Source organism: Melanostigma gelatinosum, assembly GCF_949748355.1.
Source record: "Melanostigma gelatinosum genome assembly, chromosome: 8".
Lineage (NCBI taxonomy): Eukaryota > Metazoa > Chordata > Actinopteri > Perciformes > Zoarcidae > Melanostigma > Melanostigma gelatinosum.
In genome coordinates, this window is record NC_136641.1 from 16,100,935 (window position 1) to 16,213,167 (window position 112,233).

General features: G+C 43.3%; 4 protein-coding genes across 4 annotated transcripts; 2 read left to right on the forward strand and 2 right to left on the reverse strand.

Annotated features, from left to right (window-relative positions):
- Positions 1-503: 503 nt before the first annotated feature.
- mybpha (myosin binding protein Ha) lies at positions 504-15,561 on the reverse strand. Its single transcript, XM_079273264.1, has 12 exons — positions 15,310-15,561; positions 13,172-13,228; positions 12,399-12,533; positions 11,819-11,986; positions 8,204-8,292; positions 7,881-8,073; positions 7,350-7,489; positions 6,501-6,660; positions 5,533-5,669; positions 3,784-3,970; positions 3,229-3,283; positions 504-792 (listed from the first exon to the last, which is right to left on the reverse strand). Exons 1-11 carry the CDS (start codon positions 15,521-15,523, stop codon positions 3,249-3,251), a joined length of 1,515 nt encoding a protein of 504 aa, XP_079129390.1. The 5' UTR covers positions 15,524-15,561; the 3' UTR covers positions 504-792; positions 3,229-3,248.
- A 374-nt stretch (positions 15,562-15,935) lies between these two features.
- nav1a (neuron navigator 1a) lies at positions 15,936-90,743 on the reverse strand. Its single transcript, XM_079273538.1, has 32 exons — positions 90,707-90,743; positions 86,000-86,907; positions 85,208-85,299; positions 75,141-75,965; positions 64,435-64,537; positions 62,575-62,919; positions 37,720-37,858; positions 33,898-34,201; positions 29,940-30,717; positions 29,295-29,816; positions 28,290-28,331; positions 27,416-27,564; positions 27,112-27,291; positions 26,922-27,001; positions 26,692-26,715; positions 26,406-26,483; positions 24,751-24,834; positions 23,644-23,752; positions 23,418-23,539; positions 22,374-22,558; positions 22,108-22,270; positions 21,832-22,009; positions 21,629-21,726; positions 21,423-21,521; positions 21,149-21,320; positions 20,293-20,558; positions 20,029-20,180; positions 19,869-19,940; positions 19,553-19,758; positions 19,331-19,449; positions 19,050-19,238; positions 15,936-18,377 (listed from the first exon to the last, which is right to left on the reverse strand). Exons 2-32 carry the CDS (start codon positions 86,899-86,901, stop codon positions 18,282-18,284), a joined length of 6,873 nt encoding a protein of 2,290 aa, XP_079129664.1. The 5' UTR covers positions 86,902-86,907; positions 90,707-90,743; the 3' UTR covers positions 15,936-18,281.
- A 9,293-nt stretch (positions 90,744-100,036) lies between these two features.
- Positions 100,037-104,931, forward strand: LOC306780425 (cysteine and glycine-rich protein 1-like). The gene is made up of 6 exons (XM_079272803.1): positions 100,037-100,173; positions 101,878-101,987; positions 102,471-102,639; positions 102,717-102,849; positions 102,944-103,040; positions 104,394-104,931. The coding sequence occupies exons 2-6, from the start codon at positions 101,879-101,881 to the stop codon at positions 104,468-104,470; spliced, it is 585 nt and encodes a 194-aa protein (XP_079128929.1). The 5' UTR covers positions 100,037-100,173; position 101,878; the 3' UTR covers positions 104,471-104,931.
- A 1,000-nt stretch (positions 104,932-105,931) lies between these two features.
- On the forward strand, positions 105,932-108,141 carry phlda3 (pleckstrin homology-like domain, family A, member 3). Its single transcript, XM_079273479.1, has 2 exons — positions 105,932-106,580; positions 107,644-108,141. Exon 1 carries the CDS (start codon positions 106,145-106,147, stop codon positions 106,568-106,570), a length of 426 nt encoding a protein of 141 aa, XP_079129605.1. The 5' UTR covers positions 105,932-106,144; the 3' UTR covers positions 106,571-106,580; positions 107,644-108,141.
- The last annotated feature ends 4,092 nt before the right edge of the window (positions 108,142-112,233 follow it).

Consider the following 112,233-nt stretch of genomic DNA (forward strand, 5'->3'; position numbering starts at 1 on the left):
GGATCCGTTCACCCAAATTGCACAAACACTACGGAACACTGGTGGTATTTAGTCATGCAGATAGTTTTGGTGTCATATGTACAGAGGTTTAAAGATATCTAACACATTCTACCACCTGTATTATTTTTTTGGTAGAATGACACTTGTGTTTCTGTTGATTTTCCCATGTTATTTGTCAATGATTTCAGCAAAACAAACAAAAATTCCACCCACAAATATCCAAGAGACAGATATCTTATTGATGAATCCAAAACTATCTACCTGGCTGTATAACATTTGTTTGTAATCACAATGACAGCTTGCAATCTCCTTAAAGCCAGAGCACAACAGATCAGTCTGCTTGTATTCTATGACAAAAACTTGCATCTAAACCCAACATAAAAATTGCTTCTATCCTAAAACTATTTGTAGCAATGTTTAAAATGTGTGTAAAAATCCACATAACATGTCATAAAATACCATTTTTTTATTAAACATCCATACAGTCATTGCAATAGCATGTCCAAGGCTTCACTGTTTTATTGAGTAGTACATATATACACTGTAACAAACAGCATATGGACACAGGCTGAAAGAAAACATTGTAAATATATCCTTACATACATGTCACCTACTTAAACAACATACAACATTTAACAGACTGGGATGGGTTGGGAGGCGTGGGTCTTCCCTGCATACTGGGTGGAGTGGGTGAGTCGGGATGGAAATAGATATGGGGATGTTGGTTTGTTGTTCTTTCCCTTTCTTCATTATGTACACACTGCTGCACAGACCCTCACCTCTTCAAACACTCTGGGCAAGATAGGAGAGACAAATGAGGTGGTGATGAGAATCACTTCAGCCATGAATATGCTGCGAGAGAGTGTGGATTTGTTTGAGGTTTTTTTATGTGCGCGCGAGAGAGAATTTTCCATCAAAGAGTAGCTGGCTCGGTTTCTGCCCTCTTAGCCAATTCTCTCTTCTTCTCAAAGCCCTCCACTCTGGCCGTTGACTTGTGGTAACGTGAGGAGTTTGGCTTTGTGTCAAATCATCTGGAGTAACTTTCAGAAGCTGTGAAGTGCCGCTTTGACATCACTGTGCCTTATGGGACAGCATCCAAAAAAAACTCACCAGCATGATTATGTCATCTATACGGCGCAGTTTACACTTGGCATGAAAATGCATCTTTAGTCATGTGGACAGCTGTAAATACAGGCGTGAATGCATGCGCATTGAGGATGCATTAAGATGGGATCACTTGAGCCACACTCAGGCAGGCAGGAATGTGACTCCATTTGCTGTATAGTGTGAACACACACTTGTCCCTGACCCTGCTGAAGGTCAGCTTTGTTGTGTGCATGTAGCATATCAACTGCATCCTGTTTAGTTGCTGCACGTCAAACAACTAACATGACAAATGTAGGCCCAATATTCAAGGTTCAAGGCTTCACTCACAAAATGACCGTTTGTATATCAATTACCTTGAATTCTTGAAGAAAACTTAGTTTGTCTTGCATGTATACAACATCTGTATACAAACTCTCACACAGCTCGTGCAGAATAATCAATGTCTAACTTATCCAGTTGTATGCTCAGTATTCCCCCAAATTTGCTAAACCCTGACTATAAAATATAACTTCCATAACAACAGACTCACACTGAGCAGGCGAGCTACTCGTCCGTGTGAGTGTGGTTTAAGCAGAGTTGCATGTGTTCTGGACGTACTGAGCATACAACTGGATAAATGAGACTTGGATTATACTGTGTGAATTGTGTGAGTTTGTAAACAAATGTTTTAATATAGCTTTGGTGTTGTTAGACACGGCCCAAGTTCATGATTCTTTTTATCTTTTTATTCTTCCTTCACCGTGGAGGCATGCGAGAAACACCAAGAGTTTTCTTCAAGAGTTCGAGGTAACGGGGGGAGTAATTGGTGAAGCATTCCTTTAAGTACAAAATGACACCACAATCATTTCCTGAGAGTACACCTGAGAGCAAATTCTTAAAGGGGGCATATGTTCATATTCAGGTACATACTTGTATTTTGGGTTCCTGCGAAAACATGTTAACATTCTTTAAAAGGTGCATAATACGAGATTGGGAGCATTTCGACTGCCTCTCAACAGCTCTCGACATACTAACGGTTACGGTGGTAACAGCGTTAACAGTACAAACTATAGCGAACATGCTGACAAAGCTAACTGTCTACTGTTTTAATGCAGTGAACACAGATTCTAGTCAAGAGCAGTTTATGCTAAGAAGGTAGTCAGTAAGTGGGAGGAGAAACAAGGTTAGGAGGGGAAGGGAGCTATATGAGAGACCTGCCATCTAAAAAGGTATTACATAATCGAATTGGCCCCTCGCTCAAATATTTTGAATGTACAGCAGGGATGAAAGGGATTGTGTTTCACAGTGCCGTAAAAAGAAGCAGTGGTATGTCTTTCACAGTAAGGTAAAACCATTATCATTCCCTCTAAATCTTTGACAACCTTTAACTATTCGGTACATCCCTTTACCAACACGATATTAATCTCTCTCATCATTCTTCCCAGATTAAATGTCTCCATCTCTTTGTCCCTTCTTTTTTTAAATCTTGCCACCTTCTCTCGTCACTTCGCTCATTTTTTAAAAATACTTGAATGAGGCTTCTCTTGTCAGCAGTTTAAATTACACTGTGATTAAATCCTGGCTCTCCGTGAAAGGCTACACCACTTGGGCATTTGAAAAGCTTATATGAAAGCGCCAATACCCAAACCCAAACGCGTCTGCCTAATAGTGAGGGTATAAATAGGAACGTTAACGCTGTAAAAACAGCAATTTTGGTATTTCCATTTGACTGACATTAATCTTTGCCACATTACCACATCCAAAAGCAGGGATGAGGAGGGAGCAGACGTGGGCTGCACAGATGACAAGGCAAGAGGAGGGCAAGAGGCAAGGACAAATGAGCTGTTATTGCTTTTAATGCGATGCTATGAGTTTAAGAACACTGCAATGCATGGCTGGTCAGCAAGCATAAGACTATTGCCAGTGTGCCAATCTGTATCTCCAACAACTGTCAGTATCATATAAATGTGTCAAAGCAGTAATACGCAGTGTTGTTAGTGTTAGTAGCCACACGTTGATGGATATTTTGTTCATGAGACATTGGAGAAAGATATATAGCAATGAAATGTGCTCCCACTGGTGACATGTTGAACAATCTCAGGCCGTCTTGCACAGCAGTGGATATGTCTCTCTGCTTCTTACCTCTGGAGTTTGGTGTTGGTTTATTTGCTCTTCTCCTTGTCTGGAAGAATAACCTCTGTCAGGAGAGGAATATACAGTTTAAATATGTTTTAATGGAATAAAGTTCTGGAACATTATTAGTTCAAATGTGTAGACATGAAAGCTGGAATTATCAACTGGGACCAATAACAGGTTCTCCAAATGTCCCAAATATCAATGATTAGTTTGACATTTTTGGTAAAAGCAGCTTATTTGTTTTCATGATAAGAGTTCATGAAAAAATCAATACCACTGCATTTTTCTGTCTGTAAGGTAAATATCAAGCAACAGTCAACAGCTATTCAGCTTAGCTTAGCATACATACTTTAAACGGTGGGAAACAATCCACCTGACTGTCCAAAGTTAACAGAATCTTTCAAAAATCAGTATTTTAATCTGTACAGATTAAAAAACAACAACTTGTCAATGAGTGAACTTTGAACGTGCCTCCAATCCTTATGCACAGCTACCGAGCTGCTAGTTTTAGATTCATATTTAGCACAACACTTTATCCTCTGCTTGCCTTTAGATACGTACGTTTGACCTGCAGCCTGCAGGAGACCACGGCCTCTCCCTGCTGGTTCTTGGCTCTGCAGGTGTACACACCGCCGTCGAAGGAGCCGGGTTTACGGATCTCGAGGGAGCAAATGCCCTGGGTAGAGATCTGACGAAACTTGGGGTCTTTTCCAATGATCACTTGATTCTTCAACCACTCGATCGTAGGCTGAGAGGACAAGGGGAGACATTTATAAACAACAGTGTAGCTCAAATATACCTTCCCTGTTTCGTCGAAGTGCCACTCCAAAATCCATTGAACAGTTTTAGCTTCTGGCACACCTCTTTCTTTTTGAGCTGTGGTCTCTAAAGTGACATCTATTTACCATTACAACATTGACTTTCAGTCTTTGGACATCCAAATGACTTGTCCTCCTGTAAACTCAGACAGAGTGTGACAGTTGGGTAGAATGGGAGTAATACAAGTCTCCTCAGGTATGTGCTGCTCTGGGCTTCAGTGACACTCTCCCTGCATGGATTTCCGCATGGTCCGGCTTCTTGACGGTGACTCTGGTTATTGGATTTCAGCTCAGCTGAGACATTTCAGAAGGGTTTGAACAACACTTCCTCACCGATGTCTGAAACAGATTTAGTTCTGTGTCGCTGCTTTCGTCAAGTTTTCGAAATAGATCTTTCTTCTATTTTAGAAAGTTTGTGAACTGGCATTTAACCATAGATGGTAAAGAAGGTCAAACATGTTGTATGTATGTTATTCTCTGATACACTAAATATACCCAGTCACACCGCTAACTTTGCTGCTGGCAAAAATAGCACCTTCTGTGTTAAAGCCTCATCTCCACTTAGCCATGACAGGACAGCAGACTACACTTCTTATCATTGTCTCTTCTTTGCCTTCCCTGCTTATCTCGCTGTTCCTCTCTCACAGCTACCCATGTAGTCTCTGCCACTGTATGTGACGGCTCTTTATCAGACACAGCAGGACAACTTATCACGCTGAAGGCTTTTATGCTGGACCTCACTCAGCAGTCCTCAATGACTCTGGACTCTCAGCCAGATACCATAAATACACACATGCTCCAACATGCCCAGTGTGAAATCATTTTATTTATAAGAGCTATGTAGAGAAAAAGAGATCAACACAAAGCAAGAGACAGAGGAATTGCCCTATATCTACTGGTAGTCCCTCTTCACTTGAGTCCTACATTAGCTCCTGTTTGATTTGTCTCCAATGCACTGGCATGTGCAGACTGTTCAACCGCTGCTGTCCTTGCCGACTGGTCAAGGACAGCTAGGACGCATAATCAGCTGCATTTCCACCACGGCCTGCCACCTAAGCCGTCTGCGTCAGCCAGACAACTGTAAAGATATGTTTAACCAGAGCAGCAGTCGACAAGCACAGTGAGAGACATGCTGAAACGTCACAGAGACATTCCAGTGCGAGCCCTGCCCCACTTCAACAGCGGATGTTTATCGCAGTGACATTAAGACCTCATTTGAAGCAGTGTATCACACCCTTAAATGATTTATTAAGGGCCCTTAGGAAAAACAAAAGGTAGGCATGATAGGAACACTATTGTGATCCTGGACACAATACACCGATAAGATATAATCATAGGTAGTGAAAACATGAGCACAAACCTGAAAACAGGGTGATGGGCATGACACACTTCTATGCTAATTGCAGTGTGTGTATGAACAGTTGTATAGTTATATACATGTTTTATTATTATTATTATTATTATATAAAGTGTATAGCTCGGAGTGTCTGACCTTGGGGCATCCACGGACAGAGCACAGCAGCTTGGTGGTGTATCCCACAGTGGCAGTGCGGTTGGTGAGGGGTGTTGTGAACCTGGGTGCCTCGCTGAAATCACGCTCCGGGTACTCGGGAGGCTTGTAGACAATACCTGCGGACACATGGAACAAGATCTCATGCAGAACTTCTTCTTCTTCTTCTTACAATACGTGTCTGTACTTATTCAAGGGACAGAAAAATATTGACAGCACAGGACAGTTTATTGTGTCCACTGTGGCTACAAGTGGCAGTTTGGTGAAAGTTCACAGAAAAAGATCTTTCACTTTCACTCTCCCTTTCTTTCTTTTGGGAACTCTTTCTATTTTCTCACTACAATCTACTGCGTCACTTCCCACACTGTCAAAATCCCTTTCATTCATAATTCTGACACCACTATATCTGCCCAGTAATCTTTCATTCATTGTTCACATTTGAAGGAGTGAGGCCGGCCTTCATCGAGAAGTGGGAGACATTTAAATACGGGCACAACGGCACACATTTTCAGTCGGTCTCTCTGAGGAAGCTTTCATAGTGTTGCATTTGGCTTTTCACATGAGAAATGGCTACAGAGTAGTTGTGTCACGAATGAAAAGGGACAGAGCGAGAAGGTAGGCACAGGTAAATACTGTATAAACACACACACACACACACACTCGAAGATAAACATTTGCCCTGCCAGCTGTCTTAATGCTGTCAGAGCCTCTTTAAAATGATTTCAGTAGCTGAGCACCAGTCAAGAGAGCTACCCATTTAAGATTGAAGCAGTGCCAAAGCCATTTCCACTCAAGTCCTAGCTTTATAAACACATTCAAGACTCTCGTACACTTCATGCAGCTCATTAAAGTATAAGTAGTACACTTGTAGAGCAGCACTGCCAATAAACGCTCCATCATAATAAACACATTGACCTTAGAAGAATTAAGGAATTAATCAAGAAGATCACCTGTCTTATGGATGGTGGCCACCCCCTTAGTGACAGCGCTCATCTCACTGATGCCCACTTGGTTCTCAGCGAACACTCTGAAGGAGTACGAGTTGCCCATGATGAGATCTGTGATGGTGGCAGTGAGCCTGTGGTGGTGCACCAGCACCGAGAACCATTCCTGTCGGTGGAGACACAACAGACGGATAGAAAACTACACTATAGAACGCGATGGCGTGTGAGTAGTATGTATGTCCTCGCCTACAAATGTAGCCTTGTAGGTTCTGTTCTGGTAGTTGTTAAATATGTTCAATGTTCCCTGGCAGCGGTATCCACTTACATCTCTGCCAGTTCCCCTCCAGAACCATGAGTCACAACTTTAAAAAGACCTATTGGTATTTTGATAGACTCTTCAGTAAATCCCAGGAAAATAGAGACATGGCAATCTCATCCAGACCATCTGATTAGAGAAGATTTTATCTATATTGTAACTGGGAGAAAGGCGTTGGGGAGAGTTTGATGTTCAAATACAGCGCTTAGATCAAAGAAGATCCATGTCAAAGTCTAAACTCAAAGTTTGTATGTAAGTTAAGTGTGTAGTGCAATTATTCTCAGTATTCCCAGTCAATGAAGTGACATCACGAATAAACAAATACAATATTCAAAATTGGCTTAGAAGCTATGCCATAGCTGACATGAGAGACATGAGATCCCACGTGTAAACTACAAGACCTCTAATTGGTCGGCATGTAGTACTTGTGTTTCCAATTTCCAGATGTCAGTAGATGTTGTTCAGAGTGAATACAACAAGTTTAAAAACACTGCAAATCACTCTGACAATGTGATTGGCCGAGTATACATCTGCCATACCCCGGTCTTCCTGTCGGCCTTCTGGATGGTGTATCCAGTGATCTCTGTGTTGCCATTATCCTTGGGAGGGGTCCATTCAAGAGCAGCGTTGAAGTCCCAGGTGTCCAACAGCTTCACATTGGCAGGACTGCCGGGCCGGTCTGAGGAGACACATTACTCTAAGTACTTATAAAGGATTAAAAGCATGACCAGTGTTTTCCTCACAGCACAAACGGTGTCTGCTCCCAGGATCAAAAGTGAGCTTTGTATGGTAATGCTTCTAACATGAGGCCACACATTTTAACAGTAGCAGCTGACAGCAGGGTCAACGGTCATCATTGTTAGAGGTGTGATGCATGCTGGCTGGTGATTAGAATTTCTGCTGGAGCAAGTCACGAGCCTCAGAACCTACAAGTCAACAAGCCAGCTGCACAACCGGCTGAGCCGATTCAACAGATAGGTCTGAAATAAGTCCACATTCACACCTGTCGCACACAAACATGTGGATCCAAGTGTGTTGCTGGTGTGTAAACATAAGCACGTGCGACTCACCCACAATTTGAAGGGTGATGGTGGCTTTGTCCTCAAAGCTGTCCACCTTAACGCTAATCTCATAAACACCAGAGTCCTCCCTCTGAGCGTGGCGGATAAATATGATGGTGTCCTTGTCACTGTTCCTGATGTTGACCCTTGTATCCACAAGCTGACCGTCCTTAAGCCAGGACACCACAGGTTTGGGCTTTCCCTGACGAGTTGCAAAAAGGAGAAACACGAGACGAGAAGATGCAAGGTGCAGCGGGATGACTGTAAAGTTGTCTGTGCCAACTGCACATTTTATTCATGAACTATACAGACTGAGTATACGTGCAGCTTACATGAAAGGGGATGACCAGGTTGATCTGATCTCCAACCTGCTTGACGTAGCAGGATTTGAGATTGCGGGGAATGCGGACCTTGGGACGCTCTGAAAAACAAGAATTAAAGCCAGATGCGTTGATCTTCTATCTTGGCTATTGTTTTTATGCGGACATAACCTGGAGACCTTCGTGAAGAAATCCCCCACTTGACAACGTTTTCTAGCATTACCAGCCAGCAGTGTACAAACTTCCCATTTGTATCTTCAAAGTGGGGTTATGTACAGTATGCTCAAAAGGACAGGTCAACAAGACCTAAATAGAGCGGCCAGCAGCAAGCTGACGAGAGAACATGACTGAAGGAGCTCAAATTAACACCCAAGTTAGTTCAGACGGACCAACGATCCAAACTTATCACAAAATTCTATTTTAATACTTTTGATATTAAACTTTTTCGTGTGAATGTTTTCTTTCTTTTATATTAGTCTTTTATAAAGGATGATGATTGTAATTTATTAGTGTGAGCTGCAAGAATTAGTTGATTAATCAACAGAAAATGAATCTGCAACTATTTCGACAATCGATTTATTGTTTCATTCAAGAAAAAATGCCAAACATTCTCTGGTCTGAGCTTTTAAAACGGGACAATTTGCTGCTTTTCTTTGCCATATAATTATATATTAAATATCTTCTGGATTCGACAAATAAAGCTTATTGAAGACATCACTGTGGGCTCTGAGAAATTCTAAATGACCATATTAAACAATTCATCGATAATCAAAATCTGAATCAAAATAATCAATTTATCATACTTACACAAAGACAAAGACACGTATAAAGAACAGAATATTAGATACCATACACATGCAAAAATACTAAACAAACAAAACATTTGCCGTTCATCTTTCAAACAACAAACAACACTCCACTAAAAGCCAAAAATAAATCCACGAGTAGTCATTCATAGGAGATCTAGCTAAAGAAAGAGGAAAAGTACAGTATCTGGGCAGAGAGGTCAAACAGGAAGACCCTGCATCCAGCAGCTCTTAAAATAGCTTTGGTGATGAGACACTTGGATAAATGCCGACATGTGTTCCCTCCTGTAATGCACAAAGATGAAGCAGGAAGCTGTCACCACTTTTTTTTTAACTAATTGGAGGGGTCAAACACCACATGTAGAAACCATTAAGTACAACAGATTGGAAACTAAACACACCCAAATCAACAGCGATAACTGCTTGTATGCTCGAGCTGTGGATAAAATGATACGGATGAAATTTCACCGCAGTTGGGACTTGAGTCATTTAATTCACCCTCTATGTTGGATGGCCGGGTGCTAAATATCAGGAACAGCATACCTTGCATGTTTCTGCAGAAGCAGCAAATGTCTGAAAAGCTCTTTGAACTTACAGGATACATCAAACCTGCTGCCTTCCATCACCTCTCTCTCCTTGCAGCAGACTCTGTTTCTCCTTCTCCACTCGTTTCTCCTTCTCCACGTTATTTTGCTCCGCTTTTAACCAGCTTTCTTGCCCAATGCGTCTCATCCTCGTCGTCCTTACATTTGTCACCATATCATTGCTGCAGAGGCTGAGATATGGAACCCTGGAACCGGCCATCCCCATGAGGTTCAGGTCTGCCTCCAGATTTGGCTCAAACAGTAATCCCTGCTAATCAGCCCCCTTCCCAGCAATGCCCAGAAGTGTTGCTGGCATTACAGCAGCCAGCAAGTCCTCCTGCAAACAATTCATAATCCGTCTTTGTCTCTGGATAAAGTGTCTTTGTGGGGGGCTTTCAGCATATGCCGGACAGTGTGTCTTTATTAGAAGCTTGTATGTAGATGAGTGATTGTTGAGGACAGCTGAATTTACCCCTGAACAATCCACCCAGAATCCATCAATTAGGCTCATGTGTCACTCTCCTCAGTTGACCAGCAGTTCTTGTGGCATGACTGCATTACTCCACTTACTTGTTTCCTGTTTGTTCGCTGCAGTCTGAAGCCCGACCAGGAAATACACTCGGACACATTAAGCTGCCCTTCTGAGAGTGGATTACTGGGACATGTCAGCTCAGGTCTCCACCACGTCAATGTGACTCGGTGTGAGCACTGATGGAAATTCACAGCTTTGGTAACGAAACAAATGTCAGTTTAATGACGCAAAGAAGAGGCTGATAGTGTCACTTTGCTGCACTTTCTAACATAAACCAGTGTCAGAGGAATAGTGGCTAATATTTCTCATCACATAATAAAAGTGACTTTGAAGTGAATTTGAAGAGAGCATAATGAAGACATGTTATATTATATAGAGTGTTTATTTATTGCAAGACATGAAGTGATGCTCGTGCCAGACGACAGAACAGCTGGAGAGCCAGCGCCATTAAATTGAAGTGAGAAAGTGACAGTGAGGTCACACTGACAGCGTTGAAGTCAGTAACAAATATGGCTGCCAGATGACTCATTAGCTCAACGTTTTCCTTTACCTGACTCAGTCTTCCATTAAATCATCTCAAAGACGGATGCAGCAGAAGTGCCAGACAGTGAACCACTGCAGGACCCATGTTTGAACCTATATGGTCCTGAACTGTCAATAAACCAATGTTTATTGTGTAAACGGTGTCGCAGCACTTTTGTCAATCAGTTGTATTTGTCTTTTTAATATGAACCACTGTCGTACCTTATGTTCCAAATATGTATTTCAACTGCAAATGATCCTGCAGTTAAACATTGTAACTGTCAATTAATGTGCAACCTGTCGTAAAAAAACCCAACCGTCTAAAACAAAGTATATACATATGTATATTGGTAATATACATATTTCCATGTTCACTTATCTTTTCTTAATGTTTGTGTAACACGTTATTGTTAGCTTTACATCTCTTTTAGTCCTTTAGGGCACTACCAGCAAAAAACAAGGTTCATTTAATTAAAAGTAAAATATTTAGTGAAGTACAAAATGTGCGAGTGTGTCACCTTCTTATTTGAAGGACTGAAGACGTGTGGACAAGCGTAAGGATGATTTACAGCGAATGAAAGGTCTTGTCTGCACCTATAAGATTTATGTGCATACATCCGTGCAGTCCATCTTAGCCGCCCGGCAGTTAATACCACCTCCTCCTCCTCCTCCTCCTCCTCCTCCTCCTCCTCCTCCTCCTCCTCCTCCTCCTCCTCCTCCTCCTCCTCCTCCTCCTCCTCCTCCTCCTCCTCCTCCTCCTCCTCCTCCTCCTCCTCCTCCTCCTCCTCCTCCTCCTCCTCCTCCTCCTCCTCCTCCTCCTCCTCCTCCTCCTCCTCCTCCTCCTCCTCCTCCTCCTCCTCCTCCTCCTCCTCCTCCTCCTCCTCCCTGCTTGTGACATGAGCATTTTCCCCCATAGGTCATAAGTTACAGTACTGCCAGCGAGCTCCTGATGAAAAGGTTGGAGGCAAGACATTTCATAACTTGCCCTTACATCAGTGATAAACTCTTTTGCCGGGACATTTTGTTTGGACGTGGACAGAGAAATGGACATGTTCCTCACTTTTGCACACCGTTACACTAATGTACAGCCATACAAGATAGAAGATAGGTTGCAATTGCTGCTTGGGCTGTTTGGACTTCCCCTTATAATTGGTCACTTTGTAAAACATCGGCTGCTACTCACCACCAATCTCCCGGATGGGCACGGGCTCAGCAAGTGTACCAGGTTCACTGCGGCCACCGCGGTTTACAGCCACCACGCGCACACGCAGCAGGTCACCGGCTGTGAGATTCTTGATGCAGTAGCAGTTAGTTGGGGTCAGCTCCTCTTGAGCTACAACCCAGTCCGTTGCTGCAGGGGAACACAGTTTTTGTGTTGGTAAAGTATGTAGCTTTCACTTGCATGTCATGATAGCTTGTTAAGGCTGCAACATGTGTTTTTACACACACATTCCTCCTGAAACCTGTAAAACATCCTTTCAGGGGACATGTTAAATGGTTTATCGCCTGTCGACAAGTTTACAAACAACCTGACCATACACTTCGGCCTCCATGGTGAAACCTCAGAAGGCATGCGGTCATCTGAGCAAACGAACACTTCTAAAAGTGGTGTGAGGAGATACAGTCCAGTGACAGCCGGTTAAATGCTTCCTGCCGTATACGGCCTGGACACGGCTATCAGTCCATCTGCCCTCTGACACTCTGGGGACAGGTGCAGCCTCGCACACATACGCGCACACACACACACACACACACAGACTTACTTCCATCCTTGCAGTACTCGATGGTGTATCCGTCCAGGCCCGAGTCTCCGATGGTCTCTGGCGTGTTCCATTTAATGGTGAGGCTGGAGTCGGTCACATCGTCCACAGATATGTCCAGAGGAGCGCTGGTGGGGACTGAACAGTGCAGATCAGTTCAGGATTGAAGTGGACAGTAAGAGAAGCCAAAATGACACTGAGAATTCCTACATAGCCTTCATTCTACAACATGTGTGTCGGACTGAAGCTTCAGATTATTTTCAATATCAATTCATCTGCAGATTATTGTCTCGATTATACGATTTCTTTTTACAAATGTCCTTAAACCCAAGGGGACATTTTCAAATGTTTTGTAAATTTATAAGACAATCGACACAATTGAGAAGCTGGAACAAATTATTGCTAACCTATTATCAAAATAGCTGCAGAATATTATCTTGGACAATCGATTTATCAATAATTCAGAATGGTTTCCAGTAAAATGATGCGTGTTATAATTCTGCACAACCATTTCCATAATGAGTCGTCACCTGATGTACAACTGCAAAGATGAGTCGATGAATTGACTGACTGAAAATGATGTGCAACTATTTTGATGTCTAAATGATGGTTTTAGTCGTTATTGAAGCCAAAATATCAAATATTTGCGACTTCCAGCTTCTAAACAAAGTAAGGAATTTGATACTGAAACCAAAGTGTTCACTTTGTCCTTGTCATCACCCTAGATTGGGTGTAGCAGGACCAAGCTAGCAGCAGAGTGTAAATGCTGGTGTTACCTGCAGGAGGTGGGGGCGTCGGGGCCTCTTCAACGACAGCAGCTTCTGCTGGAGCAGCTAGCATCAAACAAGCAGGAAGTTAATGTTTTAGAGATAAAACAATACCCAGAGCAGCTTTTGTGTAAAGTGACATTCCAACCTGCACAATCATTTCACTGGAAATTAAGAAGAGGTTCTGTTAAGAATCCACTATTACTCACATCTGGGGAAGCATGGTGGATGGCACTTTTTCGATGACATTTTCAGTAAATCAGTCATCATTGTTTGTATTTTGTGGTTGAGTAGTAATGTTTTTGTCTCTGTGGTGGTTTATGTTTACCGTCTGCGGGAGCAGCAGCATCGTCTTCAGCAGCGGGAGCAGCAGCTAGTGTTAGAATGCCATTAGCCAGTTAGTGACTTACACTGTGATATTACTCACGCTGGGATTCAATCAGTTTCAAGCTAATTTGATCATGATACACTCTCAAGATACACTAAAGCAAGCAGCAGAACGGAGCCGTGGGAACAAAGCTTTCAGTATTCACTGCGACAAGAGCGCATTTATGAACCCAAAACTGACGTATGTTGGAGACACTGTAAAACATCTGCACACAGCAGAAGACCATCACGTGTCCAAAAAGTGAAACCTCGTGGGTTGGGTAAAAAGACAAAGAACTCAAAGAGGAAAATTTACACAAGATGAACTTTACAAACGGAAATATCAGTAAACACAACGGATGATGAGCAAGTAAAACACACACACACGAGTCGTGCACAGTGGGGCACAAACACACACATCACGCATTGCATCTTGTGTGTGTGGACCGCTTGTGTTGCGTGTTTACACTCAGTAGGAGTCGGCTTCCTCGGTGGCTGTGGCATCAGCTGCAGTTCGGGGTTACATGTTGAGCTTGGCAGGCAACAACAATGCCAGTCACTGGACTACATCCGGTCCCATGCATTGTGTGCTGCTTCTCACAAGAACTGTTCCTGCAAAATGCACTTCAACAATCACTATAAACATCCTAATATTACATGCATTTATTTTGTTCGATTTAATATATTGTAGCGACCCTTGAAAGCTACGAGACGTTATCTGACTGGTTGTGGTTTATTAGTGGACAGTACACAGGCTACTGTGGGCCGTAGCCTACGCCAAACAACAGTCAACACCGTTAAACGTTCTTCTACATGCTTAACCACCTGCTCCCGGTCATAGACTGACTCTCGACCAGTTACCAGCACAAACAACAACATCCCCCCCCTCACTCTCTCTGCCAATCCCAGGTGCGCTAATGTGTGCCCAGGTAGTTACGATGATTGACAGGTTTTACAGCTTCACAAGGCATGAGGCCTTCACTGACCTCAGTAAATGCAATAACCAATCTTAGATGACATCGTAGAACAACTTATTTCTGTAAACACAATAACACTGAACATAACAGGTTAACATTATATGTCACTCAGTCCGTTACAATATGTTGGCAAGTGAAGAGATCTACAGTGGATCCAGGAGAAAATAGTGAATGAAATGCTTTTCACGAATGTAGTTATTGGTGTTTTTCTTTCATGTAAGTTTCTGGAAGTATAATGACTTCTGGGTACTACAATTCCCAGTCTTCTATAGTTTCAAAATTGTTCTTATTTTCATAGCTTCAAAGCCTGAATAACCACTGATTACCAGCATCAAGAGTCCACACACTCAGTTTGATACTATACCTTGAGAGTTAAGACATTAGAGCACGTGCACCTTTGCTGCACGCTTAGTGTGTTGGAGCCATCAGACCAGAGACTAGGACTGAGGATTTGTTTTGAGTTGTCAAACTGTGTTTGCATTGTGTACTCATCAAGTTTATCAATTTCCAGTAAAACTGAGTATCTTCGACTATGATTATAGGTTTTATCTTACTGACAGGTGTTTGCTATTTAGCCTCGTTTATTGGAATTAGTTTTAGCTTGGTGTACCTAATAAACTGGCAACATATAGTGCTTCCAAAATCAAGTGACGTTTAATTAAAAGGCAGCAGTCCCTAAGATCAAGTACTCCAAGTCAAACCTGTCCATGATCTAGCTAAGATTAGTAAACGTAGTTTAACCGTTAGCACTGCATGTCAGGAGAGATTTCCGTGGTTATCAAGGCGCCCTTAGTCCCAGGGTACCTGGGGTGCCTCCTTCGGCAGCGGGGGTGTCCTCTGCTGGGGCTGCTTCTCCCTCGGTTGCGGGAGCTGCCTCAGTCGGAGCAGCTTCCACAGGTGCAGCAACCGCAGGTGGAGCCTCTACGGGGGCCGGTTCAGGCTCCGGGACGGGCTCAGGCGCCTTCTCTGCAGCCTTCTTGGCTGGGGACTTCTTGATGGGTGCAGGTTTGCTTGGCATCGTGCTGACAGACGGCCAGTCCTCTGGATGAAAGAGCCAGGAGGGATCTTAAGTAATATATGTAGCGTGAGGGCTGCTGGGCCTGGAGACAACTCCACCCATCCCCTGACTTTAATACCCCCCCCCCCCCCCCCCCCTATTTCAGCCACATCCTCATCCATGTTTGGAGTACCTATGACAACCCGGGCTTGTTTATATTAATAATGATTAACACAGTTTTCTAACTTGTAGCTACAAACAATTACATCAACATTTAAGTAATGCCGAATCACATTTTGTAATGCAAAAACGACCACATCCAAATACAATGTCGATAGAGCCTAATAAATGATCATATACAGAAGTATTAGCGCCCCCTCGTGGATAACTGAATGTAAACACAGCCAAGACAGGTGGTGATGTGAAGAATGGCATGACTTTATTGTGTCCATTGCTCAATGTTTGACATATGGGATTTGATGTGTTTATGGAGACATGCCATACAACCATTATTAGGCCCCCTTTTAAGCCAAGTGCGCCTTCCCACTGGAGGAAGACAATAAAACCACCAAGGATGCCCGTTTTCTGCATACAGGGGCCATGTCTTGCCTTAGATCTCTACACGTTTTAGTGATTGTTGTCGCAGATGCACTGACTATTTACAGTGTTTACAATAGTGATGTCATGTACAAAAGAGAGAGAAACCTTTACAAATATTTGCATAATAAAAACAAATGTCTGCTCTTAATAAAAACAACGTGAAAAGAGGAAGATATCCAGTTAATAAAAATCCCCCCCCCGTGGTAAGGTTAAGTGTGGTAGGTCCAATGGCAACACAGCAGGGATACATGCATCTACATTACATCTCCATGCTAATATCTGTTCTTACACTGCTTCCAACTCTCAGGCAAGTCCACAAAAGATGGCAAGTCTTTCACACTTACATTTAAAATGGTGTCAAATCGCAGCCCAGCCATGATACGCATTGTGGTCGACTGCAGAGTTAACTGGCAAACTCAACATCTTAGCTAACAGCCATGACTACCAGCCAAAAGGTCAAAAATAATGACCCACTCTCCACCTAAATCTGGGCATCAAGGTGATGACATTAAAGTGACATCAGAGTAGGTGAGAGGAAGTGATGACGCTTCCTCTAATCGAGGTGTGGTAGATTAAAGCAGCTGGAGAGCAGCTTGAGGCCAATTGTGTTTCAGGCACAGATAGACTTTTAGGCATCGTGTCTCTACTTAACACCAGCACCCTGTTTGGACAGTAGAGGAACATCTGGACAGAATATGGCAGTCTGAGGTACTTCAGGGTAAAAGTTTCCTCTTCTTACACGTCTTTTCTCTCTTTCTTCCTTCATCACGAGGACAGTCAAGGTGTGAGCAATAAATACTCTCTGTAATCTAGTACGCGTACATATATTATGTGCAAACAAATGAAGGGAAGGAATAAGAGGAAGCCACTTAAAAATTAATTTCAACCTTTCTTATCCCCCAGCCCTTACTTTTACAGTTACTCTTAAAACAATGCGCGAGAAGGAGCAAATGCAACGAGGAAGGAGATGCTTTTTTTTTTGGACAGATTATTATCACTTGATGGCAGTTCTTTTTTTACTGATGTTTTAAGACAGCGAAGACAGAAGTGTTTCCTGCTGCTGTCGATAATGGCATAGGTATACATAGCTGCTGTATACAGATGATCGCTGAAGATGGCTCAGTATAAAATCCTACAAAATCAAGATTTTCAAAGCTGTATCTATCACAATATAATTTTGGGTTTTGAAACCGATATCTAAATACAGAATATACGCAAGCATAGCCCGAAATGTTAGGCCGTCTGGGCAGATTACAATACAGTATGTTGAGAGGGGTCAATGTCAGTTTCTGTGGAAACCAGTGGCTACTGAGTCCACCGATTAAGACATGTTACTTACAGGCTGATCCTAAAACCGATTCATTGATTCTCATTCATTATTCACCCACGCATGCCACTCTTACAGCTTTGTTGTTCTGATATTCAAGTCATGAATGACACAATGGGTGAACTGAAGAGAAGAAAAACATTCAAGGCCATTTTCAAAGCTCTGTTCTAAAGTGTGTGTTATGCTCTGCTGAGCACCTTTGATAAGTCAGACCACCAGGAGAGCACTGAGGCAGGAGTAGATGCTGCCATCTAGAGGAATTACTAATGAACTGCATGATTCCCACTAGACACAGTCACTGACACAGCCTCCTAAAGTCCAAATACCACAAGTAGAAAATAAAGTGCATTTTGTTTTGGCTGACGTCAAGTGATGAACTTACTTTTTGAGGGAATCAGAGCTACTTCTGAGGTTAATTTCTTTCTGAAATGAAGCACCAATAGTTTGTGGCGAAAGTTGTGGCAGCCAAGAAGAAAACAAAACAAAACAATGGGCTTTGATCAATGGGATTATAGGTCATATTTTGCATCATACTATTCCGGTTACCATGCACTTGCAGATTTAACAACAACCCATCTGGAACAAACTGAGGGCAGAGAAGAGACAAGTCGACATCTTTCCCTGACATGATCATCACAGCTTCTTATCAAAGCAGCTATCTGATAGCGTCGTACAGCAAACCCTTCCGCCATAATCACTCTCCCCATATATCCTCTACATTTAGCTCTGTAGCTGCTCACTGAGCACACAGTTAAGTTAATTATTGAGTCTTTGAAGTCTCATTGGGACTGCACCCGCTGTGTCAGTCTCAAATAAAGAGTCCGTAGATTGACTGACAGTCGGATGTTATTCTCAAAGTGTAGCCTGCAGAGTGGGATCCAGACACCCTTCCCGCTCTGGAGACTCGATGTAGTTGGCCGACTCCTGGAGCTTCAGCAGCATGGCCATCTGGGTCGCAGGGAAAGACAGAGAGAAATGTTTGGTTTTACAGGGTTATTAGATTTAGCTTGGCATGTATGTACTCTTTCTTCAAATGGCAACTAAGGATCCTAACTCGACAAACATTTCTATGATTATTGAGATAATTGTTTGGCTTATGAAATGTGAGAAAATATCGTGAACTGCCCATCATAACTTTCTAGAGCCCAAGCGACATCTTCAAATTTGTTGTGTGGTCCAAACAACGATCCCCGACAACAAGAAACAAGTAAATAATCACATTTGAGTGTCTGCTACCGGTCAATGTGTGGTGGAGTATTAATGACACTGCAAGGGCCACTACATTTTTCAACCTACAGCAGAGTATTACGATTGTGGATGCAAATGAGCCCAGCTGCAGTTCATCTGTTCTGCATTAAGTGCTGCTAAATAACATCTGATGAATTATTATATTGATGCATGTTAAGTGTTAATGTGTAGAAAAAATGAACTGCGTAGCTTTTATTTTATTTTACCTGTGCAAAACCTCAGTGGCGTATTTGAAAAAATATATCCTCTTGGTCTATTTTCAAAACATTTCCCAATTCATTTTCTGTCGATCGACATCTGACCTGCATGCCTACCACGCATCCTCTCTGCCCTGAACTAGTCCCCCATCTCAACAGAAAGCTTCACTCTTACCAGTGGATCTGACTCCAGTGTGATGGGTGGAGGTGTATCTTTGGGGGGCTTCTTCTCCTCATTGAGCGGACCTATGCTGGGGGGAGGTAGGTGAAAGAGCCTGGACTGGTCCTGCTGTGCGTTGGGCCATGGGAGAGTCCCCCTCACCCACTCCACTGGATCCTCCCATACTGCCTTCTGCCCATGCACCTGAGAGAGAATATAGACGAAGAGGTAATGGAATGAATGTCTCGTTGTTGTTAGCACTAATTTCACACTATGCAGGATATCCGTGTGCTCACCTTAATGCCGTCTTTGGCTCCCTCCTGCAGGTACGGTATGATTGAGTGGTTCCACAGGTCAATGAACCACTGCCTGAACTCTGCCACTGATACTGGGCATGATAGGAAGAAGCAGGGACCTGAAAGAAGGCAACATTCCATGTTAACCAATCTCTTTTTCCCAATCCAATTATCCCCCCATGTTCCCTGTTTTCCGCTTTAACCCTGTCAGCTGTCTCTCACCTATGAGGAAGTCTGAAGTGCCGTGTTTCTCCAGGAAAGTGTGGAGGTGGTACCAGAGCTGAGGGATCCAGTCCAACACTCGGAGAAGACCCTGGTGGCGTGCAGAGTCCTGCTCCTTCTCCTGGTAGGCTTCCACAGCTTTACGGTGCAGGTACCTCAGCAGGAACCCGTTAGCCGGTTCCACGTTGTTGGAGAACATCACCATCCTGTCGTCATATGCAAAAAAACGTTTCTTTTACTCCATATGAAAGCTTCATTTTGTATTTAAATGTGTCAAAATAAGAGGAGGCAAGGTAAACATGTTCTTTGCACTCACCTGAAGCTAAGGTGTAGAGTGTGGTTAGAGGACATCTTCACAGGCTGATTGGTTGTCCCAATGATGTAAGGACTGAAACATCAACAGGGGATATTATGTACTTTCATGAAATATTCAAGTGAAATTTAGTGAAACAGCGTAACTGTCTGAAGAGACTCACCATTTGTGATACTTGCAGGTGAGTGCTCCGTTAACAAGCTCAGTGATGGCTGCTGAATCACTAATGTCATCTATAATAACAACCAGCGGCAGTTCTCCTCCACTCTCTCTGTCAATCTGATTTGCAAGATCGGACAGATACAACTGCAACTCCTGTTGAAGAAAGGACAGGTGAATTCATAGGTTCTGTGTGCAGAGATCCACATTTGTATAGAAAAAGGACTTCAAGATAACGGTCTGACAAAACTCCAGCGTCACGCGCTACCTTCTGGGACTGCCGATGCATGTTGAAGGTGACAGCAGCGCTGCGACCGAGGAGGCACGTCTCATGGTCGGCCTCGGACGACTCAGTCCGGCTGCGCTGGAGAAGGAAGTGGGCCAGACGCTGAGCCAGATAAGTCTTTCCTGTCCCACTTGGCCCAGACAGAACCAAACGCCTGTGCTTCAGCAGCAAGCTGATGTAGTGCAGCATCATCGGCTTAGGAATCAGAGTCTCAAACACCAGTGAGTCAACACATTTTTCTCTGAGACCTAGAGAGAGGCAGACACAGGGAAGAAAGAGAGAGAGCGGAGAAGCAATTGGATTTACATACCGGTAATATTTACTGTTAAATACTTGTGAACATGGTATGTGAAAAACATGGAAATGCTGATGCTTTTTCATGTTTTAACAATTTATCTACAAATAGCGTGTCATTTCACATCAGAAGCAAAGCAATTGTTTTAAAATGTCCTACCATCTACACACAAACTGGTTTATTTTTATTTCTCTCAGGTGGGAAAATGAAATTGAGTCTGTAGAGGGAGAAAAACCATCACAATATAGATTTTGTTGCCTTTATTTTTTTTGCCAAAGCTGAGTAATCACTACAAGGCAGTACAGTGTTGAGCGGCCAGGGACTGTTTGTAAACTCTCCCTATTGGTGCATTCATGAGCACTATTGCATCAAAAAATGTCAAAAAGTAAAATGAGGGCAAAAAGCACTCTGTAAAACGACTCAAATAAACCAGAGACAAGTGGCTGCTTTAAAAGATAGGAAATAAATCAAAATGAAAGTGGATTATACTCAATTTTAAGTTACTAGTATGGTTTCTAACGTCAGTCGAGGACACTCACTAACCTTTCAAAGTGACAAGTATTTTAGCTGAACCGCTGCTGAAACAACGATAAGGTGCGGCTTGTGGTTTGTCCCCTCCCATCACCCTCTGCACTCCCGGGCACAGCTGGAACATGTGCAGCGAATCACAGGTCAGACCCAGGCTGGCAGTCGGGTCCACTTGAGTCAGGTAGTCCTGGAGAAAAACAAAAAAAAGGAAATAAGTAAGGACTGACCTGTCAAAACACAGCGATACACTATTTGTTAGAACCACTAATGTCTACGCAGTGAGACTTACCTTGAAAGTCTTAGATATCATAGAGTCGAGAGCGGGCCAGCTAGTGCTCGCACTGACCAGCACTGAGCCGAGGTAGAACTCCTGCTGCTGTTTACTGTCCTACAAAGACAGAGAGAGGGAATGAGTGCACAATCTCCCAGCTGCTCGATTTAATGCTGCTGACATCATTGGACATTGCGTCGATTTAAAAGGTGTTCTGTGTTTACCTCTACTTGATCTCCGATGCGGACAAGCACGCGTGCACATTCCTCATCCCGCTGGGAAGACACACTTAACGCATCAACTGAAGACACGTCTGCAAAGACTGAAGGAAAGAAAATGGATGAAAAGAGTATAGAAATATAATTTGTATGTATGCTGTGCATGTAAGTGAACTGAAAATAGGTGGAATTCCAAATGTGTCTCTTACCTGGATCTTTACAATCATTCAGACTGAGACTGAAGGACTTGGTGAGGAACATGCTCATCGGCTGCCTCAGTGAGGGCCCCAGGAGAGACGCCAGGCCTGAAGGCTGGGAGGTGGAAGAGGTGGGGCCGGAGCCCGTTTTTAAATGGTCATTCTCCGCCTTCAGGTTCTCCACTGTTGACTAGGTCATAGGAAGGTAAACATTTGAAGTTATTTTAAGATATCAGTTATACTTCAGGTATTGACTTTACTGAATATGCACAAGCAGGCAAAACAAACCTGCATGCTGTTCATGGCTTCCCGGAGCTGCTCCAGATGATGTGCAGAGCTTAAGGCCTCCAGTCGGATGTCTGTCAGTTCTCTCTCTTTCACCCAGAGTTCTGAGCGTAAGTCCGATACCGCCGTTTCGTCATCGTCTCCCTCTTCAGTGGTCTCCATGATCCTGGAGGAGAACAATGCACTCATCAGGGCCAGGCCCCCATGAAGTCTAAACTGTCTAATTCACTATTGAGCTAAGAGGTGGAGTAAGGCGTTTGTGTACTTACACAGAAGAGGTAGCAGAGGCCGATGTTTTGAGGGATGAGAACTGGCTTTCTACTTCTTCTGCCCCCTCATGGAGCATCTTTGGGGAGTTGGGCGCTGAGGAGTCGGGTGTGGCAATTTCCTCAATGTCTGAGTATGTTTTGGAGCCTTTCTTAATGCTGAATGCCTTGTTGAAGGAGCTCCTCAGCTACACAGACAGAGAGGATGAGCGAGAACGAGGGAGAGACAGACGATTAAACCAATATTCAGTGGGTTACTGCATCAATTAATAAAAGAAGTAAAGAAAAAAGGATTAGGATTGTTGTCAAGATGACAAATGCTAAAAATGAAAGGTGGGGTTTGTCATCTTGGGTAACACTTATTGAATTTCTTGTCAGGAGTAAGAGAAGAAGATCGATACCACTCTCATGTCTGTCCGTAAAATATTAGTTTCGCTTAGCATAAGGAGGAAACAGCACCACCTAAAATCACCAACACACTTTCTGGTGTATTGTCATAACTGTGAGGTTGCTAGGACTGAGCCAGGCTAGCTGTTTCCTTTATGCTAAGCTAAGCTAAGCTAAGAGGCTTCATTTCAACAGACAGATATGCGAGTGATTGAAACGTTTGGGAAGATATAAGTGTATTTCCCAAAATGAGAAACTATTCCTTTAAGCTTAATTTTCTGCAAATAGATCAAAGAATAGTTAGTGCATGTTTTTGCAGATTAAGAACCTAGCTGGGTCAGTTTACTTGGTAAAGTTGTACAAAATTGTAATGATGTTTAAATTTATGTTTTTAAGAACAAAATACAGAACAAAGCATGGTTCAAATGAGCAGAAACACAATTTGAGAACTGCAATTTATAAACGTTGGTGATTAAACTGAGATCATCGTGTCTGCTGATTGCCACTCCAACTGAATTACATCCGTTCAAATGTAATATTCATAGACACAGGGTGCCAATCAGTAGTTTAGGGAGGTCAATGAGCAGAGATCGAGGGTACTTGAGGATTGCGTTGCAGTTTTAGATGGTCTATAATGCTGTATGAAGCGTGCGTTCTTACCCAGCTCTTTTTCTTCTTCTTCTTGGCATCTTGGTCCTTCAAGCTGCCCACACTCGACATGCTGGTCAGGCTGTTGAGACTGGAGATGCTCTCACATGAATTCTGACGTCGAATCCGCATGTCTGGTAAACAAGAAAACATCAAACATCAAAAGAAGCAAATGTGCAGAGACGGTGCGCAGAGAAGACAGAAGAAGACAGAAAGATCAAGTGGTCCAGCTCCAAACCTTTCATGTTGTCCGGGGTGTCTAAGGCTCCTTGTATGACAGCCTGGGCTTCGTCATTCCTGACCTTCAGAGCATCGATGGTTTCCCTCAGATCCAACAGCTCTGTGTCCTACACAAACACATTTAATAAATGTCAGTGAGTTGGGGTGGGATGAATTGGTTTGTATCTGTTTCATCATTACCTCATTCATACCCACATCAGTTTATTTATTTATTTTCTCATTTTAACTGTAACTTACCTCTATTTTAACTTTTTTACGTTTATCTCACACCAATGTTATTATATTTTTCTAATGCAGTCGGACAATGACTATGTAGTATTACACTTCACATTGTATAGTGACATGAAACAAATAAAGATGTTGATGAGATAGTTTGGTACGTTTTTTAATGTTTAAAATAAAAACTGATATATTCCTATTTATTTGGGGGGAGCGGTAGTATTGTCTGATGTTTCAGTTAAGCACTACAACTCAAACCCACAGTACGAGCTCATACACCTGGCGGGCTTGATCCCCTCACAATGTTAAAGCACAAAGAGTTCAGAACAACAGAGACTCTCTGTGCTGCTTATTGTGTGCTAAAGTCGATCCCACTCCACTCTAAATAGAGCTGCCCGGCCCACCTCCACAAGGTGAAAGAGCCTGTGCTCCAGGCTGAGCTGCACAGGTCAATGCGCTGGCACGAACAACAAAGACTTTTTCCAGAGTGGTCTAGACGGACCTTTCAGTGAGAGCAGCAAGGCATGAAGTGCTGAGAGAGACTCCTCACATTTATGCACACACTGAACACTGCCGTGGGCTCTGATCAATTTATACACCGCAAACAGATACAAAGGCTGGAGAATGCAGCAATGGGATGTTTGGTGTGAGTGCACATGCAAGTTGTTTTTCATTAATCCTCTGTCCTCTTCTCACTGCAAGTCACCCTGTGGGACTGCAGCCTTGGCCTCTAACCTACATTCAGCTCTTCACCGCAGGCGGTGATCAAAGACGTCTCGCTCCGCGGTAGCACAACGCTGCCTGCTCGGACTGCTTATGAGACTGCAATGCAGCTGTAATTCAGGTTTGTGATTGTTTGTGTTTGAAAGTGTGGCCGTCACGTTACCTTCTGTTCCTGGGTTATTGACAGACTCTGCAGCCGAGTTGTCATCAGTTGCAAACTTTGCTCAAAGGCAGCCACCAGATTTGCCTGTTTGGAAAAGATGAAAGACAAAAGCAAGAATACATTTTCGTTTAACAGGTAATTATTATTTTATGTGTCCATATTAACAGTCTGTGACAGCATCATTTACATGTAGACACCAACTAATAAAAATGTAATAACAGGAATAGATTCAATAGATTTCCTCTGCCATTTATCACTTGTTTAGGAGATGCTAAAAGGACGAATAACACACAAAGGCTGTGGAAAATTCTCCTCCTCCCTAATCTCTCACACACCTGAGCAGGAAGGGAAAATTGCTTTCCCCCTCTTTCATAGAATGTAAAATACAGTATGGTACTGCATACGGCACAGTCATTAATCCAGCACATAATCAGGTTGTGATCCATGCATCTGTTTTGCCTATTTACTACCCTTGCATAATGAGGTCAAACAGTATGAAAAAATCTCACACACACACACACTCACACACAAAATACTTGATTGATGTGTGCTGGATGAAACCATGCATAATGAGTGAGCTGTATTGCTGCACTTGGAATAATGGAAACGCTGACATGGTGGTCGTATAGAAAGAACCTTGTAGAGTAGAGATAAAGGGCAAGGTACCTCTCTGTGTGTGTGTGTGTGTGTGTGTGTATGTGCGCGCGCGTGTGCGTGTGTGTGTGTGTGTGTGTGTGTGTGTGTGTGTGTGTGTGTGTGTGTGTGTGTGCCAAAGCTAAGTGGTTTGGTGAGAGGTTCAGGAGAAGCATTATTCAGGCCCCATATGGATAAGAAACGTGCTGAGACCGCACAGAAATGATCTATGACTGATACGCCACGGCCTGGATTTTAAATCTCTCTCTATGCATCTCTTTTTTATTTTACCTGAAGGGTACATATCTTGTCTTGTGTGAGAAATAAAGTGTTTGTGAAGGAACGCTGAGAGAGGATTTGAGTTGCTGGCGGTACTCAAGTCGAACATAAAGCGAATACAGTTTAATGTGCTATACAATTCTGTTTTTACATAAAGCAGTAAGAAACAAAAGAAAAAACAGTTGAAGGCACCCTGACTTAACACACGTGATGTCTTTAGTATGTCGTGTGTCGTTTATCAGTATCAGTTACCTCTGCCTCAGGGTAGATGTCATTGAGGTGGACAGTTCATCTCGATGAATGACAAGTATTAGGGTGTAAAATTGGAGGGAGGGGCTACTACAAATGTGTTGCCTCGAGGTGAAAGGTATATTTAGTCGTTTTAATTATGGCGAATGTCATTCAAATAGATTAGAGTGTGGTTGGAAGCAACTTTATGCTTATGATTTGTTATCTGGTACATTTTTTTTATTTGACTCTTTCCCTTACATTTGACTTACATTATATGGTTGGCAGCCCCGGCCATCTTTTCATTTGATTGTTTATTTAAAATATATTTTCCTTGTGAGGGACATATATGAGAGGGAAAGATTAAATCCACTTGGGGATAGAATGTTAGAATTTGCATATTTTAAGAGGAAATTGTAAGACTGCTACAAAGGAAAATACATTCTTCGGTTCATATACCTGTGGGCGCTGCCATTTATTAATGATTAGTAAGATAGAAGACAAACACTACATACGTTTACTGTCAGCTGTGTCGTCAGATTAGACACCTTCTCCTGCGACGATTCCAGCTCCCTCCTCAGTTTACGGATTTGCTGTGAGGAAAAACAGATACGTTACACTGGAAGGAAAACACAGTTTCTTCAGCTGACAATGGCTGACATTACACGAGTGACTTGGAGTGGATGTTGTTCATGAAAAAAATGACGGACTTGTTCTCCCACAGACAACAGAGATGAGAGCGATGGATGAAAGGTCAGAAACAGAGACAGAAAAGAAGAAAGAGCAGGAAAGAACACTTACCTCTCCCTGAATCCTTTCCTCAGCCTTTGTAAGCAGGGGGGATACAAGTCAAGATGTTAGAGAAGACAAAAGGAGAGGAGAGGAGACTAATATGATGTATCTTCAATACCTTGGGAGAAAGTCTTGTCTCTTTTTAAAGTTTGAAATGAGAGTAAAGCATCACTGTACAGACAAACATCTACACCCACTCAAACATAGATACACCACAACACACACTGAAGTGTAGCTACCTGAGTCTGCATGCCGCCCACACTCACCGAGGAGTAGCTTGACGAGGCGTTAGACGCCAGAGAAAGAACAGACCCATGAACTGAAAAGAGATAATTAAGAGCAACAAAATAAACCAATTAGAAACTGAGTTGCACAACAACACTGGATGGTTTTCATGCAACAGATATTGAAATAATTCAGAGGGCTTACCCTCATCGGACTCCTTGTCCCTGAAGGATCCGGAGCGAACCATTCCCATGCTGCGGGGGCGTTCAGCCAATGAGAGGGTGCTGCCCAGCGGAGATGCTCCGTACAGCTCCAGAGAGACATCGTGTGTTGGGATACTGTTGGAACGAGTCATCCTCGGAGGTCCGCCGACAGGGCTGGGTACTAGTAAGAGAGCAGAGGGGTCAAAGGAAAGAGAGTTAGCGATGTTATACATGAAATACATAATTAGTCGAGTGCTATTCTAGACAGTACTCTTTTAAGGGCGCGTCCATGGGTTTAAACTCACCCATACTGGTCTTAGAGGTGCGGGGTAAGGAGGTGGGCGAGGACAGCAGGGGAAGAGTGAGCGAGTCGGTGATACTGAGAATAGTATGAGAGTGTCTCCTCTCTCCTTTCTCCTTCCCTTCCTCCTCAACCTGGGAGGCCCCGCTGAAACTACACAAACAGAAGGCAAAGTCAGAGTCACTAATAGAAAACAAAGAAACTTTCAGTCATTATAGATCTGTTGTTATGTATTAAAATCTGTTGATACGTAATAAAATGAATGTACAGTGTTGTATAAAAGTCTGAGGGCATTAAGGAACATCATTTTAAATGCTATCTTACAGTGAACACACAAAAAGTACCCAAAGTAAAATGAAAGAGTTATGAAAAGAAGTAGAATAAAAAAATAAACTTAATTTTAAACCCCCTGTCATCTATAACACATTTTAATAACACGTTAATATGTAGTTATGAACATATATGAGGACATTTTTATGAAAACTGTTTGTTAAGGTAGAGTATTTTAAACTTCTCCTATGAAGATTTTTTAGTATTACGTGTGCGTTTGCTCACATGAACTTGATGACGACCTTATATTGTTTAAATGTTTAGAAACCGCTGTTAAACGCTAAATGTGGAGGGTAAAATAAAGTTGAACCAAGTGCCAATATCTTCCAACATGTGGAAAGACAAACAAAATGTTGGCAGTGGGACACAATGAGATTTTGGGGGGGGATCAAAGCAGGACTTTTAGAATACAAGTGACAGGGGCAATAAACACAAGCTGTCATTCACTGAGGATCTTTTCAATCTGTGTATGTGCGTCAAACTATCGGTGCATGACAGTGTTGAGAGCATGTATGTGTGTGTGGAGCTGTATGTGTGTGTCCACTTACCATAAACCTTTCTTTGGCAGTGTGTTTCTGTCTCTCTGAGAACTGTGGAGAATAAACAATTACATTATTTAACCAGTGCTGCAGGGAGTTATTAAACCCTCAAGAACAGGCAGCAGGCACAAAGAAGCACAGTACGACTGGCAGACAGCTGGTGTCAGCCAGTAATTATGACTTCAGTCGCTGGGGCCCGTACAACACCGATAATAGGCCTGTAGTAATAACAGCCTGGAAATCACTCAGTCTCTCTGTGTGTGTGTGTGTGTGTGTGTGTGTGTGTGTGTGTGTGTGTGTGTGTGTGTGTGTGTGTGTGTGTGTGTGTGTGTGGCCGTGCATGCATGGGATTGCCCTTACTTGTTGCATTCGTTAAAAATGTAAATTTGACTTTTAGCCTTCTCATTAAACCATATTATATAATCTGGGCAATATTTACGAACTCAGCATTTATCTCATATACCGGTACTATCTTGTTGCAATTCAAGTCTCTGGCTTTCTGATTAAATCTCAAAGTAAAAGCTGTCAAAGTCATATTCAGACAGGTTCACTTTAGCCTACCACTAAAGTAATATGCTCAAGCATATTATGATATTCTGCGTATAAGGCCACAGACATCTCAAGCAGTCTGTGTTTTAAGTTTGGGGGAATAATAATATCTCGTCTTTGAAGTTCTGAATAAGGGTTGTTTCTCTGCAATCAAAAAAATCTCTCCATACCTTTTTCAGTATGAGCAGTATTTTGTCATCAAATACCAATTGAATCACCTTTCCATGTCCTCACTCAATAGTGGGAGGGAAATGCATGATTGTAGCATCGAACAAAGTGAATAATGTATCAAAGAACTTCCCTGAACATTGAATAATGGTGGTGCAGTTCATAAGCAGCCCAGTAGGTGGAGTTACATGGCAGCATTACAACACATGAATGACAAAACATCTGCTTTAAGAGTGTCGATGGGTGGGATGTGATTGGGTTTAAATAAATGCACAGTGGAAGATTATGAAATCTCACCTGTCTGTGAGAGATAATGAGACTTTACTTCCAGGGTTCCAGCTGGCAGGAGGGCCTCTGTCTTCCTGTCTGTCTTTGTGGCGGGACTCTAAGGTGGTGTAGCCTCTCGCCATATTCTCCCTCTCCCTTGCCTTTTCCCTCTCTTGGGGCTCTGGGGCGAGACTCATCTGGAGCGGCAGCGACTCCATGCTGCGATGCAGCCCAGACAGACGAGGGTAAAGCAGGGGAGAGGTGCTCCCTCGGCTTCCTTGAACCCCGAGAGAAGAGACCTGCCTGGACCCCAACCCAGTACCTGACCTTGGGAAGCAGGACGAAGAGTTCACATTGAGTAACGGGGCGGGGCTGGGGGTCAGGCGGTGGCCAGTGGAGCTGCCTGCTGACCTGGCCAGGTCCTGGAGCTTCGAGTAGGGAGGAATCTTAGGTGGCAGAGAGTCCTGAATTCCCACCTCTAGGATGTTTGAGTTCAGCTTGTCAAGCTGGGCCATGGATGGAGGTTTTGCCAGGCTGCGAATTCCTGATAACCTAAAGACAAGAACAATGTTGAGGCAAATGCATATCAATACTTTGTGTTGTTTGTGAAAGAGTGCTGACAAGTACTGGGAAATATCATATGGGATTTTTGTGGTAGTATTTTAACCCTGGTACCTGTGTGTGTTGGTTGAGGGCAGATCCATGCCTTTGCCACTGCTGGGAGGTCTCAGCCCCTGTAGCTTCCCTCCGTTCTCTGAGGGGGTCTGAGCAGGGCTGCCCTTCAGAGACCCACCTCCACACTCCGAGTCAGATACTACAGCTTTGGCTTTGGCCCTCTCTTTCTCTTTCTCTCTGTCTGTCTGATTGACAGGACTGGGGATCCCACGACCACCTGCCTTACTCAACCCAGAACCAAGCCCCGAGGCGGGCTCTTTGAGTCTACCCTGTGGTGGTTTGATCAGCCCTGAGCCTGTGTCAATGGTGGTGCTCACTGGGCGAGCTGAGCTCGGCCGGGTTAGAGTCAGGGTGCTCGTCTTTGCTGGGCGAGGCAGAGAGCGGTACTGGAGAGACATCCTGGCATTTGGAGATAGAAAACCACTCTGGTCGCAGCTTGAAACGTCAAGACTAGTCTTACGTCCTCCACTGCCACCACCAGCCCCTGGTTTGACAGGAATACCTGAAGTTTTGGGAATCTTCCCTACAGTTGCAGAGCCGCAGGCTATGGGAAAACCGGCATCGCTTGTGCCATTATTGGTAGCTGTGGTAGGCTTCTTAAAGCCAAAGTTTCCACCAGTTGAGGGCCTGACGAGGCCGGATGGAGGTTTACGTTGCTCACCAACACCGCTGCCATTTCTTAGGTCTTTACCGGCATCTGAGGAGGAGCGCTGAAGGCCAGAGGTCTTCAATGCTAACCGAGACTTATCCATTGGCCTGCCATCTGACTTCACTGAACCTAGAGAGGTAGAAAGGGGAAAAAAGAAGAAAAGAATATCACTGATGAGTAGCTTGAACAGCTTCTGTTGGTGAGTGAGACTAACCAAGCCATATTAGGACATGATATCTTATCTGACCACCTACACGGTCTGACTGTCTGCTGATGAAGACAAATCCCCGTCTGAGCAGACATACAGTGTGTAGACCAGATTCTCAGCCAGCTTCACCCTCAAACACACTGTTATCATGTGGTTACTCCTCTTTTCCATCCTGATGAACTAGAGCAGTTTTCTCTGGCTTTCCAGTAAGTACACAGAGTGCAGCGCGCCGAGATTAGCATGTGCGGCATGGCTGTGGAAAACTGGTGTTCACATTCACAGAGTGTGTCTGCGGGTACAAAAGCGCATGAAACACCGAGTATAACCGAGTTCATCCACTCTTGAAACCTCTTTTGGGGAAAGAGGTCAGAGTGAGAGATAGCCTGGGTGAACGGAGGTTGAAGGACATTTATGTGATTTTGTTCCCATCTGTACATTTCCCAGTTGGCAAATTAACTGGAGTCGTTTGGAAGTCATTACGAGAACAAAACTATTAGACACATGTGCACTGTATGCACCACCCACACAAGTGCGAGCCCACACGACCCACACTCTTAATTTGTATCTAATGGGAGTTGTTATGGGAGGTTTATATACAAGGCATTAACAGAGTCAAAGAACTGCTGTTGAATGGGACCCACCGGCGTGCTGCCGTGGGACATCTGGAGTCACTTAAGGGTATTGAAAAAGCCCGCAAAAATACACACGCATAGGGCCAGACATACATATATATATATATATATATATATATATATATATATATATATATATACACACACACACACACTCAGTTCTCAGTGATTGGATCTTATAGGAATGTGACACTGACAACACGCTTATGCTTGGAGTTCTTCTGTAAATGTGAAAATTGGGTTTACATGTCAAGTCATAAAGTCAGTCCATCGTATAACCGCAACATTGCACATTCAAAGAACATTAAGCTGCAGCAACACACACACTGCAGACAGAGGAGTGAGAAGCAAACCCACACACACCGTTAGAATCCAGGCGTGCGTATTCATTTTGACATGATTAAAACCTGATTTACTGACAACCGCTGTTGAGACAGTGGAGCTCTCGGCTTGACACAGTGACATGTGTAGAAGACTCCGTGAATCACAACATGTCTCGACACAAGGAACCTGCATGGCTGAAGAGATGGACATCTGAAGACGCAGGCAGACAGGGAAAGCCTTTCCATAACATTTATAACTCTGCCGTCTCTGGATGTTGAAGGAAAATGGCTCATTTATATTTCCCTTCCCCTAAGTCTTCTTCTATTTAAGGCCACTGTGGTAGAAGGGAGATAATTATGGAACGATGTCTCCACACACACCTCATATTCCCGTCTATCCTTCCCGAAGCTTTCGAGGGAGACGAGCCGCCTCATTCCAAGACCCCACATTGTGTCCCATCAACCATCACAATGTAAACATGCATGTGCTTGTATTTGTGGTTGTTAAGATACAGCATCAGTGTTTAAGTGCGTGTATGTGAGAGGTATTTAAACATCTGTTGCAGAAAGGTGGCACAATGTATCTGTCGGTGTGTGTCTGCATGAGTGCATGTGACAAAAAAAAGAAACAGAGAGCGAGAGAGAGAGATACCAGATACATCAGTGCTGACAGAATGATGAATACCTGCACTGTGTCACACTTACAAACTAAGTGAATGTTTTTTTAACAAATTGTTGATGTTGGGTCCAGAGCTCTACCAACATCTCTGTAAACAAACCAAATAAAGTAATACTTCTTTGGAGTTATGTAAGTTATGTCCAAAGTACATTAAATGCAATTTGAATAAATGTTTAATGTTAAAGTGTTGTGTAGCGTTTACCGAATATTGAATCATTTTCTGTACAAAACAATACAATTAGTTGAAAATAACCAAATATTTACATAGTGTGTATTACAGTATATACTATACAATACGTATACACTATAAAGCTGCTTTTCTATCCCTGTAAATGTTTTCTATCTATATGTAAATGTTGCTTCTTCAAAGATCCAACACTCTCTGTATCTCCTACAATGCCGAAAACATGTAGACACACAACACACACACACACACATTTACACACAATCCGGCCAAACCTCAGCAATGAACTGATCTCCAGCACAAGCGACACAGACCTCTCCAACTGTCTAAGAACGTCTGCCGCTGATATGGTGAAATTCATGAGCTCCTCCACAGTGATGATCATTAGAGTCTGAAACCCTGCGGCAGATTGAATAGCCTTGAAAGCAGATTCACACTGTTTCCATTAATAACAATAACAGCCTGGCACAGAGATCACAGGCTGGTGTAACACACTTCTTTGGCATATCTGTCATTTCAACAGCTGGCAATGCAAACACAGGACAGTCCCACAGAAAGAGGACCGTTTACACAGACACCGTGTATCTAGCATGGCACACAACAGCACAACCAATATCCATTTGTTTTGGTTGTCTATATGTGTGTGCGTCTGTGTGTGTGAACGCTTACGTAAACGGCACACAGATGGTGAGCTTAAAAAGCAGCTGCACAATCGCCACTATTGTGCACTTTGTGTGTGAGTGAGAGTGTGTGTGTGTGCGTGTGAAGTGCGATGGGTGACACTCTGTAAGGCTGGCACAATCTCAGACGTGTCTGCAATTACAAACGCACACTATTGCAAACACACACTGTCTCTGGTCCAGTTGTTTTGAGTACAAGGCCTTTATTTAACGGCTATAAATTCTCTCTGTCCGGCACACAAATAAAGCTTGCATAGGAAAGGCTGGACTAATAGGAAGAAAAAAACACTGTTACTCAGTGTGTGTGTGTGTGTGTGTGTGTGTGTGTGTGTGTGTGTGGTTGGCTGGCAGGAAGGGAGTGGGTGGTGATGGGCGTTTGATACATGGCACCACTTTCTAAAGGCCGGGAGGGTGGGCTGCAGCTGTGGATGAATGTGTGGGACAAAGACAGAGAGTGTGTCTGTGACTGTGTGCGGGTCTGCGACTACCCAAGAGAAGGGAATATTAAAAGACAAGTCAATGTGTCAGTCTGTTCAGGTTATGAAACCAGTCCAAGTGTAGCTATATCTTACTGTGTGTGTGTGTGTGTGTTTCTCCTCTTACCTGCCACTTTCAGCCCACTCTGAGAGGTGTGTGTTATCGGGGAGGTGACTCCTACAGGTGGGTTTCTTCCTTTCTTCAACACGTTTCCTTGACCCAGGGTCTGAGGTTTCTTCAGTTCGCCCTTCCCTCCTTCGAGCCCCACCCCCTGTGTCCGCGTCTTTTTCCATTTATTGGCTGATTCGGACTTGAGACTTCCTGTATCGTAGACACCGCTGCCCTGGCTCTTGCGGATGGGTTTGGTGTCGTCACTGTCCCATGACAGACCACTCTCCACCAGAGATCTCTTCTCTGTATCTGTACGCATCTAGAATGAGAAAGAAAGACACTCTGTCAAGAAAATGTTTAAGAATTGAGTGTGTGAGATCTGACTTCCAGAAAATGGAGCCAAAAATGATTTGTATGTCTATGGTACGTTGTTTGCTTTCTAGGCATGGTTTTACTTGCCTATATATATCTAAGGAGGCCGACCTCAGTATATTTTGACTGCCTAAAAAGCAAAGAAAGAGAGAAACAAAGCTTTTCTGATCTCACATAAAATGTGTATTTGGCTTTTATTGGTAAGTTAGTAAAATGGAAAGATTCCTACACACTAGAATCAGAGCTGTAAGGCTTTATTGGTGACATTTTGTTCAAAAGGGAGGACTTAAAGTTTATCTGGATCTTTATCAGCCCTGAGGTGTTGGTGGAAGTACAAACGACTACCTGAAAGCTTGAGTGATAGGCGCACTTTAGATCAAAGTTGTAGAAGTGCTTTGGATGAAATCCTAACAGCTATTATCAGCTGTGTCAACGGCTCTATCTCTGCGACAACTGAACAAACTCCCTGCCCTGATTAAGACCATGTGGTATGGTTAAAAGTTTTGAAAAAAGCTATTAAGTGGCCCTTGTGTTAGGATTTTTTCGAAAGATTATTTTTGGGTTCTTGCCTATATTTTCTAATGACAGTCAGGAAAGTTGAAGAGAGCCATTTAGACATTTTAGCCACTTTTAGCACAAGGAAAATGGTCAAATGAAGAGCTGCATATACAGTCTGATACGGGAAAGCAATGTGCCTTTTTGTGTGCCACTTCTAAGATTATAATAAAATCAATAATTTAGGTATTGTACTCCAATTATGTAATCCTCCAAACTCCACCCACATGCTACAACTTTTTGTTACTAAAATAATCTATTTTCTCTTGGGTGATTGACTTCCCTCAACATTATCCATGTTACAGAGTTAGCTTGGGACACTGGGAAGAATGAGCCAATGGAACAACTCACTGGATCGTTTAAATGCAAAAACGTTGTGTGTGCCTTGAAATCTCTACTGATGTTCATCTTTGGCCGCAGCTTGAAAAAAAGGCATTTGATGAGGTGTGTGTACTCAGACAGAGCCTCAGACTCTGCCTCAAGAAAAACAAGAAAAACATGTCCAACCCAGTCAAACCCAAAAACACGCTCTCTGATGTCTCATTTCTCCAGTTGTATGCTCCAGTTGAACACTTCAAAAGAGAGAGAAGAAACTGCCCAACACACACACATACTGTATGTATGCATGTACACACACAGCTCAGGCACAGAGTCTCACACACACGGAGCGACGTTGGAGAAAATAGACTATACAGCCTAAACAGCCTAAACAAAATCCAGTAATGAAGAGTGAATGTCAAATTAGAGGAAATGTGAGGTAATTACTTTGACATGGTCTTCTGTGTGTGTATGTGGCGAATAAATATATACATGTACTGACACAAATCAGGCGCTACTCGGTCTACAAGTCAACCTTTATTAGATTTAGCTACTTTCATGAATACACATAATGGACAATCCCTGCGTAAGTGTGTGAGAGGCTAGTTTTACCAGAGACAGATTATTCTCTCCCTGTAGGAGACTGACAGTTACACAATGCATCAGGGTGTGTGTGTGTGTGTGTGTGTGTGCGTGTATCTGCCAGTTCAGGACATTGCATCCAGCGGTTCTCATGAGGACTCATATGCTGAATTCCATTTTTATTAAAACCAATAGACCCCATAGACAGGTTCACATCACATGAGGGGGAGGTATGAGTGTGTATGCGTGTGTGTGTGTGTGTGTGTGTGTGCGTGCGTGCGTGTGTGTGTGTGTCCTGTCTGACCGGATAAAACATTGTCATTTCCTCACACATTGCCTGATTTTTGAAACAGGCAGGGATGAGATACACATCTGTCCAAATAGCCGTGGCAAAACAAGATAACAACACAAACAGAGAGCACACACATACAAATGTATTGGGAAACGAGGTGTATTACCTTGATCCACCTCCGTGTGGAAATGAGGAAATCTGGGTTTTTGTACCACCTACACACACACCCACCACGTTCTGGCTTTGATTCTCTCCCTCTCTTAACCATGTCTTCTTTGTGCCCCCATCTCTCCTCCACCCTCATATCCTTGTTAAGTATATTATGCAATATGTGGGAGCGATGAGGAACGCATGTAAAGTCAGAGCTGCCTTTGAGGGAATTAAGATCAACAGGAGTCGGAGGGAGTCGGAGGAGTGATAAAGAGGAGAAAATGGAGACAAAGAATTGGCTTCAGGACACAAGGACAAAGAGAAACCGATAAAAAAAAAAAAAAGCATTGGTTGAGAACAGCGAGAGAGGAGGGAGCCATGTGTATTAGGGTGCATGATGAGGTGATGGTTGGTTGCCATGGCAATGATGCCATGGGGGGGTAATGGTTGCTATGACTCCTGCTAGTAGGCGTGGAGGGAGGCGGACCGGTTCTTGTGGCTCGCTGGCCCGGATGCAGGACTACAGATGGCTCTGTCTGTCTGTGTGTGTGTGTGTGTGTGTGTGTGTGTGTGTGTGTGTGTGTGTGTGTGTGTGCAGATGGCTGTTCTAGACCTGTCCTTCCCTGTACAGGAGGAGACAAAGGACCGCACTCTCAGCATCCCCGCACTTCGATTGCCATGGTTACGCTGATTCCCTCGCTCTCTCTAACTCGCTCCGTCTCTCGTTGTCTCTCTTTCTCTGAGAGCCCACTACATCCGTCGCATGAACCACATTGCGGAGGTGTGACCTACATCAGACGCGCACATTGTCTGGAACCCATACAGCTGAAGATGGACCTTAAAGAACCTCAAGCAGAGCAGCAGAGAGCATTTTAGAAGCACTGAGGATCTTGAGTCCCAAATCCTCCCATCCCCACAGCAAATGATTAAGATCACAGCTTCAGTGCTTCAGTCAGACTCGTTATACTACTGAACTGGGTCAAAAATGACTACATCAGTCAGCACATCAGCTATATCAGGCGAGTGAAGTCGTGGCTAGAAAACAAACGTTTGACTCAATCAGAGCCTGAACAATAATAAAAGTCCCAAACCTCTGAAGCAGCAACAACAAGGTATTATGGTTTGTATGGATCAGTGTAGATCAGTGAACAACAACTATCTATGGCCACACTAGATCATTTTCTATACTATACTTTGATATACAAATTACAATTAACAGTTCAGCTCTTAATGCAGCTTTAAAACACCAACAATGCAGCTAGCCAGCATGCAGTGTGTGTGTGTGTGTGTGTGTGTGTGTGTGTGTGTGTTGTGGTGAACATGGATTGCTGCATATGTGTTAAATATCATGGGTGTGCATAGAATACTTAATCAGGCTTTGTCTCTGATGCCCATGTCCTGCTGCCTGTCGTGTGTATTTGTGTGTTACATTGACAGTGTATGACACATCATTCAGCCCCTCATCAATAGCTCACTGGATTAACAGCTTAATCAATACTACTGTAACCTACACACACTGCTAATGCCTCTGTGTGTTGTGTGAATGCTTGCGTGTGTACGTCACTTACCACTATGGCTGAGTTTCTGCGGGAGCCGATGGGTGTGGTAGGAAGGGAGTTGAGAGTGGGACTCGTGTTGAACTCTTCAGAGCTCAGGTTGTCTGAGCCGTCACTCAAACCGCTGCTGATGGAACTGCTCTCATCCCAACTAAAAGACACAATGACAAAGAAGACGTGTCAGATAATATTCATATGCCAAAGCAGGCCGCTTCTGCAATCATCATGGAAATACAGTGGAGTAAAAGAAATATATATTGAGTCAGCTGGAATGAGTTGCGATTGAGAGCGCGAGAAAATTTGTTAGCAAGCAAAATACGAAGTCAGGCAGATAAAAGTAATGAAATGAATTGGCTAAAAGTAAAGGGGAAGCAATAAAAACAGTTTAAAGTAAAAGATGGTTGACATAGATATCTAAAAGTAATTTCTAAATAGTTCAAAAAGGTCGCTAAAAGTAAAGAATATGCAGTGAAATAGTTAGCTTACATGAATGAATAAATAGTTACCATAGATAGCTACTGCAAACATGATACAGCTGTACGGGTACGCCTTAAAAATAGTGTACTGCAGTAAACAACAACAACTGGATATCTCCCCGAGGTTATACACTGCATGAACTATGAAAGCTCCACCAGCTCAGTTACAGCGGCTCACTCGGGTCCATGTCTTCCCGTTTGTCTTTTGATGAAATATTCATAGACAGACCTCATTTAAAACTCTGCCTGCACTATACACTTAACTTTCACACTGCATACGATGCGAACACTTGGCAAGCTGAAATTTGGAGCGCCCTCGACATCATCCTAACCCACGCACACGCAAAAATAGCAGTGGAGAACATATACACTGATGCATGCGCCCCCGAGTGCATGCAGTCTGTGCCAGGACTGTGAAGTCTGTCCACTTGGCACACATCTGCCGAGCCAATTTTCTTTTCCCCCTAAAGAGCAATTGTTCTGAAAATCCTCCTGTGATATACAGGTTGTGGATGTTTCTGCTGTGGTTACCACTGAAAATCTAAAGCAATAGTATCGATAGACACGAAGCAAAATTACACTCAGATTATCAACAAACTACGATGCTCCATGTATACCAAAAAACGTTTTATGTTACAGGGTTGTACTTCTACGTACCCACTATTCCTCAATCTTCTATCATTCCTGATATTTGACAGCCAGAGATCATACAGTACATGCTCTTGAGTTAACTAGATTGCACCATGGTCATGGTCTCTTGTGTGGTCTACCCAGGAACTCGCTGCTAGAATCTAAACCCCAACCAGAAGAGATCACATTACTCCAGTTTCGTGTCCGTCGAAGGCTATTGATACACTTGTGGCTTTCAAGAATTTTTTTTAACATTCCTGTTTAATCTGGCTTTTCATTACTTTTTCTGTTTTTAGGTATTTTATTATTCTATTTGATCTTATTTTCATCCCTTGCCTTTCCATCGCCATTTCAATCACAGTTTATTTCTGTGTTGATTTTTGTCTTGCTGTTTTATTATTTAAATCCTATAATGTCCTTTGTCGACTTCAAATACAATTAGAGCGAATTAAATTTTCTGTATGTGCTTTTTAACAAACCTGAGAAACGTGGCTGAATGTACCATTCGGTTGGATGGGTTTTCCAGCGGAGAAAAGGTGATTTGAGCCCTTTATTTTATAACACTTGTATCTAGTGGCTGATTATATAATTGTCTACGGTGTCTATTGACAGTGGAGAAGATGGTATTTTTGCCTCTTTACCAATATATTTCTCCATTACCTGTATGTTGGATGGCACAATTCAAGAGATTCATTTTGGGATTTAAATTGAACCAATTAACTGTGAGGTGTGTTTGTGTATGTTGGTGCACATCCACATGTGCTTGAATATGTTAAGTGGGTCATGCTTTGGAAGTTAGGGGGTTGGGGTTTTATCTTATTAGGGTCAATAGGTTATCTTACTATACTGTAAAACAAGTTCAGAGGGTGGGGCTTGGCTAATGAGGTCATGTGTACCGTGGCACATTGGAGGACAGCGGCGGGCCTTCTGGTTGGGTGCCTGTATGGGTCACACTGTACCCTGGGGGTATTGCGGGTGGGGATCAGGGGGAGAGGGGACGAAGGGGAAGACCTCCCTTTCTAGCCCGTGAACATGTAGACACAAAAAAAAGAGCAGACGAGATTTTACGTCTGAAGTGGCTGTCATGCTGCCTTGTCTATATGCCAGAGTAGGATTAAGGGCAAATTTAAGATTGGGTCAGACATATCCAAAGAGATATATTTCCAATTTTCTGGAACTAGGATGTCATACTTCCACTGGATTCTGATGTATTTTCATTTGCTACGGTATAGTTTGTTATTCTCAAAACAATGGAGAACACCAAAAACAAAAAAATTCTGGCAATTCCATTTTGATTATTTTGATTTGAACGTTTACACTTTTTTCCATTCACCATGAGCTCATCATGTGTTTTAATTCATATTTGCAATGAGACTTCTGATTTCACAATTTGTTTGTGCCAAAATATGCCATTTAAGACTTAATCAGAGATTTAGCACTTTAGTAAGAAAGATGTTGGTCTTCCATAAGCTCATGTTGGATTCCTGTTTTATACCAGATTCTTCACTCCTTGGGAGAAAAATGCACAAAGGAACAATTCAACTTTGAACTCATCCAGAGTGGATCTATATGAGCACAATACTTGTGCATATGATGTTCATTTCTCATTGAATAAACTTTTGGGAGATAAACCTCTTCCAACACAGCTGTGGTTTTATATCAGCACCTCTCTGAAGCAACACCTTTCTCTCTTCATATCCTGTTATTCACTTCAAAGCTGTCTGGGTGTCCACCAGAGCTTTTGTGAACGATAAAGCGCTCTCTGATGAATAATTCAGACCTGATAGGAAACAGAACAAATACAGTGGCTGCTGGATTCGGTGTCACTCAGCCGACAGAAGTAAAAGACAGGAACCCGCAGACGAAAATGAAGAGGTCAGGGGTCAAACATCATGTACAGCACAAGCTAAATGTATGAATACTGGATATGAAAAAAGAAAATCAAGTATCACAAAAAAATATTCGATTGAAAATCTACCAGACAAGGGGGAGACCACTAAAGGCTGCTTAGATGAGACTGAAAGACGCCTAAGAGACTCAGAAAGTAAATGAGAGCTGCGATGACACGGCTGCCCGGAGGAACATGGTATTGTACAGTTCATCTATGTGTATGTGTCTGAATTTCAGTGTGACTGTTGGCAATGATTTGATCCGCAGAAATGATGTTCAATCACACTTCAATGACCCACGCTTCTCAGTTCTGAGAGTAGGAAAGCTTTACTCAAGTTCCAAAACTTAAACGTTTTTTTGTAAAATACTGTCTGTCCAAGTTATTCCAAAGGTTTTCTGGTTGAAAAAAAAAGAACTTTCTTATTTCCAAGCCAAAACCTGATACCCTCAATCAGTGTCTGCCAATATACAACTGCACCGGATCCACCGTTATGCCGTCTAGCTCTTCTTTGTCATCCACACTCCTCCATCAACACCCCTTGGTGAGATAAAGGGAAGCTCGAAAAGAGGGCGATGAAACACGAGGATACTCAAGAGAAGAGGATGAAGTGGCGTGTGGGGAGAGAAAGAGAAAGAACTGAAATGTCAAACATGAAAAAGAGAGAGAGCTATAGTGGAAAGAGAAGTGCTCTTGATAACACATAGAAAACCTCCTCAACATCTCAGGACACAATGAACTCCCTCAAGAGGATCGTCTCTCAACTCTCCCTCAAAACTTCCAACTTGCCTGCTCTATCTCAATCAGCTCCATCCTTCCTTTAACAGCAGCTTTTGAAACCTCCTGTTATAATCTCTCCTCACTTCGCCTCGTCTTATTCATTCTTTAGCAGCAGCTGCAGAGACCGAGGGATAATATTAGCACCCAAATCATCTACATCCCCCCTTTCATAGATTAGCAAGTGTCTCACTGCAAGCACCACTTACCGGTAAGTAAAGCCACTTCCCTCTCACCTTTATAGTCATGTTAATCAGCCAACCCTACATTAGAATTTCCTCTAAAAACAAAAAAAACACCAGCCAGCAATAGTACTTTAACACATACATCATTGTAAGATGTTTTCAAAGTACAGGGTACAATATAAACCACATCTATGTGCCCCGTGGATGTTAAACATCAATGGTCTATTGTGACTTTAGACCTGGTCTCAAGCTACAGAACCCAGCTGGAGGGAAAGGATCAGGGACACTGACAAATGGAACCCTATGACTTTAATTTCATCAGCAAAATTAATATCAATGTTGATTCAATTTAGGCTGCAATAAATGTCAATTAATCTGAGCGGCGCTTGATGAAACTCATTCTTCACCTCCACCTGACCGATGATTTCTTTCTGTGCACCGTGCAATATGCAGCCTCTCAGCCACATGGACACATCCCGTCATCCAGAGGCACACAAGCCGTTTCCTACTCAATGAGCCCAGAGCAAACTTAAACTACGTCAGCTCTCAGAAAGTGAGAACGTTTAACGCAAGCCGCAGAATTTTTCAAATGTTTTGAATAGTTCATCTTAATTTTGCAGATTGATAAAGGTCACGGTGGTTAATTCAAACAACATCGTCCTTTCACAGAGACATGATTTCTTTGTTCCTTGCAGACTGCAGAGAGGACCGGCACACCCACACAAACACTGTGCCTCACAAACTATCAAGAGAACAGTTGAATAGACGCCGTTGAGCTTAATAGACTTCTGTGTTCCTCTACTCTTCAGACTACGGAGCTAATTGCTCTGATCTCAATGTGAATGGTCTTTTTTTTTTGCTGCTCATTATGAGAGCTCTGCACTCCCTTCTCGCTCCGTCTCCTCTCCTCTCCTGACCTCTTTGAGGTTGAGGGATGGGAGAAAGAAAGTGAGAGCAATCCAGTAGACCCAGAAGGAAGAAAAAGCCACAGCAGAGACAAAGCAGCTTTGCCTGAGGTTTGTGGGAGCAGTGCTTGCTGGGAGTTGGAGTCTTGCCAGCCTCAGGGAGCAGACTTAACAGTATTGGTTGATAAGCTGTTCCATCTAAACAAACATTAGTTAAAACTGCATGGAGGCCATTTGGAGGAATGCGATATTGCAGCTCTCATGTGTTGGGGCGAGTATCATTTTTGACTTTGCTGCATGATCAGAAGATGGGTAGTGAATGTGGAAGAAGACAGACTTACTGTCCTACACAAAAAGAATAAAAAAAATAAAAAATGTAAGTAATTACCTGATCAATAGTGCACATATAGATGTTAGTGCACTTATGAAAAGCCTGCCAGTGAACAACAGATCAATAAAAAGGAGGAACAAAATGTCATTATCAATCTTGTTTTTCTAATTATAGCTCACTTTGCAACAATGTCAGAATATTCCAGCATACCAGCAAGGTGAAATGATGCCGAGTAATGTTGTTTGTTAGACCTCAAGGATACACACGCGTTTTGGTGAGGAACATTGAGTGTAGCGTAACTTTTGCTTGTTTACCAGAAAACCTTTTTAAGGTGGCGACAGTGCTAATGCAATCTGGCCAGTGTGGCAGAACTTACTATTAGACCTGTTGGATCATAGCGGAGCAGATGAGATGAGAATATAGAGGACAGTCTGAAGGTGTTAGCTCGTCGACAGAGTTTAAGGAAAGGCCGGCCGCAATGATACAGGATAATGTGCATGATGTCGCACAAAAGTAATGGTGAGATGAGTAAACGGGTTCAACTCTTTGTACCCTCATGGGGTTAAACAAATTTTATACAGGGTGATATTTGGACACAGTGTCTCTCACTTGTGTAAAAGCATGGAAAGTGTTGCTGCAGTCCTACAATGGACAGGAACTTTCCATTCCTATTAAAATCCACAGTGTCACATGGCAGAGCCCAAAATGGCTAAATCAGACGGGATCCTGGTTGAAGTGATGCCTTTTCAGGCAAATGGAAAGTAGGGCACTGCCAGACTGGCACTAGGCAGTCGGCTCAGAAACCGGAACGCATGAAAGGGCTGCTGAAGTCATTAGATCCTTTAAAGACTGAACATGCGAGACTGTGACTGGTGCGAGAGATGACAATTTTTTATTTATTTTGCAGATAGATCTCAGATCCGCTTGAAGAGGCAGAAAACAGCAGGACAATTGGCCTCTTAGTAATGTGAGGGAGACATCTGCCAATACACAAAAAAAACAAACACCAACTGAAATACACTCCTCAACCATCTCACCACAAAAATACCCAAATTCACCTTACAGCAAGTGTATGAATAATGTTATTTAGTTTGACAGACAGAATCAACTATAAAATGAAAATGAGAAATTCAACAGCAACATTAGAACTTGGTGTCTGCTTCAACATCCTCTACAGGTGTCAGCCTAGATTCATAAAAACAGGATGTGGCATGACAGTTTTCTCACAAATACCCACAGTGGCACTGGTGTAAACACACGTCCACACTCACGAAACTAAATGACTCATTTGCAGGGGGGAGAAGCATGACTGACACACCCATCATCATGCGATGCTCCTTCTCTCCAACCGTCAGGGCTGCACTGACCATCTGACTTAAATGCAGAAGAGCTGGTTTAGAAATTCAGAAATTACATAATCTATCTATAATCCAATCTATGTGCATAAACCTGCATCAAATATGTGTGGAGGAGCATTCACCTGATAAGCTCGAAAGAGAAGGTGAATGTGGCTTATGTGCACAGATGGCTAACAATATGGGTCCCTGGACCGCTTCTGCAGCCTATCATCATCAGGAGGAAGACTATCACACAGATCTGTGATTCACCTTGGTGGCTTATTAGCACATAGCACATTGTCCAACAAAATCATTATTTTCCAATCAAATGGAGATAAGAAATAGGAGCGGTTGGGATGTTACTGAAATATTCTTCCTGGCTGGATGAGCATCTAAAACATTCTGTTGGTTGATTGTTTAAAATGCATAGATTTTCCATCACCGCCGCACCATATACGGCCATGAAAGAATTCCCTCTGCAGGCCAAGCCCTTATTACATCTTGAAAGCCTCAAACTCTGACACACAAGGTGAAGTTAAGACTGCAGACAGTAAAACTATGTCTACGATGATCATGTTATATATCAGCTATCTGTGATTGTACTTCAGTTGCAGGCAGATTGATTCCATGCGTCATGTCAGCTGCTTGTTTCCATAAAGTATCAGCCATCTGCTGCGCTGGAGTCACGGTATGTTGTTATAAGAGGAACACTGCTATACATGCTGGGCTGACCCTTAGCTTCACTCATAAATAACCACTTTTTAACCATGACGTGTTGTCTGCACTTGGGACACTTGTAGAGTAATTAGCAACAAATCTCTCGTTAATGATGGGTTTTAATTTGCCACCCAATACAGGTTCTCTGCTGAGTTGTATAACACCAACAGTAAATCATTGACAAGACCCAATTAAAAACTACATTGTGCAAGCAGCCATCCGTTGGGTACACACTAAACAGAGAAATTAATTTCCGCTTGGGTGTTTTTTTTATGATTTCCTCCCCGTCCTATTTCCATGCTGTGGAATGGAACAATGTGTAATGGCTGCTTGGACAGTCTTTTGTACACACACACATGCACACACGCAGCAATATTTGAGCATTACAGGGGATTACAGAAAAGGCTGGAATTAATGGGCTCGTAATTACTGCTAATTCCATCTGCCAACAGGATCAGAGCAGACCAGGGGCCTCAGCTAGTGGTCCTGTAAGTGTGTATATGTGTGTGTGTGCCGTGGTGTGAGTCCAAGGAGGGAAGTAGGCGGTCACATCCCTAAATGGCCATTGCTGTTGTGCCTTTGATAGGCATATCTCTGACAGCTATGGCCTAGGGCTTTAGGACACAAATACACACACACACACTCACAAACACATCCAGTGCACTGAATTGCCATTGTCCCCTGGAGTGAAGCTTGAATTAGCTGTCAGAAGTGTGTGATGAGAGTAGCTGGTGGGAACGCTAGCTTTGGTCAAGTCGCTGCTCTGCTGAGGGTTACACTAAGCCAGCCAGGCTGCGCATTACTGACTTTAAGGTACATTATTCTTCCAAGGTTTCCTTGCAAAGACGGGAACACATTCTGCAAATGCTTGGAGAGTTTTGGATGGAAAGTTAAAGCACTGAAAAGGCACTCGGATGCATCAGGAATCCTGGTCAGTGAAATGTTTTTTTTCTGAGTGTGGGGGAGGTGGAGAGAGATGGGTGAAAACTGTACAGCTTAAGAAGAGAAAAAATTGCTCCAGCAAAATTCTCCCCGGACAGCAAATTTATCTCTGAATCTCATCTCTCCAGAGTGGACAGACGAAGTTTGCTCAGAGTTCAACACGTCACAGCTGAGAGCGGACTTGGCTCTGAACTGCTTCATCCCCGTGAAATGAAACAGGACAGAAGAAGCAGTGGACGGCTCCAAGCTTCATACAAGGAACTTTATGGTGAAATACTCTTGGAAGCAAAAATTGAGTGACTGTTGTTCACGCTGACGCCATCTGGGTCATCTTGATCTTCTACTGTAGAAAGCCCCAAAAAGGCAAACAGTAGTAGCTGGGAGAGGTGTGGAGAAGATTCTTCTTTGTGTTGTCTTCTTCTTACTCAGCTCAAATAGGGTCAAAGTTTAAAGGTTACTGCCCCTCAGGATAAACAACTGATGCAGGGCTTTGAATGCAACCACAAAACAAACAATGCCCTTTGAACGCATTTAGCATGCATGAAAGCATCGCTAAATAGAAAATGGAAGAAAACTCTCTCTCTACACGTGATTTTATGCCCTCGGTGTAAAGAGCATGAGAACTCAGGTCAAAGCATGTTTGATTTCACAAGACATTAAAATGTCTCAGTGTGTTAGGTGGTGACCAGCGGAGCTCTTATATGACCCAATAACCCTTGACCCCCAAAGTACCCTGAGCCACGGTCCTTTTGTTCTCTACAAGAGAGCAGGAAGCAAAAGAGGGACAGCACTCCTGGGACCAGGTGGAACAGCCTTTTATATCACCTCCATAAGTAGTTCGGTCTGGGGTGCAGTGTGGAGCGCTTCCCAGCGACAACTCAAGGGCTAAAAACTGAGGAGGAGCTAACAGGGGGAACCCCGGCAAGCAGAGGCCCAGGGCAGGGGTTGGATCCCGGGGTAGAATTTCCTCTGGTCTCCCGCCAGACATGTCAACGACAACAACACAGAGTGAAATATGACACAGCTAACCTGTTGGGTTTTGGGAAGGGCAAATGTTGCACGGAACTAATTATTATTAACTGAGAAATCTAATTTCGATAGGATGGTATTCACTTCTAGAAATGAGGATACTGTCAATGTTTGCAGCACTGTCAAATGCATCACAATAGGGAACTATCTCCCTCCAACACACTGTCATACACACATGCATGCAAATACAGCAGATTAGGGAACTATGATGTCAGCATTATGTGAGCTGTGTGTAGCGCTTGAGTCACAACAACTGCTCCGTAAATTAATAACATTTCAGGGAGGCCTCCTCTCCTGACAAAAATAATTATTTTTCCCGCCTTCAACCTTATGGTCAGTGCTGTATCTTCTAATGACAACAGCTACTCAACTAATGCCACCACTTGATTATGTGTTAATCTCCCAGATTAGTACGGACAACAGCAGTCAGTTTCCACATTGCTGTGAGATGTTAAATGTGCTGACTGGAGTGGATCAGTGGATTGTCGGCTGATGGTACTTAAGAGTCAGTTTTGGGGTAAATAAAGAGTGCATAACCTGAGATGGACGGAAAGAAAAAGACGGAGAGAAAAATAGAGAAAGCAAAAAAAAAACGTGGCAATCAAATGTGATTGCACAGCTTTTATTTGAATCAAATCAAAGAGGCTACAGATCTGAGCAGAACACCACTAAGCACCTGCCAAAGGTTGTCCAAACACCACCTGAACAAAAAACGAATGAAAGACCCATTGACTGGAGCAGAGATACTCTTTCACTTCTTCTGGCTGAGATAAAGCAGACAACTATCAAAACACGCATATTACTCGCATGCTGTGGGGTGGGGTGGGGTGGGGTGGGGTGGGGGGGGTACAGTTAGGACAATGTATGTGTGTGTTTTAGTGTGCATTCGTGAGCACATGTGGTGGTGACCGAGATGCCCTGGGGGCGCACCCTGCAGGAGCACGCACCCATCACCTGCTGTCACTCACAACACACGAACTCTGGTCATGCCACTTAAAGTTGTTACAGTGAGTTTGGGAGACATTCTTTAGCCTCAGGCTGCTCAAAACACACACACACTTCACATTCCAGCAAGTGTATTCTGGGGTCCCACTCCCTAATCCTCCAACATATGCAAACGCACACATGCATACCATCGCATGAGTGCACAGACACACGAAAATAAAAAGACGGATCCAGAGGTTCCAATAAAACCAAAATGTGCAGCCTCAACTACGTTGCCAATCGTCTCACTTTCAATTTAACTCAAAGAAAATTCTGAAAGTTTCAATACAGGACATTGTGTGAGTTTTTTTTTTTACACACTCTACATTTCCTAGAAAACTACTTCACTATCAGGTGAAAATAACATCCAGAGGTTATTATTCTCCACGGCCATTTGACGTTCGGCTTTTAGCTTTCTCTCTCGTCCCCAGCAAGCCTGTTAAGGTGCACTGTTGTCTGGCTGTAGGTCCTTCTCTAGCTTTGATGTAACAGAGAAACTCACTAAACCACGGGGGTGCCACCTCATGAAAATATGAGCTCCGTTTGTGAACACAGACTCCTGTGTGTACAATAAATAAAGAGTGCATGTGTCTTACAAGCACAGGTTACACGCATCTGTTGTTTCTCTCTCAGGTGTCTCTAATGATCTTATAGGCATAACGTGTTCACTTGATTGCAAAACATCAAGAGTCAGTGGCCATATGAAATTACTCCAGCCGTATGTTTTTCACCATTTTGGCCTTCCGTCTACATTGGCCTGAACTTTTGGCCACCAAAAATGAAGGCATTTGTGAATGAATCTGAAAATTCTGGCAGCGTGGAGCAAATAAAGAAACGCTTTTGTGAAAATTCCAGGCGAAAATTGTCAGCTGCTGGATCGAGTACCATGCATGCACATGCCCAGTAGAAGAGATTTAAATGTTTTGGATTACTCTGCCATTTCTATGTGAACAGGATTTTATTTTGAAACATCCAAAAACATGCCTGTGTTGATAAAAGGCATTCAACACCTAATTTGTGTTTTCAAATGTATCTGCTTGTGTGTGGACATGTTTGTGTGCTGAAGATTAATAAAAACCTGTTCATGAATCATGAGGGCGTGACAACAATGCCAACAGGCCACTGACCCTTCTAACTCATCCAGTGTCTGAGACAGCAATGTGTGTTTCCAAAGCAATTGAATCTATCTTTAAACCTGAGCCCTTGACTCAAGCACGACGGACAACATGTGTGTGTTTGTGTGTGTAAATAACAAAACACTTATTTATTAAAATGTAAAAGGTAGAAGACGTGAGGGCTGTCAGCCAACAGGTGCCACCTGACAAACATTTCTCAATAGCGTGATGAATGTTCCGTTTCACTGCCCTCCATCATACAGATGGATATAATTATGATATGTTAATTAAAAACATTATGGATTTCACCTTTAATTACCATGCTGGGTCTCCAGTGAAGCAGCTGATGGCATAAAGCTGTTCAAGTAATCAACCAATCAGAGGTGCACTGACCAACACTTCCCATGGACGACTAAACGATATCAGCTACAACACGAGCCTGGTCTACATCACAGTTACCGTTGCACCATTTGTATTTAATCAAAATAAACCGGGAGGATTTGGCCGTCACTCGCACTAATGAGTGATGTCACCACGTCGCAAATCAGCTATTTGGACGGAGGTTGTGTTGTTAATCAGGAGCGGACCAAGATAGAGGTGGGCCATGCTGAGCTTTTTGTATATTGTTCAGATGACAGCACACAGGGACAGACAAGTTGTTGTTGGATTGCTTTCAACATGACGAGAGTTGATCAAATCTCTGTGTTGTCTGGAACTGGTTAGCCAATGATGGATGTTTAATGTTTCTTTATGCACACATGGTGACGCAGACCACATGTGCAGAGTCACACACTTGCTACCACCCCTGGCCTCCATCATATAGTTTATCTGTGTTTTTGACAGAGGGTCCATTTAAGCACGTGTTCAACTAAAACACGCAGATAAATACAGCCTGGCTGGTCCTCTGGGTCTCAAACTGAAAATGTATGTGTGTGTGTGTGTGTGTGTGTGTGTGTGTGTGTGTGTGTGTGTGTGTGTGTGTGTGTGTGTGTGTGTGTGTGTGTGTGTGTGTGTGTTCAGATGGTGAAAGTGTTTGTCTGTTGGGTGTGCGTCTCATGCCCCGATATCAGACCACTCTGCCCTAATGGGTTTACATAAAGAGTCGATGGATGCTATAGTGGTCAGTCAACCAAAAAGAGCTAAGCTGACCCCCACCACCCCCTGAAAACCCTCCACAGAGACATAATCAATAAAAGCATCTCTGTCCCTGTTCTAGAGCAAGTCAACTCCATGATTATTCCTACAACAATATAGTTCATTCTTAATAAAAAAGATAATTTTCAGCATCTTTTTATGCCATAAATACAAGTAATTTATAAAGGAACATCTCCTCAGTCACCATCAACAACGTACTTATACCAGCTGCCCTATATTAGCCCACGCATTGAGACATACAATTAGATAATTCTCACATGGCGTGGGTATATGGTGCCGCGGAGGCTTGCTGCTGTTCACCCAATCACAGCATATATAGCAAATACCAGGAGAAACGTCGTTCAGAATGTAGGTCAGCCGTTCAGAATGCGGTTCGGTCCTGCTGCGGATCAATGCGAACACACCCACTCACATGCATGCCGCTGCCCTCCAAACAGCATACCAGTTGTCATCGCATGCAGCTGAAAGCAATGGGCATCAGAAATCACAGAAACACTTCATGCACACACGCACATTATGCGCGTACACATCCACATGCAGCATTCAAAACCATTGGCACTTTACTATTCTCATTAACTTAGATGATTTGCAGTAATGGGTTTAATTTGATGTGGATTCCTTTTCGGCCGAGGCAGGAACATCATCCTGCCTTATAGACGCTGCTTAAATAGTCTGTAAAAACCCGAGATAAAAAGAGACAGTGCTGATCCAACATATGGCTTTGCGCATTGAGGTCTGTGCCATATGCTGAGTAGACTATAGCTCCATCTATACGCACACCAAAGGCCTGTTCTTTACGCGGCGTCTAGAATAAGAACATTATCATATAACCACCTAATATGAGCGCACGCCTGTCACAATAATGAAACGTGCCACCATGCAGCTGTTGGAGTTTTATCAATGAGACGTGCTGCTGCTTTTTACGCACTGGCTCCGCCGGAGCTTCTACAACCCATTCACCACTATCAGATACCTCACGTTTGTATCGCGTGAAGATCATCAAAGCATTGTCGCCAGTGTGTCAATTAGCTTTTCATCCGGCATTCTCAGTCACATGCAGGCTCTGGTCTCATCTATTACCTTGACAGAAAGTGCATTGTCCTCGCCGCGCGCTGCGGAGCCGGGAGCTGCAGCATTTTCCCGTTCAGCACGCGCCCGCTCATTCTACAACCGTCCAGCTTTCACGCCGCTCTGTTTCCGTTTGGCATATCCCGGCCCTGAAGCAAGAGAGTGTGCGAATCCACCGGTGCTTTCCACCGCTGGTAACCGCCTGTAAGAGTCAGCGGCGTTAACTGACTGACCCACTCCCGCAGTGCCTCCACTCTAACACACACTCTCTCTAACACGCACACACGCGCTCACGGAAGAAGGGAGGGAGGGAGGGAGGGAGGCGATGAGCAAGGGAGGGAGGCATGGCTAGAAAGGCAACACCCAGAATTCCTCCTCCTCCTCCGGCCCCCGCCTCGCTGATCGCGACCAGCTGTGCCTTTCCCAAAAGCGAGACTCCTAACGCGCATCCAGCCGCAGGATAAAAATAAACGCAGTCATCATTCTCTAAAAGAAAGCCACAGCTCAAAGGCATTTTCACACTCTTGAATCTCCAATCAACACACGCGACAGCCCACTGACAGCACTCACTCAACCCTCTGATACCAAGTCAACGCTGGCTTTCATTCATTCATTTTCGTTTTGTTTTACATTATGCAACAGTGGTAGAAGAAGTGATTGGATCATTTTGTTCACTAATAATTATGAATAGAACGAAGATGTTTCACTACAAGTAAAGCCCTCGCATTCAAAAATAATAAATGTACCTTAGCATCAAAAGTTGATGTACTCATTATACAGGATTGCCCAGAAAGTATGATTGGATTGTTATCACTGATGCACTAGTCTAGTGTATAATATGGTACCACTTTTCAACCAGGCACAGTGTTTATAAGTGGTACCTATGGGTTTACTAATGGTTAATAATTCCTTCATGCTTTATATCCGTAAAAAGAAAAAACTTCAGGTTGCCAGGTTGTGAAAATGCTGGCTGAGATATAGATCCTCCTTAATTGCTTTTCCTTTTTAGCTCCTTAGTCCATAACTTCTGTAAAATAGCTGCAGAGTATTATTACAAGAGACGTGATGACTTATTGTGAAATGAGTAGATCATTAGTCATGGATCTATTTAATGCTGTAAATGGATGTGGATCGAATTTCGACTGTTTCTTATGGTTGGATACATCAATCTGTGCCATGAAGTATGAGTATAAAGTGGCATATAATGGATATACTAGTGATATACTGTAAAATCTCACTACAGTACCCAAGCAAATACACTTAAAAACGTTCAACCTCTGTCATAACATTAAAAGCAAAACTTTAAATAATATGGGCTTTATTATGGGGAGACCATAGCAACACATATCTCTGAAAAAAAAAAAACTTTGATTTCCACAATACTATCTTTCAACAGTTGCCCAGTGTCGGGTAGAAATGCTGGCTAAAAGCCAATACAACGATGGTATAAATTGAACTAGTTTAGGATGTAATGAAGCAGTGAGGGTAAATGACGACGGTGTTTCTATTGTAACAGAATGTGTATTGGCTATTGGCGACTTGTAGAGAAATAGAGTGGGTATCATGTATCCACTCCCCCTTGAGTTCCGCCCCCTCACAACCAGTGGTCTTTAAACACTTTAAGCAGTGAGTGGACCCCAGTGAATAGATCTGCCTGACTGCTGGATCTGTTCAATAAGTGAATGAAGGGTGAGAAAGACAGAGACAGACAGGGGGGAGGGCTAATCAACACTGTCCTTTCAGTGAGGAAAATGGTGTGTGGTCAAGAAAGAAACAGCTAGAAAGCTTGGAAAACATAGACACAGTATTAGAAAAAAAGAGACAATTAACGTGCCCCTTTTAAGTGCAGAGGGAACAAAGACAGGATTCTTCAGGCTCCCCCGTACCATAGGGCCAGGTGGGCAGTGGGCACACAGTGTGTGTGAGTGTGTGTGCATGTGTGTCTGATTGGCACTATGGCATGCTGAACTGCAGGTGTGCGGAGCCACTGCCATCATTGTTGCCTAGCGTTACTAATAAATAGAAAGGAAAACAGTTTCTATGCGCATGCAAGCACACAAACACTCCCACAAAAGCTCACACACACACACAAACACTCCCACGCACACACACACACACACACACACACACACGAGCAATCCTCCTTAAGTCAGTGTGAGCCTTGGCTCTAATTTATGTCAACTCTCATCCGAGTTTCTGGAAAGGGTAGCTGGACAGCGCTCTGCGTCTGTCTGGCCAGCTTTTACTTTGACCACTGACTCATGCCCAGACATGCCTGCTGTCCACCTCGGTTTATTTGCTTCTCCTCATCAAAGAGTGTCTCTTTTTTTCACTACCACCCTCCTTTTCACTCTGTATCTAAGACCACAGTGTTTGTGTTCAATGTCTGTATGTGTGTGTGTTTTTGGTGCAGTAGGCCAGTATAATTAGGTGGTGATGTAACTGTGTAATGACAGTATACAGGCAGGGTCATCCATATGACCCTGGGAACCTGTCACTCCTCTGCCTCCTCTGCTGATGAAAGAGACAAGCGACCTGGGAAAGCTCATCCCCCTTATCAGACCCGGAACACACACACACACACAGACACACAGATGCACATTCAACACTTGCTAAGCCACAAACTGTATATAAACAAACATAAAACACCCCCCACACACATTTACCAGACTGAAATACTCCTCTTCATGATCACACAAAGACAATTCTATCACTTCTATGACTATCAACTTAGAATTCATCTGTCATCCTCAGATGTCTTTTATTTGGCCTTATCACACAGAAACCTTCACACTATAACACTTGCTTTCCTCACTCTCTACCTGTCCACACGCGCACACACACACACACACACACACACACACACACACACACACACACACACACACACACACACACACACACACACTAACAAGATCCGTGAACACATACATTCTTTTGTCTGATTTCCTGGCAAATAGCCAGAGTCAAATGATAGTTGGTATACCAGCCTGCATGTTCAGTCTAGTTGCTCACTAACAGAACAACAGACAAGGATTTTAGAAACCCAAATGCTGAAAACATGACCTCACAGTCACACACTCGGGGTTGAACATCAAAGTGTGCGTCCCCCGTCTGAAAAGGTGCTCTTATGGTTCATTTAGACCCTCCATGTCTGGACCACCAAAAGCATCTAATTAGGCTCTTGCTTGGAGAGAGCGCTGTTCTCGAGGTCTGCTCAGAAAACTTGACTTCAAAGATGGTTTGTCTTCCAAGAGACAGAGAGGAACAAGAACAAACCCACAAACAGAAAAACGCCACCATACTAAACAGTTCAAATGTAGCTCAACAGGTTTCTGCAACCGGTTCAGCAAAAATAATTAGGATATGCTCGCTGTTGGAAGCACTGGTGCATACAGGGCAGGTTGAGATTAAGAGATGGCGTAATGAGAAGAATAGGAAGGGACAATGACGGTGGGAGGGCAGAAAGAAAAGTGTGTGACTAATGTCGAAACAACTCAAGAGAATAACACCGTGGGAGTCAATGGGAGGAAGGCAAAGTTAATTCTTATGCGGATCACAAACCCCCATCACATCCCACTGTTAACCCTCTAAAAGGCTCAGCTCTAGTGTGCACGTTCTATGGATGTGTGTGTGTGTGTGTGTGTGTGTGTGTGTGTGTGTGTGTGTGTGTGTGTGTGTGTGTGTGTGTGTGTGTGTGTGTGTGCGCAAAGATTTGAGGCAGCTTCCACCCAAAAGCTTGTCCTTAACCATGCAGATTCATTTACCCCCTACAGAGGAACCAAGCATGTACTTTAAAGGCGGTATAGATCTAGAGGGAGGGCATGAATGAGTGAGAGCAAGGTGAGGGGGAGTGTGTGTGTGTGTGTGGGGGGGGGGGGTGTCTTTTACTGTGGGAACCAATCTTCAGGAATGAACCTATTCGTTTCCTGAAACTCTTTCGTTAACAAAATGATGTCTTAATGACAAAAGGTTGTTTTTTTTACATAGAAATAGTAAAAGGGAACAAAAGAGATTAAGTATATTTACATTAGTGTTAGTATGTTTATTTAGTATTCATAAAATGAACTAGCAACATGATCCCTTTCCAGAATCAGTGTCCCTGTTATTCTTAAAGTTGTTCATTCTTCAACTTGGAAATCCAGTAAGAAAAAAGAAAAAAAGGCATGTTAAGCGTGCTAACATGCTCATGTTTAGAGCATAATGCTCATCATGTTATACATCTTTAGCATGCTAGCATTTTCTATGTAGCACTTAGCACAAGGTAAGCCTAGGTATATTGGAATTTCATTCTTTTTTCAAGTATTTGGTCATAAGCTGCTAGCTTAGATACAAAGATGAACTCAAGGCCCACTAACTATAGTTGTATTACTTTTTCTTTCTAGGATTTGTATAAAAATGGTGAAAGTAGTGGATTGAGTGGTTTAACTGACCATGTTTTCCTATACCCACATTCCTTGTAGTATAGTCTTCATACTCCAGCAACTAATTAAATCTGAAGCCTTCCTCCAAAGTCCTAAAAGCAAAAGTGTTGTTGACTGAATGATGTCAGTCTATATGGTTTATATCTACGCTTGTTGTTTTAGCATCATGTTCACCATCAGTTGGTATTTTCAGGTCATTTCCTCCTTTTCATGTCTTCTATAGGTCAGGTGTGATTATATATCATCACAAAATAAAATAAAGTGAATTCAGTAAAGGTCTCCAGGAAGAGAGGGATCGGTCTCTTTCCTTAAAGGAAACACGGTGAAGTTGGTCATCAGGCAGAAGTCGTGACATTCTAACCTCTGTAAAATAAGAAGAGTCCACACACTCTCTCACACACAGTATATTTCCTTTGCACGCTCTTATTGTTGACATGGTAACACTTCCCTCTAAATTACGTGGGGGTCCTTCACATGCACACACACCATAGCCACCATAACCCCCCCCCCCCTACCTATGCCTCATTGTCCTTGCAGACTGCTGACCAAGTCCCTGAGTTCTCTTATTCTTTTCCAAACCTGCCATAAGGGGAAGCCAGGGATTAGTGGGGATTATGCCGTAGCGTCTCCATCGAGATTTACCAGGCATCAGGGGGGTCCGTCTATAGGCGACAGTAGCTGTGGCAATGGTTTTGGCATTTGATTAGGTTCAGTTGAATGAAATGGCCTTCAACATAGAGAGACTACAGTCTTATTGGAAATATTAGATATGTGCTGTAGAAGTCCAAGGAAAAGACAGCAAGGAAGCCGAGAAAAGATTCATTTCTTTGACTTCCTCAAACTTTCCTTTCGTTCCAAGGCAGAATGTGGGAGAACCGGTCCGAGGGATGTAAGTGTGGTTCCCAAGCTCCGATCCAGCACATGTGTTTGTTGCTCAACACCAGTATGTTTCACAATACTGAAATGGCCCGTAGTCAAACTAAACATATCCATGCAGAGTGACAGGAGGCATTCCTATATCTGTGTGGAAAGACAGAGGGAGACATGCACAGAAAAAGAGACTGAATAAAAAGAAGTACTGTAAATATTTTCTTTAGCAACAGTGAAAGTCTCCCGGGATGAACCGACAATTACCAGAAGGTCTCATTCACCTTTTTTGGGCCCTGTTTGTTGGACTAAAAGTAAACTATGTAATGTAACAACAGTGAATAGCAACAATAGTAAGACGGTTAATAATGAAACCGTGCGGCTCAAACAGCCCCAGCAAACACAAGAGAACAAAAAAGGTTCATAAGGATTTTGTTCTCGCTGAAATAGGAGGTTGTCAAAGGCTTTCTAGCACTCCAAATCCCCCCACAGCCCCATATGTTACTCAGTATTTAATATTTGAATGTGTGCAGATTAATGTCATAATTGTTTGTGAGCAGTGTCCTGCTGTTACAGCTGAAGCCGATTATATATTCCCTGAGAAAAATAGCCAAGCACATGACTAATATATTAAAATACAAACTCAGCTACGAGATACAAACTAAGTTTTCCTTTAGTGTCAGTGTGGCTTTTATGCTTTGTTAACTCAAAATGAAAGTCATAAGCCACCCAAACTGCATGCAGACTACGATATAAAATACAAAGCAATACAAAATAACCTCCATATGCTCATGTGATCATGGTGAATGGCTCTTATTAAGAAATGCTGTGTGTGTTTGTGTGTGTGTGTGTGTGTGTGTGTGTGTGTGTGTTCTTTGCCCACACGTGCTGGAACAAAGAGTGAGCGCACTCCTCCTCTCAGTCAACTTCCCTCCATAATGACAGGAAAAATAATCGATTACACGCGGCAGTGAGCAGAGAGAGACACAGGAGCATCCCACAGAGGCCCAGAGGCCCAGACAGGAGCAGGTAGTGGATGACAAGAACAACACACGGCCCATCACCCTCCTGAACGCCACCCCAATCTGCCTCTCATCACCGCCTCTGACACGCAATGTCATACAGACAGAGAGACAGACATGGTGAGACAGGGGGGCAATCTTGACGCAGACATTTTAATCTTTCGTGAAAATATCGGATTCGCACATTTGTCGCATGCTGTGGAATTTATGTTTTTAAATTATTTTTCGGGGTGCTATTATTTTCTGCATGGAATAACAATCAAGACGCCGACTCTTGAAACTTGCTTAGAGTTGTAAAATCCTCCACAGCAATTATTAAGTCCTCATTAATATGCTGTTCATTCACTATTGTCACAAAGTAATACAGTCACAGTCCAGATTCATTTGAAAAGTCTGCATGATTACTTCACCGCAATAACATTGACAAAAAGGAATGCAGACTTGGCATTTATTGTGATGCATTATGCAGCTTTCAAGTATATGCCAACTGATTTTCATGAAATATGGAAATGGTAGGAAACCAATGAAGTAAGAGAGCTGTGCTGTTTTGGGGAGGGGGTCTGTAACTGGTCCACCCAATGAGTCACAGTGTAAAGATCTGGTTCTTAGCAGGAGGGAAGCCCTGGGTGTGTCTACTGAGGATCACATCAGGATGTGTGTGTGTGTGTGTGTGTGTGTGTGTGTGTGTGTGTGTGTGTGTGTGTGTGTGTGTGTGTGTGTGTGTGTGTGTGTGTGTATGCGTGTGAGTGAGGGAGAAGGATAGAGAAAGTGAGAGTGAGTGAGTGAGTGAGTATAAGTAAGAGAGAGCGAGAGAGGATCCACCACCTGTAACATAAATCCGATCCAGATGTGGAGAAAAAGGGATTCATTAATCAGATGTGTCATGCTGCATTATGTTCTCTGTGTGTGTGTGAAGTTCTAGTTTGTGGCCTGTAGGTGGGGTCAGAGTACAGCAGGATTGAGCTTGTCCTGAGAGAAATTGCACTGCTATCTACATCCAAACACACACACACACACACACACACACACACACACAGTCTGTAGCTACCCTGTCCCACTGGAGATAAGGTTTCCAGGCAATGACAAGGTCCAGCAGGTACACCTTATTAGAAGTGTTTAACCGTCGATACGGTCAGATAGCCATCAGTCAAGGGGGGATAATGACCTCCAGTCTTTGAATAACACAAAACATTTAGTGGCAGGCATGAGGCTAAAGTTCCACTCATGCCATCAAAGCTTATTCCAGGCATCTTGTGTGTTCAAAACAGATGACTTCTCTATTAAAAGTTCCTCTTTCTGTTTCAGTTCCCTGTACTGTTCTGGATTGATACCGAGAGCAACCAGCTCACTTCTGCTTTTCTAGGAAGCAGACAGCACTAAACCAAAACACTTAAACCAGCAGACTCTGACAAGCTTGAGCTTAGGGTGTGTGCGTGTCCTGCTCCAAACAAATGTTTTCATAATTCAGACGTTTAGTGCAGTGAACCAGCTCGTCTCGCAGTGTAGCCATGGAGACTGCGCGTTTACTGATGGGAGGTGGCCGAGGATGGGAGCGTTTCCATCCAGAAACAAAAGCGCCTGCACTCAGCTGGGCAAAAAAGACAAGACACACGCTCATCCAATCGTCTGGAACATTTCTCAACAGGATGCTGGATTAACAAATCAGCTTCCATAATGTACAGATCTACACCACAAGCAAATACAGCAGAAGTGGGATTCCAGCTTTACATATCGAGCACCTGAGGCCACATAATCATCCCACTGGATTCCAACGTGTCTGGCCTAGTTTGTCGGTTTGTTTTCCACCAACTCCTGAGAAAAACATCTGGGTCTTTAGCTTGCTAGATGTTTCGTTTTATTCTCCTGCTTCAGTCAGTTGGTGCTGGACAGGGAGCGCTGTCAGAGCTTGTTTGCCTGCTGCTGCTGGAATCAGGGGAGAGGAAAGACTGAGCTAACATCATAGCCCATAAATAGTGCATTTTAGTCTCACCATAAGTGTTGGTTTATTACTTCCAGCAACATCTTTGACATTAAATTAATGTCAAATTAATGCTAAATAAAATGTAATTTTAAAAAATGAACCAGATTAAGTGTAAATCTTTAACCTACAGCGGACCACATCTCATCTCTGTTGACACGCTAAGGGGAATGGCCTGCTCATCGTCCCCCTTCTCTCTGTTTCCCGGATGAGAATGACGTGTGTGAGTGAGAGTGTGGGGGGGATACTGGGAGGGGTCTGGTTCCAGATGTAAGTGGTACGCGTCAGACAAGAAGAGGCCCACGCTAGAAAAGCACAGGAAACGGATAACTTAAGGGGTCCTGACTCAGTGTGTGTGTGTGTGAGAGAGTATAGGGTCTGTGTGTCAGCCAGGTCACGGTACAGTCACGGTAAACTCACCTTTGCATGGGATTGTGAGTCATGTCTGTACAGTGAGTCACAGTGAGACCCATGATGAGTCAAGTCCCGCTCAGCCATATGCATTTATGGCCTCTTGTATTTTAAGACAGTTTAACAGAACAAAGAGATGACGACGACACAACCCAAAAAAAGAACATGTGTGTTTGTGACACATTATTTATGCGGGGAAATCCTATGTATTATATATGCTGGGATATGGTAATGTAGTGTGACCCCTGTATGAGAGGGGAAGTGCCTCTATGTATAATGGATGAGTATGTGTCATGAATGATGAGATAAGGGGGAGTAATCCAGCATGGTGCCACTTCAATTTGACTGGGTGGAGAGCAGCACGGAGGGAGGGAACAGCGGCACAAGCCTGCCCTCTAGTGTAACGACCTCAAAGTTTGAAGTGGGTACCAGACTCCAGCCTGCAGACTCAAAATGATCATATCAATTATTCAATAAAGGGCAACATGAAAAGTTGATGACGATATTAGTCGATCTCCTAGAAATTAATTTTGATAAAAGATGATATGTGTCACACTGATATGTCAAACATTCCCTGGTTAACAAATGGCAGTATTTGCTGCTCTTGTGTTTTCTAAAGTGAATTGAATATTTTGGGCCGTTGTTGGATACAAAGATGTCACTTGTGGGAATTTGTGAGGCGCGTATTTCAGGAGTGTTCCGGAGATTTTAGTTGCAGCCATAAAATAAATATCTACCTGATACAACCATAACAGAAGTTGAACAGTACAATTTCTACAAGTCAAGGATTCATTAATTAAAGGGCTGTTGTTTTGGGTTACTTTAGATTGTACAGATTATTCCACCCGTTGCCTAAAGGCTCGTCTAGTGCATATATGCAGAATGAAGTCGCTCTCCCTCTGTGTGTGTTGTTATCCCGGCTTCTCTGTGCTTTGTCTACATAGTCTTCACCATATTAAGAGCTGTGTGGAGGCAGTAGATATGCTCTGAATTTTCTAGTTTGAGCATAATTAGATTTTAAAAAACAACAGTATTTTCTATTGTTTGCCGATTTTGTCTTTCTGCAAGTTCGTGAGTCTCTTTCTCAATCTTTTTCCTTTGGCCTTTTGTTTTGCATCCGCCCACAAAGCACAATATAAACATGTATACCCCCACTAATTGGAGGCCCTGACCAGATACACAATAACACTACAGGGACCTGAACTGTGTTACAATTGATTTCCTGGTGACTGGGGGGTGCATTTTGGTGGTTACCATAGAGATGTCAAGCGGTGGCCAGCAGAGGAGTTTCTTTAGTTTGGTCGGATGAGTTATGCAGCGTTACACCGACACACTGCCAGAATCCTAGTTTGCAATGAGATAATGTGTTTTTCTTCTCTGTGTTGAGAGAGTCGGTCAGTGGAACACGATGCTGTGTGTGCAACTGAGTTAAAATTGTTGTGTCATACCTCCTCATGCAAGTTCTCCAAAACTAACAAAGGATTCCAGGGAACACAACTTAGGTCATTCTGCAATAAACCGTCTAAACTCAATTTCCTAGATTTGTGGATTCACGTGGAACTTAATTAACAAACATAATTCTTCTTGATTGGTCGTCAAGTCACAAGGTTAACGTGTTGTCATACTGAGACAGCCTGACGGAGACTCAGGGAGCGAAGTAACAATTGAAACAAGAACAGCAGCTATCAGCATGCTCTCTCTTAGGATCTGTCACTCATTCAGTTGGCAAAGAAAAACAATCTTCACAAAGGCACAGCACACATTTCTATCCATCTATCAGACAGACACACAAACACATTTCTCTCCAGTTCATTTTACAGCAGATAACAAATTAAAGTAAGAGACCCTTTTCCTGTAAACTGCTCAGTGTGTGCTGACATAGCCCCGTGCACACAGAAAGCTGCTGACTAGACGGGTGTGTATGTGTGATGACATTTCATAGATATCACCTAGGTAACAACTACTCAAACAACACAGCAAACATGCAGAAGAACATTTCTCATAAACTAAGCTGAAATAGTTCACGTTGTTTGTCGATGTGAGCTCAACTTTAAATCCTTTGATCCAAGGGATCCATGGCTAGTTTTAAACAGAACTCCTTCTGACCCCGACAGGTCTGACTGATCCAACATTGGAAAGGCAGAAAGAGTTACCAGTTTTCCAAAGACACCTGCATTCTAGCTCTGCCAGGGGGCTCTAGAGAGCCACCGCTGTGAGGGGTCCTCCACATCGAAGCCTGCTGGCAAAGCCGGCGGGCTCGCAGCTGAATTTGACAGAATTATCTCTGCGAGGGGGCTCGATGATTGTGACATCGTTCTTGGACTGTGCCAGAGGGCTGCTTTCTGACTAGGGCAGAGCCAGCTGCCAGTGTCAAGGCAGACACTATGAGCGGGGCTGATCAAGGCTTTGTTGTGCTAGTAAACCACTAACTACAGGCCGGTCTGCAGCTGTGGGGTTGTAACAGTTGGCAGGTGGCAGGATTCCCCTCACAAGCAATGCGATTATCATTAATGAGACACATGTATCCTCATTGCTGCAGGCTGCAGCGTCACGAGGTCATAAAATATTCGTAATGCTCCTCGGATTAATGAAGCAGAAGTTTCAAATGAAAAAGAACAAAACTTACCCATTCCCCAGATCATCAATATCGTCATCATCTTCATCATCATCATCATCATCATCCTCGACGTTTGGGCTCTTACTGCCGAGGTTGCTGTTGCGGAGGTAATCTCCCTTCAGAAGGGACGGATCCGAGTCGTCCAGCGCTTCGATTAGTTGGATACGAGCAGTGTGGCTGATCCGGAGGGGAACGTCCAACTGGCTGTTACCCGTGGACGGAGCTTCCCCGGCCTGGAGTCGAGGACTGGCTTGACCCTGGCGCCATGACAGCGGAGAGGAGCGATTTGATAGACTGGAAATTGAGAAGGCGGCAGCTTCATCGCTGTCGTAGCACACGGCCCCCTCCACACAGCTGTGGAATGAAAAAGAGGGTATGTTTTAGGGATTGCTGGGAAATATTCACAGCACTGTGCTCCCCTAAAGGGATGAAAAGGTCGAGCTCATTTTTAACAGACAGGTAGTGAATCCAATCATCTTTCCTTTTTACCCCACCCTGCATCCTCTTCTCTCAGAGGGATTTTACACAGGCTTAGGGAATAGTTGGTCTTCGGGTGTCTGTGTATACGTATTTGTAATGTGCATTGATGTTATATCCATGTCAGCAAACATGCCTTTATGTTCCTCTGTGCCCTGCAGAACACTGTCATTTGTGCGAGTCTACAAATACCAGCATCCCTAACATCACAATATCATGCATTCCCTGTGCTAAAGCAGCAGAGCTCATCACTGCTTAGTGCTTAGGTTGAGCATTTGCATATTAAAAGTCACTGGCTCTCAAACTGTGTGACAGTACATGCATTTGCATGCTTCATTCAAATGAACCTTGTCTGCAGGATACAGAATCATCTCCACAAAAAGCATCAATGAAAACGTTTTAAAATGAAGCATAAAACAGGCAGGAAAGACGTGGAGACAGGACGAGAGAGAGGATGCTACTCATCTCGTTCGAATGGATTTTCAGAGGCTTTTTGCTTGTTATGCATTCGGCATATATCAGGGAAAGCATGTGTGGACAAAACAATTCGCTTGCTCACCAATCCATTTGTTCGATTCATGCAAATCTCTCACTCTAACCACAAATTTTTCACAGGAAATATGACATCTTGTTTGCACAGGAAACATCCACCGACAGGCTTTAGGCCTCAAAGTAGAATATGTCTTCAGGGACGGCGGGAACTGATTCAAGGTTATTACGCTGTGATAAAAGTATGAATGGCAAAGGAAATGTATTCCAGCAGCAGGGAACCATCTGCTGATTTGCTCTTCACGTACACGAGCTCCCACCGAGGGACAGAGAGAGGATACACGGCAGGAGATGCACGGACAGGCAGACAGAGGGGAAGCTCTCAAGGACAAAACGTGAAGACACGCTGAACGCAATCAGAATCAGTCGATGAAAGGCAGGAAGCAGAGGGAGGGAGAGGCCACACGAAAGCTCACGTACACTTAATCGCAGCATTATTGGATGCATTGTTGTGTGTCTGAATAGGAGTCGTGACCGTGCATTGGCAGGGTCGGCTTTGAAGTCAGCTTTGAGCTAATCCTGCTTCAGCTCCGTATTAACCAACGCAAAGAGAAAGCAGAGGAGGTAGCAAAGGACAGACTAATGGATACTGGTCCATCAGGAATACGGATATATCTTAAAGCCCACCGGCAGTTAACCACCACACCCCAACACACTGTTAGCAATGTCAATAAGAATCTGCACATCTCAACTGCTCTTCTCTTTCACTTGTTTGCTTTGTTTGTCCTTTCTTTTTGTTTCTGTTCTACAATATCATGCAGTCCTGTTGTGTGTGTGTGTGTGTGTGTGTGTGTGTGTGTGTGTGTGTGTGTGTGTGTGTGTGTGTGTGTGTGTGTGGCTGACCTGTGGCTGAGCTGCACACCTCTCAGGCTGGTCATGGTTTCCTCCAGGTTCTGTCGGAGGTCCAGAACATTTTGCACGGTCCTCTTCCTCTGGGATTCTGGGTCTGCAGGGGCGCATATACACACGTTACATCATTAGTGGATGACAAGAACACGTCTACCTGTTCAAACATTTATATTATATCCAGTATGTACAAATGCACATAAATACACTATGAAATATGACCATATATGAGTGGATCATGTTTCATGGATGTTTTATTTATTGACTTTGTTCAAAAATAACCATGCAGACTGATCATCAGAGTAGTTCCCATCAGTGACCAAAATCTAGGATTACACCAAATCATCTAAAGAAAACAAATGAATAAATAAATCGACAACAGGCAAAAAATAATAAAAATAGAGAACTACAAAAGGAAAGGACAAAACAGAGTCAACAGTGGCAGGGTACGCGCAGTTGTTTTTCCAGATGGCAGTGGAGCAAACAAAATCAAATATGATGGCAGTCAGACAGACAAAACAACATAGAAGACCTTTAAAACCAGACAGGACTCACACTCCAGTCTATCCAGCCAGTGCACATCTGTCACATCTGTCTGGATCCATCTTTCCCTCCTCTCCAAGCACCCTCCGTCACAATGCCCTGGTGCCCGTTCATTGCACTGTGCCCCTTTGCCCCCTGCCATCGGAATAAACCAAAAGCCTTTCTCACTTAAACCCACCAGGGAACATATTGGCATTTGTCTCACCCCCTGCTGTTGTAATCCGCTCAGATTGGGCTACATAGATTCATGTTGGGCTATCCTGCCAGACTGCTGCTTCATACGTGCGTGTGTGTGTGTGTGTGTGCCTAGATAATTCCCCCTGTGGGTTGGAAGATTGGAAGCAATATAAGAACCAAAGTGGTTCAACCACTTAGTGATACAGACACCATTTATTCATGCTCAGAAAACAAAACATGTTTCACTTTCAACTCCAAAACATGTTTCACTTTACCTTTTTACTCCAAAACATGTCAATATGAGAGCTTGATATGGGGCCCTGCTCACACTTTTGTTGCTACTATCATAGGATATCATATCCATGCAATGGTCAGACAGACATAAGACTGAGAACCAGGAAGAAACTACATGTACTCTATCACACATATTCTCACATAGACAGCAATCAGGACACCTACGCTGCATCACGTGACGTTGACCCTTGCTCGCTCTCTCTCTCCGGCTCAGTGTATTTATGTGTGATGGGGGGGATGGTGATAAAAGAGTTATAGTGTTAAGATATGGGACAGCCTGTTTACCCCTGAGGTTCAGGTCAATAGACCATTAGAACTGGCCAGCTGACTCCCAAATGAGCACAGCGAGATTATTTACGAGAAGTGAACGACAGTGTAAGAAGAAAATATAAATTAAAAAAACAAAAATGTACTCTTACTATCACCACTGTGTTACAAAGTCGTTCTTGTCAAACATATACACTGTATCTACAGTGAAACATTTTCAAGTTCATCAACTGATTTAAAAAATAAAAAAAAAGGCATTGCTCAGTTCTCATGTCAAAATCTTTGCTTTGAAGAAATTGCTAGATCGACAAAAAACTGATAGTTAACAGGGTATGGCTGTCGTGGTCCACCACTTTGGTCTAAACTGAATATATATCTCAACAACTATTTGGATTGTCATCGAATTTTGTACAGGCATTCGTGGTCCAATGACGTTGTTGATCCCATGCCATTTCCTCCAAAAGATTGTCATTTTAGGTTAAAGTGGAATATCTATTAAAAACATCACCGTGACAGTTTGCGCCGACATTCATGGAGTCCAGAAGATGAATCCTACTGACTTTGGAGAGCCGATGAGGAAAAACATTGTCCATCAACTTGGACTATATTCGAACACCAAGCATGACGTGAACAGAGTCCACCTCCTCTCGCCCCACTAGAGTCCTGCACTCTGTCCTGCGGTCCGCCCATCAGATATTCTGTCATATGCCATTAGTGATAAACACGAAAACAACAAATAAAGACAAAAATGGGACATCCAAATACCTGCAAAGCTAATGACATTCACATCAGCCTCAGATGTACTTTGTGTTTATTGCTCATTCGCAAATTATAGCACACTGACCTAAGAGGGTGAACATAAGCATTATACCTGGAGAGCAACGGCATGTTTGCATTGTCTTTGTGAGTGTGTTATCATGCTGGCATTAGCATTTAGCTCAATGCCCAGCTGTGCCTAAATACTACCATGGTTGGAACCTTTTTGTCTTGTTCAACATTTAAAATAAATTCCCCTTTTATACAATGAGCCCACGGAACAACATATTCTATATACTGAAGCAATCTACTGACACATAACCCTGAAAAGACTCAACCCCCTCCCTCCCTCACACACTCCATTCACAACCACCCCTCCTAGAAACAGCCCAGCTGGCTAGAGAGGAGGTAACGGGAGAAAGACCATTCTAATGAGTGAGGAGGGTACATTTTGAGCTGCCAGAGGTGTCAATCTCAACAACAGCTGCAGACTAAACACTGTTCTCACACACACACACACATATGCACGGTGGGGCTACTCGCATGCACACACACACTTGCACTAGACCCGATTTACAAAGCTAGATTGATTTCTCTTCAAGAGAATGGCCACATAGACAATTGATTAGGCATCCCTGGGGACAGGCAGCTCAGCGGAGAGAGATGATGAAGCCATTGTGATCCAACCTTCTGCTGCCCACATACACTAGACACACAGTGCAAATGCTGCTTAACAAAATATATACGCAAAACATAGAACTACTTTGTTCTGCTGGCGCTGCTCATATTAAAAGGCAGTCGAACACAGTATGGGAATTCAAGATATAAAGAGCCAGATATCAGCTTTAAAATGTTCCATTTTTGTTATTTGTTCATACAAAGGTTTAATGGGAACAAAGAACCCCTTGAACATGCAAACGCAGACAAAATCGGACACATTCAGCCACACGCACACACATGCAGGCTTTAATTGGGCAATTTTAATTCCCCTTAAACGCGAGCTTTGTTTAACATCGGCGTCAAATTGATTAGATACGGTCTGCGTGGTTACGCATGTGCCTGTGTGGATGTGTGTGCGTGTCTGTAAAAGACTTCCTGCCCTGCCCCTGCCTCTGCCTTGGCGGTCCCAGCTGGCATGTGGGGGGGTAGAGGTGTGGTGGTGATGGGGGAATTAGGGATGCAAATATCCCTGTCAGCTCCCCAGGGGAGTAGATGAATTACACTGATCTGTTTTAAACTGAGTGTGTGCGTGTGTGTGCGCGTGTAGAAGTGCCTGTGTGCATGTCCACATAGGTGCTGGGACCGGGGCGCTACACCTTCTTAACTCCAACTCTGAAAAGGATATAAAACTAGCTGAGGAGGCTGTCATAATGGCCGACTCAGACTCTTAAAATGAGAGTCAGCAGGTTAGAGTGAGAGTGTTGTTGTAATTGCATGCATGTAGTGCATGTGTGGGACAACTTCTGCATCCTAATGAAAGTCTGCTCTCAGACAAAACAAAGAAACACCGAAAAGAAGCAAAAATAAATATAAAGTTAGAGGTGTAAACTGTAAAGGACGGAAAAGTTCTCAACTACCAATGCAGTATTCTGGCTCTTCCTGCAATGTCAGGCTCTCAGCGCCAAGCTTATTTGTTCATGATGAAGATGTGAATCTTTAAAAATGCATCAAAATATATATATATATTTTTTTATGTAAAATAATCTCCTAAAATATTTGGGCACGATAGTTTTAGCAAAAAAGACTCCAACAGGATTAAATGGGTTTGTTGTGGACTATTTGCAGCTGAAGATTAATAAAAATTCACAGAGAAATAAACTATATCAGGCACTGACTACATGGCGAATACCTGATAATATGAAAAATATAAATGGAAGTCTTATCCCTTAAAAGTAGAGGAAGTTGAAAAAGTATGTTTCATGATGGGCATGCCTGATGGTTACTTGGCTAGCAGACAGAGTAAATTAAATAAACATAAATAAATGGTTTCCTCTCTTGGGTCACTTGACTCTCCTCTCTATTAGAAAGAGAACAAAAACCTCCCCAAAGACACACTAATGGCTCTGTCCTTGCAGGACTGGTCTGCCATTATGTGTTTGTGCAGTCACATGGCATCCCTCTTTGACAGTGTGTGCCTTTACCAGCGGGAAGTGCAGTTTTGCAGAACATCTATGAATATAGGTTTGAGTAATGGCTCCTGATTCTATTCTTTCCTTCCTTCCCTCCAGAGCTCATTTGTCCCTGTCCCGTCCATGTGCGTGCTCATATGTTAGTGTCACCGTCACACTCCTCGGGCCACAGCGCCCTCGTCACGTGATAGATGTGTGTGTGATTGAGCCTCGCTGCTACTACAGCACCAAAGCGCTGCACGTTCAGCAATATGTGCAAGTCTTTAAAATAGTAATAGGTTTCCGATTAAGTGTTTTTACAGCATTCCTGACAAGTGACACACAAGAATCAAACAATCAGGATGCAAGTAAAACGTTTTTGTTATTGTTCAAGTTTTTACGTCTTGCTCTTTTTGATAATATTTCTGTTGGGCATGGCTTGCAAAAAATGGAAAGGTGAAACAAAGGTAGCACATGTGATAACCCAGATATACACCTGTCACAATGTGAATATGACCCTGCTAAGCTGAAATGGTTCATTATTTTGTATTTTCTTTGCCATGACCATTTAGCAAAGCGTTCCCTGTATTTTCTCTTTCTGTCCTCTGTCTCCACTCAGAGCAGCATCACAGCCATCTGCTGACCCAAGACAGTGAGCAAAACAGGAAGCATTACAACATACAGCCATTCCTGCACATCTGGACAGGGCGGACAAACACGCCAATGAACCCAAATGTGCATCCACACACAAACACACATGCACTAAAGTTCATCCGCTTTCGCCAGGATGTCGCCACAGGATATTAGACCCTTGAAGATCATATCTGATATGTGGCATGAATGGCTAATGAGCATATCGCAGCACAATACTGCATCTGTGTACACTGAATCTGAACAGTTGTTGGTTCGAGTGCAAAGATTGAACACATGATGAGCTTGTCAATGCACAAGTGTGAGAAAGGGAAGAAATTGAAAGATAGTCAACAATGGTTTGGGGCAGCGAACCGTGTTAAAATCGATTTAAAATTGGAAACGCTTATGCAGCAGTAGACACCTTTACCAACAGAGAGGATGAGCAACACATTGACTGTCTGAGAAACATATGAATAGACAGATGAAAGTATTACTGATAGATCCAGAATCCTCTGTGCAGCAACCTTCTCTCTCTTATCCTCTCAGTCCAGATCTCCACACCGACAAAACCTGGCTCTGAACACTGACCCATACACAAACACACGTAAACACACTCTCCCTATCTCTTTAACCACAGCCCTATCTGCTTAGAAGGCAGAGTGCTATGCGCTTAGAGGGGAAATGAGGAGGATTTGAGTGACGAGCTAAAACTCACACCCCACACATAAGCACATGTGGTATGCAGATGTGGCTGTCAAAGAGAATATCACCTGGAGGAAAAAAAAACAACACATGATGGATGTGTGCGTGTGTTGTGTGTTTGAGATGCATCATGAACGTTAAATATTTGGAGGTTTCAGCAGTATCTCTTTTGCTTCCCGTGTATGCCGGAAAACTCTAAATACAGACTGAGCTGCACACACACTCATACCGACACACACTGACTACATAGCGGCAACGAGCCAAGGCAGACTGTAATGTGTGGCAATGTTTGGGGTGTATTTTTGTTCAAGAGGGTTGTTTCCTGTGAAACTGTATTTTACGATGTGCTTAAACCCGGACAGCCTGCACTCTGTGCCTGCACTGTTAATAAGGTGATGGGTAAGACGGTAGAACTGGTGACAGCAAGTTAGTAAGTAATTCCGCTGATATTTTACAAAATAATGTATTTTTATTTTGTTAATCAATTTGGTCTTTGGTTTAAAATGTCAGAAAACAGGGAAAAAGCTGAGGGTTGTCTGGTAAATCAAAATACCTGATTTCAAAGTACTTCATCACATTGATAGAAAAGTCTTGTGTATCTAATATTTTCATTTTGTCATAAAGCAAAGGTGGTCCAATAAAAACAGAGATATTGAAAGGATATCTGACTCGGTATGCATGTTATGGCAAAATCTCCACTCGAAATGTATGTCTGCATTTTGGCCTTAAATGGCTGTTATGTGTATGCTACTGTGTTTGTTTACAGATGACCTCCATCTCAATTTTGTCGCTGCAACATTGCAGCTAGATTGTGCACAGATGGTGCAAAATTCAGCTTCCAATTCAAGCCGACAACTTCCATATATGGTTTTTGAGATCTGTGAGCAAAATAAAAATTTGATGTAACTTAATAAGACTTGAATTGCGCGACATAAATCACATAAAAAATCATTTGTGCTCTTGGATTCTGACACTGATTTGCCTTCACAATGTTCCAAGGTAACGTTTCTGTTTACTTCTTGTTGTTTGTTTAGCTTTGACCCACACCACTGATACTGCATTAGCTGACCACAATACTGTCATAAGACTCAGTCAGATGCATGTGTGCGCGACTAATACTGTTTCCTTACAGCAGCTACAACATGCACACATACACCTCAGTAACAAAGGGCACTTTTATCGGAGACCTTTCATACGAGGAAAACACAAATAGTACAGAAACAGATGAATACTGAAAAGCATTCGTCTGTATGTAAAATTTACATTTTGCTTTATGAGTAAACTGTGCATAATATACCAGGCTTCTGTTATTGCCTGGAAAGATTAGTGAACCACAAATATATATATATCTATATATATATAGATATATATAGATATGCTTGTATTGTTTTAGTGATAAGCAGCATGTGAGTATCTGCATGTGTGTTATGTAAGAGCTGATGAGACAAAAACACAGAGTGGACTAATATGATTTTGGAAGAGGATGTCAGGAAGCAGACAGCACTAATGCAATGGCTGCTACATTAAGAGTCTGACCACAATGCATTATAAACACACACACACACACACACACACACACACACACACACACTAACACACACAAATAGAGAAAATGCACCATCATACATGCAACCCATGTGCAACTCTTCCTTTCTACTCCTGGTGACAAAATCCCTCCCTCACACTGGAAAGATTGTCCTCTATCCTCCTGAAACACTTGCCAGAAATATCCTCTCTGCTGTCTGACTGGTGACAGAACACTGCTACCCGTCAACTCGCATCAGAGTTAAAAGAGAGGAATAAGAAGAGAGAGGAAGAAAAAAATCGAAGCGATGCTTTATTCCTCACTTTCCTTGGCAGTTGCATTCATTTGGCTTGTCACCGCCTCCTCGATGGGAGGACGACTGCCCTGAATCCCTCAGTCAGCGAAGCCCGGGGTGGAACTAGCCGCTCAGGCCGCACCCGCATCACATTAGAGACTCAGCAGCACTGCGATCACAGTGAAAAATACCCTGTTACTGCCAAAAAGATGAATACAGGGGAGTAGACAGGAGAGGATATCAGTGACTGAATGTGGCACACATTGAATTTGTGTGTGTGTGAGCTTTGGACATTTAAAGCTGCAGCTGCTTTGTTATTTCCTGCAGCGCTGTTAAGTTCTCTTGAACAGGATTATGTGTGTGTTTGCCTCGGTGTGTGTCTTCTTTTTCGGGCTTTGTCAATTTCTCTGTGGGGTTTATTGTTCCGCAGACAGCTGACTAGGATGCATCGTCTCCCACACACACGATACAACGTCACTTTAAAATAACAAGCAGGTCGGTAGTCAAGGCTTCTTTTATGAGCATTCATGTGTCACTGAGTGTTATTCACTTCTCCTCTGCTGAGCCTGTAAGTAACACAGTCTCCCAATTCCTACGATCGGCTCAGCAAACACCAAAACTACACAGCATCTCCAATCTTCTAACCGAAATCTATTTTCTCTATCTGATCCTTGATGAAGCAAAACTCCCCCCTAATACCTAAATCTCCATCCAAACAGATGTCCTTTCCTTTAATCTGTAATTCATTTTAGCCTTGATAGCTGGCCTTTTCCAGGGTGATAGATGATGTGTGATTCGTGGAATGGAGGCTGAATCTTCTCATTGTCTTTTTGCAAGGCCTAATCCGGAGGCTTGTTGGTGTCTTTAGACAGCACCTCTCTAAACCGAGCCCGCCCCATGCTGGGAAAGGCCACTGCTTCAGGGAGCTTACCCTCTTGCATACACTTCTTTATGGGTGCTGATGGGACTGGGAGGTGCCATTAGTGGCACACATCTGAGGTTCGGTGTTCTAGATTACCCTGGCAATACGGTATATGCTTTACAGGGTGTCATTCAGGTCGGTGCATTTTATTGGCAGAATTGACAGAGTTCATCATCCCCTGCATCTATGTCCAAGCTTAATGCTAACGCCCTTAACAAGACAAGTTTTCATGATATAATACGACACAAAGACACGTCACTTTCCTGTATGTAGGAAGCAGATGGGAAGAAAGTGGGAATGTATAGAGGAAGGGGAGGAGGGGATCACAGGGAATGATCCATTGAACATCTATAATCTATCTTCCTGTGACAGAACACACAGAGCAGAAACCAATTAGCAGAGCGTCCCATCGGAAATGGAGAAGCAGATACTACGGAAGATGAGCCCACAGCCGCAAGCTACAGGGCAAGTTACAATTAACCTCCACACACACACACACACACACACACACACACACGTATGTGCGTACTCACACAACTATATACACACCAAATGTGGTTTTGATGATAAAACTCTGGCAGGTTGTGGTAGGCTGTAAAGTCCCAAAGCAACACTCGGCCACTTGGGATGCCAGGTAGAAATTTAGATCATTGGCTATCACCATCATTTTTACTCCACCGTCTCTTTCTCTTATTATTCTCCGTCTCCCCCTCATTTATCGCCCTCTGTGAAGGAAGTCGTCCCCTTTCACTTTTCTCCCATGAATCTAAATTCTTACCCTCTACTTTACTCTTTACCACAAGGATTGGAAAAAGGTCACAGACTCAGACACACACACACACACACACACACACACACAGCATGTACAGTACAGAAACACACGCACATACACAGAGGGCTGCGGGGGCAAGGTCATACAAGCTGTGATTTGGGACTGTGCAGCAGGAGGCGAGCTGGTGAAGAGAGAGGGAGGACATGAGGAGAGAGGAGGAAGACAGAGAGAGAGGTTCGATGATGGTCAGAAAATGATCTCCTCTCATCCAGACAGATATAACGACCCACTCTCCATATCTCCCTCACTCTCTGATGTTATCGTGACAAGGGGGAGAGATGGAGAGAGAATTAGCAATAGATATAAAAATAGAAAAACACAGTGTGTGTGTGTGTGTGTGTATGAATGAATAATGGATGATAGGTCACAAACTCAGTCACCATTCTCGCAATACACCCCCATTAGCTAAAACTTTGGATGAGTCCTGGTGCAGTCGCCCCCCAGTGTGTGACAGTGTGTAGTCATGGGTGCATGTGTGTGCATGCATGTGAGTTTATGTGAATGATAGCACGCTCACTACCTGCCCATGCCACCACCCCCTCCTTGCTTCCACACGTTGCCCCCGGTAACAAGAGGAAGAGGTGGGTGGGTGTGTGCTGTGTGTGGGTGGATAGTGACCATCTGTCAGTGGCCCGGAGGAGATCAATGGAACTAGAGGGAAGGTGGGAGGGAGGGGGGTGAGCGAGCGGTGCAAGGCTAAATATGTTGCCCACTGTGACCAGAGCCTGACTCAATATGCAGCCGTTTTATTTACCGAGTGAAAACACACACCCCACTAGTTCCACTCACACGGCCTTTATTAACGAATGGCTGATTTCGCCGTGAGCCAGGACATGCCGTGGCTGCGGCATCGACATGAAATATGCAGTTTAGACTCTTTAGTACCGCACAAATAGATGCATACACGCGTGGACCGCTTTCAATTTCAAAATAATAGCTTCCCCTGCCAACAGGGTGGTACAGTTAGAGACATGAAACCTGTGAGATAGAGATATAACGAGAGCGGGAGAAGGGAGGCATTTGATAGGTTAATATATATCTAGCTCACTGTGGCAGTGGGTCAGATGGGACCAGGACAAATCATTCCAGTGTTACCTTATGAATCAACAAGAAAACAATCTCAGCTCTGGAAGCGCTTACTTCAGCTGCTTCATGCGAGCACACATAGCTAATATACAACCACAACATAAACCAATTTTACAAATACAAACAAAGCAAATGACTGCCACAGTGGTGAAAACATAGGGCTTCTCAGCACCTACAGAGCAAGGGCTCTCACCATTGTGTAGTGAACTTGACAATAACACACTGACATTATGCTCTGATGCAATAGAGACTGGACTCATTTAAAATTCACTGTTGATGCTGGAGCTACAGCCAGAGCTGAGGGAACGGTCTGGGTGTAGAGAGGAGAGGAGAGGAGAGGAGAGGAGAGGAGAGGAGAGGAGAGGAGAGGAGAGGAGAGGAGAGGAGAGGAGAGGAGAGGAGAGGAGAGGAGAGGAGAGGAGAGGAGAGGAGAGGAGATGTTTACCTGTCATACCACTGAATCAATAAGTAACTGTTGTTAACATGTTGACATAATCATACCCTGTCCTAATTGTTGTCATGCTGTATGTGTTCATGCAAAACAAAGATAACAGCAGACTCACCAAGCATCTGGCTAAAGAGCAGCTGCTCCAGGTCTCCCAGAACCGTCACCACTAACTCTGGGTCCACCTTCAGAAAGCTCTTATCCTCTTCACCCTCTATCCCCTTCCTGTCTCTCTTCTCCTCTGTTGACAGGGCTGCACATCTCTCCCTCTCCCCTAGCTTCTTGACATTAGTCCCAGTGTTCCCTGCTCCATTGGAGTTAGCCTTAGTTGGGTGGTCTGCAGGGTCTATGTCTGCATTCTGGCCTGCTTCAGAGGCCTTGCTGATGGGCTTGACCTCAGCATAGGGTCCCCGCGGTTTACCAGGGGCAGGGATTCGACTCGGCTTGTTCCCGTAAGAAGTCACCGATGGGGAGCAAAAAGGTTTGGGCTTACCCTGGAAAAGAGACTGTTCTGACTTTGAAAGGGTCCGAGAAAGTGGTGGTTTGCCACCCCCAGCCTGAACTGTCTTAATCTGGCCCGGCTTGTTGGTGTCTGTGCCAGGCCGGCTCGCATCATCCTTCCAGCGGGGAGATTGGTACAGGTGCAGCTTCTTCTCAGCATCAGTGAGCACACACAAGTTGTTAAGTGACCGCTGCTTGCGGAGCCTGGATGGATTGGGAACTGGGATGGGGATAGATCCAGCGGAGGGCCGGTAGACCTTGAGCTCTGACCCAGAGGGACGTGAATGTCCTGGGGGAAGAGCGGAAGGCTTGGCCTGGGGCTTCCTAGAGGCCATGGCCTGGGCTGAAGTTTCCTGGCAGGAGACAGCAGCAGACCTCACGTCCAGCTCACTGGGCTTGGCCGTCATGCTAATGTTAGCCACATTAGCCTCCAGCATCCCTCCTGTAGAGAGCCAAGCAACAGCATCAGTGACACACTCTTGAGATACACACAGGCAGACTGAAAGAAATGGAGGGAGAAAAGCAGAGGGGGAAAAAGGTGTGAAAATGCTCAGACTATCTGGTTTGCCCTCCCTCCCTGCCTCTCTGTCTTCAGAGGGGGTAACCCCTCTGTTGAAAATGACGAGTGGGTTAGTAGAGTGGCAGTATTAGTCAAGCTTACTCACTGCTGGTAATCCATGGATCTGCAGTTCTGCATCCAGTGCCAAAATCCACTTCCTCACAGCGTGTCTGCGGCACCCTGTGCTACAATAGCGCAGCTAGAACAAAACACAGCCCGACCAGCCTCTCTGTGCCCTCTCTGCTTCTCTCTAGCTCTGTATTCCCTCCTGCTTGCCAGGCAAGCAGCAGCCGACTGACAGGAGAAACAGTCGGCAACATCCCCCTCCTCTTTCTCTCCTCCCTCTACCTCTCCCTCACTCGCCGGTTTGCTCGCTCTACCCCCACTGGCTCGTTCACCCTCCCTCCACTCTTTCTTACTCCTCTATCCTTCCCTCCTTCTTTCTTGTTGTCTCTCGCTCTCTCTCCACCCACTGGCTGATTCATCCACCAATCCTCTCTCTCTCTCTCTCTCTCTCTCTCTCTCTCTCTCTCTCTCTCTCTCTCTCTCTCTCTCTCTCTCTCTCTCTCTCTCTCTCTCTCTCTCTCTCTCTCTCTCTCTCTCTCTCTCTCTCTCTCTCTCTCTCTCTCTCTCACACACGCATCACAGATGCAGTGTTGTACTGAACACTAGTGAAGCAAGAAAGGAAAAAATAACTAATAGAAGGAAGAAAATGAGAAAGTAAGCTGTGTGTGACTCAAACGACACCACATTCCAATCATTCATAATCACATTAGCTGCTCTATTCATCCATTCATATTCATATTCTCTTATGTGTCAAAATCACGAGGGGCCCGCCCATGATTAAGCTGATTCCAATTATCTGGAAAACAACCGTGGCTGCAGCATCAGCTTAGAAGAGAGGAACAGGTCACACATTTACCAGTCCCTAATACACAACCAGATAGGTCAGTCACTAATCATCCTTCAATTAGTAGCCAACAGACCTCAAATGAGCATCGCACCCCCTCCCTACCTGCATCACATGACCTCTTCACTCATCTCCATTGCTCTTTTCTCATTTCCTTTTTGTCTATCCTCCCCTGCATGTGTATGAGCGTTTGTGTGTGTGTGTGTGTGTGTGTGTGTCTCTACTAGTGTGTCATATTGATGAGACAGGCTCGGAGAAGCCGAAGCTCCCATCCAGAGACTCATATAGCTCTGGCAACTACGTCATCTCGTCGCTCTGGCCATCCCATCTCAATCAACACAGGACACAGGAGTAACTCCTTCTTCATCCTCTTCATCATTCCCTTCTTTTACTCGGTCATCATCTCCGATTCTTTGCTCCAAGTATATAGAGAATCTATTCCTGTAATTCCTCATTAAAGAGTTGGATATCCGATAAGAGAGGGACATTACCGGAGACAGAGAAATAGTATGATGCAGTCATTTCTAATTTTATTTCCATGACAGGTAACCATGATGACGATGTATAAAATGAACTTCAAGCCAATCATTAGTCATTAACGATCAATAAAAATGGTGGAATTATTTTTTAAGTATTAATGCATCCTGTCTGCATACAGGTCTTGTATGCAGGTCTTGTGATGTTATCAGGCCTCCAACTGTAAGTAGGAGTAGTATTCAAGCAAGCAGGCTGTTGGGCTTATGCCCATTTTCTGGTACATTTGCATAAATTGGTTGACACTTAACCAGAGCGAAAAACAAGCAGGGTCCTGTTTGCTCACATTCCACCCTCAATATTAGATAGGTACTTTAAAAACAGTAACTAAACTGGCGCCTATTGAGCCCAAAAATGACATCCGTCCATCCATCTGGCTTTGAATGAGCGTGTGTAATACAGGAGCTCAGTAGCAGACAACACACAGACATACATTGGCTGTTTTATTGTGTAAAGGCTGAAGCCATTCATTAGAAGCAGCTAGCGTTAAGAAAGGGCCAATGTTGAGGTGGTTATGCCACACCAAGGCCAGAGCTGTGTGGTGACAGTTATGGGGGCTCTGGGGTCTGGTAGCAGGCCAGTAAGGGGGTAAGGGATATAATTTAAGGCTAATAGGTGCTGTACGTCAGTTCTTATACCTCCCTGATGAGGGATTAAGGTGAGTCAAAGAGAGTGGCCGCGTACAAGGCAGGTCTGTGTGGCGCACAGATGCTCGTGGGGCAGAGACACGCGTTAGTGCCCTTGAAAGCACGTACACACACACACACACACACACACACACAGGTAAAGTGTGTGTTGGCAGCAAACAGCTACTTGTTTGTTCAAGTACTCGTCTCTCTGGCTCCACAGTCTAATCACTTTAATATATGGCTGATGTAAACATATATTCTCTCTCTCATACACACCCACACAGAGCCTGCTGTCTGTGCAGGGTGTCTGACTGACCTGAGCAATCTGGCCTGACATCAGAGAAGCTGGTAAAGTGTGATGAGTGCCAGTGCTCAGTATTAGACGACACATTCATCTCATAGCACACTCACACAGCACACATACACATTCAGTATGCAACAGAAGAGTGTGTTTGTGTGTGTGTTCGAGTGAGTGAGAGAGAGAGCGTGTGTGTGTGTGTGTGTGTGTGTGTGTGTGAACGCGTTTATGGGCTGACCACAGTAACAGGTAAACAGTTTCATACACACATGAAGACACTTTTAGGCAAAAGTGACAGACAGAGATACAGGTATGAATGGATAGATTGAAAACACAGAGCGAAATAGAAGAAGTGAGAGCGACAGACCAACAGACGGACGGATGGACGGGCAGACAGAGAGACGGACGGGCAGGCCAAGAGAGGCAGGGTGTTTCTGTACTTTGCATGAGTAAATTTGCCAGAGCATCTCTAAACAGTTATAGGAACAGATTCGCCACTATATTTCGACAGCGTGAAGCAGCCAGTAGGACACACAAACACAGACACTGTGTGGCCCATGATAGGTAAGGTCTCCAGCTTTGAAAGGAAAAGTACTGCGAGAGAGGAGCAAAGCACTGCTGCTTTGGTTGTAATTAATTGTATCAGAGCGACTTAAACTTTAAGAGGAACGATTCCCATTTAACGAAGCAGATGGCATGCGTTTTCACTTTCACCCACTCCCCGATGTCACCTACTCCCTCTTGCTTCTTCTTGTTTTGTATTTTTGTGTCGTAGTACAAGTAAAAAAAAGAAAAAAAAAAAAAAAAGCTGTTCTAAAAATGATATAAGCGTGAACGGGGCGGAGAAGTGGGAAGAAAATAACAAGAGCAAGTGTGACTGAGAATAGAAGTGGAGCGAGATAGAACAGGAAAGAGCAGACACCATTAAAGAAGCCTACTGAACGCTTTCGGTGAGGAAAAAGCAGAAAGAATGTAAGGATGTGAAATTGTAATGCAGAAAACAAGGCAATGAGTAAAGTGAGAGGAGGAGGAAGAGGAAGACGAGGAAGGATCTCTATATGTGTGCCAGATGAGCAGAGGAAGCCTGTAAGACAGAGAGGGGATATCCTGCCTCACCGCCTCGCCACTCCCGCTACACTTGCTTATGTCCGCTAACACGCTAGCACATCGGGTCCACAGGACACCGGGATGAATACCAGACCATGACACACACATACGCACAAGGGAAAGGCTCACAGTGACACTGGGTATAGTGCACTCTGGTACTGCACTATACCCATACACAATACCATGTTTTTTTAATGTCCTGTTGACAGATAAAAAAAACGGAGGCGACAACGTGATACGTACAATGAGTGGCTTCCTAGTCTGAGTCAAAAGTGTGACTGAGAGAGGGAGTTTTTCCACAGTGATAACTCTTTGGCAGCCTCACTTCAGTGCTGATGATGCATAGCATGAGTCACTGGCTTAAGCATTCGGACAATCCAGCCACTTAAAGGCTATCCATGGCAATGGTGTGAGCGTATCACTCATAACGACTCCTCATTCCGGAGGCACAAACGTTAAACCAACAAGAACACCACTCTCCCACAGAGCCAATGTCGCACACTCATCATGAATCACACACAGCTGAGAGCTGACAACAACGTCAGCTGACAATCTGGAGAATGCTAGAAAAAGAAGAATACATTTCTAAGGTTTCGCTCTGCGTAGACGCTCTCTCAGTGTTGACATTCTCAGCACCCTTCCCAGGGGCATCCCACAATGCGGTGCTGCAGAAACCGGTTGCCTAGTTACAGCGTGGTGGCAGCCATGGATATCATCAGCAACAGTGTGTGTGTGTGTGAGTGTGTAATCTTCCCTTAGTCTGCACAAAAAAAACTGCTGCTGTGAAAGTAATATATGTGAATTTAAACTTATGCTATGAGGACAGCATGAGTGTATGATTCAATTAACATCAGGAATCTTGATACTAGAGGTATGTGCTCATTTTGGAGTGTGTCCTTTATTCTCTATGGGTTATTCATTTGACAGATAGACATCTTTGTGACTCTGTTCGTGTGTGTGTGTGTGTGTGTGTGTGTGTGTGTGTGTGTGTGTGTGTGTGTGTGTGTGTGTGTGTGTGTGTGTGTGTGTGTGTGTGTGTGTGTGGTCACACGGAGAGGTTACACACATGACTGACTCTATAACTCGTCTCCCTGGGTTGGGAGTCACCCCAGAGGTCAAAAAGGATCTTGAGTGTGTGCACTCATTCACCCATTTCTCAATTCACCCTTCTCCCTCCTTTCTCTCCTCCTTCATCTCTCGCTCTATCTAATTCAGATATAGGAAGGAGGGAAATATCCCTGGGGGGGGGGGGAGAGAGGACGAGGTGGCAGCTCTGTCTTAGTCCATTGCCACACAATGGGTGGATGGCTCAGTGTGTCAGACGAATGGGAGAATGAGGAGCTTCTACGTGCATCTGTGTGAATTTTTGAGTTGTTTTTATTATAATATTCATGTGAGCCTTTCTGCTCACGTGGATTATGTGCCTCCACATGCACTCACTTTCCCACTTTGACCCAAACATTAAAAAATTGGGTCATCACTTCAGCTTGACCACAGAACTACAGACAAGTCAAAGTTAGGGGCAAACCCTAAATAGTGATTACTACCGAGCCTGACATAATCTAGTCCACGCTTATGTCTGATCATCTTCCTAAAGCCACTAAACCACTCATCACTGTCCAACGCCATCTCGGCATATGTCTCTCTGATTAGATTGGCCAAAGAGGATTACACACTGTCTAAGAGTATGCAGCCTGGGTTATCAAAGCGCTATCCACTAGGCATTAAATGGATGGCGAGCATAACGTTTATAAATTGCAAGCTGATTTCCTGCCTTCATTACTAAAGATTTGCTGACTTCTCCTGTTCTAAAAGTGATTGCTACAAGGGGGTTTCAAAATGTACTGATCCATGCGAGGTCTGCGCAAAGTGGTGTCTGCAAGACAAAGATGCCCTGCAGGGCGATGATAAGAAAGCAAAAACATATACTATCTGCATTTATGCTGTTTTAATCTGTATATCTTGACATTTTTGAAAGGGTAAGTATTTATTCTGTTTGTCTACAGGCGGCGACCTTTGGTGCTGAGAAATGAAGCCGAAAATTGCAGTTCTACGAAAAGCTACTTGAGGCTGGCACCAAAAGCGAGTCAATCCCCACAGACCCGCATGTATATAACCCCAACTTTAGAGCAGAAACAAACATGTTTACAGTCTGGTACAAAAAACGGTTTTGCTCTCTATAGAACAATATCCCCGTTCATGACAAATGTACGTAGTGGGAATTGTTCTAAAACTCACCCATTTAAATTATATTAAGGCTTACAGTTAGCCTCCACGACGATCCACCAATGCAAACTGACAATAAAGTTGGATCAACGCCTCTTTTTTCAAAACGTGAATACATAAGCAAAATAAAAGGAGGATTTTTTTGCAAGACTTTTGTATTTGACTGCAGTCCAGTTTTAGCTAAGTGTACATAATAAACTGGCGACGGAGTGTATTTTATATATACGAATACATTAAGGGAACTGGGGCATTATTAAAGTCAGTGTAACACAGTGCACGGTTGGCTAATGGCCACTGAATATCATTTTTGGATCACCTTGAGAAGTATCAGATCTTGTGCCGGTTTCAAGGGAATACATTTATTTCAAATAAAATGCCAATCCCACACCTGGAAAGTACAATTATTTTTGTTTTCTACCTGTAAATGTCATTGTCATACGAGAGTGGGTGTGGGATGCTGTGCAGTGTTTATCCATATCCAGATGTACACATGACCTCCTCTTTGTGTCTGAACTGTGTGTGTGTGTGTGTGTGTGTGTGTGTGTGTGTGTGTGTGTGTGTGTGTGTGTGTGTGTGTGTGTGTGTGTGTGTGTGTGTGTGTGTGTGTGTGTGCGTGCGTGCGTGTGTGTGTGAGAGAGAGACAGCTGACGGACTTTAAGAGTGTCCGCAGGGAACATCAGGCCATACCCTCACTGGGACATGAAAAATGATACACAGTCCACACATCACATTTATCTTTCAAACACCATCTGTGTACTGTCACACACGCATACATCAGCACACATACACACACATGCTCAGACATGAACGCATGCTCAAATACATCTCTCCAGAGAGCCCCATGGTCAGGAGGTCTGCGGCCTAATTGAAAGACCACATGGTGCTACAGTCCCATTAAATGTGCAGGTCTTCATTAGGGGCTCCACGAGAAGATCTAAGAGCTGATTGTGTTACAGCTGATTCAACCTAAGCGAATGTAATATGGAAACAATTCAATTTGTGGAAAACTACTCTTTTTCACCATGGTCACGAAAGACAACCATAACCAAATTACATCATGAGTTGTCCTTGAATTGTTTGTTCAACCAGAGCCCTCAGCCTTAACATATTCAGCCTAAATGCAATCTATCTTTGTTAACACTGTGCACACATTTGTGTTCTGTTCTCTTTCCTCCTTCCACAAAAGGAAATCCATCAACCCAGTGAACTTATCAGGTCTCCTCTTTTCATCTCTCACCCCTCTCACTCGCTCTTTTTCCCTCCCTCCAAACTTTGCCTTCCTCCCTGTTCCCCTCCTTTCCTTTGCTCCCTAAATTACAGTCATTACGGTGTCAGCCCACCCTCCATGTAAATGCAGCTTCAGAGGAGCCTCACACACTTTAGTTCTGTTTCTAACACCTTCTAGGGACCAATTACAAAGCCGCAACCATAGTCCCAAGACAGCCAGAGGCCTTTAAAGACAGGGGCTGGTCCATCCCTCCTTTCCACAACCAGCTGGTTAAAACCTTCAAAAAGCTTTTAAAAGCTTTATTCTGGTGGCTACACTTTTAGATCATTTACTGTAATACTTTAGACTGTTTTGGACATCATTTAATATAATATGATGTCTGAATACGCTTTCTATGTACAGTAACAATCTGACATTCTAGGACATGGACAGATTTGTACTGGCCGCCACTGTATTTCCACTGTACCGGAGGTCCACTGCTGGCCATCGGGGATGTCAAGAGAAAGTGTTACAATGTTCTCCATCTGTTCTTAAAGGAACAGTGTATAGCATTTAGGGGGATCTATTGGTAGAAATGTAACATAATATTAAGTGTGTTGTCTAAACAGTATAATCACCTGAAAATAAGAACTTTGTGTTTTTGTTGTCTTAAAATGAGCCCTTTATATCTAATCATCGAGCACATAGTGGGACGCCAATACACGAACCAAACACTAACTCCAGATTGGGCCATTCGCGTTTTTGTGCCCGCCACCGTAGTCCTACACGTTTGATACACGGGTGAAGTTTCAGTTGGTTGCAATTTGCAACCTCACTGCAAGACGCCCGCCAAATTCTAAACACTGACTGACCCTGTCATTTCACATTTGACCAATTTAACTGATTATCTGATTTCCGTATCAAAATTCTCTCTCACTTCATTTCCTCTTCCTTCTTTCTGTCCAGGCTGACTTCCTTCCACTAAAGGTCTTTGGGCAAAACAGGTGACATTAGTTTTTACTGTTTGTGCTGTTGGCATCTGGGAATGTTATTACTGAGATATTTGAGACCTCAGATTAGTAATTCATTGTTTTCATATTATTTTTTATCATATTTCACGAACAATCAGCTGACAACCAAAAGCTGACTGACAGGCAGGGATCAGCCAGAGGCAGCCTTCAGAAAACACTTTGAAACAATGTGCCGCATTAATGCTAAACATTGGAAAACTGCACATATTCTGTCAGATGTGTATAAACTAGGAGAGATTTTGGCCATTAAAGTTGAATCCACACACTAACTCTGAACTGCACATTTCAAAGCCAGGCAGTCAATCCCCTCCCATCCAACTGACACCACATCACAAAGAATGATTCACTAAGCCACTGATTAAGTCATATCTCATGAAGCACGTCCAAATCCCTCGACTCACACTGACCGCTACAAAGCATGACTATAGCTGTGGGTACAGTGCAAACCATTACTCAAAAGGATGGGGAGGGGGTCATGCTGGGACTCTGGCTTTTTAGGTCAATGAAGCTGGAAAGGAAGAACTACAAGAGAGAGGGATGGAGAGAAACTGTGAGGAAGGGTTCAAAATCCCCAACAGCTCATGGATGTAGCCGAAAAGGATGTGCATGAAATAATACTCTCTGGCAGCGAGTTGAGAAGTGCCCCATTTCATCCAATTACCGATCCACATCCCCCCTGTCATCTTCCTTCATTCTACCATCCTGAGTCAATCTCTCTTTTCCATATCTTCATCACGAGTAGGAGCCACTGAAGTCAGCAGAGCTCCAGGCTGAGACACACACAAAGTTACACCACCTGACTTGGTTCCGGAGGCCTGATGAGCAGGGGAGTGACGGATAGATTTAGACAGAGAATGGTTGTTCCTTAGTCTTCAATGAGTCTTTTCACGTTCCACAATGAGACCCAAAGGTCGGCCGCTGGCATCTCCCGCCTGACTTTGGTGCAGTAAGTGCGCCTGGCTGCCAGAACGTAGGCATCCATACCTGCCAAAAGGGCTCTCGGCCTCTTGGCGCCCTGACGCTAACTAGGCAGACAGAACTAGACTACCAGTTTTCTTCAGCAAAAGAGTAAGAGACAAAGGAAAAGTTATGTGTGTTGATTCTGAAAAAACATGCAAGTATAATCTCATCAATGTTTTAATGTGTGTGTGTGTGTGTGTGTGTGTGTGTGTGTGTGTCTAACCTAGTGTCAGGTCATCACAGCAGACTTCTATGGATCCAGATGAGCAGTCACTCAGTTCATCCACTGAAAAATTGCTCTCCTGCGCATGCAGCCTGTTAACACATCATGAACACAGCCGTCAAACGTCTGTACATGCTGATTTCCTTCATGCAAATTATAGAAACAGAAAATCTCAGATAATGCACAAAGAACTGGGAATAATTTCATCATGATCAAAGTAAAAAGAAGCTCAAGATTTTATGATCTTGCCTTGATTTTTTTTCTACTTCTTTATCTTATAAATTATTGTACACTATGCAATAATTTAAAATAAATTTCTGCTTTGATGGATTCATTCTTCGTGGATTGAATCATTTAACTAAAACACCACACTCAAGAACACACATAAGACACAGTAACATTGCATTTTTTTAACTTACAAAATTAGATTCACTCTTTTTTTGTTTTCATCCCACGTCATAAAAAAAAAAGTGTGTCAGAGGACGGTATATTGAGTCAGCCCAGAGGCTGTCAAGAGGACACTAACAATCAGCTCTGCTCCAGAAAACCCCAAGAGTGTGTGTGTGTGTGTGTGTGTGTGTGTGTGTGTGTGTGTATCTTTACACACATACACACACAGACACACGTGAGAGTATCAGGAGAGAGAGGGGTCATAAAGTGCTATGTGGAGACAGAGTGATCATGTGCTAATGACAAGAGAATGGTTTTACAATGGATATCAGTAATTGGGGGCTCGTGATGGAGGTCTTGATGAACTGTTGTATCCATCGTGCGTGAGTGTGCACTACTTACCGGTAGCTGAAGGGAGCCACAGTAGCCATGTTGACTCTGGGTGTGTGTGCCTCCGTGGACGCAGCCTCCTTATCTAGGCTTTGAGCCAACGTATGGACAGCCACCTTGGACATTATTGGCATGGTGAATGTGATCGGTGGCAGCGCCAGGGGACAAGGAGAGGAGGCTGGACTGCTGTCTTCAGGAGAGCCCATCTCCTCATCTGATTGGCTAGTGGAGTCACTGCGACCTCTGATGGCGTGCCCGTAGCTCATTTGAGCAAGGGAGGGACGGAGGTAACCATTGTTTGACATGGGGGACTGGGCTGGGTGGTGTTCTGGAGGCGCTTTCTCTCTTTGTGTCATGAGCTCACTCGTTGCCTGGGTTCCAGTTCTGGAGTTGTCTCTTCTTCTGAACTGAAGCGGTGGACGCAGGTTGCTCGTCCCCCATGTTTGGTTGTTATTGGTGAGGGTGTTCCTGTTGCGATTGCCGTCATGTGACAACTGTGCGGGGATGTGAGACGGGGAGGGCTTTCCCAGATCCAGTGTGTCTTTGGAGTGTGGCTGCGGTACCCTGCGCTCGGTTAACGGGCTGCTGTAGGCAGAGAGTGACACCTGGGGAGCAGGTAGAGCTCCCATCCACTGGAAGAGCTGACTCTTCAGGCCTGCGTCTCTCTTCGGGTCCTTGGAGGAACGCCCAAGGATGCTGGAGCTCCGTGGGCAAAGTAAAGGAGATTGCCTGGGCGTGTGTGTGGGACTGTGTGTGGGTGTGTGTTTAGGGGTCTGTGTGGACGGCCTGGGCAGGTCACTAGCCCGGCGGCGGGTGTCTGTTTTGGGGGAGGAGGGCAACAGGCTGTGTGGGAGGGGGATTCCTGATGAGAGAGGAGCCCGGGGGGCCGATTTCACATTGACTCCCCCACTCATACTGACCTTAAAGGAGAAACACAGGGAGAGACACACCTTTCATGAGCCAACATGTTGAACACTCATGTTAAATTCATAGTAACAATATGTAGACTAGCCATCACAAAAAGTTTGTTTGTCCATTGAAAAGGTACATTACACTGTGTTACAATCTAATCTAAAGTTGAATCCAATCACGTTAACTAGAATTCCCTGTACAGCAACATCTGTACAGCAACATCTGCCAGCAGAGTTATGTCCTCAAATAACTGATTTTCTCCACATATTGAATTTAAAATCACTCTCACACATCATTGGCCAGGCCTACTGCTCTCTTACATATAAAGATGAGGTATGAGATCGTTCTCACCTGATTTGCTTTGATTCCAGGTATTCACAGTTTCTGTTATTCTCTCAAAAGAGCACCCAAGAACTCTAAAAGTGAGCTTGATATTCTTTGTGCCCTTCTGTTCGAAACAAACTGCAATGAATGCCGGTCAAGTGAAACATTTCATGTGATGTTGTATCATCTAACTACCTCGTGCTGCTCTACTGGAGGGAAAGAGGACGGGAGGCTGTGAGGTGGGAAGGGAGGCAGGGAGGGAGGGGAAAAGGGAGGAAGCAGCATCTGAGAGGAACAGATACATTGATTTGATATCCCTCACACATTGTCAGAATCTCACATGACAGTCTTTGGTCAAACGATATTTTAACAAAAGACTTTTTGTATTTGTCCTCACTTTATATTTATCACATTTTATGTGATTAGCTGTTATTAAGTGTATCATTAAGTGTAGTTTTTCAAATCTGTTTTAAATAAGACATAAATACGTGTAATAAAAAATTACAATTGTGACAATAGTGAATTATTGCCCAGTATATAGTGTGTGTGTGTACATATATGTATACACATATTTAATGACTGTCTCACTAACATGGTAAACAAATCATGTTGCCGTTGCTGACCAGATGTAGCGCATTGGGTCAACAGCTGAACTCACATTTAACACAGACATCAACATATACTGTATACAGCATTTTTGCTTTGGAACAGTGCAGTACAAGAAGATTTATCATAATTATACATGCACTTACAATTACACAGATTTAACACGAAACCCTACTTGGCCCTTTCTTAAAAAGCAGAAATTGTGTTGCCAGAAAACGTCTTGGGAAGCTGTCTTTAGTAAATCAGAGATGTGTCAAAGTAAGCCGTCAAAGTCACAAGGATAAAATGTTGGATTATTTGACAGTGCATCTAATCGCAGTATTGCTCACGTGTTGCTAACGTGGCGAACACAAACACACACACACACACACACACACACACACACTTTCCCAGCAGTCTGAGCAAAAGCTCTGTCATTTTAAGAATCCCTGCAGCAGAAAGCGGTTGACTGCTTCAGCTCAAAAACATGAAACGAAAACAACATTCAGGTTTCTAATGAAGAAAAGGTTAGTATCTCTGTATCTTATAATATTAGACATACTGACACAGAAAATGGAGATTTGGGGATTTAGCGAAGGACTCGTGCTCTGTCATAGTTGACTCAGTGCTAATGTAGACCTGCAGCAGCATACGGAGGCAGTGATGCAGCAGTATATAGAGACAGATATGATCATCCATCCTGCTTTCGCCTCATTTCTCTCCATAGATTCCTCTTCCTCCTCTTTCCCCCCCATCTATGTTTCTCTCGCTCTTTCTCCTGGGAGGCCAAGTCACTAAAAGCATCAGCATTTCTGTCTGTCTGACACAATTCCTGCTCGGAATTCCAGGGGCACAGATGCGGTCTGGCTCTGTGTCTATCTGTATGGAAATTGGCTCGTCTCTGGGGGATACAGTGGGGGTCATACCAGTACTACTGCAGCCCACGTAAGGACATACCGAGGCTCAGCTGGCGGTGAGGATGTCTGTGTGTGTGTGTATCCACAGAAAGAGACAAAAAGATATTTCTGCTGACTAAACGCAGCGGGTTAAAAAACTGGCTAATCAATGGTCTGATTCCCTCACACTTAAGGGAATGTTTTACAGCATAAGCTTGTTACATGTGCAGGGTATGTTCTCTGTGTCATGTGTTCAGATTACATACAGGAGTCAAAAATAACATCACTCTGCTATATAAGTGCATTCACAATAGTTCGATTGTTGGTTTGTTAACACTTTCAAAGTAGGTCAAACTGCTTGTGACTTTTCTGGCAACCAAAACAGAGAACTATTGAAATCCCTGGTTAAATACACTTTGTAGAAATCTACAGGAAGAACAAACATAATGTGGTTTGGTTTTGGCCGGTCCTACGGCAGAAATGTGAGGAACAATAGGTTGCTGGTTAGGGCTGCCACTAACAATGGTGTTATTTAATCTGCCAATCATTTTTTTGATTAAATTACTAATCAGGTAGTCCATAAAACATCATGAACTAGTGAAAGATTTCCCTGAGCCCAAAGGACTTCTTAAAGGTACTTAAACGAAGAACAAAACAAAGATATTAAATCTACAGTCATATAAGAGAAAAGCATGATTTTAAAGTGACTGAAAGCCGAGACTGCCTGGCATGTTTCCCTTGATAAATGGGTTAAATGATGAATCAATTTAGCTAATTGTTTTCAATTAATAAAGCCGATAATCAATTTGCAGTAGCTCTTTACTTAACACAATAGATGCATGTCTCTTGGCTTATTATACATTGGTGTTTCTGTGACACCCAGACAACACTCCTAATATTTAATAGGTATTTAAGTAGGATCAGAATCGCCATTATTGGCAAAGTTTGTGTACACATACAACTCTTAAAAATATACATAACAGCTAGATACAAGGACAACAAAGCTGGACAAATAAATGCGAAGAATAGACAGGACTAATATGTACAAAAGTACACAAGTATGTGGACATTGTTTTGTGTATATAGCACCAATGACCTACAATTAAACAATAAAATGAATCGTATTTGTATACAAGTGTGTTGGCGTGTTGGAGAAGATAATGACTTTTGTATAATGGCGAAAACACGGTAACGAAAACATGGTGATTTTAGTATTTTAGTTGCAATTGAATTTAATGATCATTGGTCGAGCGTAAAGAAACCAGAGAGTTTGACTCGTCCAAAATGATTCTGCTAGGATGGTACTGACATCTGCTGGACACTGTGTGCAACAGCAGCAGGGACTCTTCTTTCACTCATCTTCAAATTTTCTATCTCTCTCCACATATTCAGGAGGAGAACTGCAGTACATGTACTCTTTTCACATCAATAATGAAAGACAGCAGGTCAGATATATACGTTCTGTAAGTAGAAAAACAAGAAAGATAGCGTGGCAGCCGGCATTAGATGTTAGCTTTTAACTTCATAATCTTATTACATCATTTTAGCCACGCTGTCCCATGACAAACTCAGCCTGAATTCCGTTACTGTACCTCTGTTCAAAGAAACATGCATATCTTCTCTCTCACACAAATACGCACCCTCACCCTAGCCATGAAAATCCTCTGACTCATCACCAAAATCAATAAATGAGGTGGTAACACTGGCCTCTCTGTCTGTGAACTGAAGCACATTAGCAGTGACTGTGTGTCTGTGTGTGTCACCCAGTGTGGATATAAATGAATGTAATTAGCTCCATTATGACAACAACCAAAAGAACAGCGACAATGTGCTGTCATAAATCCTCTTACAATATGCTAGTGACACACGGTGGTGCAAAAAAAACGCTCCAATGTGCTGTTCGGATTCCTGTAAGAAGACACACCAGAATAACTTCTGAAGCTCATGAAAGGCTTTTTGTGAAATGTCATGTGCCAGATCTGCTGTCTCTCCGGTGTCTTACCTCTCAGTGGTGTCCCGGGTCCGTCAGTGTGCCGATAGGCCGAGCAGCCAGAGCCTGCAGGAGAGTGGTCACACTTCTGCGTAGTCCCACGAACAATGGGCTGTTTTTTCCTGGCTCACTGTTGCATCCTCACCACTGCCCTCCCATTGGTCCGCAGTGCCTCTCCATTCACCGAGACAGGAAGCTGTGACAAACAGGAACGACATTTTCAGCGAATCAGAGCGCCCCGCACTGAGGCGAGTCATTTTCAAAGTCACTTTCTTCGATGAAATCAGTGCTCCCATATTTTGGCGGAAAAACGTCATTTCACAGACATTAAAAAAAAATCTCAGTTTGAACAATGAACTGAAGACTGTTTATGTTAGCATGAGTCAGTAACCCAAATGGAAATTGCCTTGGCCTACACTAGTGACCTGCAATGACACACGTTCTGTCATCCTCAAAAATGCCACAGCATACCTTGTATGTCCAGTTTGTCAACTGCACAGGAAGATACGGTAGTTGACTTGTTTTGGTGTTGACTTCATCACAATGTATCTTGATTTCCAGTGGTTATGCAAGGGATTTCTTTCACAGAGGATAACTAGTAAACTGAAGTTTCAACACAGCCTGGTACAACCACATGGAAAAGTCATCATTGTCGGGGTTTCTACAGAGAATGTGAATCACTTGCAAATTGGAAAAATGAAGCATGTCTAGCACTCACACGTCCACTCCAGTTGCACTCATTATAGAAGCATGGGCAGACAAACACGAGCACCCACACAAAAACAAACAGGAGAGAGCCTAATCAGACTACTAACCACATAAACATCAACATGTGTGCACAGTTTCCCTCCATTCTGATTCAGTACTACAACTCTTCACATCATCCAACACTCACCACAGGTATTGGACACACAGTCTATTATGTATGCTATGCATGCTGCACTGAGTCATCCAGCCTATATAAACGCTGACTCAGGCAGATCACATCACGTCACCCCTGGCTATGGAACACCCCCCCCCCCCCCATATCATCCCTTCTCCCCCTCTTTTCATCCCACTTAAGCTCTGCCTTTCTTTCTTTTAACCTCTCTCTCTTCCACTCTACCACCATCTCACTGCTACGCTGCTGATTGTGAACATCGTCGTCCTTTTAAAACATAGGGTTTGTGTTTGTCTGCTCACAGAAACTGGCATTCGCAGTTACGTTTACACAAATAAGATTCACACAAACCATCAAGGGGACATACACGGTCACATTGACAAATGCATGGACATAAATCCAAAATATGAAGCAAGGCTACACTCACCCTCTGCAAGCATCGGGATAGAAAGCAGCAAGTGAGTTTGTCTCCAATCTGTATGCTGCTGAGTGCTTCTGGCTGAGTCCCTGCCTTTGCTTCTGTCTACTTCTGCCTGGCGGACTTCTGAGGTGCGAGCATGTGCATTTGTGTGTGTGTCCCTCTGTCTATCATTTCACCCCTCTATCACGTCATGCCGCTCTGCTGCCGCAGTACGCCTGCAGCCGTATCCCCGCCCCTCTCTTTATTTTTTCCTCCCCTCATCACAATCCCTCTCTCTCTCTCTCTCTCTCTCTCTCTCTCTCGCTCTCTCTCTCTCTCTCTCTCTCTCTCTCTCTCTCTCTCTCTCTCTCTCTCTCTCTCTCTCTCTCTCTCTCTCTCTCTCTCTCTCTCTCTCTCTCTCTCCCCGTAATGGACCTGTTGGCTGAGCTCCCTCCCTCTCCGAGGTGAAATATAAGCCCAGCAAAAGCAGAGACAGGCTGGTCCATTAGCTGGATGAGTGTGGTTTGTGTGCGTGAGAAGGGGGGGGTGTCTGTATAGTGTGAGTAATAAGACATGGTAATTAAGCAGATGTAGCCACAAATGTGAAGAGCTGAAACCCATCATCGTGCTTTTAAAGTCTATTTGGTGGTCAGGGGAAGCCGGATGAAATAAGACAGTAAAAGAAACATGGCATTCTAATGATAGATCTGCGTCTATATCTGTGTCTGCACAGCCCATCCATCACTCCTCTAAATTGGCCCACACCTCTAATGAAAGAAGGAAGACAGTGAAAGAGAGAAAAGAGGAGAGCGGCTGGAAACATGATCAACATGTGCAGAGTAAACCTTCTATTGACGTCTTTTCCCAGCTGACAAATAAAGAGTAATGACATACGTCCACCAGACCTGCCCTTGACTGTAGCTTCTGTCCATCCCTACTTATAAATCTGCTTGTTTACAAAAAGAGGAAAATGTTTAAATGTAACAGCAGTGAGACACACTGTGCAACACCAGGGAGGTGTGAAACAGCGTCGATCACAGTAAGCACTTGAAATTGCTATTTTGACTCCTGGATTACATATGTGTCTCATCACAAGGTGTTTGTTTTGAGTTAAATAGAAAAGCGCCTGCTTACTCTGAGATTTCTTGCTTGCTTTTCGATCCCCGTTCTCTCGCCGGGCTCTTTCTGTCTTTCTCTGCATCTCAGTCTCTTACTCTCTTTGCATTGCTCGCTCTATTCTCTCTTCTCATATTTCTGCTGTGCTGGCTTACAGTTCGACACAGTGACATGCCGGACTGTGCTGAATATTTAATGAAGATCGTGACACACAATAGGATCAGACCCATAAAATATGTCTGCGATTCTCCCGTTTTTACAGTGTACATTCTGCAGCATATTTTTCTCTCACGGCGTGTGTTCAATCAATCATTAGACTGAACGGTCTGTAAGGGTCTTTACGGTCTTCGCGGTCTTGATCTTGCAGTTAAGTACAGCCTGAGAGCTCTCTCGCTGATCACATATTGATTAGGCATTGACTGGCTGTGCTAACACTGTGCTGCCACTTGACATGGTCTGCAAGTCTATGCTGAAGAGATACATACAGGAAAATGTGTCAACAAATAAATACATCAACTGACGAACCAAGCATGACACATTGAAAAAAATACTATTAGGACATTTCCCAACAAGCACAGCACCTCCCCCACACATACTGAACACATGCACAACTGTACACATAAACTCCCCCCTCCCTCTTTTCTCTACACTCATGCACATATCACACAGTACTATACCCTGCATGCAGTAGACCACGATCACTTAAGTGCTCATCTCTAAATACTCACATTAATGTCCAGGCTGCTCTTCTGTTTTTTCAGCTCCCGACAGGGAATTAAAATGTGTGAAACTCACTCCAAAGTCACCCACAAGCAAAAAAAAAACACTCACATGATCTGTTGCTTTGTCTCAGTGGCTCATGAAACGGGAAGTGACTTGAAAACAGAGGGATTATGGGTAGGAGTGTGCAAGCGTCTGTGAAGAGAGTGTGTGTGTGTGTGTGTGTGTGTGTGTGTGTGTGTGTGTGTGTGTGTGTGTGTGTGTGTGTGTGTTATGCAGAGGGGGGTTAATGTCATAGCTAATCTACTGATGTCCTCCAAAGCATGTCCTCCCCCCTGAGAGACGCTGTTGTGACAATGGGATACTTGTGTCACTGTCACCCCGAGGGGCATCTGGAGGGATGGAGGCATGGAGGGGGGCTACTCTAACATGTTGACTGTCTGGAACATGAGGCCTCAGATGTGTAGTTTCACTGAGATGAGGTGTAAAGTAAAGGAAGAACACAGAAGAGAGAAGAGAGAACAACATAACAGGTTAATGTAGCGCAGAGGAAGTCCCCTGTTCCCTGTGGAAGTTTGTATCTTATCACCACAGAGCTCAATCCACCGACTTCATCAACATCCTGAGTTTGTCTCCGTGTGTGACTGTACCTCATGTGACTGCACTGTTAACACTAGGTGGCGTCAACTTACACCGTGTCCCAGTTTGAGATGAGGCCATTTATATGTAAGGCTAAACAGATTCCACATTAGAACGGTTCTACATCGCAAACCCAGAAAGGGAAAGAGGAACCAGTACTGCGAATGTATTTGTGACAATAAGGATTTAGCCAATAGAGACAGATCTACAGCTACTAGCAATAACATGTATCATCCATCCATCTATTATCCGAATCGCTTGCAGGATTGCGGGGGAGGGAGGGGGGGGGGGCTTTATTATTATTATGTTAATTACATTACATTTGATTTCGCTAAGTGATACTAACACGTCACTCTCATGAAGGGTCTTCACAGTGCACACTTTCATTACTCAATTTTTCCAATACTTGATATCTGACAAAATACGTGTCGATAGAACGAAAAGAGACACCACACGCTGTACACTAGTACATCCTCACATATAGCCACTAGCATGGCTTTACTAACTCTATGGTCTCTTAGACTCACTCTATCAATGTGTTTAAAGTTATTTCAATGAAATAAACAGGAGACGGAGATCATTGCATTTGCCAACAAGTAGGAAAGAATGAATGTTGTCGGTCATCTCGATGCTAGTTCATTGTTTTTAAATGTTTGAGCTTCAGCAGTCGCCTCAAGGCATTTACTAAATCAGCATTTTATCATATAAAACAAATAGTGCCTTCATTTTCATCAGGGAGGATGTTAACAGCGGTGTCTTGTCCGGTCTTCCCGAAAAGACAGTTCGACAATGTTAGCTCATTCAGGATGCTGCTGACAAGGTTCTAACGAGAACCAAGAGAACGGAGCACATTACTGCTGTTATTACATCTTCTACACTAAGTTACTTCAGGAATCAATCTTACAGTGTTGCTGCTATTTGTATAAAATAACGTAATTAGGTAATTCATATTGTAATTTAGATTTCAACCGTTTGACCATGTGACCCGTAATGCCAGCAGAATCTGTTGACTGTCCCCTTTAAAAGGTTTCCCTTTAAAAAAACGCAGCTGCCGTAAACTAAGCTGCACTCTTCACAGTTTGCAATACCTGTACAGACAAGTTAAACCAGCTTAGACTACTAGCAGTTGGAACTCCCACACAGCCCCAATGACAGCAAACACAGGAAACAGAGAAGACTGTCACAGACCTTCACAGGTAAGCACAGCTGCAACCTCACTCTTCCTGTTAAACCTGTTCAAAAACGATATTGTACAAGGTCCTCATCCATGCACGTTTCAACTCAATGGATATACACATAAGACTCGATTTTACCTTGAACAACTTTTATGAATTTAAATCATTCATTTTTTAAAGTTTTGAATTATAAGGGAAACAATATGTTTGATGTATAACCAACGCAGTGAAATTCATCCATTGAAAAACTTAAAAAGTCAAATCAAGTCAAGTTTATTTATATAACATAATATCACAAATTTGCCTCAGGGTGCTCTACAATCTGCACAGCATATGACACCCTTGCTTCGAATATGAAAAAACAAACCCATGTCACCTCCGGAAGAGCAGCCTCTCCCAGGATGGACACACACGCAACAGATGCTGTGTACATAACAGACCAAGATATTCAAATTACAATGTAGACAATCCCTATGACTAAATGAAACACTCAAAAGCAATGTACTGCAGATAGAAAAGCAAATGTTCACGCTAATGGTCAGAAGTATAGGTTGAAGTTTGAGGAGCAGTAAACATGACTCCCTCTTCCCTCCTGCCTGAGGGTCGCTTGTAAGAAAAGCTGCATACCTCCAAGACAGCAGCCCTGAAATTTGACATGTTTCAAGTAAAGGCTTGCTTAAACACAAAAGGCTGTAATTTACGTCCTCTAGTCGTGAGCTCACTGTTACACTGACCTGATGCACACTGGATCTGTCAACAGCATTTGGCATTTACCTGATACCTTACTATCAATCCTTTTCTCTCAGATTGTTGGAACCGACTGCCCATTATGATCGGGTCAGTACCTAGAAATGGAAGCAACAGAAGAAGTTACGTCAAGTAGCACAGGTACATGGTTCTACAATTGAATCTTTTTTTCAAGGATATATATATATATATATGGTCATTATAGTCCCTTAAAGCTTCATTTGTGGACACCGTATATTCCAAATAGTTAATATTATATTTTCCGCGATATTGTCCGAGACACTGTGACAATGGTGAGCATTGAGTTTAACTAACGTCAACACATAACATAAAAGATATATATGATATGTTCTACCTAAAAACCCTCTCTATTTGTCACTTAACGCACTAAACTCAGCCTCATAAAACTACACTCAACGTTATTCATTCTATGCATGCGGCATGAATAACACATGATTTTCATTATGTTTTATTCCAGCTTGATGGAGACGATGAATTAAAAGAATTTGACGCCATCCATCAGCTCTGCCTGTCCTATGGGCTGCCAGCACCGAATGCCACCAACAGGAAATTGCTGTCTGAACAGCTTCTCTTGCATGCTGTAATGTCATGTGTTTTTATTTACTCTACTTCAGTTTCTCAACTCATTCTCTCCTCGCTATTGCTGAACACACTAAAGAGATTAAACTGAAGACAGTATCATTTCCCTATGTCCTTAAAAAGTATTCCAAAGTGTATTTCCCACATCCTTATCTCTCTCAAACTATTTGGACAATGGCTCAGAAAGACACTTTCTTTGCTGCCTGCCATTTCAGCAATTTGTTGCAAATGCTGTGTTGTTACCAAGATGCAGAGTTGACATCTACTTGTCGCCTAGAATCAGTGCACTTGTCAACTCAAGCAAAATCTGAGATGAATCTTTTGCCAAAACCATCAGATGTCCCTCTGCATCGGCAACAAAGTCCAACAATAATTGACAAGGTCTTGAAGGTTATCGAGCGAACGAGGCATCAAATCAATCAGTTCCAAAAAGGCTTAAAAGAGACGGGACTGTGGCCGCTTCTCAGTCGCAGAAGAGATGTAATCCCCATCCTGTTTCCCAGGGAATCCGAAGCACAAGTCACACCTCAGGTAGAGCAGCACAGACACATCTCAGTCGTCCAATTTATTGTTCTCATTTTCCTTCACAAAAATGAATTCCCTCTGGACTTTAAACTGCACCTAATTCAAATACTAAAAGGATTAAAGACTATTTTAGATACAGCCGGAGTTCCGTGTGATTTCAGCTGATCTTGGATTGCATCATATGGCCATCGTGTATAACTGTCATCTTTGAGAGCTACAAAAATGAAGATGACGAGGAGTCCGATGTCATGGATGTATGCAGAGCATCTGGCTACTTGAAAACATTTATTGAAAAGGGTATGTACGACTGCTGTTACAGGGACATCTTTTGAGCTACTGTTGCATGAAGCCGTCTTAGCAGAGTCTGTGTCGACTGATCGGCTGCTTCTTCAACACAGCGTCTCCGGCTGAGCTCAAGAGCCTCATAAAGTTCTGGATAGGATGGGAGGTGCCAGCCACAGAGATGAAGGTGGAAATAGTTGAGGCCCGGCTTCCCACAGCTTTAACATGTTTTGAGAAGCTGAGGCTGCCGAGGCATTGTACAGAGTACAAAACATTTCATCAGGATCTGTGTGCATGCACGTCAACATGTTACAGCGGTTTTGGTTGTGTCTGAAGTGGAATAATGTTTACTTTAAATGCATTGAATGTGTGGAACGTGCGTGGAGCGTGTGTGTTTTAATGTATAGAATAAACCCATCTTTGATTCTTCTCCTGAGTGTTTTTGTTTCTATAACATGTTGAACATTTCTTAATTCAACTTTTGATTTTCACTTCTCATTGTTGAATTTGCAATGATCTCCTGCAAGTGTCTCCCTTATTTACAACACAAAACATGCCGGCTGTCATTATCATCCCGCATGTTATTGATATCTATTTATATTTACAACGTTTCCACCTAACACATTTGTAAGGACAAATTCGGATTGGGCTGGAATGAGTATTTAATTGATAAGTCCATTTAGCAGCCTTTTGATAATCAATTACTTGTTTAAAATAGTACTCCATTGATTTAGCATTGTGTTCCTATGTCATTGTCGATTACGTTAAAATAATTATCAAAATCTAAGAAGAAATCGTCTTTTATTCCATGCGTTTTCTTGCTTTTCAGGGCATGGAATCCACAATACCCACAATGCAACTTGATCGCTGATAGTTCAGTCAGAGATTTGAGCGCATTATTCTAGTAGCTGCTAATGTAGCCTCCATTCTCTAACCTTAAGTACAGATGAGGAGCAGGCCACAGAGGTTTGGTATGCTCACTTATCTCTAACGCCACACACCCGGATTCTTTTCATTTTCAGTGGCAGTGATATTCCCCAAGATCTGTAAACAGACTTTGATGCGTAAAATCGGTGGAGTTCCCCTTTGGGTCTTTATTATGTTATTATTATGTTATTTACATAAATATATAAGGAGTAACCGCTTCTAGCTTCCTTTTTTACTGGTGTGCAGTACCCACAATGACCACACGGTGGTAGCAGAGCTCCATCATAGTAGAGCTGAACGCTCATCATTCACTCTGCTTCATCTGCCAACATTGTCAAGCAGCTTCTCAATCCACTTCAATTATTGCTTTCTCATCCATTGAGCACACCAGATTGACCTTTACCAGCTAGTCCCTAAAGGTCGAGGCGATAAAGTACAAAGGCTGGAAGTACTTTGAGATTGCGTCCTGTTTAATGTGTAAGAGGGAAAACATTTTACCATTTGACTCCTCAAACTGATTATCTGCTAAAGGGTTAACCTCTGGAGAGACAGATTTAGAAAAAAAATAGATTGTGTGATGAATTTACTGGCTCATAAGATAAAACACTGATGCAGTCAGCTGGAAGTGTCAACAATCACTTCCACCTAATCTTAGTCCTGTTTAAAAATCTAGGGGGAGACCAAGGTAACCCAGGAAGGAAGTATCTGTCAACAGTCCTGTTCTCTATTCTCAGGTTTGGATATCACACAATGCAGGTTCTGTATGGTATCCCTCACCATGAACATTCAGGACTGGCATGAGAATTTAAGACAAAGATAGAAAACTTCCAAGACTGTAAAACTTCCTCATCAATGTGGATTGAGGCTTTTTGAAAGATTTCATGTAAAGCCCAGCCTGCACCCAAAGACATTATTTCATACATGAACCTACTTTTAGCATCCTGCAATTTAGCACCAGCAAGTAAAATAATGAACGAGGCTGCAGGAATCCAAAACAAAAAGGAAACGGAGGGGAGGGAAGAAAATTGCAACCAAAAAAAAAAAGAAGTCGTCATTTGAAATGAAAATGCTTCTGCACCACTCTAGCTTCTACTTTTATATTTCTGTGCTTATAAATATATATTGTTGCTACTTTATATGTTTTCTGCATGTAGTTTATCTTTCTTATTCACTGTTTCTGGCTCTAATTCTTAGTAGGTATGAGATATTTCCACGGTGCACGTCATCACACAGTTTTTCAATCCAAGTTCCCTCCCCATTCACACCTCTCTCTCTCTCTCGCTCTCTCCCTCTCCCTCTCTCGCTCGCTCTCTCTCTCTCTCTCTCAGAAACTCCCCTGTTGCTCGACACGCCATAACTTTGCGGACTGAAGCAGCAACAACAGAAGCTCCTCCAACCAGCAACAGTTTCACCAGGATAAAGTCAACCTTCAACTCGTCCATCACTGACTGACAGCACCTAACTGCAGGTGAGTAATGTTAATATATTACAGCCTGCTTACGCTTCCTGCTTGCCTCTTACTGTATCTCATTTCCTACTCTTTGTGCCGATGCATGATGGGAAAAGGAATCTGTATTTTCTGTGTAAGTCAGGCCAGAGGAGACGCCTTTGTTTGAATAGCTTTCATGCATTAGAGTTTGCAAAGTGTGTTAAACAGTAGCACAATGTGGAACACTCACGAACAAGACAACTCAATACTTTAAGCAAAGATCTTAAATGCTCTCTGGTGACGGCAACAAAGTTTGATACAGAATTGTAGGCAACGAATGTCACACACATTTACTTGATGAACAAACTTCCTGATTTGCTCTCACGTCTTACCTCTCATTCACTCTATTCTATGTGAACATTCCTGCACAACAGTCTGTGTCCACACACGTCTAAACCTGCAGAGCCACAATTATCAACATGTACCAGAATTCATCTTCAAGAAAACTGCGCATACTATTTAGCAAATCTTAATGAAGTGACTAACCTGCTTTTTTCTCAGCCTTTGTAAACGTACTTTGTCCTTTAGCTGGGAGTTGGAGTAATCTTTACATCATGACACTCTTGTCTCATGTCTCAGCTTCTACATTCTTTTTCTGCTCCTCATTGATTGTCCTGCCTGTAAAACGGCATGAAAGAGTTCGAGTTCTTTGAGACTTCTGACCACTTCTAGTCATGTTTTCCAAGTTGGGCTGCTGGAAAAATCGAAACGGATATTTTTCTAAAAAAGCCTGGACCAAAAAAAAAAAAAGCTCTTGTCCTGTTTCCAGGACTGTAGAATACACAAACTGCAAAAAACAATCCTAAAAATTCCATTAATAATTAATAATCAAGGTCTTTCACTTCCCCCTATGTTTCACATCCTTAATTTTGGGGTCGGTGTTGTACTTTCTGTTTAAGAATAGGGAGCGAGGTAATTTGGTACACACAGGAAGTGTGTCCACGGGTGATGGGAAGTGACACTTCCATATTGTGCTCTGAATGGCTCAGCTCCATCCTCTGGCCATGAGAAAAATAGAGTATAGTAGAGTCGCAACTGCTTCTTCAAAATATGTCCTGCCTAATAGAACAAACCTACAAGTCAGATGTAGAAGTCTGCAGAAGGGATGCAGACTGAGACAGACAGGCAGGGAGAGGATGGTGGGAGTCAGGGAGGTGGGAGGGTTTGCATGGTAATGTGATGTGGATCAGGAATGTGGATACGCGAGACTGGAATGGGAGGGTCATGCTGGGTAGAAACCGACAGGATGCCAGGGTCTTTCACATTCCACCAACTTTAAGACTCCTCAGGAAAGTCACATTTCACATTACTTCCACATGGATGTCTTCAGTTTACAAGAGAGCAAATATCGTCTCTAGCTAAAGAAAAAAAAAAGAAAAAGTGTTTTCTGCTTCACTGCTTGCTTGCTGGTCCTTTACAGAAGCCACAGAGAACTGGCAGGAGTGAAATTACAGTCTCTGGGCATTACAAAGAATACCAATAAACTATTTAAGAAACGGTCACAGCATTTTCCTATTTTCTTACCATCTAACTCACTGCTAGCTATTCCTGTCTGAAACGCAGTTAATCGCAGTCTCTTTGTTCAGGTTCTGTATCTTTATTGACAGATTCTGGACAATTATAAAGCGATTCTCACAGCGTGTGTTTGTGTGTCTGTGTTCGTGCTGCATGCAATTACTAAAGGATGCCATTAGGAGGAGGAAACACGTGTGGCCGCTGTCAGACGACAGTCTACTTTGCAGAAGAGGTACTCTGCGACGGGCGGAGCTTCCACAAGTCCTGCTTCCTGTGCAGTGAGTAAACTCTTTGCTTCTTCCTGTCATTGTCAACGTGGAAACCGCTGAATTTCTGACACTTATCACTACAGTCACAAGTAATACTCACCGAATGTGAGCTGTTGATCATCTACCCTCAAAGAAAAATGTAAATGCATAAGTGGCGTGGCTTAATAAAAGAAAATGCTGCTATAGGTACCATGCATGGGTCCTAAAAAAAGGGGGGGGGGGAAATTCAAGCTAATGTAAATACTTATAAGCATCAATGTGTAACTTGCATTCTTCTACGGCAGATTTCCTCCTGTCACTCAATTCGAAAAATGTGTAGGTTTCTGGAGTTGTGAGAGTTATTTGTGTTACTGCTTTGTAATCGAACATTCCTGCGATGGAATTTAGATTAGAATATCTAAAGAGATGAATGCGCTCAAAAACATGAGCACAAATATGCAAAAGAAGAATATGCATGTAAGTGTGTTGGTGTGCATGCTACCGTTTTCGCAGTGGTGTGTAGGAAGAACTTGGACAGCACAACTGTAGCTGTTCATATGGATGAAGTCTACTGCAAGGCGTGCTACGGCAAGAAGTACGGGCCAAAAGGTTACGGTTATGGCCAGGGAGCAGGGACACTCAGCATGGACAAGGGAGAGTCTCTGGGTATTAAACATGAAGAGTGAGTAACACACAAACACATGCACACACACTTCTCTTAAAGGCCCTTGATCCACGGTGTATCTCTGTCCCCATCAGACCTGCTCCTCATCGCCCCACCAGCAGCAACCCAAACCCATCCAGCCTGGCTCAGAAGTTTGGAGGGTCAGACAAGTGCCCTCGTTGTGGCAAGGCCGTCTACGCTGCTGAGAAAGTGATTGGAGCTGGGAGTGTAAGGAAAAACACACAGATATAAACGCGCATGCTCACGCTTGCAAAAAAATACACCCCTTTCTAAAATGGATCTTCTATTCATGTGTTTATAGGCATGGCATAAGATTGGATGTTTCACTTGTGCCACATGTAATAAGAGCCTTGAGTCAACCACACAAGCTGATAGGGATGGAGAAATCTACTGCAAAGGTAAAAGCTCACTTCCTAAACAGAAACCCTGTGTTTGGTACTGCACATGCAATTTTGAATGCACATTTAACACACAACACAAGACCTAGGTTTGCCCTGTGGTTCCATACACATCTGCTGAACTGCTAAAACATATAAACACACCAGACCACATATGGTCTCTTCCATACATTTACAAGCGCGTTCAAGTTCACGCTGACATTTCGTTCATGGTCAACTGGTCTAGAAGTTGCAGCCAACAAGATAGTAATTGCATAGTAATCTCATGTCAGACCTGTTTTTGGTCCAGAGCAGTGAAGCCAGGCGGCATGACTCGCATTGATCCATTCAGGCTGCATTTGTCTGAAAGAGACTATGATTTGTGATATACCATTCAATACAACCACAAACTATACAGTGCGACCATTAAAAGAACAAGATTGCACATCTTAAAGTAGGGGGGGATGATTGTTTGCAACAATCAAATGTCCAGTCTTAAAGTCTTAAATAAAATTAATTGAACTGCTATGTTTTGTTAATGGCCCGTGTGTGGGTGACTGAGTTGAATAAACTCAAGAATGCAGCAGCGGGCCCCGCAAGACACAAAGATATCCTAAAGTGCACAACAAGAACATTGGCAGGAATCGGAAAAATAGCTCAAAAGCTTGTTTCATTCATGTTTTTGTTGACTTAAAGGAACAGGCTCAGAACTCAAACCAGACTTCGGTGATTATTGAAGTGCACTTCTCTGCCTCACATAGCATTGTTGCAGGGTGCTAATTTATTTAAAGTTCTAGTATCCCATGTGTTGTTTTAAACTTGGGTTTATCTTTCGAGATGTTAGTGATATTCAAAGCATTACACGTAAATTAAGTTCATCAAACATCTTTTCCTGGAAGAGATTTTGACTTGTCAAAGCAAGAAAAACATTAAGAATGGCTGCATTTCATTCAGGGGAGTCAGTTCCAGGGCTCTGGTCATGTGCATGCTCCCTCACTGATATGGCCTACTGGGACACTTCATGGTCCGTCTTTACATCTTTACCTTCTTGCTTTGACGAGTTGTGAAAAGGGTCGATTACCTCCATTTCCATAGAGGCAGTGACGTTAAGCCCCATTCTAAATGTGTGACCACGGCACTGGAATGGTAATATTACTCAGTAATACTCACTGGGTGACTTTAGCACGAAAAAAACAACAACACAGAGGGAGGAGGCAGGAAAACCACAGGTGGAATTACAAACATTCACGCGAATGACAGCTGGAGTTCAAATGCTTAAGACACGCTGTTAAACTGCTGTTAACTGAAGGATACAGTGTTTTTTTTTAGCCATGGAGTGTTTTTTTAATTACCTTTGTTTTCTCCTTCAAACAGCTTGTTATGGCAAACACTTTGGTCCCAAGGGATTTGGGTTTGGATTGGGAGCCGGGGCGCTGGTGAATACTCAGTAGAGAGCCGACCACTGAGATCTCCATTGACATTTCTGCAGAAAGCTGCGCTGACTGTCTTCTTACTGCAGAGGGCAGACTGCAGCCTGTAGTCATACACCTGACTACATCGATGTGGAGATCGGTCTGGGTCTTGTTATATGTCGTCTGTGGTGTGGCTATGCGACAATAGCACGTGACAGACATGCTTGATAAAGGGCTACATTATGAGATTCAACAGTGAGACATATAACACCATCTCCGCCTCAGGACAAAGATGATTACTTGTGCTGATCCTGATACATAACCCACACTTAATACTGAAACATTACTGTTTAACGCTGCATTGTTGATTTGCACCTTCCCTGTTGTTTTCCTCCTTGAATGAAATCTCAGTATGTTATTAACAATATTCTATGTAAAAAATAAATGCTGCTTTTTTTGTATTTTATGCTTTCCAAACAGAATGATAATAAATAAAGTTCAAAGATTTTAGTGCCTGTTTCTTCTTAATTGAGGCAAAAAATACAGAAGGACATATGACGGAAGTGTGTGTGTGTGTCGATAAGTGTCCCACATTCATTGTATCCATTCCTCTCATAAAATGCCAGTGACGCATCAGTGCTGGTATAAATCCAGTATCTTTTAAAGTTCAGGGAATTACAGTTTCACTCTACCCATAAAGCTCATCTGTTACCTGCCATGCAGCCACCAAGGATGTGAAGACTGCCAAAACGTTTTTTTAGGTGCCATAATTAAACTACCTCCTGTGACAACAGTTCAACTTCAGAGGAATCAGCAAGGCTTTGAAGTTTGTTAACCAGTTCCTCCACTTCATTTAACTGCATCATTTTTCAGTTGGCTTTGGTTTCAAACGTGCCTTCCTATTTCAGGAGGTGCGGTCGTTTATGTACAGTAATGTATACAAATATAAACTCATTTATGTGCAAATACACTAAACTGTAAATAGTTTTCAAAAGAATAATGATTAATTGACTGATGAGTCATCGGTTTATATCTGGTGAATGAAGACATTTATTTCTAACACTGTTTCTCTCTCACACTCACATATTGCAACATGACTTCCCTATCCACCCTGCCACCCACTCGCATTCCAGCTCTCAAAAGAGACACCGGATAATGCAACTAATGTCGCTTAACTTGATTCCAATAACCTTTTTTTAAGTTGACTTAAAAACGACTTTTACTTGCTATAAACAGGTGCATGACCTAAGTGGGTGGTGGCAAAAACCATAACTGTATTTCACACAAATACAATAACATACAGTGCTGTAAAATCACACTGTCTACGTGCGCTCACTGACACACACACGCACGCACACACACACGCGCGCGCGCGCGGGGAATTTCATAAACAGCCCGGATCTCCTCCTGCCGTCACCAGGAGGAGGCGGGGTGGGTCCACAAAGGAGCCGGGCATGTTCCAACATATCCAGGCAGACCAGCCTACCAACCTCTACGGACTGTTTGCATTGTGCATGGATTGCAATCATAAACACAGACTACATGAGCTTTGTTCTATTGGCTGTTATTGTTAATGACATAGCTCAACCCGATATGTTTTCCTGAGGTGGCACTTGGCGCCGCACAGTAACACATGAGATGTGTGTTTAATGGATACATCTTGGGATCACTGCTGAAGACTTTGTAAATTTCCGGCTTCGGCTCAGTGTGGCCATGTCTTTCCCGGGCAAAGTGATGAGAGACGGGCTGCTGGAGAAGCGCAGCAGCGGGCTCCTCCAGCTGTGGAAGAAGAAGCGCTGCGTGCTTACCGAGGAAGGGCTGCGCCTGCATGACTGCAAAGGCGGCGGCGGAGGTGATGCTCCGAGCTCGGCTTGGCGCTCCAAAGCCAAGGAGCTCCGTTTTGAGCGCATTGACACAGTGGATTGCGTGGAGTACAAGCGAGGGCTGGTGTATTTCACCGTGGTCATGGCTACGGGTAAGGATATTGACTTTCGGTGTCCGCAGGACGGCACTGCGTGGAACGCGGAGATTGCTTTGGCACTGGTGCGCTATAAGAACCTGCAGGCCGTGCAAACGGGACGGAACAGACACCTGTTCACAGCACACCTGGGCAGCACTGGGGAGGATGAGGAGCTCTGACCTGGTGAAGGTAAGTCTTCCTCGGATGGAGGTGAATTAGACTGGCTGTCATAAACATTTGGAAAATAGGTTTGATAAGGTTATTCTTTGCATTAACTTATTTAGACTTGTGGGGGACAGTGTGGCACCACACCCTCCCATAGCTGGAGTGTATCAGGTTCACAGTACCAACTTTGTGTCACTGAGATTGACATGAAACACAAGTCAAAGTATCACTCAGACACATCAAGGGTAAATGTATACGTTTTATAAATTGAAAACTGCCAGATGTTATGAACCATTTTCCATGAAAAAAAGAAAAGAAAAGTCATCAATCAGTTCAGCCACTGACTTCACTGATCATCCCCCCTCCTGTGGTCAAAGTTGAGACAAGGTGCGTTGATTGGATGGAATGAAAACACAGAGACTCTTGAGGTGGCACACGGCTGAGAGGCACTCAAGCTAAAGGTCATTTACAAGTACTGGTGTTTGTGTGTAGATCAATGTAGATGCTCCAGTGTGAAGGCCGTGTCAGCTTTCATTAGTCATCGGCCTTAACTGCACCACAGTCGTCTTAGGACACAAACACTCTCTCACTTGAGGACATAATTAAGATGCAATGTGAGCCTCCAAAATAACATCTGCCTGCCTCTCTCTCACTAGGCAGCCAAGTATTTTTAAACACAACACACACACACACACACACTACAACCTTCTCTTATGTATTTAGCTGACATAGACAATTGGACATTTGGGGCTATAGGAGACAGACATCTTTTTCAGCTTTTCCACATTTAGAACACACTCAGTGGTGCCATCTCATGACAACATGACACGTTATTGACTGAAACTGGTCACTGACGTCTCAAATGAGCAGCAACTGAGTGTGTAAGTCTGAACTATGAGCTCATGGTCCAGGAATCCACAGCGATGCTTCCTTAAGAGAGCTGCAGTCGTCAAGTGCCCAAATTAACTCAGTAGCTGTGGTAACAGTCACTACAAATGCACTTTGTGGAACACTATCAGCCGCCCCAGTGTCTAATGTATGAAGTAAGAATTGAATATTACAAATGTGCTCTTCTCTTTTTCTCCAGGCTTTCTACTTTTTGGGAGTGGACGCCGGGTCCATCGGCTTGATTCTGTCGCACAGAGCATGATGGGATGTACGGAACGGCCATCAGTATGGATTAAAAGGCCGTGAACAAGTGTCACAGACAATCTTCCTGTCTTCCTTCATGAGCTTACTCACACTGTTATACAAAGCCTAGAAATCTGATGCGTAAGCAGCATGGAAACAAGTATTTTTCTGAGGTCATTGTGGAGACCGCTGCGCAAGGAAATAAAAAGCGTTGATTGGAAAGAGACAATGGAGCCGGGACTGTGTTTAACCCTTGTGCCTTGAGGTTTGAAAAATATCTTCCATTTTTCTCCAACATTTTCTAACATTGCTGAAACAGGAGTCACTTTATTTCTTAATTCTTGCTTTTGATGGAAACGCATCGCTGTTTGACTGGCTTAAAATGAAATTGTGGAAGACTAAACGGATCTGCGTGCTTTTGCTAAAGTTGAACATGAAGAAGAAATATGTTTCTCATATTCATGGCACATTTTATTCTATATATATATATATATATATATATATATATATTTGCTGAAACCATGTACAGTATTAAAATCTTAAAACAATTAAACACATTTTTGTCAGTAACCCTGGAGTGTTTTTATTTTACAACAATACTTCCTTTCTCTGGAACATATCATGGCTCTTGGAGCAAAACGGTCAGCTGCAATTTATTTTAGGTTCAGCCCATTAATTGCTGAGCTCATCTGTTTCCAGTTGTGGTGTAACCTTGCTGTTATAGCCTCTGGAACATACACCCATCCTCAGATACACACACACACAAACACACCCACACACAGTCAGGACAGCTTTTGTTCTGAGCAGTGTGGAGGACTAATGAGACGCACAGTGAGCCTGCGGCATGTGCACACAAACATCCACCCACACATACTCACCTACAGAGGCCTTACGTGCACACCCAGCATGCAATTCAGCAAGGTCTCAGGATCAACAGACTCTCGTTAGCGGAGGGCTATATACAGTATATTGTTCATTCAAGCATGTGTTATGTGTGTGTGTGTGTGTGTCAAGAACATAGCAGCGTGTGTGTGTGGCTGTGGAGCTCAGTACAGGTCAGGAATAAAGGGTTGATTGTGTAGCGACTTCTCCCGTTACTGTGGAAAACCCCAAAGCTATAGCCACACCGCATGAGTCAGCAAGGGACCAGGAGCACCACAAGGAGTGGATACACCCAGCGTTGGTGAACACTGTTTGGTCTAAACAAACAAAGACATTAACAAAATGTTCTAGATACTTTGATAAGTTATATTGATGCAAATCTAAGGCATTTCCACCGGAAATCTGTGCAGAAGCCCAAGATAGTGGTTATGAACAGCACATCATTTAAGATACGTCATTGATCATGGGAACGGTCATCATAAACTTCCATCATAATGGTAAAAGCTGTTGTATACTCGTTTCAAACTTTCATTATTTGAATAGGCACCTAACCAAAACACTATTTGTATTGAAGATGTATAAGGTGATGGATACCACTTGTGCTATCTACCCTTGAAGATCACCTGCCCTCCTTTCAAAAAGTCAAAATGGGTCTCTGATATGAGGGGTGGAGTACAAGGTCCAGTCCTCCACAGTGTGTATGCTGACACTACTCAGCGGAATGCCCTGTCTAAACACCATAACCTTTGTCCAGGGTGTCTGGGTTTCTCAGCAGATAAACACACACAGACAGTGACCTGCAATTTCATGAACCAAATCCTGGAACATGAGGTGAACTAGAGGTGAATGGGTTTTAGTCAGAACAGGACCAATATTATGGTAAATGTAATGAGTGTATTAGTGCTTGTAGGAAGAGAAAGAAAGAAAAATCATGTGTGTGCGCACTTCTTTGAGAAATGTTTTGCAAGTCTTCTCCTCAGGCCACTAGAGGTCTGCCGATCTCCTGTTGAGTGAAGAGAGCTTCTCTATTCACGGTTGTATGGCTTGTTGTGTGTGTGTGTGTGTGTGTGTGAACATATTTGGCAAGTTTTCATGTCGTGCAGGCTGCCAATTGCTTTTTTGATAAATATAATTTGTCTTTCTGTGTCTTATATGGTGTGTGTGTGCGTTATTCTTTTGCTTAATATTCTTTTCAATCCACCTTGACTTACTTTACAACATACTGTATACGCCTGACATACCATATTACTGTGTGGAATGGTCATACTTTATTTTCTCTTTCCTTTAGAAGGACCGTGATCTGAGTGTCTTAATGTTGTATAGATGCAATACTCTTACATTGAGAATGAAGACTTGTCTTGCCATCACATGCCTAAAATGCAAGATACCATGTAAACATTTTAAAAATAGCATCATAGTCATTTGGTGATTTTTGCCCTGGTGATTATCTACCAGTCAATTTGGAATTATTAGCAAGTGTCAATTCTGTCTTCTGCGTTTTGGTGGTGGGGCTCTACTTTTGTTTTCATTTGAGTAACAGACAGTGACAATGTGTCCGTCAAGAGTGCCTCTCTGGAAGGCTTGATGTAAGGCATAACACTCCCAGGGACCTTCCTGCAAGCATGTCTAGCATTTTGATCTGCCCTTCGGGGTTTAAATGTGGATAAACAAGACTACACGAGTCTACAGCCATGCCCTCTGTGAGCCTGTACTTATAGGCACAGCAGTGCTTTTAGCTAAATGCTCATGTCTGCATGCTAATATGCTCGCCTGACAATGTTTGCAATGTTGGTCATCTTAGTTTAGTGGGTTAGCCTGCCAACATTTTCTCATTAGCAATAAGCACACAGTAAGCAGCGGAGGCCTGATTTTGACATTATGAGTCATCGTCTGGGCATCATGAATGTCTGTGCAGAATTGAATGCACTTACTAGATGTCAAGGCATTTAAGTAAATAACAAAAATATAAAACTCATGTTGGAGCTAGAGGAAAAAGCAATGGGATCATCAAAGAGTCAACCTCTGGGGATCACGGATGTCTTCTCAAATTGCATATGGCATTCCGTGTAATAGCTGTCGAGATATTTAGGTCTGGACCAAAGTGGTGGACTAACAGACAGGAGCTGCCATCCATAGAGCCACTAGTGTGGCTAAAAGTACTGTATAAAAACATAGAGGATTCCTATCGTTACATGGCACAGGTGTTGTTCCTCTCTCTCTCTTCAAGCACTTTTTACTGATATACTTAAAAGTGAATTCCCTTTACAGACCATCTTTGACCAGCATACTCCTGCCTATAGTTCTGAATTTGACTTATCGTTTGTCATCTGAGCTGCCTTCATCGTCCATGTGTCGCGCACAGGCCAAATCTCTAGGCTCTAACTGCTGGTCCCTTATAATGAGTCTGCGAGAGACAAATGGACAGGGCAAGATTAGGCAGTAAGAGAGATGGGGTTGACTAATTATAGCCTCCACTAACAAAAGAGAAAGCGCCACAATAGGGTGGGGAGGGGTCAGGGGGGGGTGCAGTTAAATAGAGGGACACCAATTCGTTGGCCTCATCTCTGATCATCCGACCGCTGCTGTTGTCACGTCTTTCTGTCCGCTGCTTCTGACACAGGTAAGGTCCCTTCATGGTGTTGTGTCTGTAAAGCTCTTCAGGTTTAGTGTCATTTCTTTCTTTCGTGCATATATGTTCCACAAACCGAATGGATGGCAGTTTAATATGAATTTGTCTGGTGCAACTATTTATTTTTCGCCTTCTTCCAAGTTTTGAAAATATCCTGGATCTATTGTTTTTTGCAATGGAAATATAGACTAACAGGAGGATGAGTGCACAGTATATAATGCCTATTCAGTAAACATATTAGTAGCGATCTTATATGAAGTGTTTGGATGTTAATTTGTCAATAGCAGGGGGCTTTTAATCATTGGGGCTGTGGCTGTACCTAAACCATAAGGGCATCAGCCAGAACAGGATGATTCATTGAAATAATACAAGGCAAACCAAAGCATCTCTGTTCAAATCCAAGGCTGACGTGAACTTTCCACAGCACCGTGGGCTGTTTTTTTCATTGCCAACTTGGCTGCACCACAGAGGCTCATGAGCATCATAAGCATCCATGAGTTACTGGCGGTAAATCCCTGATCCAGGCCGGGCACCCCAGCACACAATCACCCTCCACAGCTGTTTATCAGATGTCCCCTGATCTATTTGGGGAGACAGGCCACTCTAAATTCCTCTCCCCGAGATAATCCCAAAGAGAAAGATGGGGATGAGAGATGGGAGAGACGGGTATCAGTCTGGAATCTTCCCTAATCCGTTGGCGCTGCTTGTAACCACATCATGCAAGGAGGTCTTAGGTGCCGTCATTCTCAACTGGACTCAACAAGTGAAACGGAAGAGGGACATTGAGAGAGAAAGGGTGAGAAGAGGTGAGACGGAGAAGGGCTGAGTGCTGTAAATCACTTGTTGATTTGATAAATGATGAGGCTCATGAGGAGGGGGTAAGACAATGTGAAAACAACACTATGAGCTGACAAGCCCAAAAGGCAGTCTCACCAAACACCTTTTCAAATTTGTTGAGCTACTTCCCAATCTTTCCACGTACCCCCAAGCATCTCCAGAATGCAGTACCCCTGGTTGGGAATCAGTGGCTCAGTC

Coding starts and splice junctions, on each gene's coding strand:
- LOC306780425 (XM_079272803.1), top strand. CDS start 101,879: ATGCCATTAGGAGGAGGAAACACGTGTGGCCGCTGTCAGACGACAGTC. Junction 101,988..102,470: donor CAAGTCCTGCTTCCTGTGCA/GTGAGTAAACTC, acceptor CCGTTTTCGCAG/TGGTGTGTAGGAAGAACTTG. Junction 102,850..102,943: donor AAGTGATTGGAGCTGGGAGT/GTAAGGAAAAAC, acceptor ATGTGTTTATAG/GCATGGCATAAGATTGGATG.
- phlda3 (XM_079273479.1), top strand. CDS start 106,145: ATGTCTTTCCCGGGCAAAGTGATGAGAGACGGGCTGCTGGAGAAGCGC.
- mybpha (XM_079273264.1), bottom strand. CDS start 15,523: ATGCCAAGCAAACCTGCACCCATCAAGAAGTCCCCAGCCAAGAAGGCT. Junction 13,229..15,309: donor TGCCGAAGGAGGCACCCCAG/GTACCCTGGGAC, acceptor GTTTGATGCTAG/CTGCTCCAGCAGAAGCTGCT. Junction 12,534..13,171: donor GACGCCCCCACCTCCTGCAG/GTAACACCAGCA, acceptor TGCACTGTTCAG/TCCCCACCAGCGCTCCTCTG.
- nav1a (XM_079273538.1), bottom strand. CDS start 86,901: ATGAGTGGGGGAGTCAATGTGAAATCGGCCCCCCGGGCTCCTCTCTCA. Junction 22,559..23,417: donor AGAAGAAGAAAAAGAGCTGG/GTAAGAACGCAC, acceptor CTGTCTGTGTAG/CTGAGGAGCTCCTTCAACAA. Junction 20,559..21,148: donor AATACTTGTCACTTTGAAAG/GTTAGTGAGTGT, acceptor GCCTCTCTCTAG/GTCTCAGAGAAAAATGTGTT.